At 41.7% G+C, this 144,179-nt stretch overlaps 1 protein-coding gene across 2 annotated transcripts; it reads left to right on the top strand.

Moving 5' to 3' along the window:
• The first annotated feature begins 39,089 nt into the window (after window positions 1-39,089).
• Window positions 39,090-141,133, top strand: KIAA1217. 2 transcript variants are annotated; one of them, XM_082498971.1, is made up of 18 exons: window positions 39,090-39,241; window positions 56,832-57,030; window positions 62,494-62,587; window positions 86,476-87,308; window positions 97,884-97,988; window positions 98,425-98,477; window positions 105,403-105,563; window positions 112,148-112,323; window positions 119,442-119,572; window positions 119,818-119,965; window positions 121,668-122,169; window positions 122,894-123,074; window positions 128,786-128,940; window positions 129,551-129,697; window positions 133,103-133,222; window positions 136,709-138,397; window positions 138,859-138,981; window positions 139,740-141,133. In XM_082498971.1, exons 1-18 carry the CDS (start codon window positions 39,139-39,141, stop codon window positions 140,232-140,234), a joined length of 5,415 nt encoding a protein of 1,804 aa, XP_082355097.1. In that variant the 5' UTR covers window positions 39,090-39,138; the 3' UTR covers window positions 140,235-141,133. The 2 variants fall into 2 exon arrangements, with proteins under 2 accessions (XP_082355097.1, XP_082355098.1); XM_082498972.1 differs by lacking the exons at window positions 39,090-39,241; window positions 56,832-57,030; window positions 62,494-62,587 and adding an exon at window positions 79,318-79,418.
• The last annotated feature ends 3,046 nt before the right edge of the window (window positions 141,134-144,179 follow it).

The raw sequence follows: 144,179 nt of genomic DNA, 5'->3' as shown, positions 1-144,179 counted from the left end.
TTAAGTGGCTGACAATACAACACAGTCATTAGAAAGACATCCAGCAAATTTGTTCGTTGTTAGATGAGTTACTTAGGGTATGAAGGTTTTGTGGGGCACAGTGCCGTGGGGTCGTTCCATAATTGCTTTAATTTACACAGTTTTGGTCAACTGCATTTTAGATTCAGAAGGATTTGCATTGTTCTGCTGTGAATCATAGTGCTTCATTATGGCATTTTCACTGACAGTTATGGGACAGATGCGCTGAAAGTCCCTAGGCTACAACAACATTTTCAAACTCCCACGTGCTTCTTCCCTTTTTTATTAGGCTCTCCTCAAAGTGGGTTACACAGCCTCTTTCAAACTGCTCTGTCTAACTTGGGTCCGTCGGGTTGCCTGTACAGCACTCACGAATGACTGGGCAGCCGGTATGCTAATTGCTACCTTGCTGAACTGACCGTAATGGTATGTGGTGGGGTTTTTTCTTGCAACCTTTTTGTATATTCAGATTTTCTCTTTGACCGTGCATTTTGTTTATTGTTGCTTTTGAGTGGATTTTGTTGCCTTCTTCAGGCTTTGCAGTGTCTGCGTACAGCACTTTGCACTGTGAGACCCAGTCCCCAACTGAGGACAATTCCTAACAGTACAAATACATTATATTTCAATGTTTTGGGGTTTATTTTGTCTTCATTCAAAAGATGTTTCGCTGCTATTTCTCAGTTCCTATTCGACATACTAGTTTTACGGTGATTTGGGGGCTATTTTAAGCAGTTCATTTGGGGGAAACACAATTCAGTGATGTTTTACAAATAATCCACTATGTAGCATAGGAAACGAATCCCTGTGTGTATGGATTAGGGGGTTGATTTGTGGCGTGTCTCTGTCTGTAGTACACACTAACCTACTTGAAAGGTGTGTAAATTGCTGCAGATCTTAGTAGCTTTGCAAAACATGGAATTGAAGGGCCGGGCCGGTCTGCCTGTTTGCTCTCCCGTGTTGAAGTGGTAACTGTACACCATTACTCTGTGTTACTGCATTTTAAACAAAAGGGATGAGAACATTTTTGCTTCTCTGTATGCCTCGCAGAGCAGGAAAAGTAAGACATCATTTAAAGCGGCTATTGTGCTGCAGGTTTCTGGAATGTTTGGCATTGCACGTTCAACTTTGGCATTTTGTCATCAAAAACTGGAGCAGAGCGCAGGCTCTCAAAAATGCAGTCGGGCCTCTTGAGCTCCTGTAAAAATAAGCTGGCAAACAAACCCCTTTAATAAAAGGCTGATGCTGGAAAAGATACAGAGTCATCACTTCGTTACGCTACCTTTCTCAGCATGTCTCATTTATTTCGGAAAGTAAAAGAGAGGGATGATTACCAGATAAGCAAGAGTCTTGATGAGGTGAAATCCTGGTCTCACTGAGACAGGGGACAGCTCAGCCACTGGGTTCATCTCAGAGCCGTGAAATGTCCCAGTGACCTGACCAGGTCACTGGTTTCAATGGCCATTAACTTGCCTTTTAGCCAAGGCAGTTGTTTCTTCTCTCTTCATGCGCTTATGATGTCTGTCGTTCAGTGGTGTATGTGCAGCTTATGATTTTTAGTTTGAGCTTTTAATTACTCTGTAGCCAGTCAAAATGCCGTCCTGGTGCACCGGGGAGACAGGAGGGGGCGTTTGGGCATTGAGCTGCTGCCGTTAACCTGGGCAGTGGCGGTGGTGTCAGTGCTACTGAGAGAGTCTGGAGATTTTCTGCTTACTGATGTTTTTTCTGGTCATTTTTCTCAGGATGCTTCATTTATAATTTTTGACTCAGTGTATTTCTTCATTCCAAATCCGTATAGCTACTAGCCATACTTGCAACATTTCCTTAATTATCCTGTGCTCTTGCCTTCAAAAGGAACTATGTGGTTTTAATACGTACTGTGTGGGATGCCTGTGTAGGATAGCTGAAGGAGGAAACAGGAGTAATGACAGTCGGGAAAAGTAAAGTAACAGAGTATTTAGTCATTTAATTCATAAATTACACTTCTATTAAAAAAAATACTGGATTCTCCTGTTTGGGTCTTGAGGGTCTATGTATCACAGTTTGCTAATAGCAACAGTAGAACTTTCTTTAATACAAATAAAGGTGAGGGTAGAGAAATTTCTTTTAAAACAAACACTTTGGCAGTGCTGAAAATGGTAACTCCAGTGATGTTACAGATATTGCAGTATGTTTCCCATCATACCATACTGGCAAGTGGGAGACTGGAAAAAGAAAATTACTGACTTGGGAATGAAAATAATTTGGTGGAGGGGGAGTCCATGGAGACACCATGTGTGGCAGACCAGGTGCACCACCAAAGCGATCTTCCAAACAGCCTTGTGAGTGATAGTGATCAAGTATGTTCGAAGAAAAAAAAAAAAAAGCAAACAACCCAAGTTTTGATGAAATTACTTATTTAGGAAGGTACTAACTCTGTTTTCTGTTTCCAAATGAAACGCTCTTGTACTGCCCTCCCCCTTCTCTGGCCAGCTCTGCCAGGCATGCGTTGCTGCCTCGGAAGAAGCCCACGTGCGCCTGGCAGACTAAGCAGGTTGAAGGAGGGCAGGACCTAAATAACAGTCTTCTTTCCTCATTAAGAGAGGAGTACTTGTTGAACTGCACAGCTTTAAATAAGGAGGAAACAGTACTTCCGATCATCTGCAGTGATAATCAATCTTACCTTTTTCTTTTTGCTGTTCCGGTATTGGAGAAATATTTAACCGTAAGCAGCTTACATGTTTCTGAAGCAACTCTCTTCAGCTTTGAACATCTAAAAAAAAGAGGTCTATCAGGAAAATATTATTTTGGGGTCTCTAACCAGTCATGTCCTCTATGTATTTTAATAGTGTGGAGATCAGCTATATCAGTTGTTTGCGGCTTCTTTCTTGCTAAATTCAGTAGCTCTTGTCTCCCGGGTCATTGAGCAGCATGGTTTGCACGTGATCTTTGCTGCTCCTATAAGCAGCTCCAGGGATTTTTTTAACTGCTGTCTTTTTTAAGGTCCTTGAGCCTGACTATCTTAAGCTCACCAGAGTACAGCACATCCTGTGTGCCTCACTCTCCTCATCACATCTCAGAATTGCTCCGGGTGTGCGTAGACACCTCCTTTCTCACCTCTCGTGGCTTCTTCTGTGCCAGCTGGTTTTTGCAGCCAGCTTTCCTTCTCCTGTGTTCTGGAACAGCCTCTAGCATTGGAGTAGCGACCAAGACTCAAATCTACAAAGCTCAACTAAATGAAATTTCCAGTGAGCACCCAAAGACTGTGTTTGTGGTCACGGCCAGATGTTACCTTCAGTCCTCTGTGGACAAGATTCCTGGTATCCCAGCTGTGTTTGCAGAGTGGGGTGAGCCATGGACCCTACTCCTTTGGGTCCCAAAGCTCTAAGAGAGGGAAGAAGGCTCTTGTGAAGCTTCAATTTGCTGCACATGGACTGCCATTGGAACATTTTTAGGGGACTGTAAAAAGAAATTCCTCTTTAGTTTCAAAACTCAAATAGGGTGGTTTTGGCTTGTTAGCAATGGGTGAGATGAAACGCAGAAATTTCTAACATTTTCTCTCCCTTTATCCTCTCTGTAGGAGCCCAGCAGGCAGGATGTACAGTGAGTTGGAAATTTCTCTGTTCAGTTCCTAGAACAGCTGAGTCAGCTCCAGGGTTTCTCATGGCTGTGTTTTTAGCTGTCACATAGATGGTGGTAGGACTGTGGACTGCCAGCAATGATAAAAACAAATATATATTTGTGGCAATTAGACATTGATGTATCTGGAGCTAAGCGGTACTGTTGTTGGCAGGCTTTCAAGAGCTGGGTTGCTTGGAGATTTAATGTTCTCATTGCGGCTGTTGAAGAGCAAGACTGAAAGCTCATAAAACTGAGGGCAAGGCACATCAACAGACCAATTAAACACAGTGTGTATCATGGATACAAATGTTTGTGAGCTATACTGCTTACACAGTAATCATTATTTTTGACCTTTCAGCGTGAACTCTGTTGATTCCCCATCACTTTTTCAAGCAGGATAGTCTGCTAGAGAAAACACCGTCAGACATGACTTCATACAGTCCCTGACTTCAGTGGGACTTCTGCAGTCCTACCGATTTAAACCAGCTAGGTTTTGCTGGAGTGATGTGGGGGACAGAACAAGCCGAATTTTCCTTTCTGTGGTTCTCACTATGTAGGTCATCTAAAAAGATGAAAATGTGGTTTTCCCAACAAGCATTCTTTTCCCCTTCATTTTCATTACTAAAGTGGAGTTTGGGTGGATGATTATTGTGTCTGGTTGAGTGGCATTTGCTTTAATTACATATATGCAGGTTGCACTGGGTTTTTTTTGCCAGGAGATAGGAGAAGGTCTAACGATTTTTTCAGTTAATGACGCAGCCAGTGGAATAGCAGCAAGATAACTCAATTTGCAACCACAAGGCTGTTGAAACACAGATAACTTTAGACATCTACATTCAAAAGAAATTTCTCTCTGTCTCATCAGGTCCTGACCGATTTCTAATAAGACAAAGCTTTAGCTCTTTTCTTCTGTTTGCATAGAGGCTTGTTTGCGTGATGCAGATGCAAAGGAAATACCTGTTAAGCTTCACTTTGACATTTCCATTAAGATTAGACTCAGTGTAACCTTGCATCACAGAAACTGATTCAGACCCAGGCAGGGCCTTCTTTTGCAGTAGAAAATTGCTGAGCCCGACTGATGAGGAATGTTCTTAGTCGCGGTGAATTGAAGAGGACAATGCACAAATTTGGGGCTTTTGTTGAATCCTTTTTTACCATGTCACTAGTTCCCACTGAAGTCAAACTCAGCCAGAAAGGCGGTGCCCCGATACCAGCTGAGAAGGTCGATATGGTCCTGCATAGTATCTTTTTGTCGAGTCATAGTTGTGACAAAAACACAATAATGGCCAACTGGCTGACCTAGCATCCTTCTTTACAATGTATTTTCTCTCTGATTATGTTCAGTGGAATATGCAGCTCTTACGTTACTAAAAGCTGTTAGTTTAAGTACCTTTAAGTGGTGTTAAACAACGTTCTTGAAAAGCACAAATTTGTTGGACTTTCTTCCATTTCTCTTGCTAAACACCTTAGTTCAAATGTTGCAAGCCACTATTTCCTGTGTGTTTTGCATTATAATTTTCTTCTTTTTTAATACCATGGCAACCAGACCTAGTAATAAATAACAAAGGAAAGCATGATGAACAAATTTCAGTTCTTAAAGCTAATCCTGTCCCTCCAGTTTTTTGTCCTGCTGAAGTCCTGACTCTATCAACTAAAACCAGGGTTTCACCCCCAGAAACATAATCTAATATTAAACACTGTACATCTGTACATTTTAGGACTAAACTGATTGCTATAATATCTTTTTTCCTGTCTCACATACTTTTTTCTTCTGAATTATAGTGTACTTTTCTATCAGAAATTTCTCATAGGTACCCATATTACATGATCAAGTAACTTTTTCATATTCTTCTGGATAAAGCCTGCAGGGAGAACTTCTCTGGCATCCCCAATAATTCAGAATTTTATAGCTCTTTTCTGAATGCGCTGAAGTTTTTCAACATTACTTTTGAAATACACACACCAGAACTAACCTTGCATTATTTTATGGTCCTGTCAGAGCCATATAGAGGAGTAATGCTGCTTTCTGACTGTTACTTTGAATTCCCCTCATATATCTAGAGGTTGTATTCATTGGTTGCAGCATAGCATTGGGAGTTCATGCTCTGTTGTTGCTTTGTGGTTTTTAAACTATTAACTTAAAGAATGTCATTTGTCAGTGGCAGTCCTGGCAAAGGTCTCCCAGATTTCTTGAACTTAATTATGGAAGGTGGGAAAAAGTTCAACTAATTTAGTCTTTATTTAGCTTTTTAATTCTCTCTTTACATTGCTAAAGCTGCTTACATTACTAAGTAAAGCTCTTTACCTGATGGCAAGGCATATCAATAATCATAAAATCAGCAATGTAATTTATTATTTCCTTAAGGTTTTTGACAGTTGTCATGGCCAGTAAAGAACTGCAGTCCTACCGTACCCCTACAGTGTGGGGAAGTGCTCTTTCATTTTGAAGTAGGGAAACTGAGGAACAAATTTGTCCAAGGTCCCGGTGTTGATATACCTGTACTGAACCTAGTTTCACCGAGTCCACGACCTATTAGTTCACTCTCCTTGGGCTGCTTAAGAGAATAAATGTTTTATATTTAATGTCACTCCATCGTGATGTTATTCTGAAAGTGCTTCCTTATATGCGGGGCATCATACATGTTTTTAGGACAGTCCTGCGCAGGTTAGTGGTCTTATCAAAGCACGAAAAGGACTGTGGCAGCATGAATTGCATCATGCAACAGATCTGCATTCCTTGGCACGTGGAGCAGGACAATACTGCTGGTGTCCAGGCCTACTGTTTTCATAGTCCTGTGTTTCCTCACTAATAGCTTATGAGGTGAATGTTTAAGTGCTTTTTATTATGTATTCTCCTTTTATCTCATTATTTATATAGCAACTGATAGTTAAGGTTGTGAAACTATCATATTTTTCCTTTCTGAAAAAATAAGATCAAGAAGCAGAAGATGAAGACGTCCAAGTGTGCACTTACGAGTTTGTTCCCGGCGACTGTTTTGTCTCCTGTGGTTCACTTCTGGCACTCCTTCGACTTAGCATCCCCTGATCAGTAGATCCTGCTGTGCGCCAGTGCCTGAGCTCCTACAACACCTCTGTGTCCTCACTGGGAATTGTCAGACCCCAGTTTGTTGGAGACAGATGCTCTCCAGTCCTTAGAAGTCCTGTCAAGTCTCCTAAAGCATCTTTTGATTTTTATGTTGGAGAACACTGACGGCTAAGTGTTTCACAGGACTTGCTCAGTCCTCTCTTGTGGCTCCTTTGTCTCTGCCATAAAGATAGGGGGCTCGGGTCAAGTTTCGGCATGGGATCTACATCATGGAACCTTTTGTACTAGAAAGAAAAGCTCACCTAGTAGTTACACTAAAAGAATAACTATTTTAGGAACTGTGTGTACTTCTGTTGGGCCAGATGGTGTGCATCTCCTGGGGAGCAGGTTGTCCTCTTTGCAGGATGTGCGTTTTGCTGCCTTTTGTACCTGCAGATGGTTTTTGCTTGAGTGTACTTGATGCTTTTACCTTTCCCCATCACCCAATATTGCTGTAGCAAAGGAGTCCTTGGGATGTTCCTTGTTCTGCTTGGGAGACTGGTTATTTCTCTGCCCACGGCTGATTCTTTGCAGCCCACTTTGGAACTGCAAGCACTGGTCTCGCCTGGAAGGGGATCTCCCCTTTCTCCCCTTCCCGGTCCCCGTGGACAGCCAGATTTACCTCACAGCATGGACTGGTCCTTCGTGTCTGCTCTGTCTGGAAGCAAAGGCAGGAGATGACAGGACCTGTTCAGGCAGCTGGAGCTGGAAAGATGCTGGTGCCGATCCTGGGGCTTTTTTGATTATTATTTTGGACTGTTGTTTTTGTTTTGTTTTGTTTTGTTTTGTTTTTCTTCAGAACATACATCAATCTCTAGAGGTCTAGAAACCAGGGTCCCATCCAAAATCTTAAATTACTGCCCGGACCGAGCCCATGTCCTTGCCCAGTTGTCAGTCCCTTGGCTCGGCTGGTGAGGCGTTGGATGCAGCTGCTGGGTCAGGTGCTGGGTTGGGATCCTGCCTTCTGCCATCCACCCAGTGGTCCACCGCTACAAGAGACTATTGAAGAAGACAGTAATATGCATTTTGGCTAGGCGGTGTTTGTTTACCCTGCCCTCCCGCCGTACATCCATCCACGATCATAAGGTTCCTAATTTTTTTTTAGTTTTTAAGCGTAATTAACAGAGTTGTTCTAAGGCATCTTCTCTTCAAACATTGCCCGAGCATTTGCAGGGGAGAATGCCGCTCACTGTGTGGCCCTTTCATGCTTGTAGTCACTGCCACGCTATGGTGTCATTACCCTGTGTTTATTTTAAATGTCTGAAGTCCAGAGCTATGCTGGTATGTTAACCCACCACCTTTGTGTAGTCTGGAAATGTTAAAACTATAAATTATTATAAACAAAGTGCCTTTGGGAGAGCTTATATACTGTGGTTTTTTAAGTAGTCCTATAGATTTCTGCCTTAGTGTAGTGCTCATAGAATGCATGTGTGATCAGAGAGATACTCCACAGTTCACTGAAGAACAAAGGTATATTTAACAGAAGATGTATTTCTACTGAATATATGCTTTTTTAATTAGGATTTTAACTTAAAGAAATAATTTCAGCTTGCTTCATCTGCTTTCCATATGTAGCTATTTCAGCTAAAACACATCGCTAAAGGTTTAATTGAATCAGTGCCATAGTATAAATACATAATTTACGTACATGTACATTTCTCATTCTGATAGCTTCCAAAAGATAGCTAAATGACCATTAGAGTAATTTAACAAGAAAAGTATTTTTAAGTGTTTTATGAGACGTAAGTTGTCCGACATGAAATACAGCATGCTGGAACTAATTTGCATTGCGTGTTTATGGTTAATGGTCAAAAATTTTCAGTCTGTGCAGAACCCTTTCCATACCACTGACCCATCTGTTTTAAAGAGACCTTTTCTTGAATAATACATGATATTTGGTCATTAAGAAGGAACTACTCCCGCAGTCCAATGTATACTCAGTGCATCCTTGAAATATTTAGTCCTTGGGTTTGAAAGGTTCAGTGTTGCAGTGTCTGGGCATCTTTAGCCCTCAGCGAATATTTTGCCAGAATAGATAAAGTGCATGCCAAGTAAACTGCTATAGTTTCCAACCACAGCCATGAGGAACAAAGTGAATTAAGGCTGGAGCCTAAAATTTCTAGGCAGAAGTAATAAAGCTTCTCTTTGTTGAGGTTTTAGATGCTGCTTTGGTCTCATATGCCCTGGTGAAAAAAATGTGTGTCTTTTAAAAATGTATTTTACAGACGCTTAATCTTGGTTGCGTCTAATGCCTTTCAATATTTTTAAAAGAAATTCCAAGTGGATGAGTTATTTATGTGTTTAGCTTTTATTTTCCATTATGTCTTTTAATAGATTCCAGATCTCATCCATATTGTAATTGCTTCTGTGTTACGGAGCAACACAATTTACTGGGTTAAATATCCATTTTTCTTGCCTCTCTGACATGAAAGTGTGATAGACCTATACTATAAATTGTTAACACATTTGTGAGCTTGAAAGTCCATACCGTCACCCCCACTGTCTGCTTGCAGGCTCCGTCAGACAGGAGGAGACCCCGGCGCACCTCAGCACACCTGGAAGCATCATGTTATTCCTAGTGTTCAGGTTCACGTGCTTGGAAGACAGTATGATTAAAGGCTGCACGCGGAGAAGTGTTCAGGCTTGAATTCTTTGTAAACTTTGCTTCTCTAAGCCAACATGTTGAAGCACATGTAGAGCATAATTTTGTGGATTTGTCTGAGATCCGGGGTATGGAGATGGAATATGTGAGGTGATGGAAAAAAGAAGAGATAACCCAAACTGCTGTGTTTCCCTCCTCCCTCCCCATCCTCTCTTCCCCAGACGTTTCTTACTTTACTTTTTTTTTTTTTCTTTTTTCTCCTTATGGCTAGGTTTATTTGAGTTTCTGGGGAAAGCAGGTGCTAGAGGGCAGAACAGCACAGGGAGTGGGTTGGAGCTTTAAGGGTCTTGGGATTGCCACCACGAATCCTTGATGTCTTTTTTTTTTTTTTCCTGTTCTCTGGGAGTATAAGCTCCAGAAATTGAAATATAGTGTTCTGCACTCAAGAATTATTCCACAGAAAATGTGAGAGAGCCTATAATTAAACACTTGTGCACAGATAGCAGTATTGGAAGAATAAATTTGGTGCCTGTCTCTCCAAAAATGGTTGAAAACCGTAAATCATGTATAGAATAGATAATCACAGATATAACAAACTGTAGCTGCATCTGCTGATTATTTTCTCCTCAACCTCTTGTGTACAATTAAGAATTCAGATTTAACAGCTGGGAATGATTTTCAAATGTTGATCTGAAGCAGAAAGTTCTATTCAGAAACTTTCAGCAGTTCTTTTATCTTCCCCGTTCATTATTTTTTCTGGAATAGGTTAAAAAAGATAGTACTTGACCTGCTCTACATTGAGACAGAAAAGAGATCATTATACACTCAGATATGGATTTATGCTTAATGATCCATCTTCTTATGTGGCTGAGTTCAACAGCAGACAGACTGAGTATCTGTCAACAGGCTAAACTTTCTTTGGTCAAGAAACTTTGTCTGTTAATATTTTATTTTCCTAGTTCAGCAGGGAGACATTTTTCAAAGGTTTCTTGTTGATAGTTGTGGCAAAGAAACTAAGGTATAAAGCTCAAAGTGACTGCCTGTCAAATTAAAGTTAGAGACGATACACAAGTGAAAACTATAAAAATTGGAGGGTAGATATTAATGCAATCACACATCATTATATACGCTGATTAGTATAGAGTTCTATGTATAAATATACCAATATGCTGAACAGATAGGTCTGTGTGGACCATGTGTATGTGCGAAATTCCCACAGGAAGGTCTCACCTCTTTCACCTTGCTCCGCATGCGTGTGAATTCCAAGCATTTGGCGTTCAGGGAGTGAAAAGCAGCTGTTCCAGCTTTAGGACTGAGGGTTTATATGTTTGTGTTTTGTCAATGTTTTTGTTTTCTGCCTGTAAAACATCTCTATTTAATGGACCAACAAGCAGGTACTGGCTCTGTTATCTGTATATGTATGAACGTGCAGTTGCACACTTTCCTTATGACAACACATACTCAGAGATCTTTCCTTGCTCCAGTAAAGTGACTTGTGCATCTTTGTTGATGTGGTAAAGGATTACTGTGATGAACCTGGTTAATTAAATAGTCCCTGTAGAAATAGGGAAAAAATAATTGCATATTTGGTAGAAGTATGTCCTAATGGGGCACTTAGGGCATGAATACTGCAAAAGTAAATATTGATGAATTTCTTCTCATTAGACACCTACAGTAGCTGGGTACATTTTACCTCCAATATTTTCTCCTCTGTTATCTGTTCTTTCAGTCAGGGCATTTCCAGTTTCTTTGCATTGAAACAACAGATTTTTATTTTATAACAAACTTTCAAGACTTACCATATTGTTTGCAGATCAGGTCCAGGAAACACGTCTAAAGTCTGATTGCCCTATGCAGTTTGAGATTGGGATTGGGATTATAGCATTTTTGGCAGATAATCTGCTTTATCAACCAAAGAATCATTATTCTTTAGAGCCAATATTCTACTATTTATCTTTGTTCGTAATGTTTTTGTTTGTTGGTTTGGTTTGTTGTTGGTTTGCTTTTTAGTTTTTTTTTTTTAAATTTTATTTTATTAGAGCAGTATGTCCAGACCTAAGGTGGTTTGGTTTTTATTTTTTAAGGGACAGTATTGTGCCCCCTTCTCTAAGTTGCTCTCATACTCATGATATCTGGTCTGAGGAGTTTACTTTTACAGATTGCTGTCCAGGTTAGGGAGTTTTCTTCCTACAGCCTTTGTGGGCTTTTGTTTGTTTTGGTTTTTTTTTTTTTGTTTGTTTTTTTTTAAATGATACAGATGTAATAATTTTTTACATAATTTTAACAGCTGAAGACGGAGAATAAAAGGACTATCTCATTATAAATTAACATGTCCAGTATTCCAGAACATTTGCACAGAACAGAGGGCATGTGATCAACTCCACTTAGTTTTCTAGGCTGGTCACGCTAATTTTCCATTTGTCCAGTAGTTATGGGAAGTTTTGCTCTGGATAGTCTGTGATATTTACTGGTGTTTCAGCTGGAAGAATACAGTAAAATCGGCTAGTGAGGAAAGTTTGCAGATGGTACAAGATGGGGAAGTAGAGAAGGTTCTTAGTGCAAAATGGGCTGGATGAACCGATGAACTCAAAGCAATAATGTGATTTTCAGTGCAGCTGCGTGCCAAGGCATACATCCAGGAGCAAAGAACATGGGCCGTGCAAGATTCTGAGGGCTTGGACCTGCGAAGCACTGACTTCAGAAGAAACTGAGAGCTGGCATTAGATGTTCAACCAGTGGTGACCTCCCAATATGACTTGGAGTGGAAGAGGCTGCATGGCCTTGGGGTCTGGTACTCTTGAGGGTACTCTTGAGTAATGCTGGGAAGACTATGCTACTTACCCAACTGGCATTGAAGGAATGACTACTGCAAGATTTTTTGTAGTTCTGTTTCCCCAATTCAAAAAGACTGTTGAAAAACAGCGAAGACCTAGAAAAGCCTTCTAGTGAATAGCCTGCGAAGATTGTTCATCAGAGGAGGAGTTCCCAACTTTAGTCAAGATCCAAACAGCTGGAAGTCAAGACGTATGCTGGTTGGAGTCGTGTTTTTACATGAGAAAAACTATCCACTGGAGTAGCTAGCTAAGGGGTGTGAGGAGTTCTCTAGCACTGATTTCTTTCTTTTTCTTCTTTTTCTTTTTACTCAAAGTGATTCTATTTTTTTGTTTGTAAAAGGTGCTTTATTCTAACAGAAATTAATTTGGATTGGCCCCGTTGCCTGGGTCCAGACTAGTAGGTTCCTCTTAACTTAATCTTGGTCTGTGTGTTTTAATTTTCAGGAGGAATGTGAGCATTTCTAATTTTCACCTATTTAAGTAATTAGAAAATTTATAATAACAGTTTGTGGGATACTAGCTTTTCTGCTTTTCTTTCATATTTGGAGATGAAAACTTGCCAATAATAGGGTAGCAGACTGGAGAAATAGTCTTATAAGAAAAGAACTGTTGAACCCTTTGAATTAAAATAAAAGGAGCGTTACTCTCCACCTTAGTCAATAGAAGGGGCTGTTTGGGCCGTAGGGTTTTTCTATTTCTTTTTTGTTTACAGGTTTACAAAGAGAATTTTCAAATGCTGTCTTCAGGTCTTCCTTCAGAGCGCAGTTGCAATGTAATTGTCAGATACATATTGGAGAAGAGGGAGCGCGGAAAGATAGCAGTGGTGATGGTTTTCAAATAATATATTTTTATACAGCAGGAAGAAAGCGATTACTGAAAGGTTAGCCCAGATTATTATTCATGAGTTTTCTGAGCTTTTAAACAAATTGTTGTGCAAATGTTCATAACCTCATCATTTTCTCTCTCTCAGAAGGTGTTCAGATGCCCACATGTGCGATAGATCAAGCGTACTTCCAAAAATAGGCACACTCTTTGTGCTTGCAATTCCAGATGATCTTGTTATGGCAACTGAGCCTCCGCGAGGAGTTATCTGTGGGCTGTGTGGATCCTTTTTCACACGGATCCTCTCATGGCTGGGAGCTGCTACTGTACTGCAGAACAACCCTCTCCTTTTTGGGTGCAGAGCTTTGGTTTCAAAGCCAAATGCAATTAAGTCATCCTGATTAGATCATTAGAGCCTTCAGTGAAATCTGCTCGGTAACATGCCTGAACTTTCGCTGTGGTTCCAAATGAATAATTTTTTGGTATTTGGCTTTGCTTTGAAATGTGGAGCGCTCTTTGCCCGAAGGGGTATCTGGTTTTGTGTAAACACGGAAGGTTTCAGACCGTTTGAGGGACAGAGCGCGGAATAATTCAGCCGTGCTAAAGATCTGAAGTATTTCAGCAATATTAGTAACAGAGTGTTCTGTATCTGTTTCATCTTTTGAAAATTTTACAAACACGTCTGGTAGAGCTTGCCGGCAGAACTGGCTGAGATCACTTCTTCCTGTATAGCTGCGACGTGTGGCTCCGTGTACATTCAGCACTGAGCACGAAGTTTTTGAGGGCAGGGTGTCTCCCTCCCCAGATGCCTGTGCTCCTGTGGTACACCAGGTGCCACCAGAGTGGTAACCGAGTCACGTAAAGCACCCAACATCGGATATTGCGTATTCTCACCATGAAAGCTGGCGTGGGGACATCATTTCCCAGCAAAGGTGAATCCTTAGAGAAAATAGCAATTCACTTTGAAAATTAGGGTCACTTTCATGTGCCGGCTGCCAGTGACCTACTTTCTGTGGCAAGCCTCTCCCCTTATCTCCGTGATCTAGGGGAATGGGCAGCCACCAGATGCATGGGACGTTTTTACTTTGCCTGTCTTCACGGTGTCGTAGGGGTAGGACGTGGCCCTAAGAATCAACAGTTGAAAATACAGGGAGGAGCATGAAGGTAATGATGAATGATGAAAATAGAGATATACAACTGTGAAGACAAAATATGCAGAAGAAATCCCCTAAACATCTGACACCACCAGCTGCGCCTCCACCTACTTGAAAGTAGTTGGATCGTTTCTTGTGAGCACTCTGACTTTGTTTTTGTTTGTTTGTTTTCAATGCTAGAAATTCAGAGAGATTTACGGCGGGATTAATCACTGCTTAACATGAGTTAAGCTAGCAGTACTTGACTGCTTGACAATATCTGAGAACCAAAACATGTCTCTGTTTGAGTTCCTGTACATTGTTGTTACCACCCAGTCTCTGGCTTAGTAAATAGCAAGCTGTTGGTTTTTCCTTCTCCAAGATCTGGATATTTATTGGCATATTGGGCCTGTCTTGTTTGGTCCTGGATAAGGCAAGCGGTTACAGCTGAAGCATAAATAATACGATGGGTTCTACATGCTTTATTTAGCAAGTAAATTAAGGTATATTAGTGTAAGAGCTCTTTGTCAGAAACAAAACAGCCACTGAAAATTCAAAGTAAAGGCTGGTAATAGTCCACATTATTTCTTTTATTCCCCATGGCGTCAAACTAATAATTGGTAGTTAACACCATTTTGGTGACTCTTATTTTAGAAGCCAGACTGTTCAAACTACTTATTTTCAGAGTTCCAAGCTTTTGTTTGCAGTTTATACAAATACAGCATTAGTGCTTTAGATTTTACATCAGCTCTGTGCCACTGAATTCAACTGTATGAATAGCTGACTTCTTCCTTCCAGCAAGATGTGTGCTTCACAGCAAGCATTTTTGTGCTCTTTTCTGAACCACTCCAGTTAACATAAGAAAATCAAGAAAAGGAACGATAACCTGAAACATAGTTGGCAAAGATTTTATACTTTAATACTTAAATGTGTTTCTTTTGCCATTAAGTTTACTAAAATACTAAAATGCCTTTTTTGTTGTTGTTGTTTTTGAAACCACAGTGCCTTAAGAAAGCTGTACTTGCTAGGGAGGTCATATTTATTAACCAGAAAATAGTAATTGGAAAAGAGATGAAGCATGGTCTGTTGCTTTAGAAATTATTCTTTGGATTGGCCAATTTTCAACTGTAAGGAGGTCTAGAAGGATTTTATCCCATTTCTGCCTCCCAGCTTTTTTTTTTTTTCACAGTAGCACACTGATAAAAGGTTTCTTGTGAGGCTTCTATTTTTCCAATAGACAGAGGAAATCTAAATTGCCTCTAGGCATTTTCTTAGTTCTAACGAGTTAAGCCTGGTCCGAAAAGAATACACACGAAATGGAGAGAGATGATTTGGAAACGTGTTTTGCTGTTAATACAGGATGTTGTGAAATAGCACATTCAGGCATTAGGAATGCAGCACTTTGAGGTGGTAGGTTGTGACTGTACTTGCAACAATTTGCATAGCATTTTCTGCAGGTATTTATCAGTTTACTTTTATTGCTATTTCGTATCCCATGATAAAGAAGTGGAAGACCCCTGTCTGGCAAAGAAAATAGTCTTCGCAAATTATGCTGCCCAAAGGAAGAGTTACCCTCCCTGATCCCACTATTCCATACCCACTGTAAAGATTTTTAAGTTTACGCAGTTACTGGTTTTCCCTTCTTTGTGCTGCCATCAGTTTTGACTATGGAAGAGACGCACTTTATCGTACCCAAAAAGAGCAGATACTTAGAAGAACTTCTCAAGTGCTAAAATATGTTGTGATTGCACTTTTTAAATACTACTTTATTATTCCTTTTAACCAAAAAGACAAAATATTAGAAACACTTAGGAAATACCAGATAATTCATAAGGCATATGGGAAGGCTGGGTATGGTCTGTCAGCTGTTCTTTAGCTGTGGCCCATGGATGGTTTGTGGCAGTCGAGAGAGAGAGAGACCTGTCTCTTCACGTGGGACTGACTCTTCTTCTTCGTGCACGAGAATTAAATGAAACTAAATGTGTTCTATGTATTGCCATATAGTATTTTCCCATATAAGCAATTGCAACATTTGATGCAAGTGAGTCACGCAAGTGCGGTTGAGGAGATGCCATCACAGGGGTCACAACTGGAAGAGCTGCCGTGCGGTGGGCCAGAGGTCCTTGTTTCATTTGATGATCTGCCCTGCACCAACGTGAACCAAGTAATCTAGCAAAGATTGCTGCTCGGAGATTTGCCTACAGAGTTAAACATACCCATCTCTGTAGGTGACACCCGGCATGTGATGGGTGTATGGCTGGAGCTGTGCTCCCGCATTGCTCGTAGCCTCCTTCAAACTGCCCAGTGTGGAGCAATTGAGGAGAGCTCTGGCGCCACCTTAACTTATCGGAGCCATAACATGGCTTTTATGGCCTCAGCTTCCCGGAGCTGAGATGTTCAAAGTGGCTGAGAGCTACTTGCCGTTGTCATCCCTGCAACTGAAATCGGGCGTATCCCGTCTATTAAAGTGTGGTCCGGAGTTTGAGAGCTCATCTGAAAAGCGGTTCATTTACCTTGTGAAGGTTAACGTTTGGTAGGTTTTTTTTGTTTGTTTGCTTGCTTGCTCGGGGTATACATTTGACAAAGTAACAGGACTTTCCGAAATCTTTTTCCTGTTACTTGGACCATGTTGTTAACACACCTTTCTCAGTCCTTGCACAATAAATACTGTAGCTGGTGTTGCAGACTTTAATAAGCTGGTATCTATCGTAGGTCCTCAGAAGAAAGGGTAAGTACTGTTTTGTTCCCCCCCCCCTCTCCGTTTCAAGTGCAATCTAATAATGATTCATTCTAGACCATACATTATTGTTATTTGTCTAGTATTTACTAAGGCGTAGAGAGATAGTTGCCCACTTTCAGAATAGTTTTTGTTCCAAGTTTCCATTAAGTATTTCGTGTAAACAGGACATGCAGGCTCTAGGCTCTATTAACTAGATTGGAAGGGTTCATGATGGGAGAGTGTCTTTCCAAATTAGCATTGTCTACAAAATGCTTTTAAAGACATCTGTGTCTTTTTGTACTCACGCAAACATATTTTTTTTCATTTTCATTTGCTTTTCAGGCAAGAAAAAAGAAGAATATCTAGCTAATTCAGCATTCAGCAGCACACTTTTCTGGATGGTCTTCTCTTATGTTTTGTTTTGTTTTGTTTTGTTTTTTCCCCTGTATTATTCTCTCATTCCTCTTAGTAGAACAATTTCAGTTTTCCTTCTGCACAGAAGTTATCTTTGTAATCTTCAACATAGGCACTATTGCTGGGGACCTCTGTCTGCTCTTATCAGTCAAACCTTTCCTAAAGAAGAGTCTATCGTTTTAATGAAAAAACAATTTTTATAGAGCTTTAAACTATTCATTTGTAAATCATATAATCTGATTCTGAATTAGCTCTGTGTCCTGCAGACAGATAGCCACATGCATTTAAATTTCACGCCTTTGAGTTCTGAAATTCAGCAAACGCTGTCCTAACAATTATTACCATTTAGAACCAAAAATTCCTCCACAAGAATTTTCCTAAAAGCTTTCAATTTTCCAGACAAGCGTATTTAAAGGAAATTTATAAAATGGCAATAGATACTAGGAAGGAATATAAACCATTATTTACGGAATCAACAAACAGTCCCTCAGTTCACATCCCAAAGGGGTCTCTGGAATCATAAATTTCTTGAATTGCACCAATGAATCAGAAGAGCCAACTAGGTATTGCTGCTGCCGGGTCCTTTTGCTGTGTCCTGATTTCTACTCCTGTTAGAACTCTGGCAGAAAGATACATGACATAAGATTATTTATTAATAGCTTCTGAAATAATCAAATTATTGTTTCTTTATAGAATTCAGTGTTCCTTCAGAAAAAATGAAACATAAATTTATTTCTTTTAGCAGTGCTGTACAACATACACCCTTGCCTTATTGGATACTATCAAAATTACTAGCCATTTATGCAGTTCCTGAGATAAGCAGAACTGAAAGCTAAGTCAATGCATGTCAGAGCCGATACGATCATCCGCTAGATTTTTTTTTTTCCGCTTGGCTTTCGTATGCTACCTAACCTTCAGTGAACTCCCTTTAACATCTGCTTTCATGGAATTCTCCTTAATCCACCTTCATTGTCAGATTGGATTTTCTGTTTGATTTTTAGAGATAGAGAAATAATGATGCTTCTGGGAATTTCAATAACTAGAGAAAATGACTGATGATGGGAACTTGTTTAAGAGGGTTAAAGGGATATTAGGGTAACACAGTCAATGTGAATAGGAGTCTGGAATATTTTCATGTCTTCATAAGAACTTAGTATTCCCTCTTGAGTTACTCAGATCAGAGTATCTCTTCAGTTTTGAATTAGTTTTGCCCAGAACCTTTAGGATTAGGAAAAAAAAAAAAAAAAAGAAGAGTTCCTCAGTCTCTCTTCTGCAGCAATCTGCTGAAAGATCCTATAGTATGGAATATTTGTCATGCATCTATTATCTGCAACATAAACTGTCTTTGCATCTCTTTTCTGTGTGGATGGGAATAAGAGGTATACTTTCTAGCTAGTCAGCCTGGAGATTATTCCTGAGACCAACTACGGTTGTGTCATCACTTTGTGTTGTGAACAGCATGTTGAGTAGTATAGCACTGCTGAGTATATCTCAGGGTCATCATCTCTTTCAATTGGAATTGATGCAAGTTGCAAGCAAGAAGATAATCTTTTGAGGATGCTGAAGGGAAAAAGTGCACCTCTACAATGCACGCTTAAATGCTGTAACCTACCATGCATAGACTTTTCCTTACTAACAGTTACATATACAATAGGAGGTCTTGATGTTTGGAAATAGAGAATATGTGTTTCACTGCTCTTTGGAGAGTAAAGATATATTTCTACCCAACAAAAGTAGGCAAGTGAACGATGAGGAACAAAGACCAAAAAAAAAAAAAAAAAAAGTATTGCTCCATGGTCAAAATTGGAATTGTTTTCTAGTTTCCAAGATAACACCAAGACAGAGCATGCAAAAACTACCATAGAATGTCTGCAGAGTCTATCAACACATTAGTGCCAGTCGAAAAGTAAAACAGAAGCAGGGGTAGTAAATCAAGAGTATGAGGTGGTTCCAGGCAGAGACCCCCTCTTCCTGTCCCAGTGCCCATATGGTACCGAAGCACAAAAGGGTCACGAGGCAGCTCAGGGAGTGCAATGAAGGCTGAATAGATTATTTAAAATAATCCCTGATTTCACAATTTCTGTCAAAGTCCAGGGGTGTGGAGTATGTGGATGGTGGAGAGCCCTTGCAACCTTGGGGGTTGGACTAGAAAATCTTTAAATGTCCCGTCCAACCCAAACCATTCTGTGAACTGTAAATCCACTTTGTGTTATGCCTTTGACCCCTGGGAGCGGGCACCACAAGAGCAGTGGCAAACTGATTACGTGGGCCCCTTCAAGAGGCTGAAGGAGGGTTTGTATTAGCTGATTTCACCTATAAGAGAGCATGGACTGGACAAGACGGAACTAATAAGTTAGATATTCAGCTTGGATCCCAGTATGGGTCAGCCACAGAAGCTGCAAAGGATACAAATGGTACCTATGCAACCAGTGTAATCATAGGGTGATGCGGCTGTACCACGTGATGTGCTCTTAATTGTTTATATGGTGCAGATTTAGTTTTGGCCACTGAGCATGTCCAAAACTAAAATCACACCATCCACAAGTATCCACCAAGCCTGCAGGACAGTATCCATATTAGTGCTGTAAGATGGGGGAAAAAGATGGGGAATTGATAGGTGAAGCATGAACTGTTCTAGAATACATCCAGAGCATGACCCATATGTACATGGGCTGTGCCTCTCTTAGGATTGGACAGTCTCCATCCTTGGAGACACTCAAAAGCTGTCTGGAGACAGTCCTGGGCAACCAGCTGTAGGTGACCCTCCTTGAGCAGGGTGTTGGACCAGATGATCTCAAGAGGTCCCTTCCAACTTCAACCATTCTGTGATTCTGTGATTTATTTTCATAAGGTTGGGCACTGTCACCCATGTTCAGACACATATAAAAAGGACCCCTGCCAGTATGTTTTGCTTTACCAGTAATTTCCTACAGAATCACCTGTTGGAAAGTGAATTATTCTGAGAAACTTCCCAAAAGAACAGTAGGTTAGAATCCATTCTTTCTTCACGTGGAAACTTTCAAATTCATTTTTAAGGCTTAGAGACACTAGAAGAGGGAAGCCCTGTCGGGATGAAATCCTGGCCCTCTTTTAATGCCTGTAGCACAACACATTCCATGAGCTTCTGTGGAGGCAGGATTCCTTTTGTGTGCATACCTCTAAATCATGAGACACATGTGCTTGCAGTTTCAGTAACCAGGCAAATGGCTAATGCTCAAGTACAAACCTACATTATGTTCTGGCTACAGTATTTATTGGCTGGTGAAGACCATGCCGTGTAGTTAGAAGAGACTGAGACGCAGCTTTTTCAAATATTTGTGTATGTCTATTTTGTTTGAACAGATAACACTGTCTTTTGCTGAATTTAGGGGAGGGAAGGCACCGAGGACTATGAGGTCATTGAATGTTCACGCAAAGAAAGAAGAAACTATCTACTGGTTTTGTCTACTATGCATCTGGTTTTGTCTACTAAAGGTTACTTCATTTCAAAGTTTTAAACTTTGATTTGGTGAATTTTCAGCAGTTCTGAGAATATCTGCTAAAAGAAAGTAAATCGGCAAAGAGAAAATTCAAATGTACATACTCTTTTTACCACATCTCCCTCTGATAGCTAGAAAATATATATATTGGCTCATATTAAGCTTGCTTTCTCTTAATTTTTGACACACTGTCATTTAGGAGTGGTGCTAGCACTATAACTATAAAGCAAGCTTTTTGATGAACAAAGACGTTAAAAAGTGAAGATCCCAACTTGAGAAATGTTTAATCATTTGAAGAGAGGATGTGTTCAATACAAGAAAACAAGATTTTAGAAAGACATTTCTCTTTGTACCATGTAAGAATATGGAACTGCACATTTCTTTCTGCATGAACGTATTATATCCCCTCCCCCATTTTCTCCTCTAAAAAATCCCTAAGCTGTGTTGCAAATTATTATCCACTGGCGCGGGGCCTGGACCCCTTACAAGTTGGAAACCATTTTGTATGCTGTAGATTCTTTTCAGTTTTAAAGCCCTTTGTTGGCTTGTGAACAATGATGACATCAACTCTTGAAATCCAGCTCTAGCTCTATTCCCTGCTCTGTAAGGCTCGTAAAGCTGGTAGCATCCGTCTGTTGTTTCCAAATAGGATATATTTGAACTGACATTTCTGATGAATGAGCTGACATTATCGTTTGTTTATTATTGGTTTTTCATTGTATGCCTTAAATGTGAGTAGATCATTTCAAGAAGTAGGTTTTGCAATATGTAATAAACCACATTGCAATAAGGACACTTGAACAATATATATTATTTGAATCTCTCTCTCTCTCTTTAAATCTGAAATTGAAATTAATATTTAAATTTTCTTATCAATGAAAGCTCACAGTGTTGTGTTGCAATAGTGATGTCAAGATAATTTTCCAAGAGCTGGCGTTGGCTGGTGTTAATTAGCCCCCAGTATCATAGCCGTGATATCTGATTGTATCAAAACCAGGATTCACTCAGGACCTCGCAGAATCTCACTGTTTGTGTGTAGTGTTATATGTACTTAATATTTATCTCACTAATGTGATAAAACTGATACTATGATATAATAAGACTGACTTATTCAGCTGGATTCCACTCTAATTACTCTATATACTATTCAAGTGTAAGCTGGTATATGCTGCACAAAGGCATTTCTGAGCTCATATCTCTCTTGTAATTGTGTAGGTGACAGGTATGTGTTTGAGAAAGGGTGGAAGGTAATAAATTCAGTTAATAATAAGACAGGCAGGCTTGTTATGTTTGATGTTGTAGTTCAAAGTTTTAGGTCTTCTAAGAGAAAATCTAGGAGACTGTGGTTAACAAAACTTCACTACCGTGCTGAGTCTCTGTGATCCTTACCAGAGGTTAAGAGCAAACTTAATGTGGTGTATAAATGTGATGCTTTTCTATAGCATTTTCCCTATAGTGTGCTAGAAACTGTTCACGAGTTAATTATTATAGAAGCCTCGTAAGGTAGATAGGTATTGTCAATTCTGTTTTACATGGTGAGCCAAGGGCAAGAAAAGTGGTCTTACAAGGACTGAAGTGGGAACCAAAGCTTGGTAACTCTTGGAGCATAGAAAGCTATGATTGGACATATTTGTGGACCCGCTTAAACAAGAAAGGATTTTGGATTTTTTTTTTTTTTGAAGCTACTGGATTTTGGAGGGGGAGAGGATTAGAGCATCTTTGGAATTTTATTGCTGTATACAGGTTAAAGTGAGCATAACCAAATTTATTCATCCATTTACCTGCTGTCAAGAGAATTCTGATTAACGAAAGCTCTCTAACAATGCTTTGATATATCAAGAAATAATTGATAAGAGAACACCCACCAAGGAGTAAGGTTGCTGCTGCAGTTCTGCATTGATTCGTCTTACCCTTGAGGGGTGTTCTCTAAATTGTTTCTGCTCTTAAAAGAAATTAGGCCCATTGAAGCCCATAAATGAAGTCGTTTATGGCTTTCCATAAGAGCTGAGCACAAATGGGTGCAGCCCCCTACAGTTGTCTGGGGCAGTAGTTAAAATGGTGGTTCTTTGCAGAGACCTGCACTTCCCATCATTTGGAGTTGTGGGGTTTAAGTTGTTAGAAAACCCGTCCATTAATGTTGTTATGTCTTATGGAAGAACTCAGCAGAAAGGTGGAACAAAATGTGTGTACAGCCACATTTTTGTTTATGTTTTCCTCTGAATAATTACTATATATAATTTTTTTTTCCTTTTGGAGTGGAGGAAGGAGCAACTCCCGTAACTTTATGATTTCGAATAGGAAATAATCCAAATTTTGAACACTTTGAGTAACTTTTATAAGGTTTAATTGGAGGAGCTGATCGCAGCCTAGAAAATAAGGTACATTTCATCAATAGTGAAGGCCAAAACCAAGTCTAAAAAGAAAGAACTTATAAAAGAAACATTACAATTAAATCTGAAGATGACAAGGCCATGCGTTTTTCTGCATTTCAGAGGAGGTTGTTCTCAGTAGACCATCAGTTGTCATTGCATACACCATACTGTGCTTTTCAGTGACGGTTATTGTGTGAATAACCAGGGCAGCCAGTTGTTTAAATAAAGTTGAGAGAAGAATACTGCAGAAAAATGAGAGAGTGGAACAGCTATATTCTTTAAACATCATATTTTCTCTATTATTCTTACTTACTTTTCAAAATACTGGGGACAGCTCATGAAAATCTTTTCCTTCTTAGGTCATCATTGTTTCTTTATTCTTTTATAAAGATTCATAATAGTTTTTTTGTTGTTTATCTTCAGCAATATATTGTGATTCCAAGAAGAGATGATAACAATAGGAGGAAGGGAATGAATAATAGGAGAGACAGGCCATTGGAAACAAAGATACTGTGTTTGTCTAACTGTCCCCATTTCTAACTGTGGGACAGATACAGAAAGATGGTAGACAATAATCTTGCCATTTAACATAGTAAGGTTTGGTGTCTGAACCCATATTTGAACTGCCAGATATCTCAGATGATGCATGTCAGTGGCTGAAAACCCCTAATTGAACCCCTAATTCAAAATTGCTCTTTTCCCTGCAAATCTTACCAGAATTAGTGGGAAGTGCGGTAAGGTACCTCCTTCTAGACCTGTATGCCTCATTAGGCAACCAACTTGGAGATTTCAGCCAATGTTTTTTTCTGTTTCCCATGTCTGTACAATGTAGGGTTTTTGCATACAGAATTAAGCATCGCAGAAGAGTGATGCAGGTTCAGATTCACAGGTTCAAACCAGGTTCAGATTACCTTAGAGAAACAAGACCTAATCATCATTTTTTTTCCAGCCTGCACCAACCAGTCAGGGTTTGCACGTTGCATTGCACAGTGATACCTAAATACTGTAGCAGGGGACAGACAAATAATAAATACAGGAATAATTGATTTTATTTATTTTCTTGGTTACTTTTATGTGAAATGTGGAAAGCAGAGAGTCTGATAAGCGCTCACCACTACAGGTTTTACAGCTCAAAAACAACCAAATGATCAGTTTGTGCCTAACTTTGTTAATGCAAATAGTCTCGTGGACTTCTTATATGATTATTCTGAATTCTGTGCTTAATTATACACTTTTATGCATAAATCCACGATGGAGCCAAGAATGGAATATACAGTACCCTGCAGGATATTGCTTAAAAAACTCTAAACTTATAAGTCATCTAAGGTGAACTAGAGGTTATGTTCTTCCTTGATATTACACGTGAACTGGAGTATAGATGCAGTATTGTATTTCTCTTGAGATAGTGCAAAAATATGGAGCTTCAACATAGCATCTCCACATGGGTGGAGAGGCAACAAAAGGGACAAGGCTATGTGACCCTGGGAAGCTTCTGGACCTCTTGAATACCAGACTACTTTTTACTTTAAAGGTGTAACTTTTTATGTCTCTAAAAAAGTATGATTTGGAATATGATCTGGCTTCCCTTGAGCTGTTTTAAAATTTGTCTAATTCTATTTTTTATTTTAATTTTTATTAAATATTATAGGAATTATATAAAATATTATCTTAGCTTTAATCCTCAGTAAAATGAAATGAAATGCACGGGTTTAGGATTTTTTTGACAAAAACTGAGAAAAAACCAGAAACAACAGTAAAGAGGGGACCCTTCACTTTTTTTTTTTTCGTTATTTGGAAATTTAAAAAAAAAAAAGGTTTGCCAAGTTAACACATGCGTCATTTTCAACATTTCAGCATGAGTTGCAGCCAAAGAACATATACAGTTTGAGGGATGCTGTAGATATAGAGTGTGCTGGAAAACGTAAATCCTGAAACATAAGAAGTCCTAATGTTTTGTGCAGACCTCTTCCTTTGTTCTCATCTCTCTGACTGCATTCCTGGTTTACATTTCACTGCTCTTTTTGTTTCCGTGCTTCCTTTTGAACCATTTGTCATTGGCTATCTCCGTTTTCTCAGTTGCTTAAATGCTGTCTTGCGGATTGCTTGCAGTTGATCCTGTACATTGGCTCTGTATTTTCATGTGATGAAAGACTTCACCCTTTCCCCTCTTTGGCAGACACTTGCGCGCTTGAAATTTCTTGTTGGGAAGAACCTCTTTGGCCTGAACCCAACTGAATTACCATCCTGTCTTTTTCCCATCCCAGCATTGTTGAGAAATATCACTTTCTTGCATCCTCCCCACAAACCCATTGTGCACAGGAAATAGGCAGTTGATCCTCATTTCCTTCCTTCAGTTTCAAGCTGTTTAAGAGGACTTATGAGTCAGCATCTCGTTTAGTTGTATATCATCATCTACATACTCATCTCTAGCCCTTTGTGTTTTCACTATCTTTTCCCTCCAGCATCGGCTGATTGCGTGCCTCTGGAGGATCTCGCCCAGAGACTGGGGAGCGCTAATTGGCATCGTAATGTCCTGGCTAACCCAGCTTTGCTTCTTACCGTACCTGGGCATTTCTCTAATTTTAGCCACTTCTTGTTTCATCAGCTGTATCATCTTCCTGGGTGACACATGATAAATGCAACATGTTTACTGTATTCTGCCTTTGTAAGGATTTCCCTTTTGAAATCCATCAGAAGCATAAATGAAGGGCGTATTAGACAAACTGAAAAAAGGGGGAAAGCTTAACGTGTTCCTCAGTTTCTCCACTTCCGCAGAAAGGCACTTTGGCTTGTGTGGTCACTGCCAGCAAGAGCAGCAGTGCTGCATTCCCCCAGTGGGAGCACATTGAGCTCCTAACACCCTTCTGTGACATTATTTCAGTCTGACTCGGAGGGACAGATGTCTCCTGCTAAATCATCAACACAAATGTCTCAAGCATCCGCGTTTTCCTTTGGAGACTTAGAATTTCAGTGTTCAACAGGCCTGATCCTGCTTAAAATGGAGAATACTTTCCTTTGATCTGCTTAGCAAGCAGAGCCCACGAGGCAGACTTACAGTTCAGTCACCCTTGTTTTGAAGGCCCTGGGATAATGACTAATACACTCAGTCAGCCCCAAGATATTAATCCTTGTCCTCCCTAAGTTACTGAACTTAAATCCTTTGGGACCTAACTTATAAGAGGTATACACTAGACTTTTCTTATAACTTCGTTTGATGACATTCAGCACATTCCTGGCAACTTTGCTTCCTCCTATGACTCTTAGCTTTCTACAGCTTTTTCCAGGGCCACCACTCACTCCGTTTAGGTTTAAAGTTCAAAAGCAACGTTTGGCAGCTGTTTCCTTTGTCTCTGATACCTTTCTCGTTACAATAAAGGCTGGCTTCTGAAAATAGTTTTCTCCTTGTAACACCCCATCCTGCTCATACTTGCCATTAGCGAGGCTCTGCAACCATTCCGTTAGCTGCGTGCCGTGTTTCCAGTCTCCTCCTCGGCCTGTAACATTTTCCACTTTTTTCCAGAGGAAATTACTTATGCTCTTTTGTTGATTTTCTCCATATTACTTTTTATGTCTACCTGCCTGTATTAATCTCTTTCTCTGCATGCCAATCCAACATGGACCAGAGTTGGTAGCTCTTGTATTCTGGCTATTTGCTTTCACAACTCATGAAGACTTAAGACAAGTTTCAACAGAAGCCTCTCTGCTCTCAGGGTATTTGGTAACAGACAGTGGAAATCCCTGTCATTCTTCCAGCTCACTGGGGCAGGTCCACCTTTTATAGGTTGTCCTCGTGCCGTTCAAGCTGGTCGAGTAATGTTCATTCAGTCCAGTCCATACATATTCATATATGGGAATGAAATCACAGGCTCTGTACAACTCCGTTTAGGAGGAGGCCTGGGATCCTATCTGCTGGCCAGCAGAGGTTGCTCAGAGCACGTTAGTTGAGTGTTCTGCACTCTACAGCTCTTTATTTCTTAGTAAGTCAAGTCCAGGGCTTTAATTTTTTGTGGGATTAGCTCCAACATCCTGTTTCTCCCCTCGTGCTGGGTATTTGCTCTGATGCCTCACGTCTCTGGAACAATGACGGAGTCGATGAGGGAAGCAGGAGACGGGGGATTGTCCCAGGAACCTGTCCCTGGGGTGGGCAAGATTGCAGTCCTTGCTGCATGTGGAAATTGCAAAGCTCTCCTTGAATTCATTTCCCATCATTGTGGACTATATATATATCCTCATGCATGCCCACAGATGGAAAAAAAATAATATTCCCCTACAATCTAGGAGGAAAGGAAGAAATAGATCATTATTGTTTTCCCTCTTTAAATACCCTTGAGGTCATCAGAGTGCTGATGAAGGCATCAGTGTGGTGTTGAGTTTGGAAAGGAATATAGAAAGTTAAGAAATATTTTGGAAAGTTCCAAAGGAAGCCATGCTTCAGGTTTGGATTCAGACCCAAATGTCTTCAAATTTCATTCATAATAAAGTCTTTACGTGGGCTGCAGTAGTGATCTTGATTATGTTTCTCCCATATTGGCATGTCTGGTTCTTCTTTGGGTGTTCCGAAGTTTGCTATATAACACTGGAGGCTTCACTTGCTTTCTTGTGCTACCTTATGCAGGAATCGGTGAAGCCGGCTGCCGCACTGCTGTTGTGGTTCTGTGTTTGTGTGGTTCATTTTTTCCTGCAAGACGGTGTTTATTCAGAGAATGCTAACTCTCAATCCTGCGTCACATCCGTATGATTTCAGATCAGCTCTCATAAAAAGAGGGAGAGATTTCTGGATCTAGATGGACTAGTGTTATATATTTTAAGTGCAAATCCTCATCTATCCACTTGCTTTAAAATTAAAATAAATACCATGTTATGATAAGAGGAGGGGGAGAGGTAAGGATATAGACAACATTTTCCCTGGATTGAGGGTGGGAAGTGTTGCTGGTTTCGTCAAGCATCCTCATTTCCTTACCCGCGCTTAGGTCAGAATTGATGTTTCACTTCCTTTGGGAGTAGGAAAGTCCAGAGAAAAGTGACACAGTTGGAATTCCCCATGAGGTGACAGGGTTTGAGGAAACTAAGTGGCTCAAGTTGATCCTGTGCGATGGCTTTAGGGAGGGCAACTGTTGCACTCTTGTAGTGGCGCCATTGTGAGGAGTAGTGTCCCTTCCAAAATGTGGTCTTGATGTGTAATGATGCCTGAATGTCAAGCAAACATGCAGCATGAGTCTTTCTGTTGGAAGTCCCATGTATTTGGCATTGAGATGGGATTTAGTCCTTAAAGAATCCATAACTTTTTTCTTTTTAATCAGGAGAATAGGTTAATTAAAGGACAAATAGAACTTCTCAGGTTTGCATGTGTGGGGTGGTGACATTATAAAAACAAGAAAAACCCTAATACAGTTTCAGTATTGCTGAGACATTAGCAACAGACTGTTTTGTCTTTGTGGTTTGGAATTGGAATTTATCCAGTTGTTGCCGGAAGGCTACATTAAATTTGTACTGTGTTTGCATAAATAGCTTATTTGTAAAAATCACATTTTACTTGAACAATTCTAAATGATGCATTTATCATAGGGAGAAAAATGATCTATTGTTCTCTTTAAATAAAATGGTACTGCCCTTCCAAAGTATCCAATTGACAAAAACATGAAAAATCACAGCATACTTATATGTTGCTTATCTCATCCCCAGAATCAGCTCTCAATATGCTCATATCCTCTGGGCTTGTAAAATTCAAAAGATTCTTTGAATTACCTTCTTAATTATGATGTTGGCATTATAATTACTTGCTAAATAAGATTCTTTAACAATGATGTCCTTGTTATCAAAGCAGTTGCATTTCTTTGCCTGGTATGAATAGCTGCGTGCTCTGAACAGGGCAGCAGCAGTTGTCGTGGGAGCCTGACGCTGGCTGAAGGAGGGATCGATCGCTTAGAGAAGGTTGTTTAGAGCACTATACAAAATCTCTTTTATCCCCACCTCCACCCCACAGGCAAATGAAGATTAAGGAAAATATAGTACCTCCACCTATAAGGACTCAAACAGCAGTAGGCAATTTCCCCCCCAGTTTGCATCTCATTCATGCGTTGGAGGAAAAAGCATTTGGATTCTTTTGGCCCTTAAACCACTTCTAGCACATTTTCACATTCTGTGTGCTTTAAGATCAGATGTAGAATAGTAAAGAGAGATGTGATTGGAGAACACTTTTTAATCATACCATAGTTTACCCTTTATTCATTTTAAAGTTGTGGTTAATCAAGAATAATACAGTATTTCTGAGTTCTGCTTGAAGGATTCCATGTCTCTGTAGTAAGTGTGAAACCAACACAGAAGTGTAATGACTGCTGCTAACTCCAGCCAAGAGTTGTATAATTTCTTAGGAAGAATGCTTATTTTGCCATTTCTTGTCAGAAACGGTTGCTAGATATATATCTGAATCTGCATGGCTCTACTTCGCCGTTGTTCTTATATTAGAAGACTATTCTCCGTTTCTTTGGCGCACCACCACACGCAGTGCATCCAAACTGAGTCCAGCAGGTCCTGAGAATATTGCATATTAAGCATTGATAGACCATATTGTTCCCTGCCATGTATGCCTTTTCCTTCATTATTTTTCAGGGCCTCTCCTCTCCTCTCCTCTCCTCTCCTCTCCTCTCCTCTCCTCTCCTCTCCTCTCCTCTCCTCTCCTCTCCTCTCCTCTCTCCTCTCCTCTCCTCTCCTCTCCTCTCCTCTCCTCTCCTCTCCTCTCCTCTCCTCTCCTCTCCTCTCCTCTCCTCTCCTCTCCTCTCCTCTCCTCTCCTCCTCTCCTCTCCTCTCCTCTCCTCTCCTCCTCTCCTCTCCTCTCCTCTCCTCTCCTCTCCCTTACTCAGTATACTTTCGGTATGCACAAGTTATTCTCTTTTGATTTCTATTGTTCTCCTTTTTCTTTTCCTGTTAACAATTATCTCTCCCCCTCCCCTTCTTTTCTCTCTTTAATCCGCAGGTTTTGCAGTGCATGTTGGTCTCCCTTCATTCAGAACTTGACATTCAAAGGTACTTGATGAAAATTGAATCCTCTCAGAGAGTTAGTACTGTACTTTCTTGTTTCTGCACTCTGCTGTGGATTGAGTTTGTTGCCCTTTAACTGTGTGTGTCTTGCTTCACAACTAGCGTTCTCAAATAAATATGGATCTGCATGCTTTTTCCCTCTGTATTTCACAGCAGTGAAGTGTCATTCGTATAGATCAACTGCATATGGGAGTGTGATGCATGTGCATCCTTTGACGATTTCTTAATTCTGACTTTACCTTTAATGGCATGATAGACATGAAGTCCACACTCTTGCCTTATGTGCTTTGAAATCCACCAAAATTCAGTGGGAGGTCCGAGATAAATAAGTGATCCCTACCAGCTGTCCCAGTTCTAACTTTATTTATGTATTTTTACATACTTGGAACTGCCTTAAGGGGTAAAAGTCTTGCTGCAAAGATAAGGACAGCTCTGTGGGCACAGGAGTAAATATTTTTGTATTTGACATGCAAAAAGGCTGAGTTCTGCAACTTGCAAAATGATCTTATGTGTACACTGTGCACCTCTGAAGTCAACTTGTATCTCACCTTTCTTCCTATTGAGCTCATCTTCCATTTCTGTATGACTTGTAACGCCATAAAGATTGGATGTCTACTACAATTACTTTTTTTTCCCCGCCCAGGCAGTGCATGTGCACATGCCTTTTAGATACCTAGGTAAAAGGCGCATGGTTTCTACTGCAGTCAAAAGCGCCATCACAAAAGCCCCATAACACGTGCTGCAAGCAAGGAATGAGGCTTTGGAGCATGCGGAGTGCACAGTGGCTTATTTGCACCTGATTTCACCCACTCGTAGGGTTTCCACTTACAGGATTTAAGTAGGCCAATAAACATGCCGACCACAGGGAAGGGTGGGAGAGGCAGAGGTGTGGAGCGCAGTAAGGCTTCTCCCTCCTCTGCCAAGGAGATGGCCTCGAGGGAGGGAAAAACAAGCGAAAGGGCAAGGCGACAAGTTGGAAGAGAGGAGCAGGAGGAGCTCCTCTCTTCCGCAGCATTTCTCTTGCAGCAGCCCCCTAACTCTCCCCAGGTGCCGGAGCAACAGGCGCTCTGATAAGCTCTTCATCACACGTTTAGTTCCATGAATAGAGGCTAAAAATAAGTCGCCGGCGTGGGTGTGCTGCTGCCGGAGGCAGCTCTGCCTCCTGTTTGCTTTTCCCAGCAGTTTCTGCTTGCTGGGGGCTGGCAGCGCCCACCAGCCCGGCCTGCGCAGAGGGCAGCTCCCACCCTGCCCCAAAGACCTCGCTCCCACTCACCAGCCTTCACGTTGATGGCTCCTTTTTTCGCTTATTTTTAAAATAGCATGTTGATGAAGAACTCCTCCTTCGCTTGTAGAAACACAGAAAAACAGGTTTTTCCAGGGCCGCTGCATCGCCTTCTTTTGCTTTGGGAAACAAACACCACAAAAACAGACCCTCCTCCTGTTTTCCTTAGGGACATGTGTGGGAGAACAGGGATGGGTAGATAATAATTTTCTTGAATCAGAACGCACTATCCCCTAGGTACATTTAGGCATCTGGTATATATTCTTTCCCCCCCCTCCTTTTTGCATGTGGTTTTAAGCATGTAAAGATCTTTCCCCTTTAATCAGCATAATGACAGTTTTTGTTTAAATCGTCCCTTTTAATCTGCAGAGTTCTCATGATGGTTTTGAGGATTGTGTAGGTAGGAGTTACCTCACCCGCTGCTGATGAAACGCAGCCATCTCCCGGATGGAACAAGGGGTCATGCTGGCTCATGAATACTTCACAGTAGGGTTTTTAGGAGGGAAAAGAGAAATAGCTTCCAACTGAAACTGCCATAAGATTTTAATTAAGACAAATGTTGATGTCCAGGCTGGAATTTATGGATAACTTATTTAAAAACAAAACTGTGATGCAAGAATATGACAGAGACTGCAAAAGAACAAATTTTGCTGTGAGCAAAATTAATGGAGCCATAGAAGCCTTTGGGGGAAAAATAGTGAGGTGATCAGTCACTTTTAAAATTTGGCTATCCCATACAAATAAACAATTCAGGTCACAAAGAATTATAATAAAGCAGAGAGTTATGTGATTTTATTTTAAAATGTAGGGTTTCTTTTACTCAGTGTGATTTTTGCTTGTTACCAATGGGTGACTGTTAGTTTTGTCTACCATTTTACTTCAGTTTCTACCCTACAATCTCAGGCTGGCATTTGTAGAAAGAGAAAACCTTGGATTTGGACAGAAATATTTCTACACTTCAACGTGGATGGCTTGGGTTTTTCTGATATTTCATGTATTCCGAAGAGATGCCACAGCATGTTGCATATTTCGGTCTGGACTTGTCTGGACCAATTAAGCTGCTCTTAGACTTGCTGCTGAGTTCCTTAGGGCAACATTTTCAAATGCAAGTTCCTCCAATTAAACATCTGAATAAGAGGTCTGGCAGTGTAAGTGCTGAGCACCTACAGCTTTTATTGCTTCTAATGAATATCTTTACTGTAAACACACAGCTTTCCTGAAGAACAGGCTTCATTTTATCTAGGCGCTTACAGTTAGGAACCAAAGTTTGAAAATGTTGCTTCATGTCAGTCATTTATAACAAAGTTTCATGACAACCTTTCTCTGATAACTCTGGGGATCACCCTGCTGAAGAGCGAGCCATAGTCCTGCAAAGGGCGAGCAGGAGTTGGCAGCCTGCGGATGTCCTGCTTGGTGATTCACAGCACTCAGGATTAAAAGAAATGGGTTTTGGCGGCTTGCCACAGCAGGGAGGCTGCAGCTGGCCACCAACAGGAGCTAGCAAGGCTCCTGGGAAAATGTGCAGATTTTTAGGATGATTTGAATATCATTGCAACTAAAAATACGGCGGATAAATTCTGACACATCATTAGATGTGGGTTTTTTTCCGCAAGGTGAAAGAAACTGGGGTCAGTATCAGCAAATACAAATATAAAGATCCTGTTATAAGCAGAGAGGAGTTTTGCCTTCAGATACATTCATAGAAATCAGTAAAATAACCACTTAGCGTTGTGTCCTGACCCCGCCGTAGCATTGGGCTCTGGTAGCGCGTAGCTGTGACTGAGCATTGCCAGGTTTTGATGCAGCACCTTCCTGTGGCAGCTGGTGCCATTGGCTGAGTTATCTTCCCCTCCTTCTTGTTCATGCTGGGAGGGAAGAGGAACGCTTTCTTTTACCTTACTTGGGAAAAATTTTCTGGATCTGTTTCCTCCCTTCCTCAGAGCATGAAAAGATTTGCACCGGGGCTGTACCTTAGGTCCACGTACACTGAGTTCGTTGCTTTGCCTAATTAATGTGACCCGTGGAGGGCTCTGTGATTTGTGCTCTGCTTGCTTTCCTCCCGCGGTGAGTATGGTGAACTCAGGCTTTGCCTTGGACCGCCGGCCGGCAGGCGAGGGGGAGCTCGGGCAGCATCCAGCGCAGAACATGCCTCGAAGTCAGGGAGGCTGCAGGCAAGTGGGGTCCCTTGGTTCAGTGCTAGGGACAGTGGGCAACCACGGCTCAGGCACTGTCTCTCCTCATCAAGGAGGAAAGACTTCTGGGCATTCAGACTATGGAAATTAATATTGCCACCAAACTGAGAGTTCTTGTGAGCAAGGACCGGCTTTGTAACTCGTTGTCATTGATTCAACAGAAAACAGTGAAACGTTTGTGTTTGAAATACAGAAATAAGAGCCAGAGACATCCGCTAGCCCATGAGCAGGCGTCGGGGAATAGTAAAAATAACTCCTGCAGAGTCTGCACGGTGTCAAGTGGGCAGTTGCCCTCCTGCTCTCTTCCGAGAGCACAGATGCTGGCATGCGCCTGCTCCTGGCGTGGTACCCTTTTCAACTGATGGTGTCAGAAAGGAACATGCCGTAGATTTTCGCATCTCATAATGGTGAAGTAACACACAGAGGAAAGTGAGCTTGTCATGAAAGATGGTTTGATGTTGCATTCAGCTGCTGAATCACCTCCCCACCCCCAGTTCCCCCAGTAAGGGAGAGTATCCTAATGCATCCATTGCACAGATGTAATATAAACTTTAGTTTATGTAGACATGTATAAGCATTTAACTTTCTGAAAAAGCGCTATGGAAAACATTGTTACAATAAATGTTTAGAAATAAGAACATGTAGGTAGTATTCACTTTCTCTCCAACAGCAATATGTCACTAATAGCATGTCCAGACAAGTAAAACCTTGTAGTTGTGATAACATGGGACCCCAAAGACTCTGTGTCTTTGGAAAAAGCAGATCCTTCATTGAGACAACATTAATTTGGACAATTTGACACAAATGTGATGAAGAAATACTATTGTTGTGGTAATAAATGCTCATATGCTGTGACAATATATCAGAGTTTATAAATTCATCATACATTAAGCACAGCCTGTTTATATGCATATTTGCAGTCTGTCACATATCCAGTAGCCATCTTCGACGCAAGTCAAAGGACAAATAGTTTTCTTGAAGGTCAAGAAAATCAGATTTCCATTTTTCTTTTCATTTTCCTCCTTTATTTGAAATGTCAAGAAAACACTCAAATGGGTTTTTTGCCTATGCTAAGTGTGTTCTTTAGAGCGCTTGATTGGAAAGAGTTATTTTACTAGTGCTGTATTATTTTTTGATGTCTTTGTTTACCATTTGTACACTGCCAGGAATGCTAGCAACTTCGAAGATGTGTATGATAAGATTCTTCTCCTGAAGAGATAAGTTTCTGTCAAGATAAAGGCAAAGGAAGTTCCCAGAGACAGAAAAGAAAAAGTGTGAATTGATCAAGAGATTAAAGTAAATCCGTCTTCAGGTCATGGGGTTTTTTTCTTAGTTCTTTTTTTTTTTTTTTTGTCTGTGAAAATGTGTGAAGCAAATTTACGGGAGAGATTTTCAAAAAGGAAAAGAAGGAAAAAAGGTTTCATTTATGTAAATTAGTATGGAAGATAACTGGAAATGAGCATGGAAGGATGTTATGAAGAGCAAAACCATAAAACTGGGTAGAACAAAAGAACGATGGCATTAGGGGAGGCAAACGTGAGCAGAGGAGCAGAAGCAGCATCTTGTGTGGCACTTGAAGGGAGACTTCTGTAGCTGCCACCTCCACGTGTTATACTTAAATATATACCCTGAAAAAGTTACAGGGATGTATATCCTTGTATACTAAGAGAATTAAATGAAATATAATCTCAATGCACTATGTAATTATAGGTAAGTTTTCAGCGGAATCGTTTATCTTTATTTTGGTCTTTTCTTTCTGCTGAGCTTCTTACCCAGGACCAGCAAGGGCAAGATCTTTTATCAAAGAAGTCCTCGAGGAGGTTAAGCTCAATTTGGCTGGCTGAAAAATCAAGCATATTGCACAAAAAGACATGCAGGGGGACGTCTCCTAAGATAGGGCGGGTGAGGGGAGGACCATGGCTGACTGAAGAAATTTTAACATAATTAGTATCGGCGTAGGGAGAGACCTGCTGCCTAGTTCTGAACCTTCTTCTGTTTTCTGGCACTTATCCCAGAGGTGTGGCCAGGAAAGCGCTGGTGTTTCCTTGTTTTTGCCTGCATGTGTGGAGTATCTCTTTACAAATATCTTGATTTTGGCTGGTGCTACTCCTTAGTGGACATTTTTCTGATCTGGAGTGGGAGTTTTCTGATCTGTTAGGCATTATGTTTTTTGCCCTTTGCTAGCAGACGTATTAAAAAGGCAGCCACCCAGGCACAGTGATGTCCTCTTCATTGCTTTCACTGGGTTTATGCAACATGCAGTTACAGCGGCATCCTGACTCTAGTAGCAGCAGTCGCCACTGTGACTCTAGTTGGGTTCTGATGGGTCCTGAAACATGGGCTGTATGGTGAATATTTGTTTTGTAAACGCTTATACTGCAGGCTAGTTGCTGAAAAGTGAGTATTTAAAGGGACACTTCCTGAAATATTATTTTAAGTTTTTGAATAATTTAAAAATATGTTAGTGAACATTCTGTGGAAAAAATATATGTGGTACGATTTATTAAGTATTTCTTTGCAGTCTGTCTTATCTTATTTGCTGTTGAAATCAACATGCTGAATGATCATTACAAGGATTGGATAATGCTGAAGGTTTCTGCCCTGCTTTCTTCAACTGTCTTTACAAGTCCTTGTAGTTTATGGCTCCATAAATGTTGCGTGTCCTCTCCCCACTTCATGGGCTGGTTTTCCTAAGAAGTGCTGCCTAGGAATTGCTTGATTATTAAATAGCATCAAGCCTAGTGCTCATTGCCAATAATAAGAACGCTTTCCCATTAAATATGCACTCCTATCTCTCAGTTCCTTGAATAGCCGCTGTTGTTGCTGTGTTTGAGGTTTTTTTAATGTTCAAAATGCCAAATTGCTCCTGAAATGCGATGTTTACCTGAGTTGAGCATGACAAATAGTTTTAAACCTTTTATGAAGGGTATGCATATACATGGCGGATCTCATGAATAGCTTCATTGGTTTTATGCTTGCAGTACTCCACTTACTAGAGTGGAACTACTATGGATTTGCACTGGTGTATGTTAAGAGTAGGACTGGGCTTCAGGTCTGAGCAGAATCCGTGCTGTGCCTCTGCCTTGCTTTGGAAGGCTCCAGTACTACTCTTGGGGTTGCAGTATTTGGGCTGAGGACTGAGAGCTGAGAGGGTTTTTTTCTCAGTAATGCTGGTGTTATCATCCAGGGGCATCTGAGCTGCTGTATGTTAGGTCCTAAAGAGTTGCCCCAGGGACAACCAAAGAAACGCAGTATTGCTGAGGCTGGCTGCATCTGCGCATTGACAGGGCGCGCTGGGCAACTGCACAGCTGACACTGTGTCTATTGCTTCTGGTAATGGAGCATCCAACCCCTCACTGCTTAAATATCACCTCTTCATATGTGTCGATAAACTATGTACCTGCAACTGCATGTCTCAAATGACATCTGGGGATTCAAATGAAAGACAAACAAACAAAAAAAAAGCAAATGCAAAGCAAAATAAGCTTGACTGATATTATAAGAATACTTTTTTCTTAAAGAAACAAAAGCAATCCCCTTCCCAGCAAACTCTAAAGTTAAAGACCTTTTGCAGGTTGATTTTGAGGGGGGGGGGGTGGTGGTGTATCTTGTTTTACTTTTAATTATGGTTTCCTAGAAAGTGAGCACTGTGTGACTTCTGGCTCCCTATTAATGGATGCATACAGATAAGTTATTAATCAGTACAAGGAATTAAAAAGCTGTGATGTCTTGGCTTGGTAGTACTTCTGCAATATCCCTGTGTAAATAAAATACTTCAGCAGTGATGGTTCCCAAGCCATTTTGGAAAGTTGAATGGAGAACTAATAACTAATGAAATTCTTTCTCTGTGTTTGCAGGTCACTTGTCACCTCTGTAAATTTTCATGCACAAGTCCCTGTATTTACAACCTGCAGACTAGTGCTGACCATGTCAGAGGCACTTCAAAGCATACTTCAGTTTGCTGAGAGCAAATGTTGTTAGCTTTAAGTCCTGCAAAAATTCAGTGCTCTTGAGCAATTTCACTGCGGGACATTGGATAATACCTAATACTTTAATATTAGCATTTCAAAAGTGAAAAGTTCTGGAGGATTTAGCTTTCTGGTGAGGTATTTCTAATTTATAGTAGTTTGTGAACAACTGCACAACTTGGCAACAACAGGTCTCTATAGCCAGCTAGTGAAAATCTAATAAAAGTTAAAGTTCTTTATACTTTCAAGGTCACATAGGGAATATTATGTGATGCATGCTATTGCTGAAACGAGCTCACCTCATTTCACTTGAAAAACCGCTGAAGGAACCAAATGTCAGCAAGATAAGTCATCTTGGCTTTCCAGAAAGAAGCAAAATCTTTTCTGGATCTTGACAGCATCTTCAAACCTAGAGTTGCAGTTGTTTTTAATACAGGGGATTTTTAATGTACTAGCATCTGACCTTAAATGATAGGGGAGAGGAATGCATATATGTTTTATGACATCTTGTGCCCGGTGCTGATTATGGGCCTTTATAAAGTTGATATTTACATACTGGGTTTTGGACAGAGTAAGCTTGCTTTGCTTTGAGTTTCTGCTTGTACAGTGTCTGTTCTAGTTTGTTGTGAATGTAGCGTTTGCCTGAGAGACTGGAGAAGAGTCTTCCAAAGTAATAGTAACGTGGTTGAGGGAGTTTTACTAAACAGTATTGACTACACTTCTTAAAGCAACCCCTCTTTGGAGAAAGCACTTACAATGTCACTTACAGTTAGCAAAAAAATGTTCAGGACGTTGTATCTCCTGTTGAGTGTGGTTTTATCAGGCAGATCTTACAATGAAAAGTCAGTAGAAGTGCATAAATGAAACCATCTCTCTCCCTTCCTGAGGGAGTCGGCTTTTTCCAGATACTGTATTTAGTAATTTACTAGTACGATTGCCCAGTAAAAATCCTACTTAATTTGGTCAGTTAATTAAGATGTTTCTTATTTGTGCTGATGCAACAAAAAGCAAAATAATTGATGTGATTTCAGCTAGAAATGTTGGATGTCTATTTTGGCCTTGCTGCATGACCTGTGCTTTTCACAGACGGCACAGCAGAATATACTGAGATTGACAGCTTACAACTACATCACAGTAATTCTTTTCAGAGGCTTTTTCTTAGTAGGCTTGTCAACCTAAGTGTGTGTGTGTGGACACGCCTATGCTATAGCAGTGGTTTGAGCAGCAAGGAATGGCATTACCATAGATCTCCTCAGCACATGCCTTATCCTCAGGGCCTTGTTAGCAACAAAACTTGCAATATGGGTGTTCAACCATAAAAGCCATAGGAGAATATCCAAGGACCCTGTTTTCCTAAACAACCTACACAGAAGTGACCTTCAGCATACCAGTATTTGAAGAAGTTTGGACTTCTTCCTTCTCTCTCTCTTTTTTTTCCCCCCCCATATTCCTGTTTCAATACACCAATAATGAAATACTGTGTTTTGCAGACAAGAAGCCCAAAGCCGTCCCAGAGCCCACAGCCCAATTTGGGTGACCAGACAGAACACCTCTCTGAAGCATCTGCTGATTCCTTAGAGGCCATGTCCGAGGGCGACTCTCCAACCCCCTTTTCGAGGGGCAGCCGCACGCGGGCAAGCCTTCCCGTGGTGAGGTCAGCAAACCAAACGAAGGAAAGATCACTGGGTAAGACCCTGCTTCAGTCCTTCTCCTCTTTGCTCTTAGCCTGTGTTTTCCCTTTGTGCCTGGAAAACAGTCTTTAAATAGTTGGAGGTTAAAAATTAAAGACTTTGGTAGCACTTTATTTTTAATGTCACATTGTTCTTTGGAAATGGGCTCAGTATGGGGTACTGGGTAACTCGGGGGAACAGTGAAATTATTTTCATAAGATCTGGAAGTGTGCTGGGAACATGGTAGACAAGGAGAAAGACATAGACCCTGACATGAAATGCTGACTCACAGTTAAAACGCGATATTGCAAATTTTTGCCAAGCCTGTGCGCTATGTGGCAGTGAACTTAGTACAAGGTTGCCCACCCATTTTCAGACAGGAGACACAAGGGTTTTACTTTATCATCTCTTCAAAGCCAGACCTGGTTGGAAGAAGCCTAGAGAGATTATGGCCTGACAGATCCAGCTCTTAGTGAAAAGACTTGGTATTTGCGTGGCGGTAGCTTTCCAGGCAGAGGATTTGAATGGATATGCTGACAGAGGTGCCCTTTACTTTGGGGCAGAGCCCTTCCATCTGCATGGTGACACAGGTGATATGTTAGCGCAGGTGGATGTCTCTGCTTCCTGCGTTCTTCCCATATCTCAGGGTTTAATTAAACCCAGCTGTGAACCAGAGCTCCTTTTATAAGAGTGGATTTAGTCCTGGAGACTGCTCTCAGTTGATGGATGATACTACTAAAGGCTGTTTTTTTGAGGGAGGACACCAGAGGGCAGTTAAACTGCTGCAAGAAGGTGGCATTAACTCGCATGCGGATTGCTGAGGAAGACAGGTTTTTGCTCAGAGGTAATAAACTGAAATGCTGCTTTCCTGTAGACTCATCTCCCAACATACAGAGTGACATAAACCAAAGGCTGGGCTGTAAATCATACCATGCTTGTAAGCTTGGCACAGTGGTTTACTCGTTCCTCAACAATCTAAGGCAGTTTCAGTCAAGAATATTATGATATCTGACAAACACAACAAATGAGAAGAAAACAGGGCTGGAAGGGGTCCCTGCCACCCCTAGAGCTGGCAAGTGCAGAGCAGCAGGGGTAGGGACAAAGGGCTGATCCCTGCCCGTGTCAGCTCATCGAGTGGCACTGCTGCCCTCCCAAAGCCCTGTGGGCCACCGATATGTCAGGCTCTTTGGGGAGAAATTTTGAAGACTTCAACCTGGAGAAGACTTTTTGGTTCAGTGGCACTTTTAAGAGCAAGTGTGTAGCGCACGTATGTTTACTATACATGCAGAGGATTCATCTCTGCCTATATGTCACTGCTGGATAGGGCGTCCTCAGAATGGCTTGCTTCATCCTGAGATTTTCTGGAAAACACGTATTTGTTTTGTTTGCGATGTCAAGTGGGTTGAGCTTTGCAGGTCCCTGTGCGACTCGCAGTCCAGCCTCACTGTGTGGGTTTCAGCTGGCATTTAGCGATTACCCCAGGCCATGTAGGGTATCTCAGCTCTGAACTTCTGTTTCTGGAGTACTGCGTCCAGCTCTGGAGACTCCAACAGAAGAAGGACATGGACCTGCTGGAGCATGTTCAGAGGAGAGCCACGAGGATGATCCAAGGGCTGGAGCACCTCTCCTATGAGGAAAGGCTGAGAGAGCTGGGGCTGTTCAGCCTGGAGAAGAGAAGGCTCCGGGGAGATCTTATTGAGGCCTTCCAGTACCTAAAGGGGGCCTACAGGAGAGCTGGGAAAGGACGTGTGATAGGACGAGGGGGAATGGCTTTAAACTGGAAGAGGGCAGGTTTAGATTAAACATTAGGAAGAAATTTTTCACTTTGAGGGTGGTAAGGCACTGGAAGAGGTTGCCCAGAGAGGCTGTTGAGGCCCCATCCCTGGAGGTGTTCAGGTCCAGGCTGGACACGGCCTTGGGCAACTTGGTCTAGTGGGAGGTGTCCCTGCCTATGGCAGGGGGGTTGGAACTCAATGATCTTCAAGGTCCCTTCCAACCTAAACCATTCTATGATTCTATGATTGTATGTGAGCTGAGAATTGACAAACAGTTTTCAGAAAGCTTTTTGTTGGCATCAAAGGGGGTGGCCTGCTATGCACTGGTGCTTTGTGCAGTGTTTTCTCCCCCAAAAGCTGAGCTAGAAACAGCTTTCTCATTGTCAGTGTGTACATATGAAAAGAACACCACCCTGTTTCTGGAAAAGACATAAGTGCTCATCAGTATGAATAAGCCTGGTAGGCTATAGGAAGGGCTGCACTGGATTAAACCAAGAGTCTGCCTGGCCCCATATTTTGTCCCCAAGAGACCATAGTCTAGGTCTTGCTAGTATAGGCAAGAGTAAGAGCAGGGTAAGTATGTGTACATATGATCCTTCCTCTGAGTAGTCTCCCAGCCTCAAGCTACCTTTGACTTAGGGATTTCGTGGTTATGGTTTCTGCTTGTGTAATAACCTTCAAGAGATGTCTCCTCCAGGTATTTGTTCAGTCTCCCTTTGAATCCATGTAAATTTTTCACATCCGCAACAGTGCAGCTGTGACTTTGGCAGCAAGTTTTGCTGGTTTACTGCCCAACTATCGCTTTTCTCTTGCTTTGTTCTGTATTTGCTTATCTGCCCTAAGTTAATGTCATGCCCCCCTGTCCTTGTGTTGGAAGTGACAGCAAACATTAGATCACTATCTGCTTACCCTGGGCCATCTCTGATTTTGTAGGCCTGTCATTTCCCTCAGGTCATCTCTTCTCCAGGCTGAGAAGTGCTGCTGTAATCACTTGCTTATCACCCAGAAACCATCCCAGATATTTGATTTTCCTTGTTGCCCTTCTTTGCACTTTTTCCAGTTCCACAGTATCTTTGCTGAGATGAGAAGACCAGAGTTGCAGAAGCTCACTGTTTAGTCCACTCTTAAGCCCTTTTCTTAGTATCTGTTGCATATGCAGAAACGTGTTGTCCAGGTCCTAATGGAGGAGAGCCATGTGAAGATATACAATTTTATTGAATGGTCAGGATTTCAGACCTTGCAAGGCACCCTGTCTCAGCCTGTCTTTGATATACGACAGACAAGACCCTGACTTACTCAGCATGAACAGGCAAAATGCAGGGGAAAAAGGCAGGGAGGGAAGGAAGCAATGCAATATGAAGCGTTTGAGTTGAGAGTTTTTTAGATTTGAGAGGTTTTAGATTTGAAATTGGAGCAAAATAAGCCTTTTCCCACTTGCATTGCAGGAGGGGTCACAGCGATGTGTGTAGCTTTAGGGATCATCATACTAGCCAAATAGGAAGTAATACATTGTCACCACCCCGCAATCTGTCATTTTCAAATTGTTCCAGGAACTATTCATGGCCAATGGTTTGTTTTAAAAGATAGTCTAAAGATGATTCTAAAATAGTTCAATTTTAGATTGTTATTCTTCAATATATTTCTTTTACAATAATGTCCTTTTCTGTCTTTTCTGCCAGTGTGTTCCAACACCACCATTAGTGATGTTCTGAAATTTTAATTTTGAGACTCTCTGCAGAGTGTGGCCCTGTTAGGATTGTTTTTACTTCCAGCAGTACAAGGGGAGTGTTTACTTTTAAAAAACAAGCAACTGTTTATAACTTCAATTTTAAAAGCATCATGAAAATATTTCTGTTCACATGATTTTAAACAAGCTGTCTGTAATCACCTTCCTTTCCATCTCTATTAATTTTTTAATTTAATCTAATTTAAATATAAATTATGTTTTGATCACCAGCCAACATAATTTCAGTGTGGAAAATGACCAACTTCTGTGAATTTTTATTAATTTTACATTTAATATCTCAATGCCATCTTTCTAAAAACCTGATGTTTTCTTTTTGAATTCTAATTCTTCTGTAGGTTCCTATTTTATTAACTACATATGAGTCAGTTTGTTTCTAAATTGTGGTCTGAATTAACATGGAGCCTCAGAAGGACGAGCGGTTAATGCATTTTGGCTACCCCAACATCATGGTTTTGTCAGTCAGGACTAATCTAACAGGACATGGTATTCTGACATGCAAAGTTATGGCACGCCATGTGGAGTTGGCCCAGAAAACAGTATTCCAATTGTGGGCCCATTTAAAATTTCAGCCACAGTTTTCAAAATGAAGGTCTTTCTTGGCTAAGAGGTCCATCAGAAATCAGCACTTGTCTCGTCAATCTGCAGCCTGGAGACAAAGTGAGATATTAAAATAAATTAACTCACTGTGCAAGAGAAAATGAAATGTAATTTAAAATATCTATTTGAAAGCTGGGAGTTCTTCCAGTGTGATAACTGTGGGAAAAAATTATCTAGCAAAACTGTCAGAGCGAGAATCAGCTGAAACCTGGAAAGCGCTCAATAGCTTTCAACAAACTTCACTTGCAATTTGCCTGGAGGAAGCAGAACCTGAGAAGCGCCCGGCGAGGTTCCGCCAGCAGCTAGCCTGTGCCCGCACCACAGCTCGCTGCGGATCCGGTACCTCCCCAACGAAATGAAGACTGACAAATATTTTCACTTGTAGTCTCTTGTGGCACAGCTGTACAAACGATGGGCCTGATCCTTCGTAAGGGCAGGTGCCGGCATCCTCTGGTGATGGAGCAGTCAGGGCGGTTGAGGAGATCGGTCGCAGCCCCGAAGGGCAGGGTGTGATTAACACCTCCCATCGCAGTAACAGCTGTAGGTGCCCCCTCCGGGATTGGGCTGGGTTGGATTAAGGAAGAGTATGGTATTAGGAGGGATTTCCATAAATGCACAAGGATGTGGGTTCGAGAAATCACTGAGGAGGATGAAGCTTTATGGCTGGTGTGCTGCAGGCGCCTTCTCTGGGTGTCCCGGCCAGGGCGCCCGGCTGCTCTGGTCCATATGAATAAGAAGCAGAGGATGATTTAGCTCCTTGTTGGCAAACCTGTGCCTGAAATTAGATGGCATTGAAAGGCCTCTGCAGAAATGTCTGATTCTGCCAACATTTACATTTTATTTGCCTTCAGAGTGATTACTCACAGGAGTAGAATTGCACAACCAATTAAGGATTGGCATGGGGATGGTCTTAAACAATCATGGAATATTCTGAACATTATTTGTTAGACCCCCAATTCCAAGTTTTAGCAGGCACAGGTTTTAGTGTCTTATTAATTAATTTAGTGCCATCTTCTATGGAAGTACTGTTCTGATTATAATAGTAACATTTGGATCTTTTGTAGCATTTCTTGCAAAGCCTGTTAAAAAAGAGTCGGGGCCATAGTTAAAATTTTACACATAGGAAAACTTTTGCAGAGAGAGAGGGATAGTGAATTAGTTGCTGTCACCCAACAGTAGAAATAACTCTCTATACATGTGTATGCAATGTACTATAAGACTTACACAGAAAAATATAAATGTTAAAGATAAACTTATATTGGTGGTAATTAATTGTTATTTACTATTTACGAGCTAGAAATTAAAATAGGCATGTTAAATCAGGCAGAAGATGAGTGAATGGCCAGAGATTTTATAAGAAAAGTTTGTGATTTGTGAGGAGTGGCACTGCCCTCTCGGAGCCCTTAGGGCCAGATTCAAACCTAATGAAGTCAGCTGGATCTTCAGTTTAATTCATGGGAGAGGAACTCCCTGGGAACTGCATTTCAAGTTAAGGCTAAGTATAGCTTTAATGTATTCAGTCATCTTAAAGAAATTTTCCCTATCTTGTCTTTTTACAATGTATGCAAAACAGCCAACATGCAAAAAGGTCATGTAAATATTTGCTGTCATGGTCAGATACATTAACATGGGCTGTCAGGTCTATAGGAAAAACAGCCAGAAACAACTAGTTCCAATTATTGAACTGAAACACAGATCCTGGGAAATTAAAATATTCTAAGGTAATAGTAGGTTTTCTGTCCAACTTTCCTAGACTTTATCTTCTTTCACATTTCTTCAAATTATAGCTGAAGTTTTTGGACTTTGAAAGAAAAAAACCCAAACCATCACCTCTTACCTGAAATACTTTGCATCAAAAGAGCAAAAGAAGGTAAACAATCATATTGACATATCACAGTGCTGGGAGTTTTTTCTGTTTCATTTATTGCCCTTACATGATTTGTGAAAGACAGCTATATGGAAGAGTGAAATATGGATCTTCCCAAGCTAGCACTTGTGCACTCAATTATTGTTTAATTAACACGTTCTTCCTCCTATAAGAGAATGTCTTGTGTGTACCTGAAAAAAAATGCTTCAAAGAAGCAAGATCTTATTTAGTACATACTATTTCAACAGAAGTACATTCTGTCTCAAAAGCTGATGAGCAGTATGTTTTAGAAGCTGTGTCACACTGGAGCTGAATTTGACTCCATTGCAGGAGACTGTATCAGCATGGATCCAGTGGGTTCATTGCAGTGATACTGGAGTAGATGTACAGCGTGCTGTAGAAAACCATTAGCTATGCAAGTCTGTATCTGTCACTGCTGTATCTGTTAAATGTTTTTTGAATGCAATCTTTATTATTTATCTGCACTGCAGTAATACTATGTCATGGTTTGGGCCAGACATGCTAAAGAACCCCGACTGAAAATGGGACCTCAGCACATTGGGTTATATACATAGTGAGAAAATACTCCTATTGCTAGACCTTGCAACATGAATAAACTAGAATGAAAAGCGGTGAAGGTAAAGGGAGAGGTAGGGTAATTAGGGTCCAAGTTGATAAGCTGAATAAAGCTATGTCAAGGTGGCAGTGACTTTCCTCTTTACCCCAAATCATGCCTTCACAGAAGGTGCAATGTCTTCGTCCTGCTCTACCACCACTTCTTATTCTGATTTAGCAGCATCAATTTGGGCTTTCAGCATTTGGTGTCTGCTGGAAGAGGGATTTGGCAGCTGGAACAGCTTGCACAGGCCAAGCTACCCTTCAGAGGAAAGGTAGGAGGCCAGATGGAGCTGTCCCATGGGTTGTATCTGGCACAGGAGCTATCACTTGGACAAATTTGATCTAATTTTCATGTTAGGTAAAATTTGTAAGTCTACCTCTAATACAGTAAGTCACACAAACTCCAGACCCTTCCCTTTGCACAAGGGCATGCAAAGAAAAAAGTGTATTGCAATTCCATGCTTTGCAAGACGTGTAACATTTTGGCCAAGCAAAGAAGCATAGTACTAGCCTGTCGCTCAGCACAGTGTATTTAGGATTTGCTGCCAGTGCTGACAGCAAGTCCCTGAATGAGGACAGCTCTTGGATTAGTCATTGCTCCCAATACCGTTTATGTATTTAGGCAGTGATTCTAATTCATAGCCACTATGCTGGGCCTGAGTACAGGTTTCTCTTCCCAAAGGGGAATACTGTGATCTCTGTGATATCATGTAACTCTGTCTCTTGTTTTTGTTCTCATTCTCTCTCTCTTTTGCATGTTTGGCTATAGAGTAGCTCAATTTAAACAGGATAAGAGAATAATCACTACATCAGAGGCTGGTGGATAGGCTGCTGATTAGGGTTCTCTGTTGGGATATTAGGGACAATGGTCTGAGCAACTCTCAAGATGGGAACCCTTCTGGATAAATTTTTAACTACTCAACTGTTTTATAAAAGACAAGCACTTGGTACCATTGCTTCCACCCAATTACCTTCTGTGATGAATGGACCAGCTGAGGGGAAGAGGGCAGAGCAGTGGATGTTGTTTATCTTGGCTTTAACAAGGCCTTTCACGTCTCTCATAGCATCCTTATAGCTACACAGGGGACATATGGGTGGCCTTCAAGGTGAGTAGGGCTCAATGCTTTAAAGTCTAGCTGGCAGCTGGTTGTCAGTGGTCTTCCTCAGGGGTAGACTCTGGGGCCAGTACTTTTTAACATCAACAACCTGGCTGTTGGGATAGAATGAACCATCAGCAGGATCAAGTCTGACGCTAAGTTTGGGAGAGCTTTTAGTATGCTGGAGGGTCGGCCAGCCACTCACTGGGACCCCAGTGAGCCAAAGGAGTGAGCTAGCAGGGACTTCAGGAAGTTCCACAGAGGCAAATGAAATCTTTCAGCAGGGACAGAATAGGCCTGTGTGACAACATAGGCAGGGACAGACTGCCTTGGGAGCAGCTTTGCAGGAAGGACTTAAGGTCTGACAACAAGCAGGTTGAGGAAAGTGATTATTCCCCTCTTCACAGCGTTTTGAAGTGGCACATGGAGTATTATGAGTTTTTATTCCCCTTGTACAAAAGAGATAATGACAAACTGGAGAGAACCCAGCAAATGACCTCTTGGCATTCTTCTCCTTAACCACACTAACTCAGCTCACAGGTCCAAGATCCTGTGTAATGTAGGCCTTAATGACTTAACAAAAAGTCAGGCTGCGTGTCAGAGCCCACATTGGTGGATTTCTGGTGTGAAGCTGTAACCATCTGTGCTCTTACATGCTGATGGCTCAACCCCTAAACTTGCTAATGACAGCAGTGAACTATTTAGAAATGAAATAGCTTCAGAAGTATTGAAGAGAATTCCTACCGTAAATACAGAAAATCTGCTATATGCACCAGAACTACCAAGTCATGTATGGCCTACGTGACTTTAATACTCCATGACTATGGAGTATTAAACTGGTGACATTCTACACATCAATTCTACATGAATTAGTACTAAAAATCAGGGTTTATAAAAATAGTCACCACTCAAGTAATGTGTGTTTGGTACAGCTGATTTATATAGGAAGGAAATGCAATTGAGTAGGATCTCTCTCTTTGTGTTTATTCAAGAGGAATAATACATATTCCAAGAAATTTAATGGATGTTTTCTTGCCTTTTTTGCTATTTCCCCTTTAAAAGTTGCTAACAAAAATGTCCCTATGGAAAATACTTGCTTACAGTGTCCGTAAATGCTTAACATGCCTACGTAGTCTTTGGCAGACACATCCTCTGAAGTTGTACTAACCAGCTTACTACCTTTGGCTGGGAGCCGGCTGGCCATGGCTTGCTGGCTTCTTCAGAGGTCAGGGGCTCAGCTTCTGGTGGGCAAAGGTAGTGCGGCTGTGAGAGCCTGTGTAGGCAGGTCCTGAGCCTGTTCGTGTGTAGTTCTCTGATTTTATTGCGCTAAACTGGTGAATGTGAACTGGAGTAAACGCAGCGTGGCAGAGCCTATGGGTCCTCTGAAAACCAGCTCTCGTACACATCAGATTTCTAGTTCATCTCACTGAGTTGTTCAGTTGTCATTTTTTTTATATTTTGTCTCATTAAGTATGACAGGATTTTTGTGTCCTTCCAAGTTTACTGGTGGTGTTTTGTCAGTTAGGGATATGAAGAAGTCATCTTGCTGGTCAGTTGGGCTATTCTGGCAAGAGCAAGGGTATAGATGCAATTATTATCCAAACATCATCCTGCCAGAACAATGTTTTCCACCTGGGGAACTGGTTAAACTGAAATGTTCCCACAAACTTTCTAGCTGATAGAAGTAAATGTCTACACTTGATGGACTCACTGACATAGGTATATGTACAAAATTGTCTTTTGGCAATAGGCTATTTCACAGGTTTTATCTGCAGATAGGACAAATACCAGTTTTTCTTTATGTAAAAAAGTTGTCCATTTTCTTTTTGGTTTTTGCTTTTTCTTCTTAGCCAGCTAAATGTATCTGTTTGTAGAAAAGTGCTAGTATTTGAGTGATAGTTAAAAATCTTTATTTCTCATAATGCTTTGATAGAAATTTTATGTGACACTACTGAATTTTCCATGTGTTTTTTCATTAGGTAATAAATCTATTGCAGAATTACTGCAAGTCACTGTAAATAGCAGAAAAGGCTGAAATAGCAGTAAGGAGTAGTACTGGACTAAATTAAAAAGTTCCTGTGTTTATTGAAATTGTTATAAAACAACTTAATACTTTAAGCAAAACTCTTCAGGCTATTCTGTAAGAAAATGACATAAAATAAATAATTGGGTTTATTTCATTAAAAGATCTACTTTTTGATTCTCTTAGTACTTGAAGACAGCTAAGGATATTTATAGGCATTTTCTGAATGTGGAGGACAGAGTATCAGCAGGGAGTAGGTAATGGAAGCTAGTACGAGTGTTTCAGGCTAGAAATACCACGAGGATCTGGCAATGACCTCAGACTAGTTGAAAATGTGTATGGTAAAATAAGAGAGTCAAGTCTTGAGGCTGTGGAAATTAAGAACTGTGTATTGAGGAATTTCTTCCACACTGCAAGAGTTGTTACTTTAGTGAACTTGTGTCTGCACAACTTTTGCAGAATTTGGTGACAAGGACACCAACTGTGCGTTATCTTTGTTTATCTGATACCTGGGGGGAGGGAGAACAATATGGGCCTATGCCACCATTACAGTCTTATATATTACAATTTTGTCAAATAAAAATCAAAGAAAAATTGCAAGGATCTTGGCATTTTGGTAAAAACAAAAAAAAAATTGTAAAGTGGATTTTGAAGAAATGCTTGGCAGTTTTTATTGTGACCCCCTCTGGATTGACCTGAAGCGTCCCAAGAAAAATAGCTATTATCAAGATTTTAAAGGTTATCCTTAGTTTTTAAAACTGATGCAAGTCTCAACTAAGGATTTGACATAAATATGAGGAAGAAACAAGGGTGCATTTTCTCACTTTTGCTTGTTGGTATTGCTGCTGACTTCAGCGTAAGGGAAAGTGCAGACAGAGCCGTGACTCAATGGACATACGGTGGAAGATCAAGCTACACCAGCATGAAAAAACAAAGATTATCCATCATCTTAAAAAGAGATGGTTAACTGATGGTCAGGTAAAGAGTGAAACAAATCTAGTGCCAACTTTGCCAACCTCGAACTCAATATTATGTTATTTAATTTACTTTACAAAACATAGCTCAACGTGATTTCTGGCAGTTCTCACTTCTTTTCCTCACCATGTGCTCCCTATTTCTTCAACTTAAGAGACAGCTTGCTTTGCTAGTTTACATAAATACCGTTTCTATATACCCTGTACTAATTCGTAATATACTAATACACATTTTAGATGTTATTATTCACCCAACAAGATCTGTAAGTATTTTGTCCCCGTTGGAGTTATACCTAGCTTTGCACCTTTGATTTAAAGAAATTCCAGAGCTCCCAATGCATCCAGGTTTTGATTGCTGTAGCCCAACCGGCTTTACTAATTACTTGAAATTTTCAAATTGGACATGAAATCTCCAGAGGATACATAGAGTGGCTGGGTCAGAAGACAGTAGCAGTACCTAGCAGAAATCATGCCAGTGATTTCTGGTTCTGTGGGAAGGTTTCAAAGCTCTAGCACCCAAGCACCCAACATCAGACAAATGCAGATATTATAATCAGTTAATACTTCTCTTCAGACAGGAGCCTGTGGATTAAGGTGTTGCTAAATGTCAGTAGATATCTCAGTGCAGAAATTTGCATTTCTGCCTACACGGAGAGCGTCCTGAAGTTTCACAGGAAAGAAGCTCATGAACTCCAATTTAAGCTTTGACTGTATTTTATTTCATAACAGTGAGGAGTTATTTAGCTCCTCTGCCTCAGTTTTCTCTTCTTCGTTATGAGAAGAGAATGCTGAGAGGATTATGTGAGTACCAGTATTTTTCCATTTAAAATTCATTGTATGAGAGAATTAACTGATATTTATAAAGGTCACAGAAGATGACTCAATCGTGTGTTAAAACTTATTCTTGATTTACCAGGTGTTTAACTTTTCTTTGCTGTTATGTGCTTCATATTTCTCTCTTAAATCACCACTTTGCAAGGATAATTCCTGTTCTGTAAATAAAAGTCAGTTGTGATTAAAGCTCTTCTAAGCATCTGAGCTGCACAGCACTGAGATCATTGTTAGCAATATAACCATGATAACGTGGTGTTTATTCGGTGTTAGGTCAGCACCGTGTATTAGGTGGAGGTGCTGAGAAATGTGAGCTGGGTGGTGTCATGCTGCCGGCATAATGTTGACTTTTGCCTTAAGGACTAAACCTTTACCAGTTGTAACTAAGGAGTTATGACCTTACCGGTATGGGTGCAGTGCTGAGCCGTTTTGGTTGTGCAGCTCCTTGCTCTAAAGCCAGCCTAGACCCCATGAGTTCAGGTATGGTTCACCATTGCGCTGCGTGGGCGCATCCTCAGCTGCCAAGTGGGTCTTACAGCCCAGGGGCAGTGTTTGAGATGAGCGTCTTGCTATGCATCTGGTGCAGCCGCGTGAGCTGCAGCCGCAGCATTAGCGGTCCTCAAAGCTGGGCCAGCTGGACTGAAGGTGTAGGATGGCTGCTCTGGGCACCCTCTAAGCCCAGCGCTGATGGCTTCAGCTTGTGCAGGAGGCATTGCCTATGTAAATCAGGTTAACAGTGCATCTTTCATTGCACTGTATTGTGTTTCATGTAGACCAGCCCTGAGAGAAATCACGAAATATTTCACAAGTCCTGCTCTCACTGACCCTTGGTAAAGAGGGAGCAGAAAGTCTTTTATTTTTGAAAGAGCTCTGTATGCAGGGAAGGAAAGGGTGATCATGTGGTGTGTTCGCATGATCATCATCAGATATGGTTTTTGTGCTTGTAAACCTTTAGTTGAACATGACCTTTCACCTCTTGGGTGTTTAATTTCCCCTACTATAAAACATACCTTTCTGTTGACAGGAATGTTGTGAAGCAATTTGTACAGAGGTTTGAGTTTCTAAGGCCTGGCTTACACATAAATGTTTTCAGCTATGGCCTGTGCTTAATGCCGTGGCCTGTTGCCCAAAGGGTGAAGAACGATCAGAAACTCCAGAGGTATTTCTGAAACTGAGTTATACCAGCATGGTGAAGGGGAAAGGTTAACATCACGGTTTGCCTTGTAGCTGTAGGAAAGCTCAGGGCTGGTGGTATCTAGCAGCACCTAGAAGTGGTGGCCTCAGTGTTGTCTGACTTGGACTTTCAAAATAGTTGCATGGTGTAGTTTCCTCGTTCACACTGATCTTCATACCTGTCCTCTAGAGTAGCAGGGCATTTTGCAGTCCTGTTTGTTTTGTGTTTTATAAAACTCATCACAATCTTCATGTTTCGGGTAAATCCATTGTAACAGAAGTGTAAGTGCAAGAGGGGCTTCAGGGTACATGGAGACATTAACATTCGTTGTGTTTAACTTTCTTTCCAGCAGCTTTTCTGGCATATATGCTGTGCCCTAACTAAAGCCATGTCTGAGTTAGATTCTCTTTCTTCTTGCTTTAAATCTCCATGGGAGTAATTTTTTAGCTGAAGGTAAAACAAACCTCAGAGCTGCAGCAGCTTCCATGATGTTGGGCCTGTGGGTATTGCCAGTGTTCAGAGTTTCAGCAGAGCAATGTGTGGGAGAAAAATAACGTCAATGACTTAAAATAATGGATTTTGAGTCTCTTTATCCTGTCATGCTGAAGCTGGATTTTTAGAAGTGAGCAGTTAGTTTCGTCAAATGGGAAATGCCCTAAAGCATTGCTCTATCATGATATGGATCAGACAACTCAAGAGGAAAGGCAGTAGTTTTATTTAAAGGCATGTGATTTAAGGGAGAGTAAGGAAAAAAGAATTTATTGTGCCTTTGAAAATGTCTTTTACCCCTACAGTAAGACTGTGGCCAAAACATTTCTCTGAGTTGTACATTAAAGCTGTATATTTTAAGGCATGATCTTTTTGAATAACATTCATATTTGCTTTGAAAAGCCAAGACCCAAAGATAACTGTAATTTTGTTTTGGATCAATATTTTGTGGGACTGTTGGAGGACAGGCAGAGTCAAGACTGTTCTGAAATGATTTAGACTTCTGTATAAGGAAGATTTTTCAACTCTACCATTTCTTTTGAGTTAATGGTTTCAGTAGCTCAATATTCAGCATATTTTTAGTGGTCTGAAATGCAAAACCAGCATTTTCTGAATTCTGCACTAACTTTTAAACTGGGCAGAAAGGAGAGTCACACACACCCGCAAAGCTGATATGCAGAGTCCATATTTTTAGCCAAAAAAATCTTTTTTCACTATTTAATCCAAGAAAGTTTCAAATGCCAAAATGTAGAAGGTTCCTTATGTTCTTCCTAAGAACTGAAAGCTATGATCAAAAATGAGTATGTTTATGCACTTCTTGGAACAGTGAAATAAATACAATCACATGTGTACTTAATTTTTTTACAAATATAGTTAGTTTCTGAATTCTAAAGAATGTTATCTTCATAGAATATTTGAATGAACACTAAAAAGCCAGTTTTACCCAGAACATAAAGAAATAAATGATGTCTCAAGATAGAAAGAAAGGAAAAATAGTTTAATAACCCATTAAATATTGGCATTAAAAATAAAATTCTCCTCAGTCTTTGAAAGAAAACTAGTGACTTTTCAGTCTGAAATCATTTTTCCACTGAAATTAAAATGGAAGTTTGTAGTAGGATTCATAAAGGGTCTGATTGCAATCTTAATGAAAGAAAAAGTATCAGCTCTTGATAATAGTAGGAAAATGATGTTAACAGCTCCATCTTATAAAACTGGCCTAATATTGTGTAATGGTTAGGTAATGTTGAGTAGTCTGTTTAGTATTATTAGTATAAATTAACATCTTCATTCCCTAGGTGCAAGCACAATTACCTACCCACTGATTGTAAGAACATCTGCCTATGTGTATGTTCATTCCTCTACAGCAATTATGGACAATATAGGGACAAAAAATAGTAAAGACTAAGGGGAAAGAGGGCTCATCTTAGATTAAAATGCCTTCTTTTCTTTTCATTAAATGCCTTTGTATTCTAGGACCTAAGATTTTCCCATTGCTTTTGCTCAGTGTTTGTATCTCAGGACTATCAACTGCCCATCCCATTGCTGATGACTTTCAAGTGAGAATCATTGAGTTACCGTTGAAGTTTTGTGATTTGCTGAGATTTGGTAATGACTGGTGGTAACCATATTGAGGACCTTGTGTTCCCAACCCTGCTGTTTATATTGGCCATGGGAGAACAACATACAGTGCACCTGCACTGCAATTACTATGGTGAATTCTGTTTGTGTAAAGTAGTAGCCCACCTGTATTGGTTATTGGTAGATGCCAAGGCATGGCAGCACAGAATCTGCTCAGGCCCCCAAATCTGCCTGAAAATGTAATAAAAGACTTTAGTGATTAGTTCAGCCTGAATGCTGTCCTCCCATTATGTCACTAGCAGCATCCAAACTGGGAGGTGTAAAACTGCCATGACTGTATATCTACATGAGCTGCAGTGAATTCAGTGTAGATGTTTCTGTGATCACTAATTCTTGAGCAGATCTGATACTATATTCCTTTTCCAAATACTTTCCAATGGCTAGATAGCTTTTGACCCATTTACAAAGCATTTAGCTGTGGCAGTGCCTCTCAGACAGCTGGTGGAAATACAAACTTCAGTGGTATTTTTTGCTTTCTTTTCTGCATTTTTTTTCTCTTCCATCTCATTCTGAGCTGCAAAATGTCTGAAAAGTGGATGCACCACTATATCTTGAGGGCCACCTAGCTGGAAAGCAGCTCGACAGAAAAGGATCTGGGGATCCTGGTAGACACCAAATTGACCATGAGCCAGCAATGTGCCCCTGCAACAAAGAAGGCCAATGGTATCCTGGGCTGCATTAGACAAAATATTGCCAGCAGGTCGAGGGAGGTGATCCTTCCCCTCTACTCAGCACTGGTGAGGGTACACCTGAAGTGCTGTGTCCAGTTCTGGGCTCCTCAGTACAAGAGAGACATGGACATACTGGAGAGAGTTCAACAAAGGGTCACAAGGATGATTAACTCAGTTGGAGCATCTCTCCTATGAGGAAAGGCTGAGAGAACTGGGACTGTTCAGCCTGGAGAAAAGAAGGCTCAGGGGGACATCTCATCAATGTATAAAAATACCTGAAGGGAGGGTGCAAAGAAGACAGAGCCAAACTCTTTTGAGTGATTTCCCGTGACAGGACCAGAGGCAATGGGCACCAACTGAAACATGTGAGATTCCCTCTGAACACTGGGCAACATGTTTTCACTGTGAGGGTGACCAAGCACTGGCAATGGTTGCCCAGAGAGGTTGTAGAGTGTCCCTCCTTGAAGATACACAAAAGTTGACTGGACACCATTCTGGGCAATTGGCTGTGGGTGTCCCTGCTTGAGCAGCAGTGTTGGACCAGATAACCTCCACAAGTGCCTTCGGACCTCAAAGATTCTGTGATTCTGTGATCTGCCATTGTAGTCTTTTTACACCGCTGCAGAAGCTATACCTGCTCCATCTCTTGCAGATGGCAAGAGAATAAAGGTATTTCTTCCTGGCACAACGCAGCGTTGTACAGAGGCACCTGAGATGGCTCAGAAAGAGCACAGTGTGCTCTCATCAATCCATGCCCAGGCAGGATATCCGTGCCTTGGGTACGGACTGAATATGTAGGCTCAGCTGGGCTTACCAGTTCCTGTTTCCTTTGTATCCAGAGTAGTTCGGCTGAGCATTTGCCTCTGCATCTACTCCCTAGTGCTGGCGATCCCAGGAAGTTTCGTAGTTTGGCCGCAATCCTGTGGCAGCCTGTTTCCTGCTGTGCAGGTCCTTATGAGCCTTCCCACATTGGAGATGCTCATGAGAAGACCTTTTGGTAGTCTTTAGGAGCCAGACCCAGCATGGTCAGAGCTAATTAACCCCGTCAAGTCCAGTCTGATTTCTACTGTTGATTGAGATGGCTTTTCTCAGTGCATCAGTCCTTGGAGGGCTTTGTAGTGTGAGATGGTGTGGGACTGGGCTGTAGCAAAGCTAATGAGTCACGCTTGTGCAGTACCGACCAGTGGAGTAGACACCCACTGGTTCTGCTGGAATCAGCATAGCCCTGGCAGGGCCTACACAGGCATCATGGAAGAAGTACTTAGTATCCCTTCACTGAGTCCCTGGTCTATATTATCCATAGTTTTTTTTTTCCATTACCGAGCATCTCACAGCCTCCTGTTCCTTGAAATAGAGTTAGCTATATCAGAATGGTGGGGTTTTTTTGTCTTGAGTGAATAAAAATGTCCATATTTTTCAATTCAGCATCTAAGATTACTCGTGTTTCTCCCCAAGTGCTAAGGATGACTACTAACACTGCTGTGAAACTGAAAGGATCCAAAATTGCTCTTGATTTTGTGTGAGACCTCAGTTTTGCTCCTGCTAGAAGTTTCACCTAGGGCTTTATACTATATAATGCCAGCAAACTGCATTGTGAATATAAAATTACTAGTGATAAATAGAAATCTGGTTTTGGGGTGTTTTGTTGGGTAAGCGTGAGGTTAAAATGCAAAATTTATGTTTAGGGGGAAATGGGTGATATAAAAGTATAAAGTTTTCCCTCAACTGCTTTAAAAAAACCCCACCTTGTGATTTACCAACACCCTCCACTGCAGAGCAGACTGGTGTGTTTGGGATTTTCCATTATCCTTCTTAAGGTAAACTTCCGATTTATCTAACTGAAGAACAGTAAAAAAAGACTTCCAAGCAAAGTGCAGTACTGGAGCAAACATATTTATCAAGGCACAACCGTATCACTGGTCTACGCTCTAGTCCAATAGCGTGTTGAAAAAGAAAATGTTGTATGTGCTTTATGAGTAAGGAGTGTGAGCTGATTTTTCTCTACTTGTTATGGGCTTGGTCTGTGTCCCCATGGGCTTTGAAGCCCAGATCATTTCTGTGCACTTAAGAATACATAACTTGTTATTATATTTTTCTTGTAGGTGTTTTATACCTTCAGTATGGAGATGAAACAAAGCAGTTGAGGATGCCGAATGAAATCACAAGCACAGACACAATTCGTGCCCTTTTTGTAAGTGCCTTCCCCCAGCAGCTGACGATGAAAATGCTGGAGTCGCCCAGTGTGGCCATTTACATCAAGGATGAGAGCAGAAACATATACTATGAATTGTGTGATGTGAGGTAAGTAAACAGCTGTTGGGTTTGTTGGGGTGTTTTGTAGTGCACTTGCAGAATAAAAAGGAGTGGAGTTGATAAGTATCGGACAGATAGTGGCCTGACACATAAAGGCACGTTCGGTGGTACCTGAGTAATATGGGAGGTTTGGTCTGACACTGCCTTCAGCTGTAGGTGCAATATCTGTTGCACAAGCCATTGATAAATACCGTACCTTGTTCAAATATTCATATAATATGTATAGGTTCACATATTTAATATTTCATTGAATTTTAACTGAGACATAAATATTTAAAATATGGAACACAAACATTTACAGAAAAACTTTTTTTCTTTGCTGTCAAGCCTGATCCTTGTGAGCCTGAAGTTACAAATACAAATGTCACTGATGTCCTCACAACAGTGCCCATTATTCATCATCTAACAGTGCTAAAGGTCCGTGACACTGGTGTCCGCTGCTGCAGCACCCCCACCACCTTCCTATTTTATGTCCGGATGCAGCAACTGATGCAGTCACTTCCCATCACTAATTCAGAGTTTGGTCAATAAATGATCTGACTAACATCTGGGTGCATCTTTCTATCCTTTATTTTGTGGGATTGCAGCTGCTTAATTAACCATGTTCTTTCAGTCCTGATGTCTGCGCTCTTCGAGCAGAGGGACCAGGTTCTTAGGGTCCCTAGAAAGTCCCACATCACATAGCAACAAAACTCTCAGGCACACCTCAGACATGTTCTGCCCTATAAAATTATGCAAGGAAATATGGTGGGCCTTTGTGCCATCCTTTTCATAAGAAGTTATGTGATGAAAAGAATGGACCGAGGAGCGTAAGAAGATGAAGGAGAAAGTAGAAAAGGTGTTTTCTCTCTGCCAGTCTACCACTAGTGCAGGAAGATGATGTGAAAGTAAGAGAATTGTACCGTCCGCTGCTGCCTTGTTTCTTCCTGAGATCTGGTGGCTCTGGTGCTTCTCCATATCATGTTGCAGTTAAAAAAGCAAGTTTGAGCTTTTCTAGCCTTGCCACTTCCAATTCCCTCTTTCTTCCTCTAAGTCTTTGAACAGCACCGCACTCGATTTTCTCTCCTCTGTCTTGCTCTCTTCAGGCTGTCTATCCAGTGTCTTGTCATTAGCCAGCCTCTTGGATTTCAGTTTCTGCTTTTTTATCTTCCTTGCTTTGCAGACTCCCACACCCCTGTTTCACCACTGTAATGCCTATGTTAAGACCCATCTGATTTTTTGCAGCATCATTCATCATGTGCTCAAGTTTCTTATACATCAAACAGTCTATTCACAAGACTGGATCAACTGATTAAATCAAGATACGGGTTACTACGTCTTTGTTGCAAAGCACATTACTGCCAACCGTCATCTGGCCCATCGGCTCCTTCTATCTCACTTTATCCCTCCATCTTCCCTTGAGTTTCAGACTAACAGTTTATGACTTCATCTCCTCCCTGCCCCCGAGAATGTGGTTGTTGATTATCTTAATACCACTCCACCTTTTTTTCCCTTGCTCCCATTGCAGGCGTCACTCTGCCAACCTCAGGCCTGGCTCAGTCCCAACATCTGCTTCCTCTGCTCCTATGGCTGCATTGTAGAGCATTTCTAGAGGAAATCCCACGACCCAGCTGACTTCCTCCATAACAAAATTCCCTCCTTCAGTTCTGCCACCCTTCTCACTAAGGAAACGTCAGCAATTCCAGCTTAATGGAGTCCAAAGAATGCACTAACAGCTGCATTTTCACTGGTTTTGAATAATTTCCACAACAATTTCTTTATTTCTGTTCCTTACTCTTCACAAGATCTTGCCAGTGTCTCCCCTCAGAGAACAGATGAAATGAAGTATGATTTTTCTCTCCTTTACTTGCCATGTCTTCCTTCAATTCCCTTCTTTCTTCCTTGTCTTAAACACAGGTGTTTGTCACCTCTTTAAGCTCTCCACCTTCTTTGGAGGCTGTCTCACGTTCCTCTGTGCCTTGCATCCCTTGCTTTGTCTTTTATTGACTTATTACTCCATGACTGCTCTTATATTGCTAACATGTTTTCGTGCGTCCCTACAAAACTGTCCCTGAACCCAACATACATTTCCACTTCCCACCCCAGCACCTTTCTCTCTTGCACTGAGCAATCACTACAACTGTTGGCTGGAGTTTTTCTCTTCTAATTCTGTCCTAGACCCATTTCCAACCTGTCTGGGGTTTTGTTCTTCTAATTCCATCTTGTCTTTTGTTCCCTACTGTTCCATTGCAATTGTCAAAGTCAACAAATGGCCGGCTTTTGTGAACACCCTTTTTCTCTCAGATCTCTCATTTACTTTCAATGTTTACTTTCAATGTTTTTTTCTTGAAATGTTGCTCTCCCTTTGTTTCAATTGCTCTTCTTTCCTGATTTCTTCATGTTTCTCTCCTCTCCTTTCGGGTATCATTTGAGAGGTCCTCTTCTCAAACATTGATTTTCTGTTGTGTTTTTTCAGGGCTTTGTCCTCCTTCCTTTTCCTCGTCTGTACCTGTCTCCATCATCTTATCCCTGTGGATTAGTTGAATTATCGTATCTACTTGGGTCACTCTCCTATTTATTTTTCCATCTGTTTCGTTGCTTCCCTTGCTTTGTCTTTTATTAACTTATTACTCTATGACTGATCTTACATTGCTAATCTGTTTCCATCCCTTTAGAATGGGATTCAGCTGACCAAATGGAGATTTTTACTTCCACATTTTGAGCTGGTTGTGACTAATCCTATAAAATTGTCTGATAAATTATACATGCCAGAAAACCTAGCTGTTGATGTCTTCCTTGTGAATGTCTGTAGTTGGCTGACGTGAATCCTACCTCTTCTGTCCAAACTATCTTCTCTTTTAATATAGTCTCATGGACCATTAGTGTCAGCCTAGCTTATGTTCTCCATCATTAGGCCATCACACTCCTTCCCCTTTTCTTTTTTTCTTTTTAAGTCACTGGGGTCGAAGCACTATCTTTCTACTTAAGCCGATAGCCCGCCCCTTTTCTTAAAGTGATTCAGGGTCTGCATCCAGTGTAGATTTCAGATTTTTTCTGCATAACATCCCTATGATGCAGCCTTTCCTTTCCCACCACGTAGTGAAAAAACACTCAGCTAACTCATCAGCTTTTTAATAGCAACTGCTGTAATGGTCTTTTCTTGGCAGTTGACACAGGTGATCTTGTTCGCTCTTACCCATTCAAATGAAGCAGCAAATTCTCCCAGTTTGACAAGCAGACTGTTTCACATGCTTTTTTTTCATTTGTCCTCTGGCTGCATCTTTTCCATCTCATTAAATATAAACTACTTGTCTTCATTATGAGGGATCCTCTAAGCCCACTTCAATACTACTTTTCATTTCTTGTTCAGTACCAAGTGCCACCTTCTTCCACTTGGCGAATAATGCCAACATGCATTCTACATGTCTTTAATTTTCAAACAAGTGCCTTCACGCAGGCACTTCAAACAATTGACATCCGCAAAGCCCCTGCGCTGGTCCCCTTCCAGTCCCACCTTCCCGCTCTCTCTGTTGCACTGCCTACTCAGAGCATGCCCGTGGTCCCGGGTTCTGTGTATGGCTCCTCTGGCTGGAGACAATATGGTCTTCTTGTTTCTTTTTGTTCCCTTATCTTTCTGCAGCTATCCTGTTCTCTTTTGTGTCTTCTCTTCACCTTGTGAGCTGGTGAAGAGGTTGTATTCCTGAGGTGTTTATACAGCACACACAGATCAATGAGGCCTTTGAACATGCCAAGGGCATCTGGGAGCTACAGTAATGCAAATAATAGTAATAATAAAAGTACAGTAATATATACCTGTTATCAGTAATGTTTATCTTAGAATAGCAACATGAGGTGAAATAGAATTAACTTCAGAGATCAAATGCCTGGTATTTTGGTGCTTTGCCTGCAGCAATGTTTTACTTTAAAGTGTCATGTTTCTACAAGAAATATTTACGGAGAATGCTCTTAAAACAAACTCCAGTTAGTTGAGGTACCATCTCATAGCCATCAGACAGAAAAGACAGCAGATGATAAAATTTATTTAAATGAATAATATACTGTTTCTTGAACTGAAGATGAGAGAGCTTGCTTCGTATTGAAAAGAACATATTTTCAAGTCTGAGGCAGAAAATGGTAACTGAGACTCCCAGTGCAAGTCTCAAAGTGAAAGGGTCACGTTTGCAAGATGGAAAACAGTTTATGTTACCATAAATAATTGAAGAACTTGAACTTGCCACAGGGTAGCTATTTTCCTATGCAGTCTACAAGTAAACACTCATAAATACTAAACTTCTCATCAGCCCTACAGTGCTTAAACAGAAGGCACTGATCTGTCTCTTAAGCTGTGGGGTTTCTTTAATAACTGCTTGACATCTACAACAGCAGCGCAAGTTCTGACTAGCTACCCATTCAAAGCAATCACGGATTGTAATATGACATTGTAAGAAAGAAATTGGACCTGCCCAAGAATCCTTTCCTTCATTTTTAAATGATAATCCCAGTGATTAAGATCAGTTCGCTAGGCTTGTAGCTGCACCTGGGGGAAAGGAATTCAGTCACATGTGTAAGTAAATTCTCTAGAGATCACTACTGGGAAATGAAAGGAATCGCACCTTTGAAAGGATGGAAGTGAGCGTAGATGGGAGGCTCTGCTACTGATTAAATGTGAACAAGCAATCAGCAGAACTCACTGCAAGTGTCTAAGCCATAAAAATATTGGAAGGTAGGTTTTGAAACAAAATAGAAAACTGCTGTCACGTAACTCTTTCCTAAATGTAGTAGTTGAAATACGAACTAATCAATGACAAAGCTTTGGGTCGTAATTAAACAAAAATATTCTCTTGGGGCTTTCCACCTGAACAATTTTTGTGGTAGCTTTCATCAAAAGTTTTGCTTGTTTATTTGTTTTTGTAGTTCCTATTTTTACCTTAAAACCCTGTCTTTATTATAGGCAAAGTTTAGTGGAAGGATTTATCTGCTACTGAATTTTTAGCTGTTGTGGATTTTTTTTCAGGTTTGTGAGCAAGCTGATAATTAGAATTGCCTCAAGAATAATTGCAGTTAGAAAGACTGCTTTTCTTTTGATATTCTTGCTTCTTAGAATAGAAAAATTCACGTGGGCTGAGTACACAATAAAACATGTAAATATTAACTAAATCCTTTTGAGTGCCGTGTAAATGTTGAAGCTCTATTGTCTTCAAAGTGTTTTCACTCTATGGCAGGATCTTGAAAGAAACTAACACTATCTCATTTTTATGGGTGTGGAGTTGTAGCGAAGGAATGATACTTCCCATGGGAAAGAGAATCAAAGTAGGCTTTTGTTTGTTTGTGTATGTCTAAGTTATGGCATTTAGGTTTTTCTTATAGGTCAGCTGCAGACCTACTGTGTTTGTCTGTTACCTGAAACTTTGGGGCAACAAACTAAATAAAGCTACTTTCATCTGTTATCATTGCTGATTCTTTTGGTTCCAGGAATATTCAAGACCGATCTTTCCTTAAAGTTTACAACAAAGATCCTGCACACGCGTTTAATCACACTTCCAGAGCTGTAAATGGAGATATAAGGGTAAGTACGAGTGCTGCGTTTATACTCCTATTTTCTCCAGCTTTTATGTTAAATGTTTAAATTCTTAACTGTAACATGTACACAACAAATTCATGAAATCGGGGGTATGTGTACAACACGTATACGGAAGAGGGAATTGATAATGCTTACCGTAATGTTTCTTAACTGCTTTGCTTTTTTCAATTACTTGCCCTGAGCATTAGCTGTTTTGTTTGGTTTTTTTTTTTTTTTTGTTCTTGTTTACTAGCATTAAAGCATGTGAATCAAAACATAGCCTTTAATTACTTATTTTGGGACACAGACCGTGCTCAGAGTTTATACAACTTCTTATTTTGTGTTTCCAAACCCTTTACAGCGAAGTATGGCATGGTGTTAGTTCACTCCAGCAAGGCTTCAGCGTGGGCTGCTTTGCAGTGGCTGAGCAGATGTACCTAGCCTGAAGTCTATTGAAACACTTTGTAAATGACCGTTTCAAATAGGAAATTCTGATAAATACCCGTTGTGGTGTAAATGGTCTTTGTCTAAAATTTTCTACCTGTAATGAAAAAGGGGTAATATATTTGCATTTTCAAGTGAACATTTTGTAGTGGGGAATTATAGAGAAGGCGTTTGAAACATTCGATTTCTCTCCGTCACTGTCCCTGTCTTTTGCTGGACTGTTATCTCCCACCTTGATGCCGAGAGGGCAGGAGATGCAGCTGTGCAGCACCTCTTCCACCGTGTTACCCACAGCTAATGTTAAGCAGGGGATGGTGGTGGTGAGATTACACAACCTCATCTCCTCCCCACCCATCCAAGGTCTGTCCCCAGGAAATGCTACAACCAAATGAGCTTGATGGGGCCAGAAGAGAGTGCCACTACTGTCCTACCTGCTTTGTGGCTTTTATGTGTGCTCCAAAGCAGATTCAACTGCACGGAAAATTTCCTGTGAAGCGATTTGCTTAATTGTACATTTGCTTCTTGGTTTCGTTATCAATTCTGAGCATGTCTCACTGCTTTATTATTAATATTTCATGTAAGCACTTCTGCTGTTTCAACAGTTTAGGGCCTCATTATTTTAGAAAGATTGCAATAGTTTATTTACAGGCAGTATTCTCAACCACCTCTCATTTATGTACTTCAATTATAAAATGGTCCTTTTGATAGGTCAGAAATCTAATTAGTTGATTATTCGCACTGCTGCACACACAACATGAGAGAGCAAATAGCTATGCTTCAAAGGGACAATGTGATAGTTTTTAGGGTCTTCTTTAAGGTCCTGAAATTCTTCAATTCTAGTTATATTCCTGTAGCAGTAACTGGATGTATCCGATACATCTCATTCATATTCAAAGGCACAACATACCATCATTGTGCATTACGACATTAAGTCATGTAACAATTTCACTGTGGCTTTATGAAGTTATGCTATACTGTTCTTGTTCCGTGTGCAGTGGATGCTGAATGTATCTGCTGTGGCTTTATTTGTGTGCTCTAGACCTGTTTTCAGAGATGGTTGACTACTGTGTTAGCTACATATATTGAAAAGTAAAGATTACTTCTTTGGCCCTCTTCCAGGCATTTACTGCCTAACAGAGTTGTTTTGAATAGAGGCACTGCTTCTGTGCAAAACCTGTAATAATTTGTATTGCTTATTATAAAATATGGTGTTGTACAACAGAGACGCACACTTGACATCTCCTGATTATGGCTGAGTTACCTCTCATTGGCCATAACTCAGAAATACTGCTGACAAAGTGATGATCTTTGCAGAAGTGGTGGTTCATGGTAGAATATTGTATTTTGCTTGCTGAAACGACAAAGATGCCATTTCAAGATTCTGTACATCCAACAAAACAGCTATTTTTTCATTTGGCTTTTCCTTTGCATTGGCAAATTTCTTGTCATTCTGGTCTGAGAGGTGAAGACAGAGCCAGGATGTTCACAGGGTCTTTGTGGAGAAACATGCAAAAAGTTTTCCCTTTGATCTATGTGAACTTCTGCACTTCAAAGTTATGAGCATGGAAACAAGTGATTTCTTGAGCTCCGGAAATAATGAAACTTGTTTGTCTGAGGACGTGTGTCCTCTGGTTGGGTTCTTCCTCGTGCAGCAATGCTCAGATCCTAACTGAGGCTTTTCCCAAAGTAGAGGGCTGTAATAACGCTCTCTCCAATGCTCATCCTCCAGAGTCTAAAAAGCTGGAGCCCACGCTGCAGCTTTTCATCTATTCAACAGAAGTACTTTAGAGTCATCTTGCAAATCTCTAATTTTGCAAAATTTGTATGGACACAGTAGTCCGTACAATTTAACCCTTTGGTTAAATCTGGTTGAAATTTGCCTGCAGATTCACATGTTATTAGGTCAGAGGAGACAACCACCAATAAGCAGATGGATTACCTGTCCCTCTTTCCATAGCAAACCGGATTAAAGGGGGTGGAAATGCTGGGGGACTAAGTGAGAAACGTGTACATTTTATGTACTGGTATTGCATGGTACCCAAAAGATTGTTGAAAAACCTTTGCTTCTTATCCCTCCTTTTGTGTTTGTGTGTCTTTGCATTGGGTAAATCGATGTTCTTCCATTTCATGTGATATATGAGTGCTAAATTCACGACAGTCGAAAGTAGGGAGTAACTCTTGTAAACACTGTGCTTTGCATCGTGGTTAACTGTTTCAAAAAAACCTACAGAAAAGCAGCTTATTGTCAGACTGGTTGAAAGAAGAGTATTTAAAATATCATGAATTAGTCATTGTAAGTACATTTTTCCACGGTGATACTGTGAATGTGGTTGTATCTCCTGCCATATGTGAGTTAAAGCTTTGGGTTTTTTTGAGGTTTGGGAAAGTTTTGCCTTTACAGATTTTTCTACTGTTTGCCTTCTTGTCCCTTTGGAACCTTTATCCCTGGGTTTGATGATGTTCAGGCTTCTATTCATGTGATTTATAATCATTTCCATGTAACAGACCCAAAATAATCTCAGAAAATAATGTTAGCTGCCAGCTTGGACACCTGTTTTAACTACCAAACAGATGTGAGACCTGTATAAGAATTGGCAGTAACACTTGAAGTATTAAGTATTATCCATATGGACAAGAAGACTCAGAATGTGCAAGAGGAATATTGGATCTGTGAGTTTCAGATCTCCTATCAAATCCACTTAGCTTTCATGTCCATTAATTCTAATTTTCCTGGTCTTATTTCTGTTTCATGCATTTTTCTGGATGGGCTTGAGAAAAGGGATTTTGCACAGGGTCTAAGCAAGCTCTAAAGGACCGTTTCTCTTGAAATCCTTCAGACTGCCTTACTTGCTTAATGATACTGTGCCGTGGCCGTTTACATCTTGAAGAGCATGGTTTGTTTGACAGGTCTGCCATGTTGAATGCAGTTCAAGCAAGAGGTAGCCACATAGGGCCGTCTCACGGAATATTTGTGTTTGTGATCTGCCTTTTTTTATTATTCCTTTCCCAAAATGTACACTGAAAATCTGTAGCAGCTGTTTTCTTTGGAAAAACAGGTCTTCGCATTTCTGCATTTCATTCATTTATTCCTTCGCCTGAGCTTGTAACGTTTACCAGCGCTTTCTAGCTCTCTGTGCAACAATACTTTCTTTTGGCAAAATACTGTCTCGTGTCCAAATGTTTAGAACATCTTTTTATTCTCTCTGGCGCTGTTTTGAATTCCAGTGCAAATGCATGCACACAGCCGTGCTGGTCTGTGCCGTTAGAATTAACATTTGTGATTTGCATAGATTCGAAGAGGAGAAGGCTTTCTCAGACTTACTAGGTGTAGGGTCCAGGTTGCCTCTCTTCTCCCATTCAGCGATGGTGTATAGACTCAACATCAACAGATGACACTAAAGAACTGACGGCAGATTTTTGTATGTTGCTGAATGAATTGGATTTCTTTGGAAGTGTCACAGCTCCTTTTATCCTGGGTTGTTGCTGTGAGCCCCTGGTGACCCAGGCGGAAGTGATTCCCCCATCGAATGTGCACAGCCTATTTCCTGTCCTCGTTCCCTACACCCTGCTCTTATGGAGCGTCTGAAAGGGGAAGAATCCTAAATTATAATCTCCCCATTCTGTCATTGCAACTTGTCTGCATTTCTGGCGGCACAGTTGGATACTAATAATGTTGGTTTATGCAGTGGTTTGTTTTGGGCTTCATCTGCCTGCCGGTTTTGAGTATCAGGGGGGAATTTTTACTTCATAACAACCCGGTGGCTATTTTGTTTGGCAATCTTTCTCTTCCCAACCACCTGCACTAAAGTCTGTGGGTTACACTTTGGTTTAAAATGTCCTGGACCCACCATGTTTTTGTTTAATTCCCTGACTTGCCTAAAAGCTTAGCAGGTCAGTGCTTTATCCCAGACCTCTGCTGGGTGGGTGAGGCCAGAACACCCAAAGAATGCGCGTTGTGGCTGCAGTTGTATCGAGATACACTTTGAGGTGTTTTGGATTTTTTTCTAAGAGACTCTTTCTCCAAGAAAGAACAATTAGGGCAAGTCGAGTCAGAGCTGAGTTGGGGGAGCAGGGGGTACCTGGAAACTCCACATTTTCTGGGAGTTAGAATGGCAAAAAGGTGATGATGTTCCTGGCAGCCACGGGGGGTCGGGCTGCCAAAGTGTGAGGGGATGAGTTAAAGTGAGTTGTACAGTAAAATGAGACAGGCATTTGATATGTTGGGTAAGCTGTTGTGCTGAATAGCTTTTATTAATGAAATTGCGCAACAGCAACTGTTCATTTTTCCCCTGAAAGTGCCTGGCTAGCAGGTTGCTAACAGTTTAACTCTCTAGAGTTAGAAGCAATATGTGAACTTCAAAAAACCCTAGAAGTGCTAGATACCCTCAAACAACTCCCCCCAAATTTAAAGCATCCAAGGGGTCTGAAATTCAGTGATGGTTTGCAGGCAAGATAGAGAGATAATAAAAGCGGGATCATCCTTCTGTGTTCTTAGGGTACCTGTAAACATACATCCAGCTTCTTTGAGATGTTTAACTTCTTGTCATTGGATTGTTTGTGATCTTAACATCAATAAGCATCAAAACTGCAAATGCTGCCAAAATTACATTTGTGCATTGCATAGTATGGCTGAAAAAAAATAACAGCTCCTTCAACCACGTAAAGGTATTTAGAACAAAAGTATTTATTGGAAAAGTAGTCAAGCAATAAATTGGATGAATGCATTTTAGTGCTAGGATGCCTACAGGACAGCGTTTATATAAATTGCCATGTGTTTGCCTTACTGATCCTATTACTATAAAACTTTGTTTTCTTTTGGGAAGAGAAAAAAAAAAAAGCAAATGCTAATACCTCTATTATCTGATAGAGACCTTCCAAATGATATAAATCTCATCTTTCCTGCTGTTTTGCTGTCTGCTTTTTCTAATGCTCTTTTTGTCATTGAGAGGTTATGACAACATGAGCCATATTGTATTTATAAACATCACGTGTTTCCTTGATATGACTTGCAGTGTCTGCCAAACAGAACACATGGAAGAAACATTTCTCATTAGCTCAGCATTGGTTTTGGTTATAGTGATTTCCGGGACAGGAAAAATGCCTTCCTTACTCAGATTTAACTTTCATACAGTAGAAAGAAAGCCTCTGAGTGTCCATGAAATCGCTTGAACAGAGACGCTGCAGCTCTTTTAGCCCACATACTTTGTCTGAGGAAAAGAGAAAAAGTGCTTTATTTTAAAGAGAAGATGTAATGGCATGTATTGCTGAAACTATTTCTGAATTAAAATACCTGCCAAAGTCATCTAGAAACAGCAGTTACCAAGAGATGTAAGGTAAGGTGATGCTTATAAATAATGAAAGATATCTAATTCCTTTTCTTCTTTTCTTTTTTTTTTCAAACTTAAAGATATTTTCAGATTAACTGGGACTTTAAATCAGAACAATGAAAACTGTTTCTTCTTCCTTGAGCCATATGAGCAAATACATGTTTAATTGCTCTCTAAATCACCAAACTCTACTCTCAGATTTTATGTCTAGTTTCAAACCTGCATATTAAACATAAACACTTATTTTCCAACTTGCCATTACCAATCTTGCTGAGATTTGAACAAAATATGTAAAAGAAGTCTCTGATCTTCTGGATTTTCTTTTTTACTGATACAGATTTTACTACTTTTGCTTTGAATGGGCTGTCAGTAGTTGCCAATTATTTATGCAACTACAGAGCTGCAGACGCTGAGAAGTAGCTGCATCAAATCAGACTGTGATGAAAGACTGTAAATGTACCTGTTCTCTTTCATTCATATGCCCTTTGATATACAATACCTACTGCTGTATAAAGCCTAAGTTAGTGGGCAAGTGGATAGAATTTTAACAAAAAAATAATTTTTTAATTGTAGCTACACATAAAACAATATATAAATCTCAAATGTTACCTCGTGAAAAGTGGGTCTGTTTAAAGGTACAGGTCCTGCATTACAGTTGGATGGATAGTGCATTGTGGCTTTTTTAATATGATGGCTTTGTGCTTCAGTGTATTATATTTATTTCACAAGCATCGTGTGTAAGGAATAGAACCATGTGGATGCGAATATCACATCAACTTTTTAAAAGATACCGTTTTTTTTCAATTTTCAAATAATGCAGATGGATTTAAAGTTTATATCAAGCTGACCATTGAAAGAAAGTGTCATGTTCTTGATACTAAACCGTTCAAGGAACATGAGCTTGCCGCACCCATGCAGTAATCTTCCAGTTAGTCTAAGAGGAGTGTCATATGGTAGATATCACAAACCAGTTACCTGGAAACTCCCAGAGAGTTTCGTCTGTGGAAACAGATCAACTTGCAACCACAATACAGTTGTTCTAGTGGAATTTTTAGGGGGAAGAGTTCTTTATTACCCCCTAGCAGGCCTGTATTCAAGCTAGCCTGCCTTTCATGTTGAGGTTTGCTTAGAGCTTGCCCTGTAGCTGATTAATTTACTTAATGACAACATATGATTCATCTTGTATGAAGGTCTCTTCAGCCCTTCATTAAAATTGGAAGTCTTATCTCTCGCCGAAGTCTGAGGTTCTCAGGAAAGTTTTCACTGCCTTCAGTGGGAGCTCGCCCTGAATAAAAACATAAGGATTGGATTTGAGTCCATTTTTATTGTCTACTAGTTTCTGGTTTTATTCTCACTCCACCTCCTTTTACATAATGTTTCCTTGTTTCGGTTCTTGAAATGTTGGTGGTGTTTTGGTCTGTTTTGTGTTTTGTTTTTTTTTTTCACTGCCCTTGCTGGTAGTAGAACAATTTGCACTAATTTGGCTGTTTACTTGAAATTACTAGGAAGCTGGCAGAGCCATGTGTTGCCAGAGCTCCCTAAACACGTTGACAGATGATAAAAATGCTCATGACTGTGACCTCCCTTATTAGGAGGGGAGGTCCTCCTCTACCTCCTTTGTAAACCAGGTAGATTATCTGAATTGCTGGAGTCCCGTAAGCCAAAGTCCACCCAAGCTTTATGACTTCCAGTTAGCTTTCCGAATGAGCTGTTACTTGAACAGGGGTTACAAATCACTTTGCAGAGGTGGGTGTTTTGGTACCACAGTTTCTAGAACTCAAGTAAAGTTAGAAGTAATGTTTTTTCTTCATCAAACCTGCCATTCACTTGTCATTCAGGACCGTAGCTTTCCACAGAAGTATTTCATAAATCCAAAATGTGATACTTCATGATGATGACCCACATTCTCTGCTTTCCACTGAGTCTTCACTTCAGTATATTATTAGTTACCTACCTCTAGATAAGCTTAATGAATACGAAGGAGAATTAATTCTGTCTGTGTCTTTCTTTTAACAAAGAGGAGTTAACCAGTACCTTGTGTCTGTGAGAACACAGCTACATATCTGAGGACTTTGATTCTTCTCCATGTTGGATTGTTCTTTTTCTAATAAGGGCTCTGGAAAACTAATCAGACCTCTGAAAATATGAGCAGTAAAAATATCTTTTCTTGGATACATGTTAAGATCTGGGGTTAAAAAAAGCCTCAGTTGGCAAAAGCAAGACAGTTGCAAATATCGGCAGGCAACAGGACTCCATGAGATATGACGTGATGCTGAAATTATTTTTTGTGTGCATATATGCTTTTCTTACATCATTGCAAATTGGAACTCTGTGTGACTAAGTGAAAAGACCAAAAGGGTGTGTTGGGTAAAGGACTAGTCCCTCAGTCACGTAATATTTACTATAGATAGTTTGACCTTTGGATAAACAAGATTGTTTACTTCAGCCATGCTCACCAATTTGTATATTATTTTTGGATAGAAGGAAGTAAAATGAAAAGAAAATGTAGGGCTCAAACAGTATAGGAAGAAGTTTGTGATCTAAGAAGACTCTTAAATGGGCCACTGATAGCACCTCTGTTGTTGCAAAAGATGTACTTACAACTGCAAATACAGCTGGGTCTTACAGCTATGAGGTGCAGTGCAGCTCGGACACTTACATTGCAAAATCCGGTTGTATATAAGGCTTCCGTGACCATTTCTCCTGCCGATAATGCTGACTCCAAATCTCAGCACAGCAACTTATTTCTTCTGATTTGCTACGTCCTTATATTGGAAGAAACAGCTGGCTACAGGTGTAAACATGCTGCTTAGGTCTTTTAATTATAACAGCTCTGTTTTATAACATTTTTATATTATTTACCTCCTAACCCATTCTATATATCTGTAATAGAAATTGTATTTTGACTCAGTTGTTTGGTAATGCCAGATGAGACCAAGGGTCATGCTTTCCTTTATGTTCATTTAACCATATCAACTTGTTCAGTTTTATTTGGCTTCAGTGCAGTGAGAAGAGATACAAATATGGAACAAAAATAAGAGCTGAGCCGTTAGTACAGCGAGTCAGAAAGCCATGCATTTATTTTGATTTATGAGTGCAGTTACTAGCAGTATTTCTTTTTTTAAAGAGCAGAAATATGATATACAGCATATTTAAACCAAATAAAAATGCTGATCTGTACCAAAACTGTACATGTTTGAAACTATTCCTTTTTTGGAAAAAAAAGGGATGACCCCATCAGTTCAGTGGTGCCCTGAGGAAGTGCTGAAATTGAGACTGGTCTGAAGGGTTTGGCTCCCTGCATTGGTGGTGGCTGTCTGTGTTATGTACATGATGTGCTTGATCTCTTCAAGGAGAATGGGGACTGGGGCAGGAGGTGCTTGCTACATCTTCATGAATTACATGACTCCTGTTCGTTCTCCGAAAACCCTACCTGAAAAGCAGCTGTGGAAAAGCAAAAGAAACGAACAGTTGGTTTGAAAGCAAAAGAACCAATTTGAACGCAGCACTAGTTATGAGGGGTGTCATAATGTTAACTTTAAACAAATAAAATCAGTAACAGCTTTTACATGTTCAATCCAAACAGTCTAATAGCTTATGGGATGGGTGGGCCATGCTATACTGATGAGATAAATGTGGATATTGGCAAACCAATGATGTAATTATGTAAATCCGACCTTTTTAGGATTGAAATGTGTTATGTTTCAGTGTGTTTATATGTTTGTCATTTGTGATAACACCCTGAAAAATCTTGGCTGAAATGCCAAGAGGTTTCTTAGCGTACTCATCACACTATTCTGTCTGGAAAGTACACTAAGGGAGCATAGGAAAATCAAGCAGGAGAGATTTATTAACTTCTCTCTGCTTATTTGGATAATTTTAACAATTTTTTTTAACTCTCGCATTCCATTTGTTTGTAGGAAATGAAATATGCTCATAAATATGCATAAATGAGTGCCTGTTCACTGATCTGGATGTTTGTCTTGCTGATCAGGAGTAAAGTAATACAGATCGGTAGCAGGGAGATAGCTCAAACAATGCAATGTTGCTGGGGGATAAACGGCCGCACAGAGGCACTGTGATTTCAGTCAGGGCAGTGCAAAATGTGCTGCATCTCATGCATCATTTTGCTCAGTTTGCCTAAATTGTGTCTAGACTGGAAGCCCTCATGGGACTGCTCCGGGTCAGGCTCTACATGACCTTGTGCTCCTTTCCTTTCATAGAATCATAGAATCATTTAGGTTGGGAAAAAGCCTTTAAGATTATCGAGTCCAACCGTTAACCTAGCACTGCCAAGTCCATCACCAAGACACGTCCCTAAGCACCACATTTACACATCTTTTAAATGCCTCCAGGGATGGTTACTCAACCATTTCCCTGGGCAGCCTGTTCCAGTGCTTGATAACCCTTCCAGTGAAGAACTTTTTCCTGATACCTAATCTAAACCTCCCCTGGTGCAACTTGAGGCCATTTCCTCTTGTCCTATCGCGTGTTACTTGGGAGAAGAGACTGGCCCCCACCTCGCTACAACCTCCTTTCAGGTAGTTGTGGAGAGTGATAAAGTCTCCCCTCAGCCTCCTTTTCTCCAGGGTAAACAACCCCAGTTCCCTCAGCTGCTCCTCATAAGACTTGCTCTCCAGACCTTTCACCAGCTTCATTACTCTTCTTTTGACACGCTCCAGCACCTCAATGTCTGTCTTGTAGTGAGCGGCCCAAAACTGAACACAGTATTCAAGGTGGGGCCTCACCAGTGCCGAGCGCAGGGGGAAGATTGCTTCCCTAGTTCTGCTGGCCACACTATTTCTGATACAAGCCAGGAGGCAAGGTGCCAGGATGCTCTTCCAATCAGAGTTCACCCAGTGTGTCAGCAAAGTTGTCTCATTGACAGCTAATCAGTGACAACGTCAACTAGGAAGTGTCAGCAGGTTCAGTCCAGGTGTAACCAGCCTAGTCCAAATATAGAGCCTGCTCCTCTAGCTAGATTTAGCTGATGCACGTTGTAAGCTCAACATTTTATGGCAAGAAGTGTAATACTGCTTTCCCCTTATCTTTCTGTTGGATTCTTGTTTTACAAATGAAAAAAGGTGGCCTTAGTCTAGGAATGGTAAGGGCCATTGGACGTTATGATGGCCCAAGAGCTCTTGATGTGCAGGTGTGCTTGGGGTCATAAATCTGTGTGGTCAGGGTGTTGATACATGATGGAATTAATACGGGAAAAAGATTTCTGAGAAGTAAGGGCTGCATGCACATGTGCATACACACACGTGCATACACACACATATGACGTGTCTCACCAGTTGTCAGAACTTGGTGGTGATTTCATCAAACCAGAATTTCTGTTGTCCCCCACTAATGATCAGACATATACAAAGGGTAACAGCCACCTCAGTGTTATCTCTCATCACTCAGTCCCACTGCACATTAAGTCTCAGAGATACTGCACTAAGGCCTGACTTGTAGAGAGCTGTTATTTTCTGCGATGTCTGAAGGAGATGAGGCTGTTTTGAACCTTAACTACATCTTCAGTGGGAATGGCTGAACTAAGTGCTAGGTTTCAAAAGCCATTCGTAGCTTTGGAGTGCATCTCAAATATGTTGGCTTCGACTATGAGAGTGGATTGCAAAGATAGGTGATGGTCGTAGCTTCTTTGCCGTGAACGACCTCAAGCATTCATGGGTTGCTCCAGCTGGCATTTACCTGAAGTGCTCTGCTCACTTCTTTCCTGGAAACCACCCTCATGGTCTGACCAACCCTGCAAAAAAACCCACAAAACCTCATAATATTAACCCAAACTATAGTCAAACAGGAACCACAGGCCAGGTTGAATCCACTAAGGTGCAAGACTAGCAAGCAGCAGCTGGAATGAAGCTGCCATTATACCTTCTAGTTATAGTATCTCAGCTTTACTTATAAAGAAGAAAAAATTAGGATGAAAAACAGAGCAGAGAGTGAGCTAAATGAAAAGACATGTGGGCAGCCTCACAATAGAGAATTAGGAAAAAAGTCTAATCCTTATAAGCTTAGGGTAGAAATTGCCGCCCACTGCAGTCAGTGGCAGGAGGCTGGGAACACCAAAGGGCAGCTTGTCCCACCCGGCTGTAGAGGGAATGAGCTGACCCTGGAGGGTGCCTGGCCGACTGTCTTTTAATGCAACATTAGGTGAGACAAATCCTCAGTACAGAGCAACTAATAGTGCCGTCTTAACTTTTGAGAGGTGCTTAATGCATGTACGTCTGCTATACATACTGTGATATTTTCCTATGGCTAGGAAAATGTCTTTGTTTAAATCAGTACAGAAATGAGGGGGAAGCATGAGGTTTAAATTACAGGGTAGAGAGACAGACTGCAGACCTGACGTAATAGTTCAGTTTTGCAGAACCTTCTTCATGCGACTCCAGTGAGAGTTGGCTATATTTGTACTAGTAAACTTAAAATACATTTTGAGAGGCTTATAGAGTTTCCAGCATAGGATTTCCCACTTGTACTTGCTTGCCTTTAGTTTTTTAAGTCCCTAAAAATCTAAAATTCCTGATTATGTCGATCTGCCATCACCAAAGGATAGGCCAAAGACGTACTGCTGGTATGCAAAACATATATGCATGTATGTATGCATGTATATGTAATGTTAATATACGTGTTACAATGAAGCACTGTTCTCTTGGAGCTCAGATGCTCACTCGTGTGCCTGTTCAAAGGCTTTGTATACAGGTTGCTCCACACCACAAGCTCCAGCTGGTCTACCCAGTGTGCTGCTTTGCCAGCAGTGAAGCTGTAGAGCTGCCTATCCCCTTTATAGTGGTTCATTCTAGCTAGTAGTAATGTGCTCTGTGGTGTGGGAGGGCTTTTTGTTTGATTGTTTGTTTGTTTGCATTTTTTTTTAAGAACTAGGGAGTTTGGAATAAGTATAACAGAACTTTATGGTACTTGTGTCTACCCCAAGGCATATCTGTTTCACTGCATGCCTTCAGAATTAGTAAACAGAGGGAATAACAAACAATATGTATGTTTAGGAGAAGATAGTATAGTCTGTAAATAATCTCAAATCCAGTATGTGTCAGGCAGCCAGAACTGTTCCGTTCCCTCCCTGTTTATTTAGCTTGGCCTCTCAAATTCAAAGGGCTTCTGTAGGATTTTCAGTCTTCGGGGAAACACCACACACATCCTCATAGGTATAAATACAGGCAGTGGGCTGGAGAGCTGATGTGGGAAAGCTGAGGCAAATTTGAGAGAGTTATTCAGGGTCATGGAGAGCACTGTGGAGTGCAGGGTGGCACCAGTGCAGCCTGGCTGGGTGCCGGGGTGTGTGTCACCACAGTGCCTTTGTGAAGGACAGCGACTTGGGGGGCTAGGTTCTGCTCCTCCATTTGTGCCACGGGGCAGCAGCTGAGACGGAGATCAGGATTGGATATGACTACTTTTTTCTTCTGCCGCTGAATGTTTGGAGGCAAAGGTAGGGGTTGATCTCTCTCCTTTTATTGCAGAAAGTGGATAACCACACTGAGGGGTTTCTGTCATGGTGCTTGCCTCAGCAGAGGGAAGAAAGATGCTGATGATGGTTCTGCAGCTGCCTTCAAGAGTCAGTCATGTGTATCAGAGGCTGGAGATTTAGGAGATCCTGCAGACAGCTCCACGCATAGGTCTTTGTCCTTCTACACTGTTGGTTTCTTGGATCAGAATTAGAAGCTGGGTGAGCTATATGACTGGTGAGGTGGCATGAGACCTTCCTTGACAAAAAACCCACCCCCTCAAAAAACAAGAGAAAATAGTGCTTCTTTACAGCTGTAAAAGCCATCATCAGCAAACTGTCTTCCCATTTGGATTGCGCTGGACTGAACTAACTTGTTGCGTTTTAGCAAAACCCCATTGATTCCATCACAAGGTTTGCTTCAGAGTGCTGAGAACCAAACCAAGTCCTGAGTTAGTGACAGGCAATCCAGCCTGTAAGTGGTTCCCTGTTTTCTGTCAAGGAAATGGTTGTTTACAGCAGTACAAGGCATTAACTGCTTAATTATTTCCATCCATGAAAGTATTATTAAGGGAATAGGAACCAAAAGAGCTGTTATCAGGAACAGAAAGAACTTTGATCAGCAGTCAAGCAATAAGTTACATCTATGCCACATGTGTATAACCTACAGTAGACTTCAAAATATTCTCTGGCTTTATAATCGTGTCTTTTACTGATGTTGTGTCTCGAACCTTTTTTCTGCTTAAAAATGAGGGAAGCAAACAGAAAATAAATTAATTTGATGGGCAAATTGATGGAAAGGTCCAATGGAACAACGTTGTTAATAATGCAGGAGAAAGTAGGGTGACTAGCGATTTAGCTCAGTGGTAACTTAGGCCTGTCATTAACATAGACATTAACATTGATTTTAAACTAATAAGCTAACCTAAACTTCCAGGGTTGATCTCAGTGAAGCATAGGGTGTTGGGTCTCTTAGGGGCATGCCCTTTGTTTATGCAGCGGGTTAAACTGAAAAGGAACTCTTGTTCTGTACAGTATGTTATAAACAAATATATGACAAGTAATTAAACATGGGATGATACATGGCAAGTTAGACAAGGTTTGAGGGTTCTGATAAAGTAATTGAAATGGAAAGTGATGCTTGAATAGTTTCTATGCATTGTTAGAACCTACAAATTAAATTACAGTCTTGGTAATGATATATCTGTGCAATATTTATGATGTTGTGCCTGATGTATTTTAAAATTAAAAGAAGATTCATTCCTCTCATGAAAAACTTTTCGTATGCATCAGACATACTTGAAGACTTTTGCATATAGTGCCAGATGTATGGAGAACTAGTTATAGTATGTCTGATGTTCTGGGATATACTTTATCATGCTAGAGTCCAATTACTGAAAATGTGCATCCTACCAGCTTGCAATTCATTGCAGAGAAACTACAGTGAAATATAGTGGTCTTTTTTTATCCTGCATATTAGCATAATAATGTGATTTCTCACTGCAGGTTTGTTAGCCTGTAAGGAAGAACATGGATATACTTTGAGAATATACTGTGCAACTGTTGGAAAGCATGCGTGGCATAAAAGTGTACCAGGATAATTTGCTTGTATTTTTTACTCTTGATGTTTTTGAGTCTGGATGGTCAGCAGACCTAAGCAGCTTTTTAACTAGGTCAAATATATACATCCATTCATTAAAAGGGGATGCTTGACTGGTTAGTTAAACCTGCCAAATATAAACCAGATGCTTCAATGGTAAATACTGCTTTACTCTTATACTGGAAGAAACAAGCCTTGACTGATTAAATTTGAAATAAAAATAAATAGGTTTAGCATTGTTTCTGTGCCATAATAATACTTTATTATAGTTCTAGTGCAAATATTTAATAAAATATTATTAAAATAATAAAATATTATTATAAAACTAAACATTTAAGACAAAATTAATATTTTGTACTTTTCTGAAAAGACTGTTTATATTACACTACATATAAATTTTGTGAAGTTCTGATCAGGATCAATAATGGCGTAGAAATTTACAATGTACATTACAAATCAGAATACACAGCAGCTGTCTACAAAGCTGGAGGACTTCTCTGCTGTTGGGCTGTGTGTAGTAAGGGGTAGAACACCGGGGGTTTTAGTTTTGGCTACCACATCTGCTCTGATCTTTGCCTTGTTACTTAAATGCTTTGTGTCAGATTGCCCTTTTGTAGTGGGAATGAGTGATGCTTCCCTCACTAATGGCGGAGAGACTGAGCGCAGCACTGTGAAACAGAAATGTTACTCCAGTAAGGTCACACCATAACTGGTTCTTTACAGCAATATTAGTTCATGGTCATGTGCTTAAATTGTATCTTCATTCCTTTGAATGCCAGTCATGATGATATAGGCAATTTTTTACTGGCATAAAAACAAAAACAAGCAAAAAAAAAAAAACCCAAACAAGCAAAAAAAACCCCAAACCAACAGCAAACACTCCCCCCCCCCCCCCCCCAAGACAATAACTACAGGACTGGGAAGTGCTCATGTCATGAGATTTCCCCCTATGATATTTAAGTGCCATCTCTTTAAGACTGCAAATACTGTATTTTTAAGAAGACATTCTTTTTTATATATATATATATATTCTATGATCTTTTTGGGTGAGGGGATGGAAGGGAGGGAAGCATCCTTCCTATTCTAAATTTATTTTTTTTTAAATTTGCCTTCTCAATTGTTCCCTTTTTTAAAAAACCAAACCAAACCAAAACAAAACAAAAACCAACAAAAAAAAAAAAACACCACCCAAGTCATAACGGCTAATGTGGTGTGTTGCAGAGATAACAATGAAATTGATTTATGGGGGCCCCAAAGTTCAGGTTAGCCAAGTAGCTCAGGTACCTGGTTAATGAGTAGACAGCCTCCCCCACGGGAGGGGCTTGCGCTTCCTTCTACCAAGTGTCACTACTGATCTGAGTACGTGAAAAGCTTCTAAGGTTTATAACTGCTGTATTTTTTTCTAGAATTGTATGTACTGGGTTTGCTAAATAATTGGAGGTCTTCACCTGTTGGGGAATTAATATGTATGTGTTTCATATTGTTGCCTTTGAAATGCACTGTCTTACCCAAACGGAGGTTACTCCCTATTTTATTTACAGCTTTCCCCTTTGTGAGTCTCTCTTGTGCTTCATTCCATAATGTTAGTCCCTTTCTATACATCTTATAGGCACACATTAAAAAATGGTTGAGCGATTGAATCACATAGTGTTGCACAGTTTGTGACTGGGTCACATGCCAAGGAGGTTATTTAGTGACTAATTTCGAAGGGGAGGAGAAATTGCAGGCTTGTCATGTGGAAAAGTACTTCAGTCTATTGAAGCAGCATTACTTAGATGACCGGGTAAAGCAAGATGGCCTGCCCCTGTTGTGAGCAGAGGGAACCAGGAACATTTTTACTGTTTCAAAACCTCTTCCCAGAAGGCACGGATATACAAAATATTATACTGTAGACTAAGGATTTAGATTCAAGGCTGAAAACAAAAAGTCCTTTATTAGAAGAAGTGGAACCAAATGTTCATCTCACTGCTGTAGCCATACAGGTGATTTCCTTAAGTTACAGTAAGTGGCTTTAATTATTTCACAGCAAAAATCTTATCAAAGATTGTTTTATTTGTCCGTAGGTAACAATGTTTTCTGAGAGTGTAATAAGAGTGCTACTGGTTTTAACTGTAGAAATAAATACTTAGAGTAGCATCAGGAAAGCTGAAGCAATTATGTCTGAAAGAGCAGACTGCGTAGGATTTGGTCTGAAACTCTCCTCTCTGCTTGTTTGCATGATCCATCTTCAGCATGCTCATTGACTTAAAGGCAAGGTGAAGCAATCAAACATTATTTTTGATATTATCATTAAATTTGTTTTGTGGTTAGCTTAGAATTTTATGGATCTGTTTTACATTCAGTAAAAAGTGAACTAGGTATTCTTTGTTTTCCCCATGGGACCTTTAAGATATGGTATGAATTAAGTTTATATGTAGTCGGAGATATAAAAGGACATACTGAGACATGTAAAATACCTTGAGGTAAAACATTTGGATCACTGTAGGGACTGGGGTCATGCACAAGTATGCATTAAAGATACAGGTATAAAATAAGGGACAATAATGTTAAGAATGTGTTTGATCCTCTGTGGCACGGAAAGGGAAGTGATGCTGTGGCTGAGCTTCAAGCCAGTGTATGGGCAGTTACAGTATGGTATCCTAAAAATTCTGTTCTTGAGGATGAAATACTGGTTATGCCATAACCTTTGTGTACGCCTGCACAACTGTCAGAAGGGTGCGGAGACTGGATGTTGCAGTGATATTGAGTAGTGACAACACCTGATTCAGCTTCACTCACCTCCTTTCTGGAAGGTCATGTTTATGTGCTCTAAATTCCACTTCCTAGGATGGTGAACATCATCTTCTGGTTCTTCTATTTTGTTCATGTCAGCTTCTAGCCAGCTGAGCCTGGCAAAAAAAAGTCTATGAACATAGAAACTGGAGCACTGCGTGGATTCACCATCACTTACCCTCACAGGCTCATCCTAAGAAACATCTTATATTGTCTGATTGCAGCATTGTTGATCAAGGGAAAGAAAAAACATAGAATTAAGAGCATAAACGGAAGAAGAAAAGACCAGTGATTCTCTTGCCGTATCCATATATGTCCAACTAAGTATCCTGTTCTGGTGTAATCAGTCACTAGAGTCAGAAAATTGTGGTTTCATAGATGTTCTGAGTTTTTAGCTGAACTCCTATTTCACCATAATACAGAGATTTTACAGCTGGGCATATACCAAAACTGTGCAAAAGGAGCTAAAGAAGTGAAACCTAGATGCATGCTAAGAGTGGGAAGTTAATTATAATAAATGCTAAGATTTCTCAGGGGGTTCTGCAACTCCTTGTCTGGAAAATTATGCAGGAAAAAACCAATAGAAATATGTGGGACATGTTAACAGTTAGCTGGGTCTTGGAGTTCCCCATTCATGGGAAGTTTGAACATTTGAAATCAGTTTTATTTTATCAGCATGTGGTTCCCATAATGAAACACAATTGTGAACCCTGGCAATTCCTAGAGCCTTGTACTGTGGGGCCAGACTCAGCTGAGGCCAGGTCTCCAACTTAGCCTAGGTCAGCTGTTTCATGGGCTGAACTCATTCTTTTGGGCATTAGGGGGCCCATTCGTAGCCAAAACTAACAAATAAACCTCTAGTCTGGGAGCACTGCTGAGGAGCGATGGACACTGAAACCCCTGGCATGTCTTCCTACTTGGTCTAGAAGATTACCCCAAAGCTACCAAGTACGAGCTCTGCTGAAGAGACTATGGAAGAGCCAGGCTCCCTACCCCAGGGCAGACTCTGACCAAGTTGCCCCAGGTCTATGAATCTGGAAAGCCAAAGCTCTAGAGCACTCCAGGGATGTCTGATAAGAAATAATGTCAGCGTTTGACTGAAATCTGCTGGGTGTTTTTTTCCAACTTTTGTCTTTACTGATGTTTTTAACAAACATTTCAGCTCTTTTGGATTAGCATTGTCTGCTGAAAGTATTTTTCATTGGAGAGCTCCTGACCAGAAAAAGCTAAAAATTACAGTAATGTGTTTGCAGTTTTCAAGTACGGCATTGGGCAGCTGGAGGAACCCGCAGCTGCAGCCAGCCTGTTTTTTTTTTTCTTTAATGACCCAATAGAATGGGGAAATTTATAGGAATTAAAAGGCATACTATGAGAATGCAAGAACAGACAAGTGTGACAACCTCTCAGTGATGTCTGACAGCATAAGGATTTGACTTCAGACAGATAATCATGGTACAGATATTTTAAAAATTTCAGTTTCAGACTGTTTTGCAATTCTGTAGTTTTCAAGTGCACTATTACTTATTGTAGATTACATTATTTTAGAAATATTAAAACCATATATGACAGGTTTTTTTGCAAAAGTGGATTTGTGCTTTCAGCTGTCCAAACACAATCTGAATGAAAGATCAAGTCATAACAGAAGTGGTATCATATACTGCAACTACTGATTAAACAGAGGGTTTTGGATAACTAGTACAGTAAAGCTGTCAATTTATTTTTGTGAGGAAAGAACAAACTAATGGATTGCATTGTTGGATTTGCGCTTCTTTAATTAAGTCATTCCTGATTACAAAAGTGAAGGATTGCCTCACTTTTTAGAAGATTTTCTTCTGGTGAGCAATTTCCATAAAAGGTCTCATTACAGAGAGATGAACTTATCAGTATTGTATCAGTACTTAGCATTTCTGTAGTTTTCTCATCAAAGACTCTCCAATCTCTCAATAAAGTTCTTTGCAGGTGTCCTCTGTTTACTGTTGGGTGAGCCAGCTTGAGGAGCACAGGTGCAGCTTCCTCAGGGGAACACAGGGTGTCAACGGGAGAGTAAAAAAAGTACCAGATTCACATGCCTGAGAGGTGATTAATGGAGTCCGCTGGGAACTCCGGGGTGTCTCCAAAAGGGTGCATGGATAAGCTCCATCTAGGGAACATGCTCCGTGTAGGTATTTTGGCAGGCTGAAATCCTTGGGGCAAAGCCAGTTGCTGTGTTCTCTCTTGACGTAGACAAGGCCTGGGAGAGCAATGGGAAGGGCTGCCAGGTCAGAAAGTCTGCCTATTTTTCCCTTTGCCCATGTTTTGCTATGAGATGTTAGCAGATAATGGCGTGAGTCAGGCTGTACCTCTGGTATCCAGCTGTGTGGTGAGGTGAAGGGTTGGTGTGGTGATCATGAATCAGTGGTAGGCTTAGAGCTTAGTGCTAGCTGGCATTGCCCTGGTGTGCAATGCAGGCACGGCTCCGCATGCCCTGTCTGATGTGTGCCACGGGTGCGAATGATGTGTTGAGGCAGCTGGAGACACAGAAGTAAGGATGGTTTCTTCATTGTGAGATGCACGTGTTGGGATAGACCACAAGAGTGACCTATGAGATAGGACAGACCTAACAAATTTAGAATACAGATCAGCGTAGTGTTGCAGTGGTCCTGATGGACAACAAGACGTACTGGATTGTACTTCAGAAATCACCAGGTGTTGAACCACTGAACAGCAGATTGCTCTTTGCTTTCCATAAGGTTTATGATAGCACAACTCTGTCCTCCTTTCAGGGGAGCCGTGCTGTTCAAGAGGCTAGGAGCTGCCACAAGCTTTGTGTCCTGCTGTATGCAGAGACACTGGGTCCGCCCGCCCTTTATGTGAGCTACCAGGAGCAAGACTGGTCATCCATTTGGGTGGATGGATAGCTGGTTTGCTACCTTTCTGCTTATAGTCATATTCAAAATACAGCAAGTTATTGAGTATGCCTACTAGTTTTGAAATAAAGAACATAACTGGGGTTTATGTTTGCTCTTCAGTATATAGAGACACTCTTCAGTCTCTCTATATTCTTCCGGAATTTAAAAAAAATTCCGAATCTGTATCTTACAGACTTAAGTGCTGTTAGACTGACCAAAAACCTCCACAGGTTTAAATGTGGCATGATCTTTTTTACTACAGAAAGTGAAAGATTCTCAGTGATGCCTTTTCCCCTCAAATGTTTTATACAGGGATTCTTGCTAGCTGTTTGCCATATTTTAACCTAAGGATTGACAAAACAAGTTGCTGTTTTGAGGACGTAAAGTCTACAGGCAGTATGAACAAGGAAGAGCTATGTGCTAAAGAAAACCACGCCCTCAGGCAAATGTATTACATGGCTGCAGTCGAAAAGCTCATGATCCTTGCACAAAAAAAATCTTCTTCCTTTTGCCCTCAAAGCAATTGGCTGTGATAGCACCTAGTATTTAGAGGCTCAGATAAGCCAAATATCCTCTTTCTCTGTCCCTGAGTCATGCAGTTGAAGTCCAAGAACATGTGGCTCAAGACAGCCTGCGTATTCAAGTATGTATTTTCATTGAGCAACATGGGGGTTTTGTGGTGGAGGACAGAATAAGAAAAACAGCACAGAAAGGGGGGGTATATATGAGAGAGAGTAGTGTGTGCCTTGAATATGAGGTGAGAGAAGCAAGAAGAGACCATCGTTCACATTTTTAAAGTTGCTATTAGCAAAGAATCTGGAGATTTTGGAGAAGAGAGAAAAGTGGAAAGAGGCAAAATATCGACCAGGTGGCAGAAGACATTGTGATCCAGGTAAGGCTGCCTGGCTCCTGGTCACCAGCTCATGTCCCTGCCCAGCCCACCCGCCCCAGTGCACCTCCCGGGGCACCCTGGACTCTGTGGCTCCGACTGTTCTCCCCTTCCGCACACTCCACCCGGGGGCTGAGTCACGGCTTAAAATAGAAAGTGAACTTTTCAGGAAGGGGGTGTCTGCCCAGGCGTTTGCGCCCTGCCCAGCCCAATGGGGTCTTGATTCAGACTACGTACTCCAAGCGCTATTTTAAAGCAAAAGCAAATAGCATTATATATGTCAATACTCAGACAGGGTTTTGAGCAATTCCTCAGCCCCATGTTTGAAATCCTCATTTCCATCTTAAAGTATGGCCACATTAAGGTGGAAAATAGGATTTTTTCTCTGACAGATTTCTTTAACTTATGAGAAAAGAATGAGCATATACAGGAATATGAAGTCCAGAAGTTAGGGGAAATTAAACCTGTTGCTTTCAAAGCTTCCCATGGAAATTTTCTCCTCCCTACAAGGTAACATTGGAATTTTCCTCTCACTGCAACCCAGCGTATCCCCGTGCCTATGGTTTCTGTGCCAGATACTATTGCATCTGTTGTAGCTTTAGCTGAAGGAACTAAACAGGGCATGGTATAGCTTGTGCAGTAGAAACCAAGGAGGATTTTCTTTCTCCGGGCTCTTCTCTCAGTGCAAAACATCTGTGGCTGCCTGTCCCTGGAGGCATGTTCCCAAAGCTTCTCAGTAGGAGTCTTTTCGTTCTGCTGGCCCAGGTCCAGAGTCTGAATGCACAATACAGCTCAGTATGTCACAGTGTTTCTTCAAGGCGATAGAAAACTATGTTGAATGCCCACTGATAATTTTATTAATACTGTTTAGTTATATTTTATTTTAAATTCCAGACTACAGTAATTCTCTGTGCAAATGAAAAAATTATTCCATGTTTCCCTTTGGCTTGATGACTTTTGTCTGGCTCATTTATGACCCATCCCAGAGCGCTCCTTTGTTCTGTTATACTTATTTATTATTGCTGCTGCCACAATCAGGTTATCTCCTTTCTTCTTTCTGATACCTGATACTCCAGACTTTTGATCTCTGGCCCTGGGGAACGTCATTTGTAATTCCCGAGTGTGGAGCCTGCCGTGATGAGAGCAGCTATTGTTTATATACAGCCATCGCAATTCCCTTACCGGTGGAAAAACCTGTGGTGGGGCAGGAGTAGAATGTAATTTCTTGCTTCATCAGCCCTGGATCACTGTAACTGCAGTGAATCCAGTCACATTGTCAGAGCAAGAAGTGAGAGGGGAGAAAAAGGGTGAAGATTTCAGATCGGCAACTCCCAGTCAATATTAGTGTGTGCTCTGTAACTTTAGGAATGTGTAGTCAGGCTTGGTGATGCTCAATCTACAATCCCTTGGAAGTAATGGAGAAGGAGGTTGAAATTCCCAACACAAATTTCAGAGGCTGTAGGTTTTTTTCTTATGTAGTTAGTGGAACCCAGCTGACTTTTTCATCTCCCTGTTTATCCACCTTACCCTAGCGGCACCAGAGCAGGCACGTGATGCTTGCTAGAGGGAGAATTTCTCCTGTGTCCGTCATTGACAGTGTTCAGCCACCTAGAGAGGTCAGAGGGAGATGCTACAGCCTTGGAAGCACAAGTATCCGTTGCAGATTTTTGCCAAGGCCTCTGTTAGGAAAGCACTAATAAGTTGTTGTGGAAGTTTTCCCTTTCTTTTCCTTGATTGCTCATTCCTTACTGCTGGCAGTTAGTGCTGCTGCTTACAAAACTGTGATAAAGTGTTCTGTGGCTTTCTGAGTGCATGCTCTACAAACTGTCTGAAGCACTGTTATCTTTGCAATGAAGGAAACTCATGGCACATGTTTTGTATGGTCAAACTGTTTTCCTGCAACTTGACTGTGTTACAGTCAATAAATGTTTGTGAGCGTTGTTCTCCTGTGCTTTGTGTATCCTTTGTGTATTAAAGACCACATCAAATTATTAGCAAAAGGCTATAATCCTGCCCTGAAGCAAACAGCCAGTTAGCTGTAATGTTTATGTATCTTGTCTAAGGACTTCAGGTCTGTTTGTGGTGCCAGAGCATCAGCATTTTCTTCCTGGTTTGGAATCAGTGAACTCTACCCTGTGTGTCTGATCAATAAACTGTTTAAGTCTGTCACTGGCTACATGTACTTAGAACACCTGGCACTGAACCCCCCGATTTCAGCTTTGCTAGCTGTGAATATCAGATTAGGGTAAGATGGTACTTGCATAAGTAAAAACATTTTTAAAACTCTCATGTTCCTTTAACATGCAGTCCATTTTATTGCTGTTTATGGTTGTTATTTTGTTTAGGCACTGAGGTCCCAAAGTGTTTTATTTAGATGACAAATTATTTGGTCTTGAGGGTTTGGGTATTTTCCCTTTTTTTTCTGTAGATGTCAAGGTTGTCACAACCCACATCATGTTTTGCTCAGTCAGTAATTTTATATCTTATATGTTTTTCCTTTTCTTTCCAGATGCAGAGGGAAATTGCTTATATGGGCCGAGATGGCCCAAGTGCTTCCCGCCCCGGATCTGCCACGCACCCTCCGCACGCGATGCCCAGCTCTCCGCCCTCCACCCCGGTGCCCCACTCCATGCCTCCCTCTCCGTCCAGGATTCCCTACGGCGGGGGCCGGCCCATGGGTGTGCCAGGTAATGCCACCATCCCCAGGGACCGGCTCTCCAGCATGCCAGCCTCGCGCTCGATATCACCCAGCCCAAGCGCCATTTTGGAGAGACGGGACGTGAAGCCAGATGAGGACATGAGTAACAAAAACCTTGCCCTGATGCGAAATGAAGGTCTGTACGGTGACCCCTACTTGTTTCACGAGGGGAGGATGAGTGTGGCTGCACCCCACTCTGGACACCCCCTTGATGCCCCCGATCACATTGTAGCCTACCATCGCAGTGCCATGAGGTCGTCAAGCACTTACTGCAACCCCTCTATGCAGCCTGAAATGCTGGAGCAGTCCTTGTACAGACCAAAGTCACGAAAGTACCCGGAGAGCCATTTGCCCACTCTCGGCTCTAAAACACCTCCTGCCTCGCCCCACAGGGTGGCTGACATGAGAATGATCGATATTCATCCTCACCATAGTGCTCACATTCTCCCCCACACCATCCAGCCTGACAGGTCTTCCCCCAGCCGCCAGTCCTTCAAAAAGGAGCCGGGACCGCCTGTGTTTGGGGACGCGAAAGCACGGAGCGCCCTCGGCCTCCCGGGCATGGCCGAGGCGGTGCCCTCTCCAGTCGACAAGCAGGCTTTTGGCTATGGGTCACCTGCGATGCCCAAGGACAAGGAGACAAGGTAAGGCAGAGCCGGGGCTTAATTTATGCAAATGAGTAACGTTCCTAATCTGCACATCTTGTGTTGTTTAACACCCAGGGGACAATGTAATGTGTAGGAGGCTGCTGCACTGGGCTGCAGTGTTTATTAGCTGTCTGTCAAGGTAGTTAGTAATTTAGAGGAGATGCGACACCACCCGTTATTAATCTGAAAGTATTGTCAACCCATGATGAATCCCTAGTTATTTTCATTTGTGTAAATTTCAGTCATCGGAAAAAATATAATAAAATAAAATGATTAACTAGGATTTTTCTTTCCAGACAACCAGATCATGTTACAAGAACAAATGATGTTCTGTTCCTGCTAATAAGGGAATATATTTCACCCCCGTTAAGAATGACACTCTGATATTACAATTTTGCTTCTTTATGGAGTGGAGTTTTTCTCATCTAGTGTTAGGAAATGGGAAGAATTTATCATTACTGTCTTATCTCCTGTAAAACATGAATTTGCATAAAAATAGGACAGTTGTTTATAATAATGTTACTCAAGGGGAAACTGCTGAGAAGAGCAAGTCTGTCCCAAGGAAGAAATTGAAACACAAATGCTGTTCCCAATGATTTTTCCAGCATCACAAACAGTTGGTGACCTGACTGTTGTTAACTTTTGTGCGCTGACAATTATGACAATGATCTCTCATGTCTTTTTAAGGACCAGATTTACGCAAAGGTCTGTGAAGGCTTCTCCTGCCATAGACCCTACCCTAGCAGAGAAAAATCGTTACACTGCCAGTCGGTTCCTGTGTATTTGTATGAGTTGCGCTAATCTCTAGCGTGTTCTTTGTGCTGTTAACTTTTATAGAGCTCTTTAGAGAAGTGAAGATGAATAGCTGGAAAATGCTGAGCTCACAGAGGCCAAAGGTAACTGCTGACTGCATTAACCACTGGGGAGATACGGAGGTTCATATAGCTCTCCAACTCCCCTTCCACCTGAGCAACTTGCTCAACAATTTGTTGCCTCTGACTATGCTAGAAAAAAGAATGCGTTGTGAGGTCCATTGGTGGGGAGAAAATGGAGGATGGAATAAAATCATCCATCCGCAAAAATTACAGGCTTATAGCTTGGTAGTTACGGTGACACAAGCGTATGAGTTAGGGCATATGTCATGGTTTAACCCCACCCGGCAACTAAGCACCACCACTCAGCCTCTTGCTCGCTCACCCCCAGTGGGGTGGGGGAGGGAATGTGAAAAGTGAGAAAACTCGTGGGTTGAGATAAAGACAGTTTAATAAGTAGAACAAAAGCCAGGCACACAAGCAAAGTAAAACAAGGCATTCATTCACTACTTCCCATCGGCAGGCAGGTGTTCAGCCATCTCCAGGAAAGCAGGGCTCCGTCACACATAACGGTTACTTGGGAAGACAAACGCCGTAACTCCCAACGTCCCTCCCTTCCTTCTTCTTCCCCAGTTTTCTATGCTGCATATGACTTCATATGGTATAGGATATCCCTTTGGCCAGTTTGGGTCAGCTGTCCCAGCTGTGTCCCTCCCAGCTTCTTGGGTGGCCCTCGTCTTCTTGTTGGCAGGCCAGTATGAAAAGCTGAAAAGTCTTTAACTCCTTAGCAACAACTAAAATATTAGTATGTTATCAATGTTATTCTCATCCTAAATCCAAAACATAGCACTATACCAGCTGCTAATAAGAAAATTATCCCAGCCGAAACCAGGACAGCATACTACAATCTAGGATCAGTGAAACCTGATTTGTATCTATTTATTTCCAATAAAAAGATGCAGGTACCTGAAATTTAATTTCGAGCTTCCATTATTACAACTAGGAAATAATTTGAACTATGTTTGCCAATTCCAATCCAAGAGAGAACTTTCAGATGGAAAATTTTGCAAGGTTCATGTTAGGGGGTTGAAAAGAAGGGGAGACACCAACAACTTTCTCAGTCTGTCTGACCTTCTCTCTCCCTTTTGGGCATCTCATCTGTTCACTCAGATACACAGATATGCACATGGCTGTGTATTTGTGAATATATAAAGAGCAACTATCTGGATAGTTCTGCAAGTCCTTAAGGGGAGCTTTGCACCAGGAGTTTTAGTCCTGGTCCCAGAATATATTCATGGTGATGAAAATAGCATTTGCTTAATTGCACTTCCAAATAAATACATGACCTTAAAATTCAGCACAGTGTGTATTAGCCACATGGCACTGAAAAAATCATTATGAAAACTGCCTTTATGGGTTGTGGGTTTTTTTAACCTTGAGAAGGTGTGACTTTTAAAAAAATAATTGTAAATATCAAAAGCAATTAATGCAAATTCATGTGTTTTCTAACCACTGCAATATTAAGAATTGGGTTTGAGTTCTACCGACACAAAATGCTCTAAGCCTTATTTTAGCTTTGTAATAATTTCATAAACTTTGAAAGCAAACACTGTTGATATTGTACTAAACTAAACAACTCAGTAAGGGTATCCAGGCTGAGGTGCTCTTTTCCTGCTGCAACAGGGGCTGAATTGTTACGAGGTTGTTATGAACACCTGAAAGGTGACATATATAATCATAGAATCATAGAATGGTTTAGGTTGGAAGGGACCTTGAAGATCATTGAGTTCCAACCCCCCTGCCATAGGCAGGGACACCTCCCACTAGACCAGGTTGCCCAAGGCCACGTCTAGCCTGGCCTTGAACACCTCCAGGGATGGGGCCTCAACAACTTCTCTGGGCAACCTGTTCCAGTGCCTTACCACCCTCAAAGTGAAAAATTTCTTCCTAATGTTTAATCTAAACCTGCCCTCTTCCAGTTTAAAGCCATTCCCCCTCGTCCTATCATGACATGACCTAGTAAAAAGTTCTTTCCCAGCTCTCCTGTAGGCCCCCTTTAGGTACTGGAAGGCCTCAATAAGATCTCCCCGGAGCCTTCTCTTCTCCAGGCTGAACAGCCCCAACTCTTTCAGCCTTTCCTCATAGGAGAGGTGCTCCAGCCCTTGGATCATCTTCATGGCCCTCCTCTGGATGCGCTCCAGCAGGTCCATGTCCTTCTTCTGTTGGGGACTCCAGAGCTGGATTCAGTACTCCAGATGAGGTCTCACAAGAGTGGAGTAGAGGGTCAGAATCACCTCTTTTGACCTGCTGGCCACACTTTTTCTGATGCAGCTCAGGATACGGTTGGCCTTCTGGGCTGCCAGTGTACATTGCTGGCTCATGTTGAGCTTCTCATCAATCAGTATTCCCAGGTCCTTCTCCTCAGGGCTGCCCTCCAGTCATTCCCTGCCAAGCCTGTATTTGTGCTTGGGATTGCCCCGACCCAGATGTAGGACCTTGTACTTGGCCTTGTTGAACTACATGAGGTTGGCTTGGGCCCACCTCTACAGCCTGTCCAGGTCCCTCTGGATGACATCCCTCCCCTCCAGCGTGTCTACCTCGCCAAACAGCTTGGTATCATCAGCAAACTTGCTCAGGGTACACTCAACCCCACTGTCCATGTCGCCGACACAGATGTTGAACAGTACAGGCCCTAGTACTGACCCCTGAGGAACGCCACTCGTCACTGCTCTCCACTTGGACATCGAGCTGTTGACTGCAACTCTTTGAGTGCGACCGTCCAGCCAGTTCTTTATCCACCGAGTGGTCCATTTGTCTCTCCAATTTAGAGCCCAGGATATCATGTGGGACGGTGATAATAGCAGAAAGGTATCCCGTACCTTGTTGTGTAGGACTTGCCGTTTACACCCATAAGCAGTATAGCTGGGCTAGCTTCTGTGAGTAAGAATATTTTGGGGTTGGAGAGATGGAGCTGAATTCATCCTCTTCTACGCATGGTAAAATGAGGTGTATGCTGCTCTGTCATGCACATTATCCACTTTCTGATGACTGTGCAAAGAGCCTAAAAACCAGGCTGCAGAAAGCAAACGGTGGTGTGTTCAGTCAGCCTGCATGCAGACGGTGTCAGGTGTGGGGTAGCAGCAAAAGGGCAGATTGCATATCTGTTAGCCTTGGGGATACTGAGAAGGGAGGTCTTTTGCATTTGTGCACCGTGACAAGAGAGACTCCCCATCCTGACTCATTCAGGAGTGTGTTGAGGACCCTGCAAGCATCAAACCCACCATCTCAGCACTGTCGGTCTTTCAGTCCCTAGCAGAGTGTGCTGAGAAAAAAAGAAAACATCTCTTGTGCCACCTCTCCATGGAAATTATCTTGAAGTAGCACTGTCGCAACCTCAGGACAAGGCATAGTTTAGGCCAGAGAAAAGATTAAAATTGGATAGTGACAATGCCAGAAGTTAAACTGGATCTCTCTTTCCCTGTTAATTCTTCCAGTCCAGAGCTGCAGTGGGATATATATGTACTTTATGAATATATTGGGTGCTTGTAGCAGATCAGACCTCTCATTGAATGTGTCCTGTTGAAGAAAATGGGTCCATTACCTTTGGAATGTTAACTGCAGCAGATTTGGGTCTACCAAAGATGAAAACCGGTATTTCCGATCTCTTCTTTTGGAGTTTTCCATTTTAGTTTAGCATTGTGGAAGTCAGTCTCGTCAAGCCTGTTATTTAAGCCAAAGTTAAGGGGGATTTAATTGCTTCATGTAATTCTTTCTTATGTCTGTTTTACCTACTTCTGTATTATAAAGCATTGAATAAATTCTCACAGTAATTTATTTACCAGAAGAGTACCATATAAAGCTCTTTTACAACAGTGAGAACGAAACAAGTTCATGGAGATTTAAAAGACAGAATACGTTAGTATTCATATGCACAAAAATATTAGAAGTTGTAACAGGTTATAGCACTTCATCTTTGAGGGGTCATCATCCCTTAAATCTGATGTTTACAGGAAGAATGAGTAAATTTTTGTGAGTGAGCATGAATTGTTCAAACAGTGATTTGCTATCATTTTTTTGGATGGCCCATTTATATAGCTTATGGTGGACAGTTCTGGAAGTTACTACACACAAAGCAAATGTTTAGAATCATAGAATCATAGAATTGCTGAGGTTGGAAGGGACCTTTAAGATCATCAAGTCCAACCATTAACCTACCCTGACAAAAACCATTTCTAAACCATGTCCCTAAGTACCACATCTACCCTTTTTTTAAACACCTCCAGGGATGGTGAATCCACCACCTCCCTGGGCAGCCTGTTCCAATGTTTAGTAACCCTCTCAGTGAAAAAGTGTTTCCTAATATTCAATCTAAACCTCCCCTGACATAACTTTTCCTCTCGTCCTATCACTTGTCACCAGGGAGAAGAGGTCAGCCCCCACCTCTCTACAGCCTCCTTTCAGGTAGTTGTAGAGGGTGATAAGGTCTCCCCTCAGCCTCCTCTTCTCCAGGCTAAACAACCCCAGTTCTCTCAGTCGTTCCTCATAAGATTTGTCCTCCAGACCCCTCACCATCTTTGTAGCCCTTCTCTGGACACGCTCCAACACCTCAATGTCCTTCTTGTAGTGAGGGGCCCAAAACTGAACGCAGTACTCGAGGTGGGGCCTCACCAGTGCCGAGTATAGGGGGATGATCACTTCCCTAGTCCTGCTTACCACACTATTCCTGATACAGGCCAGGATGCTGTTGGCCTTCTTGGCCACCTGGACACACTGCTGGCTCATATTCAGCCAGCCGTCCACCAACACCCCCAGGTCCTTTTCTGCCGGGTTTAAATGTTGATCAATTGGAAAAGAAACCATATACCCCAAAGTGCATTAAATTAAATGCCATTTAACTTACAATTTTTGCATTTAAAACACACTTTGTTGTTGCAAAATTCTAGTGTATTTGATAGTGCTGGATATGTATATAATAAGTGCTGCTACTCACTAAAATACAATCCTTAGAATAGCAAGATAGCTCTATAGAACATGTTTACTCTAAAAGCATTTCAGGAGTGTACTGTGGTTCTGTTCTGTCTGAAGACAACTTTTGCGCTCTTCTTTTCATGCACAATAGTGAGAGAAGATGATGGTAGAACTGAGCAAAAAATATGATCACGTCCACAGCTTGAGGCTTGCAGTTGAAGGCTAAAGTGTAATGGCCATGTGGATGTGTTTGGATATTGTTCCCATCACAAAACCACTTTATTGTTTGACATGTTAAAGTATGGATGCATTGGGAAAAAATGGTCATACTCTGTAAAGCCATGAGCAGTGGGAGACTCCATCAGCAATGCACTGTGAATTCTATAAGAAAGGTGGACTTTGCAGATATACCCTCTCAGAAACTTTCCATGGGGCCAAAACTGTATATTCCTTTATGAAAGATGATTACCCAGGCAGAGAAATGAATGCAAATGACCAATACAGGATGGAGGAAAGGGAAATGGTACTTCGGCTTCCTTTTGTTGGAGGAACTGTTTCTGGGAAGATGAGATGCAGGCTCTTGGATAAGAGTTATCAAATAGTATCACAGCCAGCAGTGCTTCAGAGCTTCCCTTTTCCCTTTAGCTTCAAGCTGTAGAAAGTTTGCGTTTAACCTTAGTCTTCGAAGACTGAAATACTCACCCGTATGGATCTTTCCCTTGGGAGGAAAGCAGAGTACAGAAGGGTTCTGCTGGTCTTTGCTTCAGACCCTTCCAGAATACCCACTCTGCTGTTTTGGGGGCACTTTGAGGTAAAGTCTGAGTGTGCCCCTTTCACTTGGTTCTAGGGAAGCCATCAGGACAACCTACTCCTGGTGCCTTTCTTTTCTCAGTGAGATAAAAAAATTTCTAATGAAATGTTTCTCTCATAGGGTAATATAAAAAGAAATTAATCTTTCCCTGTCTCTGACCCTCTTTTTGATTACTATACAGACTTCACTTGGGTTTAACTATAAAATATGAAGTCACTGAAAATCTTTCTCCAGGATAGTGTGCCAATTAGTTCATGGTGCCAGACTTGGTATTTGAGTACATCTGTTATGGATGATGCACTGTACAGCCTAGGGTTGGACAGGAACTTGAATGAACAGTTACACAGCCCAGTTCTAGTTTGTGTCTGTATGAAGTATCTTCTCAGTGATGTGAATATTGCAGATATCCCTGGGAAAGGGAAGGAACATGCAAGTCATGCTTAAATAGCATCGCTTGAGAAGTGGGTACCAATTCAGCAATGCGCTGCACCCTGCTTGGGATTACTTCCAGTTAATTGCAGTAGAGGGAATGACACGAAACCTCAGTGAAGCTGTAGGGAAGAAATCTGGTGACGAAATCTGACGTCTCAGTGCACGGTCCCCGGAAACGCAAGGGCTTGTTTTGCTTCTGCTGAATTTGGGGAGCGAGATGCTAAGGCAGGGCCCCAGTGCCTGGGCATACCTGGGGCCAGGGCTGCGGATCAGGCTGCCAGGGAGAACAGGCGAGTGACCCGTGCCTGCTTTGCTGGCCAAGGTCTGTGACAAGCCAAAGCCAAGCCTGACAGAGAGACCTGCTGGAGCTGGGAGTCGCTTCTGGCCTAGACCCCTCCTTTCCTCCCCCACCACACTACCACCTCTGACTCTCCCAGCATTCACAGGAAAACAATGTGAAACAATGCCTTTCCGTGCTCAGGCTGATAAAATAGCTGTTTCTTTCCCAACTGCCATGGAAGGGACCCTCCCTGCTCTTCCTGGGTGGTGGGGAAATGCAGATTTATCTGGGAAATTAATCTGGGAACAGGGACAGGGTTCAGCCTTCTTGTGCCACCACCGCTGGCAAAGAGGCACTGCTGTGTTTTGTTCTGCTGGACCCTCTCTCCTAGCGCTCCACATCCCGGCCTGCCCTGTCCACAGGGGCCCCAGCCTGCCCCATGTCACCAGAGTGTCAGCCTGTCCTGTGCCCTGGGAACCCTGGCCTGCCCCATGTCACTGCAGCGGCGGCCTGCCCCATGCTGGTGGGGCATCAGCCTGCCCCATGCTTGGGAGGCCCCAGCCTGCCAGGTGCAGGAAGCGATGGTGGGGCAGGCCAGTCCCCCCACCTCCCCTCTCCACAGTGGGGAGCACAGGGTGAGGTAGAGAATATAATGTTGAGAACCGAAAATGTACAACTGTCACAACAGTACCAGAATCCCTGACAGACCCCAGCCTGGCAGAGGCTGAGGAAAATGTTAATTTTCTCCCTCTGGAGCCGAGGTTGCTCCAGCCCTTCACAGGGAAGCTGGAGGGGAAGGGGATGGCTGCAGCGCCCGTCCCTGCTCCTCTGGGGCCATGCAGGGGACAGCAGGAGTGGGCCAGCAGCCCTCCAGCCACGTCAGCCCAGGTCACAGCCCTGCCACTGGGCTGACCGTGTCCCCCCCTGCCCACACTGGAGCACGCTGCCTCCCACCGCCTTCAGTCAGACCGCTGGGTCTCCGAAAATGAGGTCGTTTAATTTAATGCCTAAAAGGCACCTCCTTTCAGACACCTGTTTTTGAAATGCTTGGTGCTGATGGCCATAACAAGTCTGGGTATTACACTGAAATGATTACAGGAAAAATCCTGCCTTGTCTTTAACAGAGTAACTCCAGAACACATGTAGATTCTTCACATTCTTAATGCTTTTACCATATGAAAAATAATGTGCTCTGTGCAATTGATTCCAGTATTTCATTCGTTTTTCATCATCTCCTATCTCTGGAACATCCCTCTCCCTCTTAACAACATATTTTCCTAGATTTCATGGCAAAGGACAAGATCAGCTTTGTGTTGCCATAATCTCTTTTGAAGCAGAAAATTGTTTCCAGATTATCGAATGTGGGACGGAAAAAACATCATATTTATGAATTGGTAAAACAGATAGACTTCCAATTGAGTTTAGTTCCAGGAAGGTTCTGTGATGATTATCTGGGAAATAAAAATGTTTTCATTATTAAGTGTCAAAAATGCTGCATTAAAGTTTGTTAGTATATATTTATCCCAGGCTTTTAGTACTTGTTTTTGTTCCAAAGGTTACTGTAGCCTGAATCAGTTTTATATTTTAAAACTTATAATAGTGGAAATTCTGTAATGTATTTCTTGGTTTGAAATGAATTAGGTCAGATTCACTAGTCTTCTCATCACCGTTCAAAATGCCTTTCAACATGAAGACAGAAAAATAAGACGCGCACGCTGTATTAAATCACAGTAAGAACACGTCTGCCGGCTGGGGACTGACAGAGGACTCTCTTCTTCCCTCCTTGTGTCTGTTAGCATCTCATTACTTGTTTTGCTGCCCTGTTTTCTCAATGTCTGGGTGCCTCGGAGTCTCTCCTGGCTATGGTATCTGTGTGCTATTTTAGGAAAGCTCTATTTCATTCCCTGAATGTGAATGAAATAATTAGCCTGGATAATCTGGCTGGCTACAAGATGGGCTGGTTACTCGCTTTGTATCATGTCAGCTTGCTTTTGCCTGATATTGGTACCTACATTTGAGTTTATATGGCCCTTATCGATTGGCATTATTGCTTTGGCCACCAAATGGCAACTGAAGCTGGAGGTGGCTGGAGCTCACCTGCTCCCATGTGCCCAGGATGCCGCAGTGGTGATGGATGGCCCCTGCAGCAGGCCGAGTCTGGAGCTGCGTGTGTCTGTCCCATCTTCTTTCATCAGTCATTGCTGCTGGTCTTAGTCACTTGCTTTTTGAGAAGTTTTGTTCCCAGTCGTCTTCCAAAATCACGGCCTGCTGTTAGTGTTTGCTTTTGTGTGTCTCCCCAGTCACTTAACTGCTGACATATAGGGATGCATTTTCAGAAGGTGTTGTCTGAGGTCCAATATCGATGTGTTTCTGCGTTGTGGTGTGTCATTGACATACTAGTATGTGAAAGTAGGCACCTGTGTGAGCAAAATGCTGTTTTGGAGCCTACCGAGAAAGTCACCTGGTACCTAACTAATATATGCATTTATGTAAATAGATAAACACACAAATGTTAGCCTTCCTATCAAAAAAAAAGTCATTGTTTTTATTTAGTGGCCTTTGGTACCTATGGAAAACACTGACCATACCTATTGCAGTTCTTCATCTCTTCTGTTTTTAGGAATTTCTCAGGATATATGCATGAAAGCAAAACTGGTTTATGATAGTGTTGCTGTACAGTCTGCATTTGGTGTCCTGTGCCTGTCTGTCACATTACTGTCCTTTCCAAAGCAGACAGTTGCAACGTCAGGTGCAAAGGATTTGGGCGGTGAAGTAGTCAGCTTGGGCAGATGAAATGCTTCGCAGACAAAAATCCTGGGTTTAGGGAAAGTAAAAATAGTAACAAGAAGAAGTGTAAAGTCTTTAATCCTGAAACCTTATATACAGGCAAAACTACTTGGCCCAGCGTAAGTAAAAGAGAAAATATATGTGATGCTGAAAAAAAACTATTTTCACTAGTTCCAAGAGGCATTAACTGATGGGTTTAGGTGCCTGTCTCATGAGATCATTAGAAGTGTATTATCTGGGTGGTTGGTTGTTTTGTTCTTTTTTAACAAAGCAGATGTTTTTTTTATTGTCTGTTACCGTGCAAAAGCTGTCCAAACCAAGACACGGTAAGCTGCTGCAACAAGGTATATGCAAACTGGTACCCATGGGCCTTTGCACAAACTCTGTAGTGTCTTTCTAATCCTGTGGTAATCATTCACCTAGAAAAACAAGTCTGAAAGCAAATATATCTGGCTTTAACAAACGGTTCTCTTGTCTTACAGAGAGAGGATACAAGCCATGGAGAAACAGATTGCCAGTTTAACTGGTCTTGTTCAGTCTGCGCTTTTTAAAGGGCCAAATACAAGTAATAGCAAAGATGCTTCTAGGTAAAAAAAGAATTCATTAAATCTGTTTCTCTGTAATGATTTTAGTAATCAACAAAAATAATATTTGAATGTAATAGTAAAAAAACCCTGAATGCTCAATCATTTTTAAATATCTTCATCATCCCCATGAGAATGCTAGGCAGAGAGGAAGAATATGCCAAATGATAGATGGAGATTAACTGCATTACTCTTCTTTGTGTTAAAAAGAATTAATGTAGCTACATCTCTGTGCTTTCTACTGCTTATACTCCATTCCTTGCTTAACTTCTATTAAAAGCTGATTAAAAAAAAAAAAACCACAAACACTGACAAGCTACTGGTGATTTAAATTAAAAATATGTATGCTAGACAAGGCCATTTAATTTGCTGATTATAAACTTCACTACCGTTTTACTGTTAGTAAGGTAAAATTATGATTTTTCTTTTTATTACTTAGTGAGAAGATGATGTTGAAAATTGTGTCCAGCAAGAGCAGCATTGACACGGCAGGTAAGATAATTCACTTTTAATTTACAAATTATTCAGGTATGTGAATAGCTATAACGTTACTACTATCCCAGCTTATGGAAATGTCAAATATACTTAAATTCCCTTAGCTGTACTGTCAGAACTGAAGTTTTAAGTTCAGGATATGGGAGTCGATCACGTCCTTGTTAAGAGAGGAATTTCTGACAGGTTGAGGTGGTCTTTGGAATGAATTTCACACCTGCGCTGAATGGTTTAAATGAGATTCAGAGTCTCTGCATATGGTGAATTTTCCAGTGACTCATCCCGTCTATAGTATATATCTGTCATTAACCCTGGATATGTCCAGATTTCTGTAGAAAGCTAAATATTTCATTCCTATTCTGGTCACCTGAACTTTTCCCTAAGGTTCTTCTCTCAGTAGGATGCTATGGATGTAATGACACTACGAAATTTAGCAGTCAGCAAGATAGCACTTTCCTTAATTAAGCCGTATTGATCTGCTACTAATTATTAGCCTGTGCCTAAACTGTTCTGAGCAAGCATCAATTATGAAGCCAATAAGAGCTGGTCTTACTTTAGCTTCCCGCTTGGAGAGCTGTTAAGTGTTTAAAAGACAGCGTTAAGGCTGTTGTGAAAGAAGATCTCCGTGTGATTGGAGGTCTTTGTGTATGGGCTGCTGCTGGAGATGTCTGCAGGGTGTGCGTGTGTTTATCTGCCTCCTCTTCACCCTTTGTCATGCACTGGATGCAAATAAAGGCAGCTCCCTACTTCCTGGTAGTGCTGTTCCCACAGGGAGGTCTGTGCTCTGCCAGGTAGTAAACCACACACATTTATTAGCAAATCTATTATGCTCTTAACTAGCCTTTCTGTTGGCGTTGTTAGTTCACGTTCAGGATTCCTGTTTATCTGGAATTGCAGTATCTCCTCCTAACCGACAGAAATCAAACCAGACCTGGAAACTATCAAGCGTTTGCAAGAGAAAAAGAGCTCAGGTTTTGGTACCAGAGTTTTGCTCCCAAGCCACTCTCTGGTCCCGTTCCAACTCTTCCCTTCCTGCTGGCCCCTGGATGGGGAGAGCAATACTTAAGGCTGTGAAGAAATAAGTGGTAATTTATCAGTTTCAGACAACTTACTGAAAAGTCCATCATTTTTCAAAACAGCTGCAAAATGCTCTTAGACTTTTCCCTATTTCAATGTCATCGTAAACTGAGAATTTATGGTATTTCCCACTTGCACAGGCGTCATCTCATACAAAACACCTATGAAACTATCAAAACCTGCACACACGTTGCCTTGTGTTCCTTTTTATATTGTAGTGCTCTTCGGCCTCTCTGCTCTCCGTGTGTTTGTACTTAATTTGTGGGGGGCATTGAGTTGGAGATCCTGGTCTAAGTGGGCCCTGCTTTGAGTAGGAGTTTGGACCAGATGACCTCCAGAGTCAACCTAAATTATTCAGTGATTCGCGTGTGCGTGTGTAAATGTGCTTTCAATGAAATGAGAAACGGAATAATATTCACTAGGAAAAGTCCCTACACAAAGCGAAGGTGAGGGTTCCTCAGGGTGGAAGTCATTCCCAGCCCACCAGAATAGCATGGTTCATCTGACCAGCACCCATTTCCTGCCACTGTTGTTCCCAAAGACTCCTCACTCACTACCTTATCGTAAGACTGAACACATGTCCCTGAAATGGCAAAATTACATCTAACAGCTGCAGGGGGGGGGGGGGTGGGGGTGGGGGGGGTGTAATTTACTGTCAAAAGCCCAGATCAGCATCTGTCACATACTGAAAGAGACATTGACTTTGACACACAGCCATGCCTGTATCCAGCACGTGAGTAAGGTTACCAGCATTCACCTTGTGCAATAGATGCCTTTCTGATCACTTGGAAGACAGGGATAGGGCAGTGGGTCCAGCCGTGCAGCCACCCGCCTGCAAGGATCCCTATCAGTTCTGCAAAGTATAGTTGTAACTACAGCATCTGCCTCCCTAAATCCTGTCCTTCCAGCATGACTCAGGCAGAAAATGAAATTGTAGCAGGTAAGGCAAACAAGGTGTGATGCTGACCTCAATATACTACAGTATTGTAACGCATATCAGCTATTGTTGAAGACTGCTGTATAATAGAATAGTCCTGCATAATAGAGTACTTTGCTTTTGCACCTGCTTTTGAAATTGCACATGACAGAGCCTAATAAGTTAATGCAGTCCCTGCTTACTTGAAAATTAGGCAGTCTGCCAGAATATGCTACAGAACATTTCTCCTTTTTGTAAATATGTTTAGGTTTAAACGTGCCCACAGCATCTAGAAACACTTCTGCTGACCACTGTTTTGTTCTTCAAATCACCCCAATCCTTATTAAGTATAGCTATTTAGACAGTCGATCCTCTTCGTATACAATTCCACTTGACAACTGTGCACTGAGATACCAGTTTTAGCAATTTCAAAGTCTATTTGAAAGAGAAAGTGGTATAAAATGTTGATTGAGCAGTCCTTTCTAGAGCACTGGTAAGCAGAAACGTGAATTGCTTCCCATCCTGCACAATAAAACATCTGTGCAGGATAAAATTGGCTCATCAATGTTGAACCAACATTGTATTTTCTAGTATGTGTTCCAATGATAGCAGACTTTCATGCAAAAAATAGAAAACTAGTTCATTTGGGAAGGGAAAGAAATCAAAATTTCTAAATCCTAGATAACTGTGTATAACTACATTGTGAATACTCTGTTTGGTATTTCATATAAACCAAATTGTTGTATTTAACATGTTTTTGCTTTGCCAGTCTGTAGCAGATTCTTTACCCTCAAATATTAAAGAGTCTAAGTGAAAATGCTTTTTCACTGGGGAAAATGAGCCTCTAACAATCATACTTGTCTGCATTTCTTATGTTTTATTGCTTTAGGCTCAGTTCTTTCATGGGGGATGGGTTAAAAGAGCAGTAACCTTCCACAGACTGGCTATTTCTCTTCTACTAATATTAGGAGAAATCCTATGACTGCATCCTTATAAGCTTCTTCACTTCATCAAAAGTGAATGGCATCAAGGGATTCTTCACTTAGGAACAGCATGTGACTGTAAAAACAAACCATACTATGAAGAGTATCCTGGAGATTACTAACAAATATGCTGAGAAATGCTCACTTACTCTCTTTTGTCATATTTTGTTCAAGTGGTGAGATTGATAGATTAAATCCTGGATTCATTGATTAAATTGAGATCAACTGCATCATGGATTACCAAAAAAAAAGCAATGGTTTTTTACTAGTTCCTGCCTTGTTGGAAGAGGATGAAGGACATTTCAGTATTTCCTGAAAAGAGATCAAGGAGCATTTCTTCCTGCACTAACACCACCAGTACAAATCAAGAGAGGGAGATGGCAGCAGGGAGAAGTATAACACGCGTAGGGGTTGGGTTTGATTCCTGGGTCTTTGTGAACTGTCTTGTCATCTGTGCATATCTCTGTGCCTTTTTCACATGGGTGACTCTTGCTGTGATGATCATTGAATTAAAAACATTGTCCATGTCTGCTTGCTGATCTCAGCTTCAAAGATACATGACTCCAGTCTTCTGGATCACTGAGGTGAAATCGCACACTAATATATATATAATATTCTATTTTTTAAGGGTGCTTTAGTGTCTGGCCTTAACAGCTTGTTAATGATGGAATTGCAACCTTAACATTGCATTTGTCTATTTGTTTAGTAGATTCTAACTGGATGGTAAGAGAACTAAGTAACTGTCACGTGTGTCCCCAAATGACATTTGAAACTGTTGTGGCTCTTTAATAAGGAGATGAGTAATTTGTGAAGAAACTTTGCTGGGTGTCTTCTGATGGCCTTTTCTTCCAGCCTGCTTCAACACAAAATCTTAGCATTTTCGAAAGAAAAATTAAATCTGGAAAATGGAAGGAGAGCAGTGTCTTTGCAGCCATAGCAAAGGTCAAGTATCAGGGATTAGAAGTTGTGTTCCTTACCTTCCTGAGCCTCGGCAAATAGCAAACCTTTCCCCTTTCTGCACGTCAGTTCTCTTTGTACTTTAAAAATGGCAGCTTATTTCATTAGCCTTTGTAAAAAATGTTGATATTTGTTTTTTGCCTGGAGTATTAGTGAATTATGGAGGGGGTTTGCATTCAGGCCCCCTTACCTAGCTCCAGCAAGGGTTTATTTAAAAAGCTGAGAGCCAGTGCTGTTTCTTTCCCTTCGATCCATCTGGACATACATCTAATCGCAAAGCTACAGCCTGGGACTATTTCCAAAAGTAAGTTATACTCCCTTGGTGAAGCAGCCCCTCATTCAGCTGCCTTTTTATTCCTTTCTGATGAAAATATGTATGTCTGAGAAATCAGCTGCTGATCCTTACTGCGCTCCCATGCTCACTCGGTGTCTGTGTTGTTCTGCACCCTCGGGAGTCCCACATCGTGCTTCACAGGCTCTGAGCACACTCTGCAGCAGGGACACCGCGGCAGCTGAGAGTACCTAATGGTGAGAAGAGGTGGCTGAGGCTGCAGAGGAGGAGGAGAGCTGCTTTGTAGGGAGTCGGAGACATTTATTGTTTACAGAAGCAGATCACAGTCCATCTATGCTAAAAGGAAAGCAGGCACCCCTTCCTGAGAAAATATGTGAATTGACTGGGGTCCAGCATGGGGGCGGGGAGAGACTGGCGCGGACTGATTCATGCCTTGGCTGCATCATCACAGGGTCGGGGGCTGAGGTTTTAGAGCTTTTGCTTGAGGCAAAGACTAGCAGAAAGGTAGATCTGCTTTCACAAATAGTCCAGGCTAGGGATCAGAACTCTTGGAGGCTTACGCACATTTTTCAGACTCTCTTGTGGTTTCTGTCTGTAGGTTTTATGAACTAAATACCCTTTTCTTAAAAAAAAAAAAAAAACAAAAACCAACAAAATAGTGTGTGGAGGAGGGAAATAGATGCTTGACTGTAGGAAAATCTGCAGTGTACATGTAGACAGATAAGTATTAGCGTATGTTAGACCAAAGCATGGAGTGGGTACAGAATGGCAGTGAACAAGGACTGTTTATTTCTTGAGTGTTGCTTTCTGTTAAGCAGCTCTTTGAAAGTCAAGAGAGCATTGAATAGTACTGGAGTATAGCAAAAATGTGCAGCAGCTTGCTCAGCAGTGAAATGAAAAGTGCCGTTGTTGAAGCACCAAGCAGATCTAGCTGGAGCATGTTTAGGTAAGGTATAGCATTACAATGGCCAGCACTGGGCTAGAACAGCTTTTTGTTTGAGCATGTCTCCGGAAGCCTATGGCATGGCACACCATATATAGCACGGATGCAGCCACAGGGGCCTATGCTTTTGCTGACAGCAATTGCAAATGTAGGTAAAGCAAGAAACATGATTCTTCAGAACCTTTTAGCCTATTTTAAAATAAAAATAGTCTGGTGTAATTTCTGTCCTTCAAAAATGCTTCCCCCAGATGAATTTTGCAAAGGCTATGTTTGAGGTATCCACACCTGTTGGCAAAGGAATAACAATTTGTTGTTATGCTGAGCTGTACTCACTCAGGCACATTTGGAGACTTTACCGATTGAAAAGACTACTAGGGGTGAGAGGGTAGGGATAAAATTTACCACTTTCGGGTTCATACTTGTTCCATCCATACAAACATGTCATGCACTCTCGTGCACTGAAGATTTGCCTACAACAGGCAAAGAAAAGCTTGCAACACTAGTTTCTGCTTGATTTCATTGAACTTGATGGAATGTGTGCTTGTGGGAACGAATGATGACCAAAGTCCCTGTGGAGGTCCATTGATAAGTTATTTTCTGTTTCTTCAGATTTTTTGTTTTATTCATAGAGAAGGAAGAAAATGAAGTGGGGAATGATATAATGCAATAGTTCAGGGAGTGGCAGCCATCTGAGCCCGAGGGACAAGGTGGATCTGGCACTGTGATTAGAAGAGTATGCAGGGCTACGTAGTGCTGGACATAGAAAATGAAGTGTGTCCTACTGACGGTCTGTCATTTTGCCTGTTGGCAGTGGGGAGGGGAAGGGACACATTAGAAAGAAAATTTGAAGAATATGGGTGTGTAAGTGCAAATTGCTAGAAGAAGCTGTAACATGACTATTAGCTGATGAGCTGGAATTTGCTTGTACCCTGTAAATAAAGCTTCTCCCCAGGTGCTTGAGACTGAAAAGAACAAGCTTGACATTGATGCTGTGTAGAGGAACAGCATTTTTTTAACAAAGAAAGTCTTGTGAGGACACTGACAGTTATTCTCAGTGTGGCTCAGCTCACTTCCTTGTGTTACGCTATATTGCCTTGTAAACACAGTCCTGAATAAATGACAGGCTAAAGGGGAGTGGGTGGATGCAACACAGCTGGAGAGCAGCTCTCTGCCACACCATAGTTTCATTGTCTTCTTCTGGATTTACACAGTAGCTGTTGGAGACACCTAATAGAAATAATGCAATTGTATTTTAAGCAGTAAAGCAAGATTCTCTATAGAAACCTTTTCCCCACACTTGGCAGTTTGACTGAATCTCTCTTCAGTGATAACTAATCAACAAATATGCAGTTCAGGAGTCCTGTGAATTTGCATCAACTTGGTCTCAGATAGCTCCTGGGAGGACAATCCCAAAGCTACTTTCAGCACCAATTTGATTTGCTGCTGTTTTGTGTAATCTGCAGTTATAGGATTTTATCCCATCTCCACTTCATGTGGTAGGTTGCAGTCTTGTGGTAATGCAGTGCTCTGGTATAGCTGAGGTTCCAGCAGAGATAAATTCTGATATTGTACGGTCTTCCCTCAAAATATATTGGATAAGGAGGTGCCAGTCCCTTGTTAATACTGAGCATCGGCAGCTGTTATTTTGGGTTTTTTGTCCATCTGTGTGAAATACATGTGGATTCAGTGGGCAGAGGAAGGATCGTGCTTGCACCTTCTCTGCTAGTGAGCTCAACCTGTGCTGCTGCTTATTGCAGGCGCTGCTAATGTATCTGGGGGGAAGAACGTAATGGCAACCGTGGAGTCAGCTGTCATCCATCACCCTGCTGGAGCCCCATCAATGCAAGTCAGCCTGCACGGTATGAAACGCAACGTGTCAGATCTGCGGCTGCAGCTGCATCAGATGAAGCAGCTACAGGTATGCTTATCAGGGTAATGTCGGGAAAGTGGGTTGTCAGCAAATGCCCTTTTCCTTCATTACTCTCTCTCTCTTTTACCTTTTGTACATGAGTGATTCGCAGTAGCAGAGTTCCAGCAAAAGGAAGTCCCAAGTATTACGGACACAAAAGAGTATTCTGCTCTAGCATACACTACTGGCATAGTCCTAGAGGTATGAGAATTAGCTCAGTTTAACTGCTTCTACTCAGGTATTGAGAAAAAACTTCATTTCTAGCTTTGTTTGATGACTCTAGACATTAGAGCAGTATTTATATTACAATAATATCAAGTCTGTGATTGCAGTTTGGACCCTGCTATGCTATGCGCAGTATAAACATGTTGGAAGAGCCATGTTCCTGTTCCATTCTGTTTACAGTTGAGACAGTTTTTAAGTTCCTGAATAAACAACTTTGATGTCAGGAAACCCAAATGTAGCTGAGGCTCAGTAGGTATGCATTAAGTCAGAGTTTGAGTCCTGTATTTACAAAATCAGAAATTTACAGAAGGATAGCCAACTTGAGCAGCAAGGAAAAAAGATATTTCAAAAGTTGCTGCAAAGGTTTGCTGTGCCCTACTTACATTTACATTTTAGCAGTACCTTCCTAACACACATCAACACCTCAAAACGTGCAAGAAACAATAAGAACAATGAAGAGTTAACCAAAATGTTCTGTTGACACATACTGTCATGCGGCAAACGTAAATATATGCTGTTCATCTCAGACACGGTGAAAATAAGCTTATGCAGCTGTACAGGTCTTCAGCCCTTCACTTAATTGGAAACTGAAGAGCACTGCGTATTGTCTCAGAAGATGTAAAAGGAGGTAAAGCAATTTCTTGTAAGACAAAGTGGACAGCAGGGGAAACTGCAAGACTCTGCCAGTTCTCCTTGCCCGGAAAGTGACGTCACATGTTTGGTTTTGTAGGGCTGCAGCTACTGCTATTACGACCAGGGTGGGTTTGAATATGGGAATGGTACTGTGTCAATCTCCTTTGACTTGATGATTAATTTTAGAACAGAATAATCGTAATACAGATCAGAATTCAGAGCACATTTTGCCTTCACTTCCTTAACTAAAGGGAATTGAATTATGAACCAGTCATAGGGCAAGGGAGCAGAAGGGTGAGGTAAGCGTTAAGGTAAAGAAAATGTGGCCAAGACTGAAGACGCTCTGACAAGGGCCTGTGCTCAGTTTGCTGGTAATGAAGAGATGACAGAAGATATTTGGAGGAAACAGTTGTGTCAGCCAGGTGAGCTCTGCCTGTGACACAGCACCCATGTATTTACATTTTCAGTTTAGGATGAGGATGTTCCTATAGCAAATGTATCTTTTTAAAGCTGTTCCTGGCAGTGCTGCCTACATGCCATGATGGTCCCCATCTAATTTCAAGACTTTGGCTTGGGATCTCTACCCTGGCACATTATGTGTAAGTGCATATTCTTTCACATTTGTGCCACAAACCAATTTAGCCCCTGTCCTTCTGTAACCCCATGTACCAAATGCAGCTTTCGGCAAACGCCTGTGGTCTGGCTACCAGCTGTGCTTACAAGTGGCCTTGTAAAGTGGAATGGAGGTGGCAGTGCTGTGCCGGAGGCAGTGAGCGCATTGTCGTCACAGGGCCTGCTCACCAAGGAGGTGGCATTTCCCCAGCTTCACCTTGTCTCCACGGCCAGGGCAGTAACCTTGCTTTTGATCAGATACAACATTATGACACACAGGAGTGAAGAAACTTGTACCATCTGCACAAATCAGTGCTGCCAAGGAAGTCCTGAGAAGGAAAAAAGGGCATATCCCGAGTGTGCTCATTAACTGCGGCTGGTTGCCCTTATTTCGGAAATGATAGCAAATTTGGTGCATCATGCCAGTAGGAAGTGGGCAAATTTGTGATAGTTGGATGGAAGAACCTGTAGCTCAAGGGAAACTTTGGCATATTATGTATAAATTACTTTCATGAGAGTGAGCTTTTGTCATGCCTTTCCTGAATGGGTGGAATTATTTTGAAAAAGAGCTCATAGTTTGTAGGGCAGCAGGTGAAACAAGTAGTGTTTTAAACTGAAGAGTGTTGAAATATAACACTTCTAATGAAAAAAAATTCCGCTGGTTTTTTTTTTGAAAATAATTATAAGTAAAAGGGAAAAGTATTTTTCTGTTTTTCCAGGCTGTTTGCATAATATGTTTGACAGTACTTCATATTTTTCACTTTCACTGTTTCTCCTGGGTTGGCAGTCAGTTTTTTCCTGTTTGTGTGAATTTTTCATACAGTGACAGATAAAAGAAACACTTCCAAAGAACCTAAAAAGATGATTGCGCAGGCACAAAAGTTGGCAGGATAACTAAGAAACAGGAATAGGACATAAACCTATATTTAATACTGTCTATGGTTCAATTTTTAATTGATGATATCACTGTAACTTCTTACTCATTTGCTAAAATAGATTCAGAGAAACACATGATGGAAAAGACCTGTTCGTTCATGTAGCCTTTGTCTGTGCTGGCAAAATCCTCTTTTTAAAACATATTCAGCAGCAATTGATCCAGATGTATTGATTCACACGCCAGCTAAATGTATGTGTTACCAGATGCAACCAAGAAGTTAAGACAGTTTCAGTCTGTGGTTGGATTTTAACTAGAGATTCTTGAAATAAAGACATTTGTGTCATGGCCGTTGCTAAAGATTGGATACACTTCTTGCTACTCCACTTGTGTCTTCCTTAAGCACTCTGATTTTCAGAGATACTCAAGAAAGATTAGTTTCATAGTGTCGTGGAGTTTTCCTCATTGCCAGAGATAGGCTGTAACCCAGCTTGTGTCCTGGATGCATTTGCTGTTGGTAAGACTGGAGCCCATGATAAGTTCAGTGGGGTTGTTCATTCTGCACTCCCAGATAATGAGAACTCTTCGTGGCAGGTTTGAACCAAGCCTTAGAGTGCGTATTCATGCTCTATATTATTATCTTATATGTACACTGGATTTTTTTTGTCTATTCCTTCTTTTCTTTAATTGAACACATTTTAAGGGAAAGCAGTTAGATATGATTAAGGTTCAGCATTAGGAATGTTTATGCATGCATGCTTTTCCTTCACTCAGTGTATTATTTGCAGGGAAATTAGTGCTGCAGAAAGGATAGAAAATGTAATAACAATACTGTCATAAATGGTATATGATACTCAGTCTAACAAGTGTAACTTTGAATTAGAAATTCTAATATGTTTTGAGCTGCATTATAGAATTGGTGAGACTACATTTAATCTATGTATGGTAACAAATTTCAGGAATTAGGTAATTAGATTCTACAGAGATCCTGAATTGCAGGCAGGCAGTCCCTGTTTGTGGCTGTGCACTGTAGTATGTGTGGAGGTGGGTGGCCTAGAAGCCTCTCCCAGCAGGGCCTGGGAGGCTCCCACTGGACAGGTCATGCTTGTCTCCTAATGAGAAGCAGGGCTGTGAACTAATACTTGGGTTTCCAGTTACCTGTCTCACAGATAATAATCGGTTCAAAGGGAACTAGACTGGTTATCAGATTATTCTCGAAGTGGGTGCCAGAGGCAGTGCTGGGGTACTTGTGAGAGACCAGTGATAGCTGGAGCAGTAGCTGAAGGAGGGGGACAGGGTAAGTATCTGGAGAGTTTGGTGAGGCTGGGAGTGAGAGTCAAGGGTAATGAATGGAGGAGAGGATGCTAGAATTCTAAAAAAATGTGCTAAATATATTTCTGTTAGATAGCTGCTTGCAGTTATAAGTCAAGTTAAATCTAATTAGCAAGAAATTGCCATTTGGTGATGACAGAAAAGCCTGCATTGCTTTTCCTTACCTTTGGGCATTTGACTTTGGAACTTGAATACTGTTTTAACAAAGTTTCTTTTCAAGTGTGAATGTCTAAGATTGTTTATTTGGCTTGTTTTCACGCAAACTTAAAGTACAAAAAGTTTTACTCTGTGGAACTGGAACAACTGTGGCAGATCCATAAAACTTCTTCCACTTGAGGTGGTGGAGTAACTGGCAGAGGTGATCTGAGGGACAAATGGGGTGAGCACTTAGCCAGGGAGTCTCAGACCTGATGCCTGCTGGCAGAAGAAAGGTAAGAATCAAGTTCAGTTCCAGAACGTGGAGGTAAATGTGCTGTAGCAGCCAGAGAGTGCCTCTTCTTCCTCAGCCACAGGTCTTCCCCTCTGTTCCTGCTCGCCCTGTCTCATGTTGTCCTTTGGCTGGTCACTCCGCCCTGCTTAGACTCAAAATTACTCCTTTCTGCTGGCTCCTCCTCTTCTCTTTCTGCACCCACCTGTACCTCTCCCTTCTCATCTTCTGTCCCTGCTCCCCAAGCATGAACAAAACCATGTTTTCCAGAACTAGCCAAGTGTTGCATGAATATTCATACAAGTGGCAAAAACATCTCTTTGATACCAAGATGAGTCATTTCCCAGACTTCAAGAGCTCACTCCAAACATTGAGGTTTGGGAGTCATCAACATACAAGCTTTTTGAAATATTGCTTAGTTATAGTTTTATTCCTTAACCTTGTTACCAGAAATGGATGAACTTTTATGACTGAAACTTTCTGATACTGTTCAAGCGCTGCATAAATGGAAGTGACAAGCACCATATTTGTAGGTATCGCTACAATAAATATAGATCCTCTATATACCCCCATAACAGGAAAAAGTGCCATCTGCCATTGCACAACCTCACACACACATACTCAATTTTGGCATTACTGGGAGTCACTGTTACCAGCTGAGGAACATACAGGACTTAAATTCTGGACACCTGAGGCTTAAGTCTGGCTCCATTACTGACCTTTTCACTGACCTTGGATCAGTTGTTTCACATTTCCCAAGTCACTTCCCTGTGTCAAATTTCCCTACTTTTTAAAGAGCTGTGAATAAACTGTACGACTGAAGTGTTACATGCTCATTCACTCATTTATTAATTCATTTATGTTTTCCTTCTTGAAAATATGGCACAATATGAGATATGTGTCTCAGATAGCTGTGCTGGCCTTGCTGTAAGAGATTTTAATTTATCAAACCCAAACGTTAATCCCATAGTGGGGAAAAACACACATATGCACTGTCTTCAAAAGAATCCAGTCTGGTATAAAGCAGCTGACAATGTTTATAAATCTGTGCTGCTTCAAATGTTTTCCAGCTTCATTTTTTTCCCTAACTGCTAACACTTATCTTCAGCTGAGTTTTGAGCTAACACCTCCGGCTTGTCACAGCTCAGACCCCCCTGTGCACTTTCAGTGAAGTGTTACCCTCCCTCTCATCACAGTTGTGTCACTGGAGAAGGCAGAGTCAGGCACGAGGACTGAAGAGTCGGGAGAGGAGAGTTGAGTTTGTTACTCTAATTCCCATACTGATTGGAAAGAATGACCTAGGCAAAGGCTTTTTTTTCTCTGATTCCTATGAATCCTCTTATATCAACTTAAAAAGAAGTCTTGTTGCATTAAACTGTCTTGTAGGTAATCCATTTTTCTGATTCTTCCTATTAGGCAGTGGTTTTACTTTGTATGTTCAATGTAATTTGGTTGTTAAGCCTGGATATTTAGAAGACAGCTGTCAGTTTGATTGCTAGTTTTAAAACAGGAACTTCATCTCCCAGTTGACACAGGTGTTTTTTTAAATCTTCCAGTATGAGAAGGCTGCTAGTCTAACAGAGCTGTATTCGTGTTGCCTGTATCCTAAAGCTGTGACTAGACGGAGCCCTGCTTATCACTTTGAATCTTGCAGCTTGCATAAGAGACTTAAACAGGTTTGGTTTGTGTTAGTGTGGGGCATAGCTGCTGTAGGGTTACCCACACAAGAGTACAGTCTAGTTTGCTTTCTTAGCTGTCTTTTGCTCTGCAAACTTAGTATCAGTAAGAAATTTAATGCTTTAGATACTTAACATAAGACTAAGACAAGAAAGAAGGTGTGACTTTTACAATTCTCAGAAAAGGACCATATTATAAAGGTTGGGGTTTTTTTTGGTGGGTAAGGGGGCTTTATGTGTTGCAGATAGATAAGCTGTATGTCTGTACCAAATTACACCGGATGGCACAATCCCTCCTCTGCCACTTGAGAGACTGAAAAATTCTAATCTGAGAACAGCAGTGTTTTCCAGCCTTGTCATTAATGTGTGGGATTATCCACCAGGCATGTATGGACAGTGCGATGCATAAGCTTACGAGATATGCGCAAAGGGGAAGTCAGGCTTCCGGCATTCTTGTGAGGCGTAATTAATTCTTGATTCATGCTGGACTGAGCAGAATAAAGGGGCCACAATCCTTGCTGAAGTTACACACTGAGGGTGGTTTACTGATCCCAGCATCTTTTGTTCATCAGCTCGCAACTGGAAGTTAGGTATACACATTAGAAGTTAATCAAATTTAGGCTTTTCTCACCCCCAACACTTCCTCATGGAATAATGTTTATGGGTAAAGTTAAAGAGAGGAAGAAGAGGGTAAAAACTCTCTTGCTGTAGGGCTGTGTTTATCCCAACCTATTTCTGAGCTCTGCAATGTATTCTGTTGCCAGGGATGTCAGTCAAGCAGGAAAAATTGAAGTTGATTTCTTTTGTGCAACAGCTGCAGAACCAGGAGATGCTGAGGGCAATGGTGAAGAAAGCAGAGCTGGAAATCAATGGCAAAATGATTGAAACAGTGAAGAGGCTTGAAGATCCTGTGCAGCGACAGCGCAACCTGGTGGAACAAGAAAGGCAGAAATACCTCAACGAGGAAGAAAAGATTGTAAAGAAGTTATGGTGGGTTGAGAAACTGCTTAGAATTTCTTGCTTTTGCCTGGCTTTTTCTTCCATAAAGTAGTATCTTTAGTGAAAGATTTAGTTTGCTAAAACTTAAAACCAGTAAAACGTGAGTGAAACTGCACCTGTGTATGCTGTTTTACCGGTGTTTCCTTGCACTCATATCAGCTGTAAAACTGTCTGTGTTGTACAAAGCACTCCTCCTGACTGGGAGTCCTTCTAAGCACAGCCCACTGGGTAAGTCCCACCGGTACAAAGAGTTTTAACCTCTTCAGAAGTCCCCTGTAAAGGGACAGGTGACTGTCCAAATTCATCTGCCCTTGACGGATGAATTTCCTCAAGAACAAATGCATGCAAAGGAAGGTAACGAGTTTGGCTTTTAAGTATGAAAACCAGATTTCAATAGCAAGTGCTTTGGCTATTGCATGAGAGAGGTAGGGGAAGGTCATAAATAAATGACTGAAGTTTAACTGCAGTCATCAATGCCGGTCTCCATTTAAAATTTACTCACTGGGCTTTCCATACACTTAACTACAGATAAAAATACTTTTCTTTTTGTTGTTGTTGTTGTTGTTGTTGTTGTTGTGTAAAGACTCTTTGTAAGACTCTTCTTTTTCCCCACAACTTTGGCCTACCAGGACTGATGGTATCCAGTTGTTTTAGTCCATGTTCAGAGTCAGCAGGAGGCAAGATAAAGCTGAAATCAATAGATGATTTAACTAGTTCTAACACTCACATTTGTAAGATGCTATATAACTAATTATTTCTCATTGCTGCATTTAGTTCACACCTGAAAAATTGCTCCATAATAGAGTGAAACTTTATAGTCAGCTTGTCACTGGAAATGATGATTGAAGAGTCATAGGAGTACAATTATTGACAGCTAAGGAGAGTAAATCCTTCCTGTTGATCAATGTGTTGTCAGATGAATTAGATTTGTTATAAAAATGATGCATCTGTAAAGACAAAGTAGAATGTTACTAAGAGAGTGTATGTTTTCTGTGAAGAAAAGTTTAATGTGTAGTAATAGTCCGTGCTGGTGTATATAATCCTCCCAGTTGGTTTGTATTCTTAAATAACATTGGTTTGTAGTCTTAAGTAAGTACCCTCCTGTTCATCACTTTATTCCTGTGTACCTTATTGCCTAGTTTCTAGACTGTTTGCTCTCTGTGGAAAAAACAATTTGTGTGATGGCTGTTTATCGCATGCCTCATAAAATGGATGCTGAGTGAGGTCAAGTGCAAATGGCATTAGTTGTTACGGCTTTTTATTTAGGATACGACTTTGATTGCAATATGCTTCTGTTTTATCAGTGTTCAGATTTTTTTCTGCTCACAGAGTTTCTGCTGCTTCTGTGCTACTTCATTTGTTAATATTACAGGAAAGTTTCTTAGATCATTCATAGGCTGTAAATGTTACTTCAACCATTTTAGAGACATGCGAGAAACAAATGCTAAATCACAAACAATTATTTTTCATCATTTGTGTCCAATGAGATTTCTTTGTCATGTATTTGCACATTTGCAGGATCACAGCCCAAAAGAAAAAAAACACACCTGACAACAATGCTTTAAGTTCAACAGCTGATGGCTGTTAATAATGAAGAGCATACATCACAAAATTACACATCAAATGTCACTAGCAATATTCAGAAAAAGGTTAACATTCTATATAGGCCCTTTCAATTATGCTGATCCCATTGCAGATGTATAAACAAATGCAAAGCAACAGGGCAAAAAATTTACCATTTCTTAGTCTTTCAACTGTTGCCCTCTTGACCTTTCCTAAATCATAGGACTTTATCTGTAGACTGGCTTCATGCAAGACAAAGGAGCTTAAGGATTTCTGCAACACTTACAAAAGTGTATTTCCTACTCTGAAGTGGTAAATCTCAGCTTAAAAAGCTCTCCTTTCTGCAATTCTGAAGATTATTGCTGGGAAATAAAAACATAAAAATATTGGTGGTTTTATGTTGTAAAAAGCAGAAATGTCAGTGTACATTTCGGAACAAGTTTTCTGTTGAGCAGCTATTCATGATGCCACATACAGAAGTGTGCCCATGTGTGTCACAGCTGTAGCAGGATTACAGTTCAGAGATATCTAATGAAATCTAAGGAACACTATTAAATGTGGTGTTTATTCACACTTCTAACAGTGAAATACCTACTCAGAATTTACTGGGTAGGGTTCTTTCTATCTAGTCTTTTGACTCAACATTAGAGATGTCATACATGACGCTTTTGGGGTTGTAGATGCTAGCCTTAAAATTTACCAGACCAAGGACAAATTATGATGATATGACACATTCAGAACATATATACTTCATTAGTCAGGAGGAGCGTGTTACAGGTATGACTACTATGTGTTGCAGATTATTGTAAGCATTTTAGTAAAGGGGGTTTTATAAGCACAGGATTTAAATTGTAGCCACATACAAGCTGTCTAATTGGATATGATCCATAGTAAGTTACAATTTTTATTTTTGCTAGGATAAGCATCAGACTTTTTAATAAGAATAACCGTGCTCAGTAAAAACAAAACCCCACTTAACAGTCTTGGAGAGCCACTGGTAGCAGACACTTGGGAAAGGATATAAGAACAAGGCAAAATGCTCAGAGCACATCTCCTTGCTTTTAATGACTTGTAGCTCTCTTCCATGTCAGAGATGGTATCTTCACATGCAAAAGGTATGCATGGATTGTTTCCTTTTCATTTTTTTAAAATTTATGTAAACTCAGTTGTGTACAGCATCTAGGCACAGTGAATTCTATAGAGTAATTATTTTTTGAGTAGAAAGACCTTTTGTTTCTTTCTGAATCTTTCATCTGTCAATCAGTCCCCAGACTCTTAAATTATGCACGGCAGAATATTCACCCTCTCCATGCTAGTCGTGATGTTACAGATGCTCCCCCACTCCATTTTCGGATCATGCTTTTTCCAGCCTGAAAGGACCTGATCTGCTTAGTTACTCTTCTTGTAGGACCCATTCTATACATTTCGTCATCCTATTGCCTTTCTGTATGCCCTTTCTAACTCTAGTGTACATCTGTGAGATGTGAGTGGGGAGAGAGGAGAGCCCTGCAATGGTTATATCTGATGTAGGCACACCATGACTTCATGTAGTGGTGTGGTGATGGTCCCCCTGTCCTCATGTTCCACGTGAGCTGTCCATTACAAATCAAACATCTCACTCACAAGGGATGATTATCTGTTCAAAGTTCACTATTGCGTATAAAAAATTTAGGGGGTTTGGAGGTTGTTTGCTTTAGGTTGGGTTGGTTTTGTTTTTATTTTTCCTTTTCTTGTGAGCATTACTTTACATTTATTAGGACTTAATTTAATCTTTGCGTTTTTTCCTGGTCAATTATCACAGAATCACAGAATCATGGAATACCAGGTTGGAAGGGACCTCAAGGATCATCTGGTCCAACCTTTCTTGGCAAAAGCACGGTCTAGACAAGATGGCCCAGCATCCTCTCCAGCTGAATCTTAAAAGTGTCCAGTGTAAGGGAATTCACCACTTCCCTGAGATTATTCCAATGGCTGATTGTTCTCATTGTGAGAATTTTTTCTCTTGTGTCCAATTGGAATCTCCCCAGGAGCAACTTGTACCCAAGGGAGTCTCTGTATTCTTTGTAGCCACTCTTTAAATACTGGAACATGGTGATAAGGTCTCCCCTAAGCCTTGTTTTCTCAAGGCTGAACAAAACCAATTCTCTCAACCTTTCTTCATATGGCAGGCTCCCCAGTCCTTTGATTATCTTTGTGGTCCTTCTCTTAGTATCTGATGGTCCATCTGCAGCCCTCTGCAGTCACCTTTTATTTTCATTCCTCTGAATATTTTAATATCCTTCTGGTATTTTCTTACTGTATTACTCATCCTCTTTTCTAAATAATTTATAATATGTTGAAAAGCACCAGCCCTAGAACTGATCCCTGTGGAACCCACCAGCAAACAACATTCATTGAGTAAGCTGTTCATTCATCCCTTCCCTTTACTTTCAGTATTTTATCCATGAGAGAATTTCCTCTCTTGTCCCATGGCAACTTTGCTTTCTTGAAAGCTTTTGCTCAAATACCTTGCTGAAAGCCTTTTGAGCTATGGCTTTTACCTGTCCTGTTGTTGTTTCCTTGTGTATATTTGAGACTTACCCTCTCTTTATACACATCACATTAATTCCTCCCTAACACAGCATATTTATCCATTGGTCCACTAATTCTTTATTGTTTATCCTTTATTTTGGTATCCTCCAATTAACACCAGTCTGGGTGTCAGTCTCACCAGAGTACAGTTCCCTGGATAGCCCCATCCCCGTTTAAAAAATTTAATTATATCATCGGTGATCACTACTCTGGTGCCAAAGAAATTTTGATCAAGAAGTTAGATTTGTAGCATTAATAGTTCGACTGTTTCACCCTGGAGCTGCTATTGAACTCCAGGGCAAGTGCCATCTGGCCTGGGTGATTTGCTACGGTCAGTGTTATCTGGTTCATTATGTAACCTGTTCTACTGATACTGCAGTCTGAGACAGATCTTCTCGTCTTTTTTTGCCTAAAGAAAGATACCAGCATAAGAGTTTTGCCTCCTGTGTAAAACATAGATTCAGAAAAGTGATTTATCTTGTATTAGCCTTCTGAAACTGCATTAAGGTGAGCGTCTTGTTAATTGGGTTTGCTCAGTCCAATCTATAAAGTCGTTTCCCCAGTAGCAGAAAAGAAATGCTGGAGACCGCTGGATCTGTTTCAAGCTTTGGTTCCTGAGGGCTGAAGTTTCTTTTCCCTTGTAGTTAGCACCATGAGGCAGTATAATATGGTATCCCATGACTAATTTCAGGATCACTTGTCTTGTTTAATAGTGTCACTGTATGGAATCAAGGGGGTTTATCATGACCCTTCCATTTCTGCTCAAAGAACAAAAGGGAAAGAAAGCCATTGTCTGCTACCTGGAAGTCCTTCCGTTATTCTTACATTTCCAACAATCATAAACCTACCACAATATCATAACATTGTTCTGTGTTTGTTCCTTTCTCTTCTTTCCACACGAGTCAATTTAAGCTTCTGCCTTTTTTTTTTTTTTTTTGTTGTTGTTGTTGCCTGGTGGATGCCAATATCTGAGAAACTGCTTTTCTAGTGCTGATCTGCAAAAGGGTACCCTGCGATTCCCAAAGTAGCGCTGCCTGGCCTGAGTGCTGGTATCGGGGCTTTAAGAGCAGGGAGGATGCATGACTTTAGCTCACAGTTCTGGAGGGCAGGAGCCTTTGCATTGTAGTGAGTGACAGAAAGCCGAATTCTTTTTCCAGCTCCGTCCTAAATTGTGTCTGTGCCCTTTATTGCAAAGGCAGACAGACACAGATACCTACATTATCAGAGCCTCTTCCAATGGAAAAATACCTCGAGAAACGTTCCCTTGCTGCCATCGTGTGGTGCCTTGGATTGTTTCCTGCAAGTATGCTTTTGCTAGTGGAAATCGTGACTCCCCCAGTCCTTCCCAAGGCAGAGTCTTTGGGAGAAGTGGTCTTAAAACAGGAACAGGATCAGTTGCCTCCACTTGTTTGTGACCTGTTCATAAGCAGCTTGTGATTCTTAATTCGAAATTGTTTTATAGTTTGTGAAGTTCGTAGTCTTTTAGATTGAAATGAGCTCCTTACTGTGCGCACTTGATACTCAGATCCTGATACTATATCTGTTTCTCTGTATATCAGAAGTACTATTGTATTGCCATTTATTGTTCTGTGTGACTGTGCTTCTACTTTAAATTGACCTAAATGTGGAACGGTGCTGCAAGGGATTTTCTCCTTTTTATCCCATTACTGGCCACTTCCTTGTCTCTTTTCCTCCTCATTTTGCCTATCCATGGAGATGGAGCTAGGAAGTGACCTGGCTGAAAATAAGTAATTTCCTACTGCATTTGCATGGCAGTGCTGGCACAAGGGAAATGTGTGGAAATGCGAGACCTGTGGTTGGTGCAGAAGACAGTCTTCACCTACCCCTTTTCAGGCAATCAACCCGTATCTTGGTTCTCTTATAGCAATTGCAAAACTACTACCTGAGTGGATGCAAGAAACGAGGCCCAAAACTAGGTGAAAATGAGTAGCCATTTTGTCAGTTCAGAGTTTGCTTTGCATTGTTTTCTACCATGCAGTTAAACTGTTTCTCAGAATATTCCTCTTAGTAAATTTGGTATCTTAATAGAGGTGGATTTCTCTTAGAATAAATATTCAAGAGGTGATGCTTTTAAGGTATTCGCATAGGTATTTGCATAGTTGCACATAATGCATTTCAGGTTTTTCTGAGACATTTTTAAGCTTCTGTGTGGAAACTCCAGCTAAAGCAACGTGGTCTCAACCTTAAATGGAAAAAAAGTGGCTCCCCCCAAAACCGAAATAAAATTTGTGAGTCTGAAGGATTGTGAAAATTTATGTGAAGTATGGAAGCACTGGAAAAAATATTGGGAAAGGTGATGAGGAGGCACCAGATGGAGCCAGAGGATGCATGGTTGGAAAAAACGTGATTGATTCTGGAATCCAAATGCTGAACGAGAGCTGCACACAATGCACACTTGCTGTTTCAGTCTGGCTCTTTGTGGAGACAGGATCCTGTATCCTGTCTGGCAGGACCCAGCAGATAAACAGGGTGGGTTGCATCGAGGGGCCATTAGTGCCAGTTTTGGGGTTGTTACTTCGCTGTTAGGCATTCCTTTGCATGTCATCAGCAATGAACAAATGCAAGGTGCAAACCAGTACTGGATGTAGTGGTACAGTGTGTCTGTACCCTTCTAGGATTTGCATCCCCAGAGGGCTGTCTGTTAGTTGTGTTTCACCACCCCACCTGCCCTTTGTAGCACAGCTACCCTGAAGTCAATGTGCTCTGCACATCTGCAGCCTGTCAGAGAAATCAATGACTTGGGCTAGTTACAAGCCTGTTCCTATGCAGTGAGGGTCACTATCCAGCATCCTCCCCTCCCCTCATGGTACCCTGCTGTTTCTTCAGCCTGTGGTGTCAGATTTAAAGATGCCACAGTTGAGCTCTGGTTTAGTTTAGTATATTCATTTACATGTATTTGATTGTAATGTGAAAGTCCTGCTTACGTTTTATGTTCACTTTTTTTGTTTTGCCAGTGAGCTGGAGGCATTTGTTGAAGACCTGAAGAGGGACTCCACTGCTTCCAGCAAGACAGTTACACTGAAAGATGTTGAAGATGGAGCCTTTCTTTTGCGTCAGGTGGGAGAAGCTGTTGCCACCCTTAAAGGTATGTACTTTTCCTTTTTACTTTTGGTTCTTCTCTTTTAGCCACAGTGGCTGAGAACAGCTTTGCCTTTGATCTGGGAGCATTAACTTTCACTTCCTAAAAGATTTAAAATTGGGATTAAGGGGCTGGTTGCAGGGCTTCTGGAGAGAGGTAGACACTCGACTGTTTAACGTTCACCCCATCATCCATTTCTCTCCGGGGCTTTTATCGTTTCCTCTTGAGCCTCACAGTTGTTGTCATTGCAGGAGATTTCCCAACATTGCAGAATAAAATGCGTGCAATCCTCCGGAGTGAGGTAGAAGCTGTGAGGTTCCTAAAAGAAGAACCACACAAGCTAGACAGCTTGCTGAAACGTGTGCGCAGCATGACCGATATCCTTACCATGCTCAGGAGGTGAATTTTTTCTTCTTCTTCTTCTAAACTAAAGAATTTCCTCAAGCAGGGCTGGAACAGCTTTTGGGTTTGGCTTCTCCCCCTTTCCCCAGGCAATTCTGAGAAATGCGACTTGCAATATTTTATACATTCTTCCTAGAGCCCTCTCAAGGGAAATCAAATTGGCTTTTCCTGTGCTCTGTGCAGTAGTTCTGTTCTGACGTACAGCCCCAGTAGTCTAGATCCTGTGGTTGAAACTAACTCTCTCTGAACTCCACACTTCCAGATTTGGGAAGTACCTGGATGAGAAAGCTTACAGAGTGGCATCAGTCCCGTATCTGAGCTAATGAACTGTAGGCATTTACAGCAATCTAAGATAACAGAAATATTCTCTGACACTGAAACATGCATCCCCAAAAATCTAACAGTAAGAAATAAAACAGGAAGAGATTCTAAGTGGATAAAGATATCCTAAACCTTCTGAAAGAAAGAAATATTTTTCAATATGCTTGTGAATTCATGCAAATTCTTTATTCTATTCTTTGCAAGGAAGATACATTAGAGAAAGTTGAAATATTGGATAAAATTTCTGCCCACTAAGTGCTAGTGTTTAGCTATGTTTGTCAGAATATACGAGCAGCAAATGACCGCTGATTTATATGAGGCAATAGGCATTGGATTTAATTCCTACTCAAAACCAGTGAATCAGGCCAAACTGTCAGTGGTGGTGATCTCAATTTTATTTCAATTACAAGAAAATGTAAGTCATAAGTCTGTTGTTGCTACCATTATTCTAAGGCATGTAGGGCTGTCATTGTTTCCATATATCCTGGAGCATATGTAAAATGGATTTGCCAGTACTGGCAGATGGATAAAATGGTTTATGTAACAGGTCTTCTAAGAGCTGTCACTTATTTTTCCGTGTAGATAAACATCTATATCCTTTCATATTAGTTTCCTTTTCTTAAGAATGACTACAGTTATTTCCTGTCTCACCCTGTTTGGGAAAAAAAAAAAAAAAAACAATCAAAAAAACCCCCAACAACCAATAAGCTATGCATGCCAAAGTTTTACCAAAAGTAATTTTTTGCAGCAAAATTACGTATTAAGCTTCATGAAGTCTGTTTCAGTAATGGAAAAACTGATGGCATTTGATGGCTAGCTACACTCTGAACCTCAGCCATTTCACAGCTAGCTGCCACAAATAGTTGACTTTTTTACATCCTCAGTTAATTCTACCCCAAACCCTTGACAGACAAGACTTTTGTGAAGTATCATTTGAAGGCTTTGTTTTGGCAATTTGCCAAACTGCTACCTCATGTTCTATGTAACTACCACCTTCTGTGCTAATAGTCTAGGAACATCTTGTTTAGCTAGTTACAGTGTACAAAATTTAAGCCATCTGATTTGTGTTCCCCCTCTAAAATCAACCCACTGTAACTCATGGTTTAGTCAAAAAGTACTGGTACATCCATGAAGGTTTGTAAACATTTTAAAAGGCAAAAACATCCTAATTCAAGCAGCCTCTTTAAAGCTCCGAGTCCCTGGCTCTGAGATAAAGCTATAAAATCACACAGCTGAGAGCAATAGTAAGAAAAAACACCTTTTTGATATTTTTTATATAGGTGCTTTTCCCTTGCAAAAGTTTATTGTCAAGTATTGCTCATGACTCGCCTGTATGCTAACCATGTGCCACGCTGTTGTGTTCAATTTGGCTGGGCAGACATGTTACAGAAGGACTGCTAAGGGGTGTGGATCCGTCCCAAGCCATGCAATACTCTTCTATGGAAAAGGCCACTGCAGCTGACGCTCTGAAAAACCAGGAGGAGCTCAAGCATGCCCAGGGACATGCACAGCAAAACCTCACAGCGATCACATCAGAGTCCCAGGTGTCATCAGTCAAGTCAGAAGTCGTCCCCGTCTCAACAATGACGGTCCATCATGTGCAGAGCTCACCTGTTGTCATCCATCAGTCTCAGCACTCGTCAGCCCTGGTCAACCATGCCCAGGGTTCGCCCACTGCAGCCAGCCACAGTGAAGGTGTGCCAGCAGGTGGCCACCTTTCGGCCACCCCACCAGTCGCCCCGCAAGAGCCTGCAACAGGATCCCAGCCCACACAAGCCACGCCAGCACCACAGGTCTCTGTCAATGGCAACACCATGCAAAGTCTTTTCATTGAGGAAATTCACAGTGCAAGTACCAGAAACCGAGCTGTATCAATTGAGGTACGGTGTATTCTGCTCAACCAGTTGTCTTCTCTTTGGGTCTGAGCTCCCAGTCTCACTCTTGAGACTGCAGGTGGGATTTTTCAAATGCATTCTGGGGATTTATATGCTTAACCCCTAACTACGCCATGCACTTCTGAAGATACCCTCTGATTTTGAATGCAACAAGATAATAACATGTAACTGAAATGAGTAACTGTGGTTTTTAAATAAACTTTATTGAAAAAAATTTAAAGAATCTTTTTTAGAATACCTTCTTTTTTGAACAATGACATATGATTCTCTGGCAACACTTGCATAAGTGGATTTCATTCACCCTTTAAATCTCCATATCCCTCATTATGGACAGTTAAAAGTGAAGGAGTATGAAGTTCCAGTGATTTCACACAGAGATATTGAGGAAACCCACAAGCGAACTCTCACATCTTATTACATATATGCACGTCAATCACCAGTGTGATATAGTAAGGCAGTGACCCAGATTTAAATTTTGCCTTTGCTCCTTTAGTGAGCAGTGGCCACTGTCAGTCTGTTGTGTGTTTCTGCCATCTCTAGCACAATGGAAGTCAGAACCAGTGTACAGTTAGTGTTAATATATTACCTCTAGTCACTGACTAGAATCTATCCATGTTGACCTATAAGATTTATATACGGATTTTTTTAAAAGTAAGTGATCATAACAAAAGTCGGAGAAATAAATAGGTGTTTTACTGTTTTTGTCTAGAAAGCTGAAAAGAAATGGGAAGAGAAAAGACAAAACCTCGATCACTATAATGGAAAGGAATTTGAAAAGCTCTTGGAAGAGGCCCAGGCCAATATAATGAAGTCAATTCCTAATCTGGAGATGCCACCCCAGCCAGCAGCTCTGACTAAAGGGGATGCAGTGGAAAAGCTAGAAGTCTCAGGTAAGGTTTCCTCAAGTAAATGGTGTTAAAGAAGTGCATATCTGGAAAAGAGAGGTTATTTTTTCTACTTGCTAGAATGGTTTTAGTTTTCAGATTTCTGTGTTCTCCATCATACCTGTGACTATGTCCCTGAGGAATGGTGCAGGTCCTGTGGACAGGATGCAGTGATTTTGCAGAGGGCAGCGTGGGTATCCAGCTGAACATGAATTTCCCCGTACTGAGACTGAGAGAGTGAGTTTGTCATCTGGAAATAAAGACAACTCATGAGCAGGAGAGTAAGAGTACACCTTGCTTTTGACAGTGATGAGAGTATCTATACCTATATCTAGTATACTGTGCTCAGTTTTGCACTTAAAAGTTTAGCATTACAGAGAGTTCTGGAAAGAGCCACAAAGAGTCTGAGTACAAATGGTCTTACCATCAGAAACTTAAAAAGCTCTTTTTGTAGACGTATTTGTTATCAAAAGTAGATCAAGACATGCCTGAGGTTTCTGAGGGTAAAGAGGCCTTTTAACTTTGCAGAACATGTTCTGACAAGTTCCAGCAATTGGAACCTGAAGCTAGAAAAAGCCACATTAAAAGTTAGCTGTCAAATTTTAGCATTTAGAGTAACTAATCACTGAAGTTTAATTATGAACATATGGGATTCTCTGCCACTTCAAATCTTTAAGCAATGCTATGTTTCTTTCTGAAAGGTTGCTCAGGCACAAGCTCTGTGCATGACGCAAGACCTGCTTAAAGAAATCCTTGTACCTATGTTAAAGGAAAGCCAGACTATTTAATCTTAATAATCCTTACTAACTTCATAATCTTAATCTATAAATACAACCAGTGTTTTGGATGAGTCCCTCAGAGGTCTGAAAATGACCTGTGATGCTACATAACTGAGTTCTCTCAGGGAATTGGATAGATAGGTAGGAATGAATGACTTTCACAGTAAGCATTCTGGCAGTCCACAGCTATGATATAGATATACCAAGTTTCAAGTTGAATGTGAGTCAGACTGTGACCCTGTAGCAAAAAAAAAAAAAAAAAAGCAAACATCATAAAGAGATGAACAAGAACATAGAACATCTATAAGACTGATGAATCTGCTCAGCAGTGGTGAGCTCTTGCATAGAAATTCCCAAACTCAGTGTTTTGGACTTCACGAAAAACCGAACAAATAGGAGGGAGTCAAGAGGACAGTGATGATAAGGACCAGAACTCTAAAAATACACAATCTCTGGGGAACAAAAAAAGAAAGAACTGACTTTGTTTAGCTGAAGAAGTGAAGGCTGAGGAGGGACAACGAAATCCCTGAATATAAAAATCTGCTTAAAAAAGAAAAGATCAACTTGCTTTGTGTGGGTAGAACAGCAGTAGAGGTTGGCAATTGCAGCCAGGAATATCCAGGTTAGGTATTAGGGAAAAAACTCATAATGATAAGGGAAGTGAAGCACTGAAGGAGGCTGTATGAGGCAATGAGGAGGACGTATGATCCCCATCACTGGAGAGTGGCTTAGACTGTCATTGATCAAGAATTATATAGGTAGAGCTACTTTGTGGTAGCAGCATGTTGGGCTGTCCTTCCAGTCCTATTTCTTTCACAATTTAACATATAAAACCATATCTGAATTTCTTCAATGTTCAAGGAACAAAGAAGATGCCCCAGCCAAACCTTGGATTTACCTCATTAGCCAAACATGAGTCAGCTGCAAAATTCTTACCCAGCTACTTAAGCAATAGTCCATCCAGTTCAGCAGTCTGTCTCTGACAGAGGCAATGGGAGATACTTTTGGTGGGCCATATTCTTACTCTCCTGCTCATGAGGAGTCTTTATTTCCAGAGGGCAAACTCACTCTTCCAGTTGCAATACGGGGAAATTCATATTCAGATGGTTACCTGCGCTGGCATCTGCAAACTGCCACAGAACCTGGCCAGTTTCTGCAGTCTGCTAGCACTCCAGGAGCTCACTCCCAATCCCGTGAAGGAGCTTTCCTTCATCTGTTTTAAAATGATCTGGTACCGACTTCACTGAGTTCCCCATAGTTCTAATATTCTGCAATTTGGCAAACGACAGCTCTGCATTCCCTTTATAAAATCGTGAAGGCAGTAGATAAACCTTGATCGTATCTAGGAGGTCTCAGCCTGCCCCGTGGGCTCCAAAGTGCAAACTTGCAGCCTTTCTGGTCTCTCCATCTAGGCCAGCTGCTCCCTCCCCAGGCTTTTTTCAGTTGGCCTTCTCTAACTCCACTGTGTCCTTCTGGAGCTCTGGAGATCAGAGCTGCATGCTGCACTCAAGATTTTAGCATGGCAAGGTTGTAAATAGCTGCAAAACGATGCCCTGGGGCTTGTGTATGCAAATTCATATAGAATTTGGGAAGAGTGTTTTCAGATCCAGCATTTTGTTCTGAGTGCACCTTTAGCCCTGACAAGTTGTGTCTCCTTGGATGTTTCACAACATACATGTTTAAAATAAATTCTGTTGAACCTCATAAAATAAATTTAGAATTCTGGCACTGTTCAGTGAGGTTACTGGATATCGACACAATTATCTTGTATAATGTCTGGCGTAAATAGAAAATGTCAGTGAAAACAAATACCATATGGGTGCAGTGAGCTGTGACATCTTAAAAAGTGCAGAAGACAATAACAGAGAAGTTTTGTAATTCTCACAGTTAACTAATCCACTTCTAGAGTACAATTTTGCACAGTGTGTAGCCAGCAGATTTAAGGAGAAATTTGATGAGATTGAGACATTTGCCTTCTGTTGTGCATAATGAATCCTGTAATAGTAACATAAATAAGGGAACACCAAACCTTTTTCTTACTATTTGATTAAATATCTCCCATGCCACCCAACTCTTCTATGATTCAAGATGAAAATTTCAATATCAGTCTGCTGTAGACTAGATAACTGAGCAACATAAGGAAAGAGAGACCACATACCTACTAATATAGTGCATAAGACATTTTGGCAATAAATTAGCAGAGTCCTATGTTGGCTTTGCTGCAGAAGCCAGATAGATCGCATTGCCAGAATACATTGTCTCAGCTATTCTCCACACAGAACCCAATTAAGAAACTCTTTTTTTCCCCCTGCAAAGCACAAAACAAAGTGAAATTACACACTTTACACAATTTTGCAGATGACTCTGTAAATACTTCTTTAATGTCTTGACTCTAACTCATCTTTGTTATCAAGATGGTTCTATGAAAAATATGGGGAACGTCTCTAGCATGTACATTAGAAATTGGGCTCCTTTACTTCTCTTTGTGCCCTCATATGTGAGAATGCCCTGATTTTTTGCAAGTCTTGAGTGACCGCTAGCTTCCATTAAAGACAGTTTTCTTGTTAGACTACAAAGGCTGTCTCAAGGCAGGCATTATTATTTTGAGATTGTTTTACAACATGTTGGATTTTTTTGGTGCAAGTAGAAATTTGTATTGTGGGGGAAATTAATGCCAGTATGGCTGTGCCTGTTGACGAATTCTTCAATTTAGTGAAATGGCTGGCAATGAAGAACTCCCATTTTGTTCACAGAAGCACTGAGCCCTTTGGCACCAAAGAAGGTTCCATAAAGTAGCAATTTTGATCATGGTTAGCCCTGACTGAGTGAATTGTACTTGTCCGTTTACTCCTCCCTGTGTAAATAAGCTAGAAAAACTCAACCATAAGAAAAAATAAAAAAGTATTAGAATAAGGTCTTTTCCTCATCTTTTCCTCAATTCTTTTCCTCCAAAGTTTTTTTTTCCTTCCCATTTAGATTGGGGAAATAGAATTGTTTAGTAAAGAAAATAGAAATCCAGCTTTGAAGTTTTACATCTTGCCCTGTGTTGTTGCATTGACTGTGAGCAAACCCCATCATGACCTCTCCTTAACAACTCCAGTTAAGGGATGTGAGGGGATTAGCCTTTGATAGCCTGTGCACCTGCCACTCACTCACAATTTCTCTTGCATGTGTTTCTCCTTTTTATTTCCCATTTTGAAGATGGAAGTGGATGAATGTCTCACAGATGTGAAAGAGATGGTAGCAATCATTCTGTCTTTGTGCCTTCATCTAGCCTTGCTCTGATTAAGTGTGAGAAAAACTTTGGTGTTCTTGCAGTCAGAGCCGCTACCAGTTTGAGGGTAATGGGTTGAGCCCATTAAAAGGAGTAGGGATTTGCACAGGCCGCACATTATGGTCTGCTAAACACCATCTGAGAGAATTACTCTGATTTTACAGCAGCGGTACATCTGATGTCACAAAAAACTTGGTGGTGTGTATTGACCAAAGAAGTGGTCTAATGTAAAGTGCACCTGGAAATTCACTCTTGTTGCAATCCTGCGAGTGAGTGCCAGATAAGCAGGGAGTACAACAGAGTATTTCTTTAAGCTTAAGCAGTTTCAAAGAACATTCGAGCTAAGAAGGGAACAGAGATGAGGCTGGGTCAGACGAGGGCTCCTTCTAGCCCCAGGGGCCAGGCAGCGCATCGGAGCAGCCTGACACAGCCTCGGGAGTGCGCAGTTATGCAATAACTTGCCCAGAGGGAATACTTAGCCCTGAACAGCTGGGTAATCCCAAAAGCAGGACGTTTTATCTTTCTCGGTTGTATTTATTCCAGCTGTTTATATAATGCTGAGTAGCTGCAGAAAGGTCATTCTCTCGCTCTTGAAAACAAACACTGTAAACAGCAGTGTGAACATGGTGCCTGTTGCCATGTATGATGCTTAGCCTGGGACCAGAAACACACAGGGACAGGTCATGAGCAATGTAATGCTGCTTCTGGGAAAAATGCCATCCAGTGATGGTGAGGAAGACGAAGTGGCAGCTGGGTGAGGAAGCATCGTGGCAGGGAAATACCAGTTTGAGAAACTCGTCTTCTTTGGAAGACTCTCCTTGGAAAGTGAGACTGGCTCTGCTCAGCTATTGGATTTAGTATTTGAATCTTAGTGGGTAAGCAAAATATACTTGTAGGGCTCTTATATGATAATTCAAAAGCAAACTTGTGCATTCCTGGAATAGTTAGTAGTAAGTAAAGTGAAAACAAATGCTGTCTTAGAAGAGAAGCGAGTGCAGTTGCCCTTGATGCTCCCCTGCCCTGCTCAGGGGCGAGAGGACTCATTGAACTGGAAGGTGGCATCTCCAGAGCAGTATTTACATTTTCCCTGTCAGCCTTTGTCTGAACATAGCTTGTTTTGTCCAACTGTAAGAGGGACCAAACTCTTCAGCTCCTCTCCTAGCACCTTGCCAGCAGCACCTCCCAGGCAGAACAGAAACGTGTGCTGGTTGCTTCAGAATTGCTGAGAATGACGAGGTTTGGTGTCTTTCTAGTAGCCACGTTAGTGACCACACTTTCAAAGGAGGCTACAGGGGCACTATCTGTAACCAGGTACCCAGCTGAACCTGTACCTTACATGCTTCTTTACAAGTGATTGATTTGCAGAACTGTGCTCTGCTGTCACACTTGTACACCAAGGGCTGAAACCCAGCCACAGTAACGTGGGGGACAAGAGTTTTCTTGAAAATTTCTGGATGAAGGGAAACGGTTTCCCTGTGCAAGTGCAGCATTGTCTGCTTTTGTTCAAGGCATTTCCACTTGAATACCAAATGTGTTTCTATTCATATATATTCAGGAGCAGGACCTTTTAAGACATTTTTTTCCTTTCCAGTTGAGTCAGGGATGCAGATACTTTTTTCCCTCTTTCATTGGTGCTCACTTTGTGCTGCTCTGTTTACTTGCAGAAGAAGTTCCTGATGGAGAGCAGGATAATGACAAACCAACCAAGTCTCCACCTCCTCCACCTCCGCGGCGCAGTTACCTGCCAGGTTCAGGACTAACCACAACGAGATCGGGAGATGTCATCTATGCAGCCAGAAAAGAGGCTGCTGGTGTCAAGGTTTGATGATTCAGACTCTAGGCAATCAGACCGCTGATGAGGGGCTGGCACAGAGAAACATTCCCAGGCTTGGGCTGTGTCTGTAAACCACAAAATAAGTTGAGACAGAGCTACGTCCTGGAGAGCTACTGAAACGGCTTACCAGGAAACACTACTGTTAGGCCAAATGAACAAGTAAGATTTGATCACTTCTGTTTACAGGAGTCTTGCTGCTCTTATCTCCTAGCAGTGTAGAAGACAAGTCACAGGCTGCTTTCATTTAGAGTGGTAAGAAGATTAAAAAATAAAAAAAGCCATGCCTTACACAGATGGGGAGGATCAGCTCAGATTTGAGAGTGTTTTTACAGAAATGTTGCAAATTAGTTTCCCTGGGCTTCCTTTCCCCATCTGTTCTGTTCCCTGAAGGAAGTGGAGGGAAGTACAAGTTAGAAAGCTTTTTAATCTGTGAACATGCTATCACATCAGCAATAGTGGTTGCTTTTGAACTGATGAAGTAGCAGTTTCCTTAAAAAGGAAGAGGGAATTACAGTAGTGTTGAATTTTCTGTGTTTGCTTTGCATCAGGAGGGCTCAACTATATTGTCTGTCTGTGCTTTCTCATCCCCTTGTAGGAAAGCAGTGACGATGCTGGGCAAATAGCACAATCCAAAGCCACTAAAGAGGATCAGGCACTGTCTCGGAGCACGGGACATGCTGTAGCATCAGCTGCAAAAGATGAAGAGGAAGAGGAAGGAGATAAAATAATGGCAGAATTACAGGTATGCCCTTTGGGTTGCACAAGAAGACAGCTGTACCCAATATCACTTCTAGGGCCTTGGCAAAATTTATAGCTCAGAACATGAAGGAAAGTAGGTCTGCCAGTCTCACCCAGTCCCACTTTATTGCACTGGGTGGTACATGTTTTGTAAGCACGACCCAAATTTTGTTCAAGATGACTGGAGCTGAGAAAGTGGTCGAGAATGCAGGGTTACCACTGGACAATCTTACGCACGTAGATGGGACAAATGAAATATCAGTGTGCATTAGGTGTGATTGTCCCTGGCCTAGCAGTTCTCACTCAGTACCAGACCAGCAATGTGCTGAGAGCCCATCATTTGTGTTAACATTGGTGGGAACCGAGAATACGGGGTCTGCTCCTGGCGGGTTGTGCTCACTTGTTCTGTGCCATGGTCCAATGTTTCCCAGAGTCTTTGAACACTGAAACATTTGCTGTTCCCTGCTGTGTAACTGGTACATTACTCTGCCAGTGTCATGGAAGTAGTGCTCTCTTGCTGGTCCTTTGCTTGATAGCACATAGACCAGTTTAGTTCAATGATGGCAATGTCTCAGTAAAAGCCAACTATTCCAGCTACCATCAGTGAGCTCCACCTTCCCAGGGGCAGCCTCTGTCCTCTTCCACGCTTGCATGAGGAAAGGAGTTGTGGATCAGCTTCACTGGCTGTAACTTCTGATGTTGGGGTGTTTCAGAGCGCTGCCAACAGCATGAGATGATCCCTGCTGTCCACCTGCCGAAAGGTGGGTTTGGTGTTGCCCAGGGACCATTTGCAGCACAGGACGCATGGATATTAAGCAGTAACTGTTATGTGTGATGGGTGCACCCTGCCCCTTTGTTCAGCTCTCAACCACCAGTGCTTCAGACAGCTGCTTTGCAGAGAGCGAGAGCAGTGGTTTACTGTTATCCCCCATTTGTGCGCTAATGGCTAGTGCAACAGGAGAGCTGGGAACAGTGAAACTGTCGCATCGTCTCCTGTCTCTAGGAAAGCCACCTGGCTGCCTTACAACTGGTGACAATGAAGTGGAGGTTAAGGTATGGAAAGGGGCACTAAGGAGGAGAAATAGGCATGGTAGCTCAACAGGGAATGAGTGTTTAAACGCTTGTTTTGGGGACAAGCAATGCTTATTTTAAACCAATAGCAAAACACCAGGTATATTTTAGAAGGTTGACAGAGTACCATGTTTTAGAATGGGCAAACTGCTTACTCCAGGAGCTATAGGCTCATTAGTTTGATATCAGTCACAGGCAGAATAATGAAAAATCAGGTACAGGATTAAATCAGCGAAGAACTAAAGGACAGACATAAACAGTTATGCTAGTAAACACAACATAATGGAACACAGATCTGTCAAAGCGAACACCACACCCTTTGATCAGGTAACAGGTCTGACTGCTTAAACTGAATTGTATACCTGTAAACATTTTTGTAAGTCATTTGATCAAACATCATACAACATTTGGATAAAAATCTGGCAGCGCAAAGTATACAAAAAAACCCACCCCTATCGTAGGACAATTGAGAGCTGTCTGGCTCTGAAAGTGCTGCCCTCGATGCCGTTGTTTATAGTCCGATCCCATAGGGATCCCAGTGTCACTCTGTATTTTCATCAACAGCCTATAAATACATTTAAAATCATTACTGTTTAAATCAGCTTAATTCAAGCTAGTGAAGTATGAGAGCAGGGAGATGATAGCAATCACTTAATGGCCACAATACATTTACTGAAATATAAAGTCCGTATGAAGAACAACAAAATATAGGCCAGACCACAACTGTATGTCTTGGAAAGAAATTGGAGTTGCAGTAACAAATTGACAGGAGGTCCCAGGTCAGTGCTGTTGCCACAAAGTTAGTGTCTGCTTTGGGTATAGATGTGAGAACAAGGAGTGTTTTTATCTCTGTGTACAGGATCAGTGAGATCAGCACTGGCGTAGTGCGTCCATGATTAAATATCCAGGGGTCCCCCATTTGAAAAGGCTGTTAAGAATATGAAGGTTCAGAAGAGACTTGAGTACAATGTGGAGGTGCTTTCATGGGAAGTACCTTTTTAATCTAGCAGAAAAAGGCATAATAATCAGCTGCTGTAGCACAAACTGTATTTGGCACTGTTATAGATATTTCAGAGTGAAGGTGATAAATTAACAAATTACCAAGGGAAATAGTGGTTTCTTTATCACTTAAAGTCTGAAGGACTTTGAGGATGATTTTGTAGATGGTAAGCCTAACTCAAAAACACATCACTGGTCTGACAAATGGATAAGATGGGGAAAGTCCATATCCTGCGCTTTGAGGAGCAGAACTACTTTTTCTAACAGTTCCATGTCGTCTTAGGTACTCTGGTCTATAAACACATAACAAATAGGATGTAATGGAAAACCGGAAGAAACTGTATACCCTGATTTTTGCACTGGATTTTTTTATAATTGTTACTTTTCTGATTTTGCATAAACGTGCAGTACATATGAGGAGTACAATATTTAAGAAACAGGCTGGATTCTAATCTGTAATTAGGGCTATTAATTTCATGACAATTGCCAGGAATTAAATAATTTCCCTAATACATGGTATAAGAATATAATCTTCTTGCATGTCATGGTGTGTCTGACTCCTGTAAGCACTCGTCCCTCATTCCTCTGGCTGGCAGAGATGTCCTGCCTGTACATCTCACTGAAGGCAGACCATGTCTGTAGAGGCCTGCAGAAATCCCAGTGATGCACACTTGCAGCCAGCACTGCACAGTGGTGGCAGTGATCGCTCTGCTCCTCTGGATTCGGGAGCCAGTTGGATAGAGAAACACAAAGGAAGTGAAAAGAGAAGAGCAAGATAAACGGCTGAAAAGTCCGGGCCATGCCCTGGGGTACACATGGTGGGAGGCCAGTGGTCCAAAAGCCCTGTGACAGTTGAGACTGTCACCATCTGTGTTAGTGAAGACTGTGGCAAAGGCACACGTCTCCATGTCTAAAGTTTTAATAACAGTTTCTGCGGGGAGAAGCGGAGTTATGTAGCTTGCATGTTTATCGGTCACTAGGAAGTAGGTACTGTTGCAAGCCCAAAGTTTGTCATGGGCTTCCTACTTAAGTTTGAATAGTTTGCAGCACCTCTGTGTGCCTTCTCTCCCCATCTGTAAAAATAGAAATCAAGCTCATCTCCCTGCAGGGAACATTGAGGTCAGCATGGTGAGTTAGAGTGCAATCTTGGCAGACTGGAGGGGATGCCCTATTTCTCTTAGTCTGACAGTCTAAAATCTCTATTATCTCATGAGCTTGTAGATCATCTTGTTGAGCTGTGAATGTTAAAACCAAATGCTTTCTTTGTAGTTGGTCATCTCCAGGCATTTCTGTGTAAAAGCTCTCGGTCTCCTGATAACCTGCAGTATTTATTTCCTAGGCTTTCCAGAAGTGCTCTTTTATGGATGTAAACTCAAACAGTCATGCTGAACAGTCCAGAAATGATACACATGTTAAAGACATAAGGCCTGGGACTTTAATGCATCACAAGGAAAAGAAGGTAACAAGTGGCGTTTGTAAACATGCCACCCGGTTTTGACATAACCTTCTTTCCTTCAAAACTAATCTTATATCTTGTGTCCTGTTTTCTCTAACCACCACCCACCACTGCCCAGTGGCTTCCTCTTTTATCTCAGTATGGCTCAGAAATGCTCATATGGAATGTTATATCAATCTATATTATGTGTCTCATCAGCAATTATATAAGGGTTGCATTAAGTTTTATGATTCTGTGAAATCAAAATTAAAAGTGGATCCATCAGTTTCCACTACAAGAGATGCTCATACTCCTCAGAACATGCTTCCAGTGCTGTTCTGGCAGTGGATGGTGAAGCATCTCTCCTAAGCCTTGTTCTTGTCTTGAGGAGAATTAGTGGTTCCTCTCAGTCTCAAGAGCCACTTTAGAGAATTTCTGCTTTATTTTGCTTCATTTGTTGGTCCCAGAAATAGTTATTAGATATTCAGAACTCCCATGGAGTTTATTGGAAGACAGACTGAAGGCAGGTGGGCTGAATTTGCCCTTAGGCTGAAAGTCAATGCCCAGGATTCACTCTTCTGCCATGGAACTTGGAAGAGGTGCCCCATGCCTGGGCCCATACCCAAGTTGGGGTGAATTTCACAGCTGTGTTGGGACTGAGGTTGCCAATTGAGCTGAGTGGTCTTAGTGGACAGCCAGTGGGTAGGATGAAGAAATGGACAAGTATTTCTGCCTTTGCTGATCTCTTTTTAAGTTTAAGAGTAATGAATAGAATCATTGCTGGGTGTAGGGGGTCATGCAGTCATGACAACTTGTCAGTCAAATGTGAGTTTGAAATGAAGGGGGATATGATGGGGAAGAAAACACAGCTCTTCAGCACAGTGTTCAACTTTGTCATGCGTTTTGTGTGGAAATTGCAGTAATACCTTCACTGATATAGCATCATGAGTAGCTCCCCAAGGATTTTTATGGGAGACATTGCACTTCAACTACATTTAACAGCAACTGAGGCAGGGAGAGAGAAGATGACTTTGCCAGGTCCCCAAGGCAGAGAAGAACCCAGCTGCCCTAACCACGGTGAGCTGCATCTGCTTAGGGCACTGCAGTTGTAAAGCACAAGGTGACACCTAGATGGTGGTATCTGATGTATTATTATCATCGAAAGCCCTACGTCCCCCAGAAGGTTCTGCTGCCAGGTCAGGGCATTGCACACAAAGACTTGGCCTTGAGCTGCCCAAACAGCAGTTCTGGTCTAAGGCTGCAAACACCTGGCTGGGTGAGGGTACAAGTTCACGGGTATGAGTAAAAGGGAAAAACTGCTTTGTTGTAGAGTGTATGGCAGTGTTACAGATTGAAAAAAAAAAAAAAAAAGTGTGAACATATCGCTCTTGGTTCTCATTACTACTGGTGTCAGACTGAGAAGATCATACTGTTACACGAAAACCTGGGTCACCGCTCAAGACGCTGCACATCCTGTAGCACAAATGTTTCTATGAAACGTGCTGCCAAGTAATTGCCATAAACTGCTATTTGTTGGAATAACACAGAGTCCAGGAAATTAAGGTTAATGAGATCTGTTTTTGTCATCTGACGTGACAGAGTGTTTATTGGCTTTAAATATGGAGCCTTATGGTCATGATAAACTCCCAGAGGAGATGAATTTTGTTGTGGTTTTATTTTTTTTGTAGAAAGGAGGCAGTTCCTAAAATGAGATCTAGTTTACAATGACAGCATGACATGTTGCACTGATGCTTGGAACAAGCAGTGAAACTTGCTAAAAACATCTAAAGAAATGGTAACTCAGTCACTGAGTCAGCATATCCACAGGCAACAAGTGCCATTACATGGCCCGGCCTAATTCTGGGAGCTCTGACATGTAATGGGACTGGAAGGCGCTTAGCAAATCTGGGTCTGAGGTACCATGAGCCCTGGCATGTTGTTCTCTTACCAGCTCTCAGCACGAAGGGCAGACATTGTCAGCCTGACCACTGATGCCTCGCTGGCTGTGGCTGGTTTGTGTGATAGCTCCTCCTTATTTAGAAATATGAGGGACGTTGAGGTACCTGTGGAGCAGCTGCACAGCCTTTTTACTGCTAATAAGCCATTGTAGAGGTGGACTGTGACTCTGATCTAGTGCTGGCTTGCTGCTGTGTTTTGACTGTGTGTTAAGTTTTTTTTGTTTAAAATCCTCAGACAGTATATAAGAAAATATCACATAGGATGTAGAAACTGTACCTTGTGAACCTCCGTATGTGTGGGGAGTGCATGCAGTGGCCAACATGTGAATTTCTGTACCGTCACTCTTTCATCTCAGCTGGGAGAAGAGAACGATTCTCCTGACTGGTCTTCTGCACGTCTTGATGCGCATATAAGTATAATCGGTCCTTCTGGTGTGTTAGGAGTCAGCTTCTACTCTCAAGCAATGTCAGCAGTAACACTTTTGGCTCACTGCCTTCAGGCACTTGAGGCCAGATCCATTTCCTTCTTGGTGAGCCTTCTTTTGACTGTAGATATCTCTCTTGCTCGTTCATAGGCATGGTGTCTCTTCAGGTCATTCCTTCACCCTGACGACTGGTGTTTATCCCAAGATGTCACTAGCACTTGACAAGCCAAGCCCCAGACAAAAGCCTGGTATTATGAAACAGCATCTCGGGGGGACCTCATTTGAAAATTAAAAAGTCCCTTTAAATTTGCATTGCTGGGAATATACTACTTTTGAGCTAGTAGGGTGCTGTGTGCTGTTCAGAGTTCCTTCTATAAGTGAACGCAGCTCAGTGTTTCATTCTGCACTTCCATGGGTGCTGCAGGGTGCCGCTGGTAATTTTGAAGGAGTACTTTTAAGCTGCAGCAAGGATTTAGAAATGCGTGGACTGTGATCATATTAGCTGTGATTGATGGAGCAGCACTGCTCAGGTGTGAGCAACATTAGAAGCAGCAGAATGTTGTAATTCGAAAATCAGCTTTTACCGGTACAAAACTTCTTTTCAAGGCTGGGCAGACTCTCACATCTGGCGCCCCGGTGAGGTAGCAAGCCGTCGCGGCCTGCTGTGAGCGCTTCTACGTCAGGCTCCCTTTGATGTGTCCCAGCAGAACTTAATCAGATACTGTGAATCTTTTCAACTTCAATCTTCCACAAACTAGGGATTATTTTTCTTAGCTGGAAAGCAAACAGGTCAAGGTAGCACTGTGATGGAAATAAGGTAATTAGTGTGCGTTTGCGTATTCTGGAGGCCTTATTAACATAGGAGCCCTAGACAACCCATGCTGGCCACATGCATAGCACCGAGCAGTAACATCATGCGCTGTTCTGCCAGAATTTGGAATTTTGCCCCAAAGAAAGACAGGAATCAGATGACAACTTCAGACATGCCTCTGCAGCAGTAAACAGAGTGGTGAGTTCACGAGGTCTGCACTTCCCCTGAGAATATGATGATTAATTTGGGGGAAAATAAAAAAGTCCTGTAAAGGTAACAGCCCTGAATAACTAAGTAATCCAACTTTCCCCCTTAGGTGTATGGGGCTACAACAGGATCTCCCACAGATAGTGACCATCCTAAAGAGAAGAGGGAAGGGAAAACTGAAGAAGAATTGGGTTCTGATTCATCCAGCACAGCTGACAGTAAAATTGGCTTTTCAATGAATGACAGTCCTACATTTAGCAAGGGTTTGTTTGTAGACAGTAGAGACTATTCTAAGAAAAACCTTCAGAACACGAGCACAAACCTGCCTGGTGTCAGTTTGCCAGAGGATGACAAACGAAGAGGGGCTCAAGATATTTTAGGATCCCATTTTCCAGCTGTTGAAACTGGAAAACAAAAGCCAAACTACAGACTCTCACGAGATGCTCACCAGGGCCTGCCGCAGGGTGAAGCCTTGCAGGGCACAGGCAAGCATATCCCCATCAGCAGCGTTGCCCCTCTCATGAGGCACACGCAGGAGGCTGTGGGGCCTCAACCTTCCTCACAGGAGCAAGAAGCTTCTGTGGTCAACTACAGTCAGGTTGTGCTAAGACCCAAAGTGTCTAGAAGTAACAGTGTGACCAGCATTGAAGAGACAGACTCTCCGGCTAGCTCGCCAAGTGAAGACAACCCACCTACAGAAAACATCGCCTTCATGATTACCAAAACAGCTGTCCAGGTCCTCTCGAGTGGGGAAGTTCATGATATAGTCAGCCGGAAAGGCGGAGATGTGCAAACAGTGAACATCGACGCGAGGAAGGATGTGGCGTCAGAGAAGGGTATCCCGGAGAACACAGACAGCGAAGAGCCAGTGGTGTGTCTGGACAAAAAACCCGTCATCATCATTTTTGATGAACCGATGGATATTAGGTCAGCATATAAGCGGCTTTCTACAATTTTTGAGGAATGCGATGAGGAGTTGGAGAAAATGATGACAGAGGAAAAGATAGAAGAGGAAGAGGAGGAGGAAGAAAATGAAGCACACAAAATCTCTGAGAGCCAGAAGGAAGAGCCACCAGTAGTTAATGACAGAACAGCAGTTGCAGAGTATTCAGCAGCTCACGGTCTCAACGAGCAGTACATATTTAACCTTCAGTCTTCCTCTGACTCTTCAGAAACCAGACCTCCTGCAGAGGAGGAAAGCACAAAGACAAATTTTAACAAATACCGTCAGATCTATGGGCTAAACACAGAAGCAAACTTGGACTCGGCTGATCAGTTTGGCAACAGGCAAGATTCTAAGAAAAAATTTAAGTTCAAATTCCCTAAAAAGCAGCTGGCTGCTCTGACGCAGGCGATACGGACAGGAACCAAGACTGGGAAGAAGACCTTGCAGGTTGTGGTCTATGAAGAAGAGGAGGAAGATGGGACCCTGAAGCAGCACAAGGAAGCAAAAAGATTTGAAATCACCAGGTCTCAGCCAGAGGACGGTGACAAAAGTCCTTCTGGGAAGCAAGAGGGACCCCCCGGAGCTGCAGCGTCCCTGTCTAGGACTGATGAAATTCGACAGAGTACATACCGAACGCTAGACAGCCTTGAGCAGACTATAAAGCAGCTGGAAAACACCATCAGTGAAATGAGTCCAAAATCTATCCCTGAAAGCACATACAGCTCTGAGGGAAGCACTGTCCCCTTCTCTGCCCAGATAGTGCCAGAGACCCCACCCCGAGAGCTTGTAGTGCTGGATGAGAGCCTTGCTGGCGTAGAGCCCCCTCCGTCAATCCCAGCCACTTCACGTAAGGTACCTTAGTCCGAGAAATCAAACCTCCAGCTGCTTTCTAAAATCTGCAATAATCACCATTAAACAAGAGGGTCTTGTGATTTGTTTGCTTCCTTTCAGGTGGCTTGTTTGGGCTCCCCATGAGGTGTCTAACAGCTAATAGACTGTTGGTTGGTTGGTTTTTTTTTTTAATCTGCTGCTGATTGGTGATGGGCAAATGCAGGGGAGCTGGGTCGAATAATCCGCTGTGTGAAATGACAAGCGTCACTGACACGAAATCCAGGCTGATCAGTAGCTGGGCAGTTTTCTCCATTTGATTCTGGAAATTAACACCTGCGGTGTGAAGCTCCTCAACTTTCCCTGCATGTATACTGTGGCTGGTTTTTTTTGGCGCATGGTGTGCAGTCTCCTCTTCAAGCACACCGGCACTGATGACGCCTTCTCCTTGTCTCCCCTCCCTGCCCCTCCACTCGTTTCCGCAGGGTTCCAGCGCTGCCTCCCAGACAAGCCGGATGCCGGTCCCCATGGCTTCAAAAACTAGACAAGGAAGCACGGAGAAAGCAGGCAAACAGCACAAGCTGCAGGATCCACGCCAGTACAGACAGGTAGTTTTACCTTAAACCCGGTGTTTGGATGGACATTTCGTGTTGTTTGTTTATTTAAAAACTCCAGTAACTGACTGAGATTATACCAAATAACGGATGCCTGTCTTTCGAGTGAGGTCTAACCGGACGTCCTGGATCCTGGGGGCATGACAGTATCTACTGATCTTTTCACCACGCTTGTGCATGCATGTCTGCAATAAAACACCTGCTGCTTTTGTTTGTTTGTTTGTTCTGGTTTGGTTTTGGGGTTGGTTGGTTGGTTTTGTTTTGGTTTGGTTTGGTTTTGTTTTGTTTTTAAACTGTGATATTCAGCCCTAATTTTAAGATGTCAACTACCTGTTTACTTTCCCTGTGGTAAGTGCGGTGGTTCCTTAGGAAAGCTGGGAATACTTCTGTTCAGAGAGTCTTTACAGGAAGCCTCGGACACTAACCTGTCGGTGTAGTAGCTGCACATTAACTCTCCGGCCGGACATGTCTGTTCACACGTTAATAACCCAGAAGCATGGCCGATGTAGCGACTGGTCTATAACCTGTAGATCGCGCCTTCTCACGAAAGCTTTGTCAGCTCTCTCTCTCTCTCTCTGCACTCTTCGTTGGGCACTTTGGGTTTTCTACCAGGTCCAGTCCACAGCTGCAAGACTTAGCTCAGGCCTCGAACTGTTAATTCTTGTTCTCTGTAGGGCTATTTTCCCAGGTCCTGTTGGTTTATCATGTTACTGGCTCGCTGACAAACTGTCTCCCGCCGTCTTTATTTGCAGGCTAATGGAAGTGCTAAGAAAGCTGGTGGGGACTATAAGGCTACTTCCCCTACCCTACCTGCTTCTAAGATCCCAGCCTTTTCTCCCACTTCTGGGAAAAGCAGCTCGGCACCCGCTTCTAGCGGTGACAGCTCTAACCCCCTTAATCCACCTACTAAATCCTCCATTCCCTCCTCTAACCTTCTCGGTCCTCAGACAGGTCGCATAACTTACTCTACCTCCCTCATCCCCTCTGTCTCTAACGGCTCCTCCAAGTTTCAGAGCCCCACTTACCCAGGGAAAGGTCACCATCTCTCCTTCTCACTACAGACTCAAAACGGCCGGCCACCCCCTCCTTCCTCCTCTACCTCCCCCCCCTCCTCTACCTCTCCCACCTCCCTGAACCAAGGTATGAAGAGCATCAGGACAATCCACACCCCTAGCTTCACCAGCTACAAGGCTCAGAACGGAAATGCCGGCAAGTCCACCCCACCCACGGCCAAGGAGCCATCCTAAAGGCTGAGCACAGCACGCGGGCGAGTTCACCGAGGCTTTTTGTTCATTTTCAAAGAATCCGCAGCCAATATTTTAACCAGGGAATGTAACCATTTTGCTGTATCGCTGGAGGCTTAATACTAATTATGTGCTAAATACTGAGTTACTACACTAGATTAGAGTGAAGCTTTTTTGTAAAACCGTTGCTGTTGTAATGATAAAAGAGCGTTTTCTTCCTTTAGGCAGCACCTCTTACAAAAAAGTGTGAAGGTGTGTGAGTGAACTTGAGTGCGTGTGCACAGCGGTGTACTGAGCATGGGAAAATGTATGGTTAAAAATTTAGTAAGTTGTTTTGTATAAAGCTATTTTTCATTATGGGGACTAGAAGTGAACAGAGATATACTAAAGTGTGATTATACACAACTGTAAAACTGAAACTAAAATATTTTTCTTTTATTTTGGTGTTATTTAGCTTTGTTACAGATTTCTATTTTTGTCAACAAATGTCATGGTTCCTTTCGAGATTTTTTGCCAAAACATTTTGATACTATTGTAATGTACATTTGAAAGTAGTATGCTGGACAGTAAACCTCTACACAAGAAACAGAACAAGACTGGTCTTAGTGTGTATGAGGCAACTCTACCTATTGCACTGCCATTCAGATGATATTTAAGAATTTGCCAAGCCAAGGAAAAAAAAGAAATAAATTGTTTTACACTTATAGGTAGTTGCTGATTACTTTTTTTTCTTAGCTTAACCCACCTTTTTCCTTCAAGTTTTATTTTATGGAGACCTGGTAACCCATTAATTAATGTATTGCATTGTGGATTTTAAAATGTACACTTCTGTACTGTTCTGTATACTGGCAGACTTTTGTACATATCTATAAATATATATAAATAAATAAATACTGTATGTGGCTGGGCACATGGAGTAGTTTTACCACACCAAAGTTAATTTTTATGCATGCTTAAAAATATATATGGGGAAGGGTTGAAAAAGATGGATATCAGTCAAATAGGAAAAAAAGCAAGAAGCTTGCATAGCTCATGGTTTTGTAAATAAATTTATTTGTATAACACCATAATGTAATATACAGAACTATGATAAGCAAAGATCTTTACAAAAATAAAGGGCTGCATGCTTATATATTTGTATTTTGTCACTAATAACTTTTATAATGGTCTCAGTTAGCTCTTAAGCTGTTTGCCCAAGAGCATTAAACAGCCAGGAGAAAAACTGACTTTATTTTCCCCAGAATAAAGGTCTATATAAGTAGTAATTTCAAAATGGGCTCTTTCAAATTTACCTGGATAAAAGCTAATTGCTGGAACTCCAGGTCAGAAAACTAGCATGAAAATAAAAGCACCCAACCTTTGACTGATTGAACAAGGTATCATCTTTTCCACCTTTAAGTAACTGTGTATTCCTCCTTGTGAAAAGTGTCCTTTCAAGGCTGAGCCCTCAGATGGTGCATCCCTTGCAGTGGCAGTAATTAAAGAATGTAAACATTAACTCATACCTCACAAGCACGACATGCAGTCTAGTTCCAGCGGCACTTGTGCTGAGTGCCGTCCCCTCCATCGGCACGGCAGCCACGGCCCTGGGCCCCAGCGTCAGGCTGCGAGCCGAGCCTGGGACGGGCTGGGTGGCTCCAAAGCCGAGGCCAACCATCAGGTGCAGTTCAGAGCGCTCACACTGAACCACCTGAGTGACAGCAGTTCCCTTCCAGCAGTACAGAAAAGCAGTGGCTCTGAAGCCTGTCCTGGGAGCAGCTGATTCAGGTGGGAAGAACCTCTCAAAAACTCACATCGCGCTGCACACCCTGGACCCCACTCTTTCCAAGGGTGCCCTCTACCCTGTAGAGTGTTGAGTACATTACTCCCTGGCTCTGAAGGGAACAAGGCTGATTTAATGCCTTATCTCATAACCAGGTAGAGCTATTGCATGTCCCAGCAGAACAGAGAGCACACACAGAGGGCAGCAAGAGGCTGGGCACTGTGCTTCCCCTTGATGGCGTACATCAAAAATACAAGTTCAAGCTCAATGAGGGACATAGTAGGTTTTGTTCTTAAGCTGTTGGCCTGACATCCCCCAGGGAGCCAATACCTAGTGAAAAATAGTAACTTGCTAATACCTGGTCCTCTCGATGACAGCAGTCCCCCACAAGCCATCGTACAGCCAGGCAGGGTCCCCGACAGCAGACCTTGGCCATGGCCCTCCTCTGCCCTGCAGCACACCCGTGGGCCGCGTCTCTGGCACTGCTCCCACTGCTGCTTCTCATGGCCTCTTTGGGCAAGGGGCTACAGCAGTGCGTTCTCCGTATGTCTGAATTTAGATGCTGACAGCAGTTGTATAAATAGGCAGGGTCCCTGCGGTCACTGGGCGTGCAGCGGGCAGCACGGTAGGACTGTACTCGATAGGTAATTATTGCTTGTGGTGTTGAATGTGGAAATTGCCATCAGGGAGTGAACACAACACCCACTCGTGGTCTCAGCTACGCTGCGACGTGCACGTCTTCCAGCACCCATCATGTTTTGTCTCGCCCTCGGTGCTGGGGTGCAGCATCCCCCAGGAAACCAACCGCGGTCTCAGACAGCACATAACCACTGCACAAGCGCCGCTGCCATGACCGTCGGGAGTCAGGTGGTGTTTATTCCCTCCCCATCCTACTTGTACAGCAATGAAGTTGTCGGGCTTTCCCGACCGCAGGCAGGGAAGGGCTGCGTGCAGGCTGTAGCTCAGCACCCGGAATGCTTTTGAACACTGAACAGAGTATTTAGCAAAATCGGGAAGTCAGTGAAATTAATCCCCTGAGCATGGAAGGAAACAGCACAGGCTAGTGATTAAAAAGCCAAGTTTCTCACTACAAACCAGTTATGAAGAGGCAGTTTTGGTGGAGGTGACTGCAGCCAGTTAGGGATGAGAGCCACCAGGCAGCTATCACTGCCACAGGGGGCTCAGTGCCAACTGTGCAGCCCTCGGCCCTGGCTGGCGAGAGGCGGCGTTGCCCACAGCCAGCCCGCCTTCGAAAAGGGAACATGGAGAAAAGCAGCCCAGCCTCCCCCTGCTATTGCCAGGGCGCTCTGGCACACACAATTCCAGATCGAGCTCTCACCATCCCTTGGGCGGTTTAAAGATAAGAGAGGCTCTTCAGAAAAAAATAACCCAGCAGAGTACTGCATCTCCAGGGCACCAGACCTGCCAGCAGTTGTGTTTGCAGCACAAGCGTGAGCAGCCATCGAGTTTCTTTAGTTTGCAGCGATCCCACGGGTTCAGGTGCGACAGGACCTCACTGTTCCGAAAAAAATCAGAAGTGAAGCTGCTCACCACTCCCTTTTGAGGTGGAAGGAGCTGGGAGGTGAGCAGGACCTTCCTGCTGCCTGTTGTGGCCTGAGCCAGCCCAGGACTTCACAGCGGCGTGAGCGCCATCCCTGTGTGCCAGCCGATGGGGCCTACGGGGATGGCAGCAAAACTGAAGCAAGGCAGTGCCCAGCCCCTGCCATAGCCTGGCCAAGGTGGTGGGAAGGCAGAGCAGAAGAGGATACACAGGGCAGGGAAGAGGAGGGATGTGCAAGACACGTCTGCCTAGAAACGTACAGGCCCGAAATCCATCCGATCCCTGCTAAGAGGCACCTCTTCCTGCATGCTTAAAAACGCAGGGGTTTGATAACAGGTGATTAAAGGCAGATTTTTACAGTCTCACAACTGTGAGACTCAGGTACACACAACACTTCAACGACGGCAGGTCTGTTTTAAGACATTTTTCCTCTCAGCCACGCATCAAAGTACAGCCTTTCTTCTGCAGGTTGGCACAATTAATTGCTTGATTAGTATCTGAATGGGGATGGTGTAATGACCTGGCTTTAAAAACAAGAACACAGCTTTTTATAGCAGATGAGGCCACACTTCACACTCTTTCCTCCTGCCTGAACAAAGTGGAGAGAGGTTCTCCTCAGACTGCT

Source organism: Vanellus vanellus (genome assembly GCF_965231255.1).
Source record: "Vanellus vanellus genome assembly, chromosome: 2".
Taxonomy (NCBI): Eukaryota; Metazoa; Chordata; class Aves; order Charadriiformes; family Charadriidae; genus Vanellus; species Vanellus vanellus.
Note: the sequence above shows the minus strand (reverse complement) of the source record. Positions and strands in the feature narration are given on the sequence as shown.

What these genes read in the sequence shown, in the direction of transcription:
- KIAA1217 (XM_082498971.1), top strand. Translation starts at nt 39,139, where the DNA reads ATGTCCGAGGGCGACTCTCCAACCCCCTTTTCGAGGGGCAGCCGCACG. An exon ending in CTGTAAATGGAGATATAAGG is followed by an intron (nt 62,588 to 86,475) that starts GTAAGTACGAGT and finishes TTTTCTTTCCAG; the next exon opens with ATGCAGAGGGAAATTGCTTA. An exon ending in ATCCTTACCATGCTCAGGAG is followed by an intron (nt 119,966 to 121,667) that starts GTGAATTTTTTC and finishes TTGGCTGGGCAG; the next exon opens with ACATGTTACAGAAGGACTGC.